This window comes from Sturnira hondurensis, unplaced genomic scaffold, assembly GCF_014824575.4.
Source record: "Sturnira hondurensis isolate 20B ecotype Veracruz unplaced genomic scaffold, ASM1482457v3 Scaffold0020237, whole genome shotgun sequence".
Lineage (NCBI taxonomy): Eukaryota > Metazoa > Chordata > Mammalia > Chiroptera > Phyllostomidae > Sturnira > Sturnira hondurensis.
In genome coordinates this window covers 8,629,049-8,773,227 of record NW_028092868.1, presented here as the reverse complement: position 1 = coordinate 8,773,227, position 144,179 = coordinate 8,629,049, and the positions used below count along the sequence as shown (strand labels likewise).

Genomic DNA, 144,179 nt, shown 5'->3' with positions numbered 1-144,179 from the left:
CTTCTATCATACTGAAGCAACGGGATGGCAATGCAAACAAAAATCATGATCGGACACTTCCGAAAGGAATGGCTCTTTGGGGAGGGAAGGCTTTTCTGGGTTCATTCTGTCTGACAGCCACTCACGACCTCTCACACCATTTCTCAGGCTCTGCGGGACCTGCTCCGTTTCACTCCTGACACTATTGATTCCCTGGTTCTTCTAATTCCCTTGCTTGCAAACCCTTAAATTACTTTCCTTAAGAAGCTCTCATTACCCACATCTGTCTTTGATTGAAAGAATCTTTTTGCCTCCTCCCTGTGATCAGGACCGCCCGGGCCTCCAGGGCCCCCTGGGACTGTCGACCTTGTGCCAGGGGAACCAGGTGACTGTGGCCTGCCAGGACCTCCAGGCCCCCCGGGCCCAGCAGGCCCTCCAGGACGCAAAGGCTACCCAGGGTGTGACGGGCAAGATGGCTGGAAAGGTATGAGTGCAAGTTGTTCCCTAAGTAGTACATGAAGACTTGTTACCTTGCCCGTAAGGGTCTGGGGTACAAGACCACCGTGAGCTAATTGTTATTTTCTATGGAATCAGTAACTACATTTCCCCAACATTCTACCTTCCCAAGGAGTCCTAAAGTTTGGGTAACTGTTGGACAAGGAAGAAACAAATACAAGTTCATCTTCAGCCCCCTAAAAACATACTTGGTAATCTCCTAGACCAAACTGAACAATAGAAATACATGCAAGTTACCTGTGTAATTAAAAGATGAAGTAGCCACATTTTAAAAAGTAAAACAGAAGAGTGGGATTAACGTTCAGACCTTTTGCATTGAACATAATATATTCAAATGGTACTTCAACGTGTAATCAATATAAATTCTCAGTGGGACGATCAAGGCTGGTTGTGCCAATCAGACACTCCTTCTTGCGGCCTTTGAAGTCTGGTTTTGTGCGTGTACAGTTACAGCACAGCTGAGTTTGCACCTGCTGATTTCGGGTGTTCAGCAGACACACGTGGGTATTGGCTTCCGTGCCGGGCAGTTCCGTGGTAGGTGGCTGACGTTGCTCTGTTATAGTCATGAACGAGTCTCTGTGAAGGCAAACATGTTTACTTGATTTTTTACCTCGCTGCTAATATTTGGAGACATTTTTGTCACCAGGATTTCAGAGAATTACTAGGTTTAGAGACCATTTTTGTTGTCGCTGGAAAGGTGTCTAGAACGATGATCCGCTTTAAATTCCTCGTGCCATAAACAAGGAAGCCGCACAGCAGAGAAGCGCATGCTGAAGCCCGCGGGTGCCCACTAGCCGCTGCCCGGCCTGAGTCCCGAACCAAGTGTGAGCCAAGGCAGAAGATCTGGGCGGAGGGGAGATGAGCGGCACCTCCAGGCCGCCGTGCCCACGGCGCAGATGGCAGCCCCGAACGGTGCCGTCCAAGCTGGGCAACCGCACATGACGCCCCTCCTTCCGGTCGTTAGGCAGAAAATCAGTTTTAGAGAGAGTGGCTTGTGTCTGCAGGTACACGGGCTTCCAATCGGGGAACCCCAGAACTGAGCAGACACGCTAGTACTCCAGTCGCCAAGAGGAAGGGAGAGGGTGCTGGCTGTACAACCTTGGTCACTCCCAGCTGAGACACGCCTCCTCTCCAGCTGTTCCTCTAGACAACGAACGCTCCCCTCACCAACTCGAACTAAACTCCAGGACTGAGGGTAACTAGCATGTGGATGAATAACAGTGGCCTGTGAAAGGATGTACAGAGTGTTCGAAGAACTGGTGGAACATCTAGTCGTGCCACTAACTTCCCATTCCAGGAGGCCCAGGGGCCAAAGAGTGCTGAACTGTGAGAAGGAGGAGGGAGTTGCCTTGGTTTATCTTTTTAGATTCTCACAGTGAGAAATAGTTGACCAATTTTCACAAACATTTATTAGGCACCTACAGGAATGGAGTAGGGAGCAAACTTAAGCGGAGTCGCTACTCTCATTAAGTGTCGAGTATCGTGGGAGGGGGATCGATATTCACCCTAAAATATCCATCAGCATAAACCGAGGTCAGGGACCTAAGGAAAGGGACACCTTCTGTGAGAACTTATCAGAAAGCAAGTGGACTTGGGCTGGGATTCCAGGAGGGCTTCCCAGAGGAGGTGAGCTTGATTTGCTCTCTGCAGAATGAGCAGGGCTTTGTGGATGGGGAAGAAGAGACCACGTGTCAGGTACCAAATGGCTGGTGCGGTGTACGCTGGGAGTGAGAAAGAGAGTGGTCGGAACTCGGGTCTGGGAGTGTACCTCCCAGAGAGTGAAGCGTCTTCTCTGATTGTGCCTTCACCCCCTGTCCTTTGCCTGCCTTCAGAGGAAGTTTGTGATTGCAGGGCTTTGTGCTCCGAGTAAGTTTTGTCTTGATCACAGAACCATCCTCCTGAGCCCCTGTGGCAGATTCTGGCGTTTCCTTCAGACAAAGGCAGGTCTCAGCTTTACAGAAAAAAAGTGAGAGGCTCCTCTCGACCTTGCCCTGCATTTTCTTGGCGAGAACTTCCGAATCCAGTGCACCAAACTGTCCCCGCCCTTATATCGCTCCATTCTGCGGCCCTTGTGTTTCATTCGTTCCTTTCAGGTCCCATGGGATTCCCGGGGCCACAGGGGCCACACGGACTTCCTGGGTCACCTGGAGAGAAGGGTTTACCTGGCCCTCCAGGCAGACGAGGGCCCCCAGGGCCTCCAGGTGAGCTTCTCATGCCGAGGCATCTCCACCCCGCAGCCCACACCGGGCACTTTGGGCAAACACTTAACTCTGACAGCCATCTTCCAGAAAGTAATTCTTCTGAAATCACCACACCTTCTAATGTGCTCGGTCCTTTTCACACGAAGGTTATTCTACTACAGACCGTACTACAGAGTCTTGCGTTGGGTGATCTATTATTTATTATTTAAAAAAAACAAGTTTGAACATCAGGAGTTGATTTTACATATACTGTTTCAAAGATCAGTAAGTCTGTTTCCCTCACACAAGAGGCAGAGACTGATTTGATTATTGATAGGTGAGGATTGTATATTCTGTGTCTGTCCTGGAATGCCCATTGATTTTGAGAGACGTTTCATTTGATGTTTTCCGGAAAGTATGTTAATGCCTATGAAGCTAAAAGGCTATTTAATTTAAACCTCATAGACAACACATTTTCATCATAATGTCAAAATAAGCCAAGGAATAGGTGAGAGGGCAAACAGACCTGTGTATTTGAGATCGGCGGAAGCAGTATCCTTCAAGATCCTAAATCAATATTACGGTGATGTGGTGTCAGTTCAGAATATTTTGCAATCTCCCAAATTAGCACTCCAGTCCAAAGGATAAGTAAATTGCACTGCTTTATGGTGGGCTGTAGTCCAACATGACAAAGAGTTTATGCTTTGATTCATATCACGGTTCCATTCTTTGCCTAACCTATAAAACTTGGCAAATTAATATGGAATTTTTATAAGATTTTAAATGGACAGAATTTATGCATACATTAAATTTGGTGTATTCGCCTTAAAAAAATCAACTCAAATTTTATATTGCACAAGAGAGATTTTCCAGACATGGAATCTCCGTTAATAAACCATAGCTGTTCCTCTCAGTAACATCACGTAGACTTTTTATGTCAGTAAGATGCTGTTGTAGATGCTGTTCTCAAATCATTATTTACGTTTTCAACCCATTTCATGTGTGTCCTCATTCACAAGTTATTTTTAAAAAATTTTAAAATTATTTTATTGTTGTTCAGTGACAGTTGTCTGTATTTTCTCCCCACCCCCTCCTATCCCACCTCCCTCCCTTCATTCACAATTTAAAATCTCTCTCCACCGGATGGAAACCGTCCCGCGGCCTTGTGTTTTGCCTTCGGATCTCTCCAGGTTCCAGAGGTGAGCGTTCCTAGGCTGTGAATAGTTTCCTCTCAGTCTGGTCTCCAGTCATTTCTGTGCTTCCCCTTTTCCCTGCATGTGCGAGTTAAACTTTACCACATCATTTACGCAGGGGGTCCTGTTGTTAAATCTGGTTTTCCTGCCGTCGCTTCCCCGTTACCGATATAGTAACTCCTTATTACGCTGTCCGGATGCGGAGCCTCATTGCAGGTTGTCAAGGCACCGTAGCTGCTCCGCTCACGCAGTTTCACTTCAGGGGCCGAGCGTCAGTGCTTTCTCTGCCGATGCCAATGTAAGCTTCTTTTGTAAAGTCTGCAGCATAAAGGCAGAGGGCATCCCTAAAATAAGCAGCATCAGCAACATGAAAAGATGGGTCCTCCACACCCAGCCAGGGGCTGCAACCAGCCTTTCCCCTGGCACCGGAAGTCCGCTTTCAAGGAGGAAGTGTCTGTGTGTGTGAGAATGAAAATGCCGTTGTTCTTTTCAACTGAGTGTTTGTTTAATCCTCCACGATGCAAAAGCAACATACTATTTTGTGTCTTGGTATTTTCAAAGAGAATGAAAAAAAGTTTCTTTAAAGAAGAAAAGCAAAGCTGTGAATGCCTGTGTTTCTTCTTTTCCCACATCTGTTATTAACCCGGATGCAAGTGGCCCTGAACACAGATGCCCTATGTTACTATATTAGATGCGCTGGTCCCTTTCTTTCAGCTTCTGGTTTATTAAGAAAGGCAAAATCATAATTTTTAAAAATCCTGCTATTTTTAATGTTGACATTTTAAAATGACAGGCATATAGTGAATGAGTTTTCACTTCAGCCTTCTGCTGTCTGTGACTATATGCATCACCTCATTTGAGGATGACATCAAACCCCCGGGTCTGAAGGGCCAGCCAAATGCACACCCCGTTTCCTTACCCGCTTCCTCCGCTCAGACACCACTGGTGGACTGTGTCCACAATTCACGAGATTACTCAGGGAAAGTAGGAAAGTCGTTGCGTGCCTTCCAAGCTGCCCAGACTGGGAGAGCCAAGTTTCACATTAAGCTGTCCGTACAATAAAAATACGTCCAACTTTGTGTTGCTGTGGTTTCATACAATACAAGAGGCTAAACTCAGTCCTCACAGGGTTCACGTTCCATCTGCACAAGCATATTAATCACTATGGAGACTAAAACTTTGTGTTTATGGCCACATTTTCTAGAATCTTCTTGCTGCTTTATCATGCCGTTCTTCAAATTAGTTTGCACATGTGTATGACTTTCAAGAAAACCATAACTTGGTTTTGGTTTTACAAGTGGCCCAGCGATCAGAAACACTGCGAAGGTGAGCCAGTGACTGCTCACTCCACCAGCCTTCACTGTTTCATGCTCCTCTTTTGCTTTCTCTGAGATCCCATGCACTTATTCAGTTGCTTGTCCAGTCAGTCATTTATTCAACCAAATGCTTTCTGCAAGTTTTTCATGCACCGAAGGGAACCAAGTCCCACCACCTTCTTAGACCTTAGACGGGCCCGACACTCTTGACAACATGCGGGTGTCATGTCCGAAGCCCGTCTAACCTGAGGTAGCAGAAGGAGCTTGTCTGTGAGCACGCGAATCCATCACGCAAGTGGTGATTCCAATTTCAGGTGAACCGGGGCCCCCTGCAGATCTGGATGCCTGCCCCCGAATCCCGGGGCTCCCTGGGGTGCCAGGCCCGAGAGGACCCGAAGGGGCCATGGGGCCCCCTGGAATGAGAGGCCCTCCAGGAGCAGGTACGAGATGCATGCTGATTGCTCATTATCATCATCATAGGCGTATTGCTGGAATGAAAATCCCAGTAGGTGTTTTGGGGGGTGGGGAGGAGCCTAAGCAACTAGTGAGGATAAATGAAAATTTTCTTCCGAAGGCTTAATCATGCCCTAATTGGAGTGACACTTCCTTTTCATTTTTTATGAGGAGGTTCCACTTAAATCTTTTATACTTGGGCGGGTTTTGGACATGAGGTTTCGAAACCTTTTAGCACAACGAAGTAGATGCTTTATTCAGTCATTAACAGCTGTCGACTTGATTTTGAATGAAAAACAACTGAATCGGGGCTCCCTGGAGCAGACACAGCCTAGGAGAAGGGAGAAGGGGGTGAATCCTTGGGGCAGGGAGAGAGGGGGGCCCAGGGAAGGGCACTCTAAATTACAGCAATAAATTACAGCAATAACTGCATTGTTCCTCTAATTGATTTGAGGATGGCTCCATCCTTGTCGGGGTGGCAGGACCCTTATTTAAATATTCAAACTAAACCGTTCCTTTAAAACATGTCCTCCAGGTCGTTTGGTTTCTGTCCGGCTATGTCCGCTGCGTTGGCTAATTCACAAAGCGATTCGGGAGTCCTGGGCTGGTCGTCTGGTAGTTGCTGATCTTTTCAGGCCAATTGACAAGGCCCCTGATTCTAAGTCACCAGTGTGCAAATTACCCTAAGAGGCACCAGGCCGTTCCCTTTCTCATATTTCCCATCACCCTAGCTGTGGTGATAACTCCTGTTGGTTTAGGAACAACGGAATTGGAAGTAGGGATTTTGCTCTGCCTGCTTTGCTGGTGTTTCCCCCAGCCCATGCAGTGTGATGTCCCTACCCCGGTTGGAGTGTGAGCAGTTCGTGGGTGGTGTCCAGAACAGCTCTGGAGCTTTCCTCAAAGCGGTACGGGGGGGCTGTCGTGGGCACTTGCTTCATGCATCTGTGTTTGTTCCGCAGTTAATTGGGTGTCCACTGGAGCAATGTTCTATGACAGCCACTGAGTCCTGGGAATTGGCCTAGCTCCTCTTTGCTTTGATCCTCAGTGCATGGCTCAAGCCCTCAGTCAGGCAGGATAACTCATCCATCAACCTGATTTTAAAAACCAAGCTGCCTTGCAGTATTGAGAGCTGGGCCCCTCGCCCCTGCACCATTAAAAAAAACATAACTTTGAAGCAGAACAGGTAAGCCTGTAATGGGGTTCTGCAAATTCAGTTCAGTAAATACTTCCAGATTCCCTCTCTTCACCACAGAGTACGAACCAGGTGTGGGCAATTCCAGTGGGGGTGTGTTTTTCTCCCCCCACCCCCAGGGTCTCCAACCTCATGGCAGAAATGGCCATCAGGACATAGGGATGCTACATAATGGGAGATGACAATTTGTGTTCTAAAGGAGTTTTGAGCAAAGGGCATTTGGAGAATGAGACAAGGAGTGGTGCATCCCTGTGTGGAGGACTATATGGCTGCTGAGACTCCAGCAAGAGCTGGCATTTGGGCAGAGCCTTTAAGGAAAGGTTGGGCTTAGAGGAACCGGGATTGTCTGACGGGAAGGGGCAGGAGCACAGCTGTGGGCAGGGCAGCCTAATCACCTGGTAACGAAGAGCCAGCTTCATCCTTGCTGCACAAAGTGCGGTCATACCCCAGACCTGCTGAACGACGGTCTGCATTTTAACGAGACCCCAGAATACGGCACAGGCCATGCATTCAAGGTTGAGGAGCCCTAATAGACTTCATGAACGCCGTCGAGGCAGCTGAGAGTGACACCTTCCCTCGTGACTGAACCCTCACCGTCGGTTAAAGTCACTAGAGGGGCTTGAAAAATGCTGGTGCCCAGGCCTCACCACAGACGAACATGATACAGAGGGAAGCAGAGCTCACGTGCCAGGGTTTTAGGAAGTCTTTCCAAATGGCTGTAGCTGACAGCCAAGGTCGAGATCCGCCAATTCACCCTAACATCCGTCAAGACCAGAGAGGGGGCTGGGTTTGTCCATTGTGGTGGTTTTGGAAAATAACCAAAGAAAGTAACTGAGAAAAGTCAAATGGGCAAATTCTGTCCACTTGAACTGAATAGTTATCCTGGGCACAGATGACATTCTCTTTGCATAGTGAACTTCTGAGAGAGGGCCGACAGTCTCCGAAGGCTCAGGTGTGAGCACCTGTCATCTCTAATTCCCCTTGGAGGAGGTGCAGGTGGCCACGGAAGGGCCTTCTCTGGCTTCCTGTGCCTTTTTCTTATTGATGTCACAGACCCTGCCTGTGGGCGGCGAGAGTACCTCAAGGCCACAGTTATGCCACAGGGTGGGATTGGTGTTTAAAAGGTGCCCAGCTGTCCTTCCTGGAAAGTGAGGCTCCCCCTGTGGTGACCCTCTTCCCGGGAGCGTCCTCTGTGCCCACCTGTGCACCGCTCACATGCCGAGCTTTCTTTTGGCCCCCTCTTCTCTGACATGTGCCCCCTGGCTCCTGCTGTACAGGACCCCTCTTGTCCTTGGTCCCCTCTTCCTGTCTCTCCCTGCTGGCCACCCTGGAGGCATCGGCTGTGCTGTCCCGTTGCTCAAAACTGACAAGTCTGTCCTGAGGGTCTGAAGTGGCCTGGCCCTGACTGCCTTGGGCCCTCTGCAGGTGTGCGGGGTGGTGTGGACCACCCCCAAGGCTGGCTGTGAAGCCACCACGGGGAAGTCCCATCTCCACTTAAAATGATGTCGTTGTTTCCTCGCACAACCTTCCTCCTCGCTAAGCTGATGAGACCAGACACGTGGGCACAAGCCACAGCTGAGATCCACATAGAAAAACCACTTCTGGCTCTTTCTAGCCCCAGTAAGCGTGGTAACAGCCACACTAAGCGCCATCTGTGTCTGTTTCTTCTTTAAAACAAGTTCCAGGTAGAGAACAAGTCCAGGAAGCGGAAAGCTCTGGGCACACACGACTGTGGTTAGGAAAAGCCTTCCTACCTGCCTCTGGAAATGTCAGCTGCCTGAGCGTTTCTCTGTCCTCCCTTAATAAGGGGAGCCAAGCCTGCACTGTAACCTCGGGGAGTGAACTCTCTCCCCAGATTGTGAGAGCTCTCAGCCCATGTGGACGGCACTGGGGGAACGCCTGCCATTTCTTCTGTGATGAGCCAGTCACTGGCTTGTGAGCCCGTGGGCAGCCCTTTCCGGAAATGCACAGTGGCCACTGTTGGAATCATCTCGTCGGGTGGGAGAGAGAAAAGACTGCTCCAAGCTCCCCTTGGGGGCCTGGTGTTCCTTCTAAAATATCAGATATGCTTGTTGCATATGCAACGAGAAGGAGATATGAAGGAAGGAGATGTGCCCTCTCGTGTCCAGGGCGCCATCCAGGGAGAGGGGGTTCTGCCCAGTTACTGGGGGGGGGGGTGGGCGCCTCCCACCCAGACAGGGAGAAGGAGAGGCTTCCTCTGTTGCCCACCGATGTTTGCTGTGCACAGAACACAGTCCAGGCACCACCTGACATCCCCAGAGAATTCTTTTGTGATTCAGGAGTGAGAATGTGTGATGAGAGCTATGCCAAGGTCAGGAGTGCCTGGAACACCATGCTGAAAGCAGATCACCGGTGTAGGGCGTGGAGTGCAGGGACCGGCTGGTAGTGGGGGGGGAAGGGGGTTTGTGGGGGACACTTTTGGGCAGGTGCTGTTAGAACATAGTTTAAAAACAGTGAGGTTCAGTGGGATGTGCATTTGGGACAGCTGTGAGAGGGCAGTTAAGTGACATACCTACCTGGTCACCGGAGTATGGCGATCCCCTGCTCTCAACCCTCAGGTGGCTCCTAAGATGGTCAAGTCCAAGGGTGGGAAAGAATGAGAGCTACTTAAGTGAGCTCTCTTTGACTTGATGAGGTTGGTTTAGGCTAACTTGTGGTGTAGAAGGAGGGAGGGGAAAAGAGAATGGGAGGAAAAGAAGAAGGGAGAATAATAACGAGAGACTCAGAGCCTTGAGAATGTTAGACATTCAGGTAATTAGGGCTGTGGGCAACAAACCCCTTCACAGGCAAGGACCAAATCTGCGACTCTGCCCAAAGGAGTTTGTGGCAATGAATTGATGTCCTGGCCAAAAGTAAGCAAATGATTAAAAAACCCCTCAGTACCAATATGACGGCTGCCACCTCCCGCAGCTTACGTCTCCCAGGGAGTGCACTGAGCTCCGAGCCTGGTCACGAAGCAGGGGCTGGCGGCGGATGGAGCAGTCCCCTGGCCCGTTTCCTGCTGACCTGTGATTGGCTCCATCTTTCTGAGCCCCAGTCTCCCCACCGGTAGCCTGGCACAGGAGAGAGAGCACCCAGTCACATGGCTGCTCCGGAGAAGGCTGGCTCAGGTCACCCACGTAAAGGGACTGCCCTGGGACTTAGCACCTTATAAACACTAAAACCAGGAAAACTACTTAAAACATTGCTGCTCTTGCTCCAAATTTAACTTGACCTTCAGCTGAATCCTATTACATTTCATTCCCCCGGGCTTCTAAAAATCATTAGTAAGGATTGTATTTAGTGATACAAGCAATACATGGTCAATGGAAAAAAAAGTCAGATATACAAGACTAGGAAGACTGTGCAAAACCCTCTCAGCACCTCCCTAGTCTGGCTTCAAGTTCTGGCTCTGCCTGGGATTGGCTCATTGGCCGTAATTAGCAAGTTTCAGCGCCTCCCGGAGCCTCAGGCACCCCAGTGCCAAGTGGAGACAGTAGGATTCCAGCACGACGTAGCTCGGGAGGGAAATGAGCCGGGAAGCTCAGGTGGAATGTGGTATAGACTCGGTGAGCGCTGCTGGCCAGCCGGGGTCATATTGTCTTCCCCATTGCCATCATGGACTTCTTGCAGGGTGCAAAGGAGAGCCCGGGCCGGATGGCAGGAGGGGCGAGGATGGCATCCCAGGGCCTCCCGGGCCTCCAGGACACAAAGGCGACATGGGAGAAGCCGGCCTCCCTGGAGCACCAGGTAAAGAGTTTCAGTTTCTCGCCTTTTCTCTGACAAGCAGATCCGTGTACAAGGTTCCCGGCTTCTGAAGCAGCTTTCCAAGCTGACCCTGTTAAAAGCATTCGCCTTAGATACCAGCGCTCAGGTGGTAGGGAGATGGAGACGAGAACAAAACAGGATGCCCCCTGCCCCCCACGTTCTGATACTCACCCGCCATAAAAACAAGTCAGGGTGCTGTGTCCAGGCCGGTATTTTCCCAAACCGCTGTACAGGATCGTGAAAGGCTCAGCCCCTGCAGCTGTTCACTCTCCCAAGGTCAGCCTGGACTTTGCGGTGGGACCTCAGTTGAGAAACTGGGCTGAAGATCTTGGGGATGGTGCCGGGGGTCCCACCCCTCACCCTCAGCCGATCTACTTGGCCTCTGGTTTTCTGACTTCGCTTCATCTTACTGCGTGGCCATCGATAGAGTTTCTGTGGCATGCGAGGCTCTTACTCAAGAAAAACGTCTGGGAGTGGGCATCGTGTGAGGGGGAGATAAGACCCTTCAGAATAGAAATTTGACATCTACTGCACCAGGATCTACGTTAGGCATCAGGATACAGTCTCGTGTTCGCAGACCCTCTGGAAATGCCAGGTGAGGAATGAGAAGGTGTGCAGAGGGCTGGGCAGGGTCAGCGACCACAAGGAGCCCAGCCTGAGGCCGCAGGTCGGCCTCCCCCGGTGTTTGCCATGAGAAACCTGGGGGCCGTGTCCCCTACATTCCGCTTTTCAAGTCCAAGACCTCCACCTGTGAAATCCTGACGGGTTCAACAAAACCCAGGAGCAGGGCTGATTCAGCGCACGAGCCGCCGCGTTGTGAGTGCCGGCGTGCAGTGTAGATGGGGAGAGACTGCTGGTCTCCCAGAAACAAGTGAAAAAAAAAACCCCACACAACTTCTGGTTTTGAAGTCAACTTCACCTTTTGCTCCTGGCAATTAGAAATCAACCCAGGCTTCTTGGATAGGTCGGTCCCTGAGGGGGGCGGGCACAAGAGAGAGGCCGTACTCCCACTCTGTAGACCTGATTATTCCCACCGGCCACGCAGATTCTAGAACTAGGCCTTCTCTCTGCCTGCCCCCTCCTTTCTTTTTTAAAATCCTTTCCCGAGGATAGGTTTATTGATTTTAGAGAGTGGGAGACAGAGAGAGGGAGAAACATCGAAGTGAGAGTGAGACACTGATCTGTTGCCTCCGGTACATGCCCCAGCCGGGGATCAAACCTGCAACCTGACCAGGACCCAAACCTGCATCCTTCTGTTGTGTGGGATGATGCTTCGACCAACTCAGCCGCCAGGCCAGGGCCACTCCCCCACTTTTAAAAGAAGAGATCGAACAGGGATCCCCGGCCCTTGTTCTTCTGAGAATGGAGCTGACAACTGAATAGGCAGGAACCATGAGGCAGTTCTGTGGGTGTGAGAAAGACCGATTTTTTTTGTTTGTTTCAAATACAAGCAGAACTTTATTTGGAAAATCACAGAGGTGGAGGAAGAGCATGGTGGAGGGAATGAACCAGCTGGAATGTGTGGGCTCAGGAAGCAAGTTACGGGGGCAAACGAAGGGCCCTTGGAGCCCAGGAGAAAGAAAGCAAAGAGACACGCCTCAGGGAAGAAGGTGTGGATGGCTGGCTTGCACGAGCAAGAGAGAGGTGGGGGGAGGGATGTGGAGAGAAGGGGAGGAGAGAGAGAGAAGCGGAGAGGAGGAGAGAAAACCAGAAAGACCGACTGAGCATCACCTTTTCGGCCGGGCAGGCGCCAGGTCCGGTCGGAGCTGCCTGGAAGATCACACCTGGGGCGTGTCGTTCCCGTTCCAGGTCTCCCTCCTCAGCCCTCACCATTTCTAACGTGTCTCACAGTCTCCCTTTTTATGACGTGTATCGTGTGTCATTTCTTCAAGCAGAACATAAGCTCCAGGAGGGCAGGGAGTTTGGGCTGTTTCGTGTGTAGGCCAATCTCACCCAGCCACCTGGATGCTGCCTGGAGTAACTAAGCACTGGCCGCGTGAGCTGTTTGCGTGGCTTGAGGCTGTGTGAGGGGCCTTCTGCAGTGGGCTGGGCCTGTTTTCTGCCATTCCCTGAGCACTTTGCAAGGCCCTGGGACAGGGGTGATTAGAAATGTGTGTGACACTGAACCCCCTAAGCAGCCTTCATTTTTTCCCTTTATTCCTCCAGGCCCTCCTGGGCCCACTGGGGATCCTGGGCCCAAGGGGTCCGGCCCTGGGTACCTCAGTGGCTACCTCCTGGTCCTCCACAGTCAGACGGATGGAGAGCCCACCTGCCCCATGGGCATGCCCAAGCTCTGGACGGGCTACAGCCTGCTGTACCTGGAAGGACAGGAGAGAGCTCACAATCAAGACCTTGGTACGTAGAGAGCACGTGAGTGCCCGGGTCCATTGCCCACGAGTGACTCTGTTGGGTTAATTTTGTACATTCACAAACCTCTTCAATGATCGCCCATCTTCTCTGGGCTTCTTTTTTCTTTCTCTATCGTGCAGTGAATTCTGTTAAGCCCCTGGTCCTGTGCAGTGTCAAGAGGCTCATTCTGGCTCTGTCATTATTCTCTGGCTATTTACTAGTCATAAAAAACCATGATGGTCAGTAAGTGAGATGTAAGTCTGATGCAAAATGCAATCTTTACTTGCACATGCAAATTGTTTCTGTGTCAGTGGTTTCATTGCCCGTGCCCTGAAGATGACATACAGTGTGGCGTTCACTGCACCAACCTCCCGCTCTGCTCCAGTTTGTGTTTCAATGACTGAACTTGATTTTGAGAGTCCTCCTTTTGGTACTACTTGTCAGGCTTCAGGAGATCAGTGAGACTGATTTCAAGCTGAGTTGAAGTGCCCGGGGGCTGGCAAACTCTGCCTCTCCCAGAGGATGAAGGTCGGGTGTTGGGCACAGGAGGGAGATGCCACCAGGATGGAGGACTGTGGGGTGCATTTGGTCACCGCTCTTACTGGGCCATGACCCTTCGCTGGGCTGTTAGTAAGACGGTCACAGGGTACAGGCCTATAGCTGACACCTTCTGACATGTCCCCCTCACTCCTCCCAGATTCTCCATGGCCCTTCCCGTCAGAGGGGCCTGGGGAGAGGGAGAGCCCGGTCACACCTGACTGTGTCTGTTTCCTCCTTTTCTGTTCTGCCCGGCCGGCCTCGGTTCCAGCTGTCTCGCTTCTCTGCCCTGTCCCAGCCAGAGCGCACACGCAAAGCTCTGTGGGGCCCCTGGGATAAAACCCACATCCCTCGGCATAGACAAAACCGCATCCTCAGTCTGATTGTTCTCTGGACACCCTTGAGACAGACGCACAGACCTCCTCCCCCACTCTCCCCCACGGAACGTCTGGAGGTCGAGCTTGCGTGCCCTCATCATCTCTGACCCTCTTTACTCTGCATCTTCTTTGAATAGTTTTCACCAAACCCGGCCAATTTTTTTTCGTATTTCAGGTCCTAGCTTCCAATCACTTCTTCTGGCTTCTTCCCCATAAGTCTCTGGGCCCCGCATGCGTCATCCACAGGGCGGGTCATGCTGTGTTTTCCTCGCCCATTTGTTCCTTCAGCTTCCGACAGGCCGGGGCGGGAGCTTCGGGAAGACGGGGCGGTGCGCTTAGTGCTCTGCCCCCGCACCTGGCTGAGTGCTTGGCTCACCTGGGATGGGTGGGTGAGGGAATGAGGGACCCGGGAGGTGGCAGAAACGGTTGGGCCCATCCCCCACTTTCACCACTGCCCGGAGACTTTGGCCAGGGCCCCCATATGCCAGACCGTCTGTCTGCAAATGGCACAGGTAGGAAGGTCGCTGGACACACCTGGACCGCCTGCTCACATGCCACGTGGTGTCCTCTCCCTCCCCGAGGTCTGGCCGGGTCTTGCCTGCCCGTGTTCAGCACGCTGCCCTTCGCCTACTGCAACATCCACCAGGTGTGCCACTACGCCCGCAGAAACGACCGGTCCTACTGGCTGGCCAGCGCCGCGCCACTGCCCATGACGCCGCTGTCGGAGGAGGACATCCGCCCCTACATCAGCCGCTGCGCCGTGTGCGAGGCCCCGGCGCAGGCCGTGGCGCTGCACAGCCAGAACCAGTCCATCCCCCCGTGCCCGCGGGCCTGGCGCAGCCTCTGGGTCGGGTACTCCTTCCTGATGGTGAGTCCCTGCACGCCCACGCGGTCACCCCCTCTGGTGTCCCTTCTGTCGGGGCGGCAATTCCGCGAACTCCGTGCACAGGGACGCAGAAGAACATGCGGTGGTAAAGGCCACCGCAAACCACAGCCTGCCCAGATGCAGGGCCGTTCTTTCTTCTCGCTGTCGATGGCTTTTTCCTTCTACCTGGTGGAGTTTAGAAGGTGGAAGTGATTGAGCCCTTGGTGCGGGCGGCTTAATTCTGTGTGCGCACCCCGCCTGTCCCTAGTTCTCCTTTCCTTGGCAGATCTCGTCTGGCCTCCCCGGGATGATTTCAGGGAAAGCCATAACGTCGGGTCCAGACCTTGGCCTGGCACTGACCGCGTCTGGGGCTGCCTGCGTGTGTCTGAGCCCTAACTGTCTCTTGTCATCCTCGCAGCACACGGGAGCTGGGGACCAAGGAGGAGGGCAGGCTCTCACCTCGCCGGGCAGCTGCCTGGAAGACTTCAGAGCAGCGCCATTCCTGGAATGCCAAGGCCGGCAGGGGACTTGCCACTTTTTCGCCAATAAGTACAGCTTTTGGCTGACGGTGGTCCAGCCACACTTGCAGTTTGCTGAGGCACCGTCACCAGACACGCTGAAAGACAGTCAGGCCCAGCGGCAGAAAATCAGCAGATGCCAGGTCTGCGTGAAGGTGAGCTAGAGAACCCCGAGGCTCGCCCTGATGCCAAGAGGACCTTCCTGGGGGACGCGGTCGTCCCAGCTGTGCTGGGAGACGCAATGGTGCTCGTTTCGGACACCGGTGGTGGTGATTCCCACGGTTACTGTACTTCCCTGCTCTGTGCCGGGCAGGTTTAGCAAATGCTGCCCGTGTGGAGTGGTTGGACTCCCCAACCTAGAGGAGACCCAGATACCCTTATTTTACTGAGGGGGGTAGAAGAGCTGGCTTTCTTTACATGTATAAAAAGGCTAATTCACAGGAAGGCAAATAGATGGCAGATTACAAATTACATTTACTGAAAACTCCATTCATTGGTTAATAGCACCTCAAACACCTGAAGTCAATTACCCTGTAATACAGGGGGCTTCTGGATGGATTTTACAGGAGAAAATAAATAGGCCAACAAATGAAACTGGGAAGTAGAGATTTCCAGCATTTCAAAATGATTTCCCCTATAATCTATTTTTTTCATGCACTTTAAATAATTGTAAAACCATGACCCAAGGAGGTTTAAAAAGAAAAGACAAAAACCAACAAACCCGCACAGCCGGCGCTAACAGTTCATTTCCAAGCAGAATGAACCGCTGTGCCAGAAAGAACCACAGTCACCGCATCCAGAGATGTGACATTAGCATAAATACATTACAGATGCACGCACCACATTATGTTCTCTCCTGCGTTTCTCAGAGAATAGAAATGCCTACTCTGGCAACCCTTTTGAAAAGTAGCAATTACGGAAAAAATATATTCCATAAGGGATTAAGAGCCTAAAAGCTATTAATGAATATTAAGACCGTGATTCACAAAAATTGACTTCCCGTGGCAGTGAACTTCCCAGCGGACGGCGTTTCTCCCCAGTCGGGGTCCTGCCTGTCCTCGGTGTGTGTGTGCTAATGGGCCTACAGCCACATGGGGCCCCTCAGGCAGCACGTGGCTCACAAAAGCGTCTCGCTCTCCCCAGCAGCCCCCCGAGGAGCTGGCTCGCAGCCCCCGATGGACACTCTGCCTCCTATGCATAATAGCTGCTCACACGGGGAAGTGACAGGGCCATCATTATGCACTTGGGAGGAAATTAAGGGCTGACTTAATTAAACTTAGGTAAGAAGATTCATTGAAGTCACGGTCACCCTCCCAGAAAGGCATGGCGCTATCTCTAAACGGAACATGGACAACCTACCATTTGAATTTTATATTCCTGTTACTGATTTTCACAGGAGCCTCCTGTTTTCCCAGTTTAAAAAACATATTTTTATTTTCTATCAGTATTATACACCCAGGAAGCAGTGTGACATTTGGTATTAAACTTTCCCATAAAAGTTTAGAAGTTGTGTCAATTCACGATGAGCAGTTTTCTGAAGAGCAAAGAATATGTTTTCTGTTTTACTGCAGTTTCAGTGGTCTAGTCCTAAATATCAAAAGGCAGGTTGAAGAAGATTTTTAGGAAACTTGCCTTTCTCTTTAAAAAAAAAATGTCATTTTAGAGAAAATGAGAGCCATTTCTCATGAGAGAGGGACGCATTTTAGTGCTTAGTTTCAATGCACTCACACGTCACTGAGAGGAGGAAAACTCAGTCAGAAGTTTGTTTATAAGAGGTATTTGCCACGTCGAGCACTAACTGCGAATGTGCCCTTCTGTGCAGAACACACTTCCCATGGGTCTTGTTAGGGGTGTCCCTGGATGACAATGTATTTTAAGAATATTTTGTAGTAAGAAGAAAAGGGTATGCTTTTAGACGAAATGCTTTCTGGATGTCCCTGGTTCATGCAACCCACTTATTGATTCTTTTAAACTGTGCTATGGTATGCTACATGCTTCTGAGCACCTGAGGCTTAAGCTCCCGCTGTTTCTACCAGTGACGCCCTCCCAACCCCTCCAGAAATGGACCTGACAGCCAATGCCTTACCTTCCAAACTGACTGAGTTGAGGGAGAGGGGCGTCTATGAATTCCTCCGGGAGACTTGGAGCTGCCCAGCCACACTCTCACGTCCCTCCAAGGCTCCTGCCGTGTCTTATCATACTCCCTCCTCTCTCTGGCTAGAACGTAAGCCCCTCCCTGTCCGTACCTGCCAGGGCAGGGCCAGGCTCCACTCACCTGTGTGCCCAGTGCCCACCCAGAGCTGAGCCCATATTGACACAGTTCTTTTTTCACTGACAACTCAGTGGGCGCCATGAGGCATTAGAGGTTTTGCTCTGCCCACGGGCTTCTCATTGGCAAAACGGTAACCAGTGTCAACCGTTTCTAATTTCGAAGTCTTTGAACGTGACGACCTATGGGCACAGCCTTGATCTCTTCTCACAACCATTCACAGGAAGCCAATTGATAAACTGGAACCATCACCTGCTCCTGGAGAAGAGCTATTTTTGCAGAAACTGAAATTTCACAGATGAGATCTGAGAGATTTGGCTGAGAGAGGACTTTTCATTGAAATAGGACCTGACTTGACTCGGGCGGAACTCTGTCCCTCCCTCGTGGTGAGAGAGCTTCCTGGTACAGGATCGTTACAAGCTTGGTGCCTGTGTCACTGGTGCTTAGGAAGAGTCGGCGGGATGGTGTGTGATGACTGGAGCTCACCCAAGATTGTACTTTGAGCCCCTTAGACATTACAGGGAAGCAAATCATTCTATGTGTTCCAGGAAAGCACATTCAGTTTGTGTTTCCATGAGCTCACCACACTAATTGGATAATTGTTACTTTTATTTGGTATGGCTTTGAGGAGAGGGGGAAAATGTGGACCTCCGAGCTGGTTGAACCCAGGTTTGAATCTGGCCCAGGCACTCTGTGCTGGCACCTTGGGTGGTTGCCCCAGTTTCCTGGGCCCCACTTTTCTCAAGTATAAAATGGGGTGTCACACCTACTCTTGAGCTGGAAATGAAGTTTGATTGCAGGGCTAATACACAGCAATCACTGTACACTGATTACCGCCACATGTTCTATTTAAAACAAACCATTTGATATGAAAAACATTTGTCTCTTTTTAACGTAGAATTATGATTCTCACTTGCCTATAAATTACTAATTAGAATTCTTTCAACCTGGCCAAGTCTTAGCATCTGAAAATGTTACTTTATGTCAATTCTTAAAATGACTCTACCACACGCCAAAGAGTCACAATTCTTGCAGGGACATTATCGGGAAGTTCTGCAGGAAACAAAACAATTGACAGTAGAAATCAGGACTCTGTGATTGTCATTGTTATTATCTTCCAGAGATTCTGCATAATGCATTCGAAACCAGCAAGCCTGGCTGCCACAGCCATGCAAAATGCTTGAATTTTATGGTGCTTAAATATTTAATGACTCATAGGAAAAAATGTGAAACGGGTCCAATAAATTGCATCCCTTTCTCTAGCCTATGGTTGTAAAGTTAAAGACTTTTAACATGTACCATTTGCAAGGTGCCTGGTCTGCTATTGACACTTACGTCTTTGTTGTATTACAATTTTTAATATCATTGATTACCTATAAAGTTCTGTGATGACCTCCCCAAACAACTGTGATGTATCTGGTGCATTTATTTTCTTTCAAGCCAAAGTGAATCTATTTTTTCCCCTATCTTGGAATCCTCGCAGCTGGCTTAGTGGGGAGAACAGGAGGATTCACGTGGTGGAAATGTGTGCCACCAATGTGAAGAGTGTGGGGGCCTAGCACTCGACCCCCTTTGCTAGGGAGAGGATGGAACTCCCAGGCTGCAGGAAGCAGTGTCCTGCACCCAGTGATGGGGTGGGGGACGGGCAGGCAACCAGGCCCCAAGGCCAGGGGTCCGCATCAACCCCTGTTGCGTGGCCTGGGCAGTGGGCTGGGTGCACACCTGGTGGGCCTCGGTTGCCCCATTACTTGGAGGACAATGAGACTTCTTGCTTTACAGCATTGTTCTGAGGATTTCAGGATTTCCAGGGAAAGAGACACCTACAAAGAGGTTAAAGTGTAACGCACTCTTGCTGGTAAGTGTAGCAGCTGGGAGTTAGCGGTTAGGTGGTGATTAGTCTCCCGTAGCCCAGCGCAGACAGGTACAGGGCACACACGCAATAACTGTTTCACGGAGTTACTCCTTTTAATTAGGGGGCGAGGTCAGTGGACTTTGGCCCAGCCTCTTGCCTGAGAGATGCAATGATACTGAACATTCCTTGAGCTATTTGTTCCCAGGAATTAGGCGATAGGAACTGCATTAATCCTGCCATAGGTGCTCCCTCTCAAGCGCTCCACTCCCCTGTGTTGCAGGCAAGGAGGCTGAGGTTTAGAGAGAGTAAGTAACTTGCTCTGGGGGACACTGAGGCACGCTTCCCAAGAGCTTCCGGGTTCATGGATTGCTTAGAAAGTAGAGGGTCCTACAGAGATGTCACTTGGGGGCCTGTCCCTGCCAGGCCCCATCAGGAGCCCCTAGGCAGCCTGTCCCACGTGGCTCGGTGACAGTCTGAGGCTGCCTTTGGAGGGACAGAGCAGGGGACCATGAGGTTAGGGCGATCTGGGGGGAGCCTGGGAGGCCTGTGCTGCAGGGTCAACTGCAAACCAGCCAGGGCTCGGGAGCCCCGTGCCATCCAAGGCCAGCTGCTCCGGAGAACTGCTCTGAGCTGGAGAAAGAAGCATCTGGAGGCCCCCTCCTGGCGGCTTGGTCACTGCTGCGCCAGCCAACTGGGCCATTGTTATTTCCCCACTGGCCAGCAAGGCACTTCCTGTGACACACGACTGTGGAGGGTGGCCTGTATCCGGGATGACCGTAGGCTGCATGGGTATGGTTTTATCAGCTTAACAAAAAATTCTCATCCAGTTATCAATGGAATCGATGTGGCTGGAAAAGCTAGGGAAAGCTTTAAAACTGGGGGTAAAAATTTATTCTGGTGGCAAAGCACTCAGTCTGCTTTCCCAGGCACATGGTGAATGGCGGGTCCATCCCGGGACAATGCATGAGGGCTGGATCCCCGTGTCTCCTGCTCTCACGATGCAGGAGTAACTATGGCAACTCCTGTATCTGATCCTGCCAGCCGGCCCATTTCTGACGGGCACAGCTGCTGGTCGTAAGCCCCTGGGATTGGTCTAATTTTAATTGTTAGGGGAGAGAATCTTATAAAAAGAGGCAGCATTTCAAGATTAAAGGTAAGCAATAACTTTTAAGGACCTCAAATAAATACCAAAAATCTATCAAGTCGCAGACTTTTTGTGGTTTGATTTGGTTTTAGCACTTCCCTGCAGGTATTTTAGGGGGGGAACTGCCATGAGAACAAAAGAACGTCACGGCTTCCTGGCAGCCCCCTGGCCAGTGGGTTTCTGGCCAGGGGAGCGGCCTAGGCCAGGTTTTGTGTGCAGGGCGCCATGTGGGCTGTTTCTCAGGTTTTGCCCCAGACCCCAGGAGCCTCTTCCTGCCACACAATACTGATCTTCTTAATGCCTTTCTCTTCCTAAGAAGCAATATGTCTTACCAACAAGTTGAATGATTTCTATTAGCGATATTTCAGTTTTCCTTGATAAGGTATGAATTGTGTTTTCACATCTGCCAGTTCATGCCTGCCATGGGAACACAATGTCAAGATCACTCCCCCTCTGCTCTCAGAGGAGAAAAGAAAGTCTCAGCACAGACATCAAACCTTACCCACAGGGGCGCAAGGGCTGGGTGGGGGTATTCACGGGGACTTCGAGGTGACACTTGTCAAACAAGCTGGAATCTTCGGTTGTGCTCCAGGTCTCAGTGTCCCATGAGGTGGAGTATGCCTTCCAAGTGACACAGGTTGGTGATGTCTCCCACCACCTGATCAGCAAGGCTGTCATCTTAGGAAGACTTGGGAAAGGCCCCAAATTCTCTTTCTGGGGCAAACGCATTCCTTCAAGTTCCCCTTCCCTGGATGTGACTTGAGGGAGACCAGAGGGCCCGACGATGTTCAGGAGCAACAGGCACATCTTCTTACACATTCCAGTGCTGAGAGCACCAATGAGCTGCTCTCGGTCTCCCACAAACATTGATTGCTTCGATATTGCAGGCGAAGCCCTGTACAAGTGCAAGGAGATAGACAGAAACGGGCATGGGCCCTGCTCTCGTGAAGTTTACAACCTGGAGAGAAAGGCCGCCCCCACCCCGACCCCAAGGATAACAGGCAATTCCAAGAGGCCAGTGGACACCGATGGAGACCCAACAAGAGTGGTAGTTCAGATGGGGGCGAGCGAGACCCCTCTGGGCTATGGCAGGACAGGGAGGATCCAGATGGGTGCAGAGAGAGAGGTGGTCCCACGACAAAGCACACCACAAATTCGGTCAGAAAGTGAGGAAAACTCATAGCTCAGGCAGTGAGACCAGTCAGCACAAGCGCAGACTCTTCTGGATAAAGGGGAGGAGGCCCGAAGGCTGGCTGGCACTCCCCACGGTTGAGGCCAGTGAGTGTGACCTGCATCTTTGGGCAACAGACGAGGACAGGCAGGTGCTGACGGGTGGTGTTGCAGGGGTCCGTTTGGGAAGATCGACAGGCAGAGCTACGTAGAACCGAGGGCAGGCGTATCGTCACTGCTGAGCAGAGCGGTGAACTGAGGGATTATAAAGTCCTTCTACCTAGAGTCTGTGATGCTAAAATCAAAGGGGGGGGGGCAAAAATATATAGAAAATGACTGTAATAATCTATGGGAAAAGAAAGGAAGAAATGTTAGGTTTTTAAAAAATGACTAATTAAATACATTTCTTTACCGAATACTGAGTCTCTGAGAAGAAATGAAGGCTGACAACAGGGAGGCATGGCTGGAACACCCTCTGTCTTCCAGGGGTTGGCGGCAGATCTTACCTCTTTGCTGACGCACTTCCCAGGTGGCAGAACGGACGTGGCCCAGGCCTGACCCTGCTACAACCTGCCGCTTGCGGCTCAGGCCCGGCCTCAGCAGCAGACAGCACGCTGAGGAGGCTGAGCAGCCCATACCTCTTGGCCATCACAGGCAACGCCGTGGGATCGCTCAGGGGAAGCCCTTTGAACCACTCCCTCGTCTGGAGAACCAAGATCCCGAATTGAGAGACTCCACCAGCTGACTGAGCATGGCTAAATGGTGGGAGGTGGATGTTGGGCAGACAATCCAGATATTGCTACTAAGCAAAGAAGTCAAATGTAGAAACCAGCTCTATCCGCTTGTTCCCCACTACACAGAGTTATACTTGGAACTTTTGTTTTCCTCAGCTCCACTCCAGTTTGTTGGCATAACTCTGGGGATTCCTTCTTGTAGAACACAAAGAGGGTGAACCTTAAAAGCGATTTGCCCCGGTCACAGGCCAACCTGTTAACAAAGTAATTACCATGATTTCCAGAACATCTTTACTGTGGTGCTAAGATAATTGGTTTATACTCATAAATGACCTTTCCCACATCGCTCAACGTAGTGATGTCCCACTCCTCAAACAAAGACGGCGTGCCCATGACCGTCAGGTCGTTCACACTACAGTTGAATCCGGTTCCGGCGTCTTCACGTCCGACCAGTCAGACGCGGCCTGGACGGAGCTGCTGTTCTTGGACATGACAGCAACGGAAAAAAAACCCACTTCCATGCCAAGTGATTACCGTATTTTGCTGTGTATAATGCACACTTTCTTGCCCAGATTTTTGAGAGAAAAATAACTATGGGCATTATACATGGATCTGATGATTACTTACCATGGGTATAATCGTCCCATGTATGGTGTGTACAAAAACACGGGTGCACATTATACACGGCAAAATACAGCAGACTTTCGATGCATTGAAAAAACAGTCCAATGGGAAACTAACATTCCCTGAGCCCCCGGGGTGCAGGGCTGCAGTTGGGTGGTGGAGGGGCAGAGGGGGAGAGTGCAGAAAGACAGACAAGATGCAGGCCCAATCCTACAGCCGCTCACGACCCACGCTCCAGTGTGGGAGGCCCGCCTCTGTGTGGTTGTGCACAGGAATGGTGAGCACGACTTACACACGAGTTCTCCCCGGTTGCTCGGTCAGCGTGCTGTCAGCCGACGGCACGTGGTGGGGCGTTGCTTCCCGCGGGAAGAACGGGAGTCCAGTTTGCAGGGTTCGGGGGAGAGAGGGACAGCCTGAGCCCTGGACGTTTTAATCTAAACATGTTTAAAGGTGCTGGGGTCACAGACACAATTCATATTACAGACAAGCTATAGCTCTACATCGATTATGAATTGACTCAAAGAGCCCAGGCTGCACCGTGCCAGATGGAAGGTCAAAGTGCTCCCAGGCCTCGAGTGGTTTCCTTACTTCATTTGTGGGTAAGTGCCGAAGCCTTTCGAGGGTCCGTTCAGGTTGGGAGCGGGATTCAAAACTGCTCAGTTAGTATGCTCCCCGTTTGTCAAATGTAGCAAAGAAAAACAGGGAAGCACCACCCCAAGAATACTGACCCTGGGCCCTTCTGAGTGGTGAGACTCTGGGTGATTTTCAAGTCGCATATCCATTTATTTGTATTTCTGTTCATTCGGGGACTTTTCTTAATAGAGAGCACTTACTGTTTAGTCCATTTTCCTGATTGTATGTTTCTTGATTTATTATCATTTGAATCAGTTACCCTGTTGCAAGAGTAATACCCACATACACACATTTTTGAAAGAGTGCAATAACAAATTCTAGAAAACAGAGAGCAAAATCCTATGTACTCCACTCCCCCAAATAACCTCGGCTGACACGTGGCTTATTTTCTTCCATAATGCGTTGGCTTTATGCATATACAAAGGAACTGTACATTATAATACTTTCATAATCAGAAAGCTCTGCACAAATGCTAGGTAAGTTGAAATACAAGGATACTTTTCTGTTTCTAACTCTTTAAAAATAAATATCTCAGTGACTCAGACATCGGTGGCATATGCGTGTGCTTTTGCTGTAGGAACGTGAGCACCAGGCAACATCTAGGGGCCCGGGACGGACAGCGCTGCCGAGGCCAGGGGGGGCCTGGGGCGCCTGGGTCGATGCGTGCCCCTTACAGTGACCAGGGGAAAGGCACTTCTGTGAGGGAACAATGCCCTCAAGAGTGATTTCTTAGTGGACACACCCACTGCACACCTTGGCCCCGTTCTACGTGTGGCCCCTTTGCTGACACGAGTCCCATCCAGAAGCACAGACGGCCACTGGAGAGGCTGCCCGGGTGCTGGTGCCACTGGACCCCCAAGAGAGAGTGGTTCCCGGGCCCGAGGTGCAACCAAGCTTTCCCAGTCGGGCTTCCCAGTCTGCAAGGCAGGGCCATGTGAGACTGAACCAGTGCCCCCGCCAGGACGCAGGGGCCCAAGGAACTGGGGCTCCTGTGCAGAGGAGACTGACTAGAACACATGGTGCTGTGCCAGCCACATCTTGTCCCTGGAAAGTCACCTGGCGGTGTGCCAGGAAGACCAGGTGTGGCTCCCAACCCCCTGTGAGGACGAAGAAGGGGCTGGCCAGGCAGAATGAAGCCTGATCTCTGGGGCTAGTGAAAGCAAACCTCTGGGTGAAGGTCACTGGAGGTGAAGGTCACAGTCTTCAGAATAAGACAAGGCGGAGGCACCACTGGTCAGCAGGGAGAAACAGGAGTGTGGACACTGGTCCCTGCACAGAGGCACGAACCTGGCTGGTGAGGGAAAACAAGGCCAGGGGAGAGGCCGCGGCCCAAGGACAGGAGCAGCGGCCAGCAAGGTGGTTTTGGGACTAGGCAGCCTGTTTGTGGCTTTAGCCCCAGGTGGCCCAGGACACAGGCCGCCACAGAGCTGAGCAGCTGGGGGTGAACACTGCATTCTCTGCCTCTGTTAGGAGTGGGTCGAGGTTTGGGGGGATGCACCAAACAGGCGATAATTACACCCCCCGCAGTGCGTTGGCCCAAGAAGCCTGGTGTCCTCACTGGTGGTCAAATCTGTGAAGCCGTCTTCTCCTCGTTTCTTCTTCTGGTGACAGGCGGAACCCATAGGACGGCGGGACGCTCCTGCGGTTTCCTGTCATGGGGAAGCACAGGGAAGTCGATCACTGCCCACTGGGGGCTCTGACATTTACAGGGTGCCGTGTCCCAGGGTTCCCGTGGGGGAGGTGGGGATGGCTCATGCGTCACCTTCAGTTTAGCAAGAAACAGAAAGAGGCCAACACTGGTCTCCTTGAAATGAGCCATTTCACACACGAGCTGTCAATACTGAGCTTCAGCATCAAGCTGGTATTTTCAGTGTGTTCTAGTCTCCGAACCTAATCCGACGACTCATTCTGAGGCTTCTGCACAACCCTCCTGTGTGAAGTTTTCCTTTCACCATGCTGCCTCACTCGCATCACTGAACTTCCCTAGTGTCTCAGGGACTCGGTTTATTCATTTTTTGTTAACACTCAGAAATGATTTGTCACCATCTGCAACTTCCCCACCAGGGAGGCTGCTTGGTTTCTCTCGCTCAGCCTCCGGGACTCCCCTTCCCCCCTCTAACCTGCGCCTCCTGCGCCGCCCCGGCCTGAGACCCACAAGCACCCATGGAGCATCTCGGCCACAGAGCAGGGGCCGCTCCACACACAAACACGCAGGCGTAACATGGGAAGGTCACGGGGAGGGTAATGAAAACACTGCTGTGAAGGGCTTCTGGGGGCTGCAAACATGCCCAACAATACAACTCACAACGGTTTCAGCATCTCGATCACTACACCGAGAAACACTTTTTCAGTCCTGGAGGGAGGAACGAAGGAATGAAAACAGACAGTCCTTGACCTTAAGGCACCACTGATAGACTCCGGTAAAGAGCCGACCTTCTTCTAAGCACCCACACCCAAGGGGCTGCACCCGGCCACCCCCAGCCCCTGCTAACCTGGAGAGTGCTGAGGGGCCCTCTCCCGTCACCCACACGGACCAAAGTCTCACTCTTGCTCCCGGGCCCCACCCAGACTGCCCTGCCACTGGGCCACTCCGGACCGAAGGGCTCTTCCATCTCCAGCTCTCAGCCCCCTCCTCCGGGGAGTCCTCCTGCAGCAGTCCCCGCACCCTGCTGGAGAGGACGGCCACTGTGCGCACTGGCTCCCCTCCTACGGGGATCACAAGCTTCGGAGGGCAGGGACCGTCTCTGACAGTTCTCTCTGCTCCCCAGCACCTGGGACAGTCCTGAACACACCGTGGCAGCTTGATAAATTCCTGGGCTTGACTCAGTGGCACTTGCCCGTGGCTTCCAAGGGTATGTGTTACAGCCACACCAAACGACACCCAACAGTGCCCACTGCCGTTCTGACGCGGCTGACTCAGGGAGTGGGGGTGGGGTCAGTGCTCCAGAAGCCCTGGCCTAGCTGGGAAGGGGGGGTGGGCAGGGGGTTCCAGCCAGGAGGGAAAATGAGTGAACAGGGGATCCCTCCTGCTCGCTCTGCAAGTGCAGTGCCCTGTCAAAGGGGTTTGCAGGTGACACGCTGGCGTGAACCTGATGCACGGGTGGTGTGGAGAGCCGAGTAACTAAGAGTCAGTACGCCGGGCCCACAGCGGGGATTTCAGTTGTCGGACAGGAGAGAGTTTTAAAGGGCAGGCAGAGGTTAATGACCCCTCTGTAGTTTTGCTCTCCCTCTGTGTACCCACACCTGGGCCTCCACTTCTGAGGCCCTCGGAGGATCACCCCTCCTGCTGGCGTGGAGCCCTTCCTGACCAGCAGACCCAGAGGAGGCCTGGGCCCGCCTCGGCCACACATTGCTGCCCGGCAACACACGGCAAGGCTGCTCCGGCCAGTGAGGCACAAGTGGGCAAAAGTCAGGGCAGTCGTGAGTGTGCGAAACACAGTTCCTCCTTGTACTACTGTCTACCAATTACTGTGTTATTTTCCATATGGGCAACTGTAAAGCTTCGTTTGCCCCAACCTGTACATGTCAATTTATCAACTTTCAGTAATGACAATGTCTAAACATACAGGCTTATAAGACTTTTGCCATAAAGATTTTATGAATACTGTAAGGTTAAACATTTTACTGGATATGGCTTTTGCCATATGTGGGAGTAAAGGAACTTCTCTTTGTTCAAAGTGGTAAATGCTTTGAAATTACATTGAAACGCATGCACCCAATTACCATGAGCTCATTGCTTAAAATTGTTTCATGCGATAAAACCCAAGGCCTGCTTTTCCTTTAACGGTTGTTTTTAACAAGATCATCTCTGATTGAACTTGTGAGCGTGGGCTAGGACGCACCACCCTGTTGCAGCTGGGCAGGGCACGGTGCACAGCAGCTGTGTGTGGAGCCTGAGGCAAGGGTGACGTGGCGTGTGGACTCCAGCCTTGGGCCCCTGAAGGGGCTCACGATGTCCAAGAGAAACGCCTGAGAGTTACTGTCATTGTGAGGGGAAGTGCAGGGAGGGATCAGAAGAGGCCAACTGGGACGGTCCCTGGGCCCCGGCTCTCCAAGGAGCAGCAGGCACAATGCTTACTGGACCCCGTCGCAGGGCATTTGAGGAGATGCAGGGCTGAGCCAGCAGCAGAAATGCCACATGTCACAGCAGAAAATGCAAGTCAGGGGTGGTACAACAATCATGTTCACTTAAAGAGCCCTGCTCTGGTGCCCTATTTCAATTAGCTTTCAGCTCTAACTTTATGGTCCCCATTTTACAGATAGGGAAACCGAGGCTTAGAGAGTGTTAGGGACACACCAAAGGTCACAAAGCTAGCACGGGGCAAGGAGAACGTGAACCTGGGTCTCCTGATTGCAGTTCTCACAGCCCCAGGTTGCCAGCCCTTCTCACACCCTGAGTGTGTTAAATACCACCACCTCTCCCCACCCCCAGTCCTCCTGCTGGAACCCTGAGCGTCTCCCCCTTTTCTTCGTGGTTACGCAGGGAGCTCACTGCCGTTCAAAATGGAGAAAGAAGAGCCAGCCTGAGCCCTCAACCCTGTGGAACTCCCCCATCATCACAGACGAGGCTGCACAGCTGCCCACGGGGGGCCCCTCAATTCCACCGGCCACAAGCGGTTCGGCTTTCTTGGGCCACCAGGGACCTCGGGGATGACAACATGGCTGTGACCACAGTGATGGTTCATTCGTAACCGGAGCTGATTTTAGGGGCATTTTGAATCCTCCCACCCCATGTTCCTGATAACGTTGAAGCCACCCTGCCGTCCAAGAATGACTTTATTGCTTCATGTCAGGCTCTGGACACTGCCCTCTTCTTAATTAATCACAGGGTCGTGTGGGGAAAGTTTCTAGTGCAAATTTGGAGCTGGCATTTTGGAGACAACCACCTACACCACGTGTTACATCTTCGCTTCTGGGTCCCGGCCACTCGGGGGCCAGGCCTGCTGACCACACCCCTCTGTTTCAGCTAGCTCCACCTTCCAGTCCCCCAGTTTTCACTTATCTTTTACACTGTTTCTATATTTTCCACTGTGCTACAGAGTATGGGTGCGGCAGAAGAAAGGCCCCCTTGAGTGTGGTCAGTACGGTAATAACACGGGAGGGCCCCGTGACGACCCTCTTTTCTCTGCTGAGTTGAATCCCGAGTGGAGTGTCAGCAGGTCTGGGCGAAACGGCTCTGCAAGGACAAACTGGGGGCAGGGCACAGCACCCACGGCCTTGCCCTTCTGTTTCTGTTAATGGAGGTCAGCCCCCAATTCCATTCAAACGAACAGGGAACAGGCCTCAGAGAAGCTCAGGGCCACGGCCCAGTTTAAGAGAAATTGGCTCCCTTACAGCACCAGTAGTGAGATCATAAGATTGACTGATTGATTCGTGGCTCCTGATGGAAAAAGGTTCCATTCTCTACCCTTATTTGTCAGGCAGGCACTTCTGTGTTCCAGGGCAGAAGCAGTTCATCCCGACGGGAACTGCAGGAGGGGGCACCAGGCCTGATGACCATCCCCCCACCGGGCGCCATCCCTTGAGACGAAGTTAATTGGCTGGTATTCACTGACCCTGCTCCTGACCTGATGAGCGCTCTACGCCATCCGGCGAAATCACACTCAAGCGACGTCGCTGAAACTGGGGGGCTAAAGAGGCTTTCACGGTTCTCACGTACGTGTGTGTTTTAAAAACCCAGGAAACCTCAAAGTGCCTCGCCTGCGTCTTCTGAGATTTCTATTGTCCACGAGAGCGGCAGCAGGGGAGCCCCATTTTCTCTTTGGAAATGTTACCCTATCAGAATCCCATCCATTATGCAGCTTCCCAAGCGCCTTCTGCAGAAACGCCTGTTAAGTCATTTGCTGAGGGGGACGTCACAGGCCTGGAAGAAAGCCCGCCACCCTGCCGTCCGAGTGGGAGGGGCTTTGGAGAGGGAAGGCGTTGAGGGCAGAAAGACCTCTTTCCCCTGTGGGGCGCTAATGCTAATTATCTATCCACCTACCTATTTATCTATCTCTTTAAAAAAGCTTGAAATTCACCTACAACCTCACAACTTTTATACAAGTGGACATTTAAAGAAAGGTAGCATTGAGACGTGACTGGAGAGAGAAAAATCCACATTTCCACTCTTCAACCCCCCAAAGCCAGCCACAGTGGGGACTTCTTAGTTCTAAAACAATGCGGAATCTCAAAATGAGAAGCTTTGAAATGGAGCTCATGTTAGTTGCTACTTTACCTACAGTGCTTTTCTTCCCTGTCTGGTTAATTCTGGGGACCTTTAATGGCCTCAACTGACGTAAAATCAAGGGGCGATAATCCAGTTAGCAATTCGAGTAACCTAAAATACTGGGTCCACTCTGCCAGGTCCAATGTTCCTGCAATATAGACCATGTATGGTCTGATCGCCAGCACGGAAAGAGAAAGTCAGGGGAGAGACAGCGAATGTTAGCTGGGCAGCCGCCACACGCTCACTCTACTTACTCTCCCCTCCTGTTTCAAAAGCATGTGCACGGCTTGATCGATTTTCATGAACTGAACACGTGGGACCAACATCCAGCTCGAAATACAGAATGTCCCCCGCGTCCACTGGCCTCCGCAGGCTCCCTCCCAGTCACGACCACACCCAAGGGCATCCACTGTCCTCCTCCTAAGAGGGCAGATCCGTTTGTCTAATTCTGTCCACAAACGGGTTCACACAACAGGCTCCCTCGTGCGTGGCTTCACTGTGTTGTTCCTGAAATTCGTCCCTATTGTTCCATGTGGTTTTATTCCACTTATCCTTCCAGGTAGAGTCTCCGTGTCTACTTTACAGATGGAGGAATTGAGCCTAGAAGACTTCAAGGAACTTGCCAGGGCCGCACAGCCGGCCAGCGGCCGAGTCGCAGTTGGGACCCAGAGCCCCCTCTGTACGCCGCACCAGACAGCTCTCCCCTCAGTCCCGGACCCGGGGCCATAACCCTGAACGACATTATTGCCTTAATTGTGATCTGGAGTCGGGTCTGTTCTAAGAGGGCAGGAACGACTGCCTTAGATGAGGCTTATTGCGGAGGGGAAAGTGTTTGTGGACGATTGAGTGTTGGGTGAGGATCTCCTGAGACAAGGTGCACGCGTTGTAGCCCTCGCCCAGCTGCAGGCGTCAGCCTAGGTCGTTAACTGTCAAGTCTTTAAAAACAGAGGATCGTGTATTATCTCTCATAGAAGAGGTCTCGGGTGGCCTCTCTCCCGGGCAGCGGAGGAGTGGCCAGGAGGGAAGGAGAGGCTGAGGGTCAGAGCAGCTGTGCCTAATGAGGAAGCACTGGAATGTGAAGCATAAAAAACCACAAATGGACATAGATTCTGATACTAAAGAACTTTTCTATTTTCTTCATCACTTTGTCTTAAAGCCTTTGAAAACTGTGTTGCTACCTTAACACTTTACCAAGAAGGATTCCAATGACACCAGGAATCATTTTCAAACACCTTCCGCATGTATTTAATGATGCTTTAAGATGTTTAACGTTCTCCTTGCTCTAACGCAGAACGCCCGCTCGTCAGTGCTCTGGGGGTGCCCCGGTCTGTCTCCCCATCACACCCGCTGGTTCTGGAACCTGCAAAGAGGGCGACAGTCTCCCAGTACACTTTGTTCCATACACTGAGACTTTTTTTTCAATTTGGGCTCATTCAGGGACATTCACTGGACAAACACACGAACACGAACACTCTGGGGAAACAGGGTGCAGGGCTCCCAGAGGGCAGAGGTTGCCTCTCACCACCGGAAGTTGTGTTCTCAGGGCCTAATCCGTAGGAGGGGCCCTACACGTGGGCTGGGGTGACAGAGAACCTGCCTGGAGGCACAGATTTGAGAACACAAGTCACAATAAAGAAAAAGAAAACTGAAGGGTGAAAAAAGGAAGGTCATTTGTGGAGAGAGAAGGAATTCTGATTAAAAAATATATCAGTTATACAGTCTCAAGAGTTTTTGACTACGACGGTGCAAAAGTGTTATGCTCTCTAAATTACATTAGACATTCAACACTCTGTGTAACGCGGGTTTGGTGTGAGGGATCCTGCCCAGCTGCGGGCTAACGTAAGTGCTCCATGCACGCATGCTCAGGTGGGAGAGGCAAAGCTGTGATGGCCAGTGGGTCAGGTGTATTAAGTGGATTTTCGACTTACGATGGTTTATGGGTGGGGTAACACCATAGGTTGAGGGGCATCTGCACACATGAGCACGGACAATGTTAAAACAAGGAAAAATGGAAGCCCTCCGGAGCAATAAAAGCCCACATTCGTCTCGGAAGCCCCAGGACCAGTGCGGCCCAGTCTGGCCCACTGTGTCTGGCAGGGACCCCGCCCCCCTGTGCAGACAGGGTCTCGAGGGACCGGCAACAAGCACAGCGAAGGCAGCGTTCTGCCTGTCCCGCCGGCTGGTCCTTTTGCTGGACTCCACTCCAGGGACCCTCAGGCCTCAAAGGGTTCCCTAGGTCCCAATGGCTACCTGCTGCGGTCTCTGGACTCCCCAGGTCCTGGCAGCTCTGACCCTCCAGCCTTCCTCTCTCGGGGGGAGGAGGCTGCCCCCGAGATGTTCAGGTGCAGCCGGGGTTGGGGAGGACAGGCAGGAAGGGACTTCCAGTGGCCCCCTCAGAGCCTGGATACAAGTCCCACTGCCAGCTTCCTCTTGCTTTTGGATCTTGCGATTGTCCTTGAGTAAGTTTTATATGCATCTTTTCTTTTTACAGATAGGGTAGTGGGTAAAAGAGTGTGTTTAAACTATAAGAAATTGAGCTAAAAAAGATAAAATATTGCCTCCCCCGGGACACGTCAGGCTCGGGCCCTGTGCCTGCCACTTGCTGTGGCTTTCGTTCTGAGGGGGGCTGCACAGATCCTCCCCTTCCGGGCTCTGGCAGGCGCGGCCCCAGGAGCAGAGTTCCCGACACACAGCGATGAACTCACACCGAGGGCAGGCACCAGAGGCAGCCCATGGATGGCTCACAGACAAGAGGACAGCAACGCCAGGGAGGTCTGGAGACTCTAGGATCTGGACAGCTGCCCGATTCGCTGCTGCGGTCCTCACACTTCAGGGGGCTCAATAATGGAGAACTTGTTAAAAACACAGAGTTCTAGGTCCCGCTGTTAGAGATTCTTAGGCATGAAGTGGTGGCTGGAGCCCAGGAAGCCGTATGTAATGGGCACACGGGTGACTCTGCCACTGGTGATGAGGCGCCTTGTGGAGTGATGCCGTGGAAAGGAGCTGAACTCTCCCGCAGGCGTGGGTCCGCCTCCCAGCTCCACCAGGCCCTTGGAGGAGTCCATCTCCTCCCTGGGCCCCAGGCTGCTCGTCTCCACACCAAGCAGCTGAACTAGACATTCATACCTCTGCACAGAGGGGTGACATCCGTGACTGTTTCTGCTTGGTTCCTGGGGAGACGACAGAGTCAGCTGACCAGACACAGGCCCCTGCCTCCTCTCTGGCCAGTGGCCTGGGGGGCTACTCTGGAGGATCCTGCCTCCCATTGGCCAGCCTGGCTGTGACTTCTGGTAACAAGGCTGTGACTAGGTAACTGGGCCTGGTAACTAGGCCCCTCCTCCTGACATGTTAATTTTTAATAAAGTTTTAAGTTTGGGATAATTTTAGGTTTATGGAAAAGTTACAAAGATAACGGACAACTCAATTTCCCTAATAAGGTTAACATCTCACGTGATCACAGTGTCCCTGTCTGCTAAGAATCCACACACAGGGATGAGTATGTTACCAGCAGCTGAAGTCCAGTCTCCACTGGGATTTCACCGGTTTTTCCCAATTCCCTTTTTCTGTCCCAGGACCCAACAGGACAGTTCATTGTCATGTCTCCTCAGTCCCAGCTGGTCTGTGGCAGTTCCTCAGTTTTCCGTGGGTCCCATGACCCTGAGAATCCGGGGGAGTACCAGCCTGGGAGCCTGGAGATGGTCCCTCATTTGGTTTGTCTAGTCACCGTCTCATTGGCCTGTGGCCATGGGTTTGGGGAAAGAAGACCACAGAGGCGAAGTGCCCATCCCAGCGTACTGTGTCAGGGGTTGTGCTGTCAACGGGCGGCATCACTGATGACGCAACCATGAACAACTTGCTTGAGGCTCCCCTCCAATTTTAAACATGTTTGATGAGTTTTGAGGGAACGAAGCTTTGACCACGAGAGTCCGAGACGCACGGGAAGAGGGAGGTGTGGGCACCTTCAGCAGGCAGGCACTTTCCCTGTTTCGGGACAAGAAGGATAAGGTGGGGTTGCCCCCACCTTCAGGTCCCCAAATTCCAGGTGTGACACAGGAGTTGTTTGAGAGGGTTTCCCGCTCGGCAGACTTGGCGTGGAGCCCAGGCCACCGTATTTTTAATGAGCTCCCAGGTGCCTGTGACCTACACTGGCTTTGGGGGACCACTGACCTGCACGCAGCTCAGTTTCTTGTTTCAGCAGGAAAGATCCAGCCGGGGCTTCATGCCAGTACTGCCACTTGCCACCAGGTGGAGCCAGAGGCCGCGGACGCAGAACCTGCTGCGGGAAACTGGGACGCATTCCAGCCAACAAAGCATTCTGCACCGTAAGCACAATTAGGGTTCTTTTGAAACAGATGGGCTCCACAGAAGCTGCGCCGGTTATCCCGGAGCTGCTCATTGTCTAGATGCTCCAAACCTGGGTGTCACTTGCCAGCACGGAGCAGTGTCCACGTCATGGCAGATCTCCTCCCGCACCCAGGTGACCGACAGGCCGCGGGAGCGGTGGAGGTGGGGTCGCAGGTGTGGACGTGGGTGCAGGTGTTCTAGCCAGTACTGAACTCAGAGTCGACTCTCGCCGCCGCGCATGTGGCCTCGCACAGCTGAGTGCTTTTACGGGAAGGATGGGTGTCCCTCAGAATCAGGACAGATACACAGATACGCTTTGTGGTGATGAGACAGCCAATCTTGGATGCAGTAACCCTAAAAGTGATTTATTTTAAACTGAAGCAGAGTGGTTCTGTTTCCTGGTTCACATTTTCACCCAAAGCCCCGCTGACACTTGCCCCCTCTTGAACCAGCGCGGCAGGAGGTCGGGAGGAGGAGGCGAGACAGAGAGGGGCCGTCGGCGCCCATCTGGGCCACGCCTGATGCAGCGGTTCCAGGTGCAGGCATGGACTCACAGACTGAGTGTTCCGAGAGTCCTGCAAACGCACAAGGGCCTCGGGCACCAGGGGGTCCTCCCTGGGGAGCGTTTGTGATTCCTCAGCCTGGGACCCCAGACAGGTCCCTGCTGCCGTCCTGGTCAGCTGGGCTCAGAGAGGCCATGGTGGTGGTGTCTTCAGAGTTGGCAGCTTGGCCACTGGTGGTCTGGCTGCCTCCGCAGCTGTGCCCACCCCCAGGGATGAGGGACGCATGCATGAGCTTGCTGGTGGACGAGGTCCTGCCTGGGACATGGCTTCCTCCCTCCAGGGGGCAGCACACAGCCCACCCTCTCTCCTGCACTCCGGCATTGTGCCCAGGCTCTGGAATTCCGAGTTCCGACGGAGGCAGAGAGGAGCACTGCAGGAGGCAGAGAGGAGCACTGCCGACATTCCGACTTGTTTCATTTTTTCTCACACCCTTCACTCGAGTCTCACAGAGCTCAATGCCCAGGTCTTTGAACAAAGGCCCGAGCTGATGTTTTCGCTACTGCTTTAGTCATAGGCCCTTGGAAATTAGCTCATATTCCCCCGAGGAATCACAGTCCTTGGAAAACACCCTTGAACATGTCGCATGAAAAGAAAACCAAACAAAAAACAAGTAAACATCATCCCAAAATACCAAGAAATAAGGAAAAGGAGGGTCAATAGGAGAACTTTGGAAAGGGGCAAAGGGAACTTAGGTTGGACACTTCTGATGAAAGTGACCACTCGGGGTCAGGTCCAGGTCACACTGGACAGTTGTAGCAGGTGACCGCATGTCAGAGGAATGGGGGCAAAGGGGCTTGGGGAAGGCAGCTGTGTGTGTAACAGGACCCACAGCACCCAACGCCTCCTGCATGGTCCCGCGAGACCACAGCACACGGGATCACCAACAAGCCCCCTGATCCACAGTAGCAACTCCCCAACCTGCCCGTAGGGGGCTTGAGAGGGGCAGATTCCAGGCTCTAACAGGGAGGTCCCGGGTCAGCACCCGTGGCAGTGCCCTTTTCACAGGCTCATCCAGCGAGTCTGGCGCTGCCCAGCCCCTCTGGGAAACCTGGGTCAGAGGACTGCAGTCGCACACCCTGGGGTTTAGTTTGGCCTTGACCGTCACTGGCCCCGCGTGCCATTTGGTTTTGTACGTGTCAGTCCTTGTCCTGGGCCAGGGACCTGGAGTTCCTCAGGTTATGTTGTGAGGCTCCACTCCGATGACGCGGGTCCCAACAGTAAGATGCCAGAGCAGCCCAGCTCTCCCGGGGAACACAGTGACCCCAATCACAGCAGGACCCTGGAGGTTCTACCGGTCACAGCATTAGGTGCAGAGGAAACTGGCCCCAAGTCACCCAGTCCTGGGGACCACGGGATTCACCTCTGGATCCCGGGGGCCTGGTACGTGGTGGGTGTACCACAAGTGTCTGAGGGATAAATGAAGGACCAACCCACATGCCATCAGGACTGGGCAGGGAGTGGACAGGAGGACCAGGCCGAGACAACAGGCTAGAGGGCACCGAGGAGTGTATATAAATGGTGGCAGGCAGGGAATCTCAAGGCGCAGGAGTCCCAGGAGGTTTCTGTCCTTAGCTGCTCACTGGCCACGAAATCCTGAGAGACAGCTGCTGAGAGGAGGCACAAAACCGGATTTGTTTCCTCTCTGGAAAGCACGCAGCTCGCCTGGGCCCTGGGGTTCCGGACGCACCAGAGATCTCTCGGTCACTAGAAATAGGCCGAGGCAGGAGATGGACTATGCACATCTGAGCTGAGTGCTATCCTAAAGATTTTAAAAACTCAAATCATTTCTACTTTGCAAGTGCATAAGCCTGATTAGAACACAGCCATGTGCTGGGGATAGTGATATCAGCACAAAATTGCAGAAACAATCCTTGACCCAGGAAACTGCCCCCGAGTCTCGCAGGGGCCAAGGAGCACATCAGGGCTCAGTGCTCTTTCACAAAAGCCAAAAGCTGCTTGGCCTCCTTCTCCTGCAGGTGGAAGGAGAGGAGGACAGACAGTTCTGAGAAAGGCCTGCAGGGAGGGTGCCTTGCGGCCAGTCTCAAAGGTGCCCCAGGCGGCGGGGATGGGCTGGGGGCATCGTGGGGACCGTCTGCCCAACCCCGAGACAAGAAAATAGAGCAACTCCAGGTCCATGGCCAGATGTGTGCCTGGTGGGTTCGCCACGAAGGCAGGAGAGGGAGGAGGTGCAATACCTAAAGGAGAAAGACGTTGTTGTCAAAAGGACATAGCCATGATCTGGAATGGTCTTGGAAACTGGGGTGGGCTCCTGCTCAGAGGCCTTGGGCCCTGGGAAGGTGAGCGAGACAGAGCCTCGCGTCCTTGCAAGCTCTGCGGGATGAGGGGCCCTGAGAGGCACCTGGAGAGAAACAAAGCCACAGCAGCCCTGCTCTGTGCCCCCAGGAGCTGAGTTCATTATGTGGGTCAGAGTTAGCGCGGGGGTGGCTATGAACTTCTGAGATGTGATAAAGTGCACTGGAAATATGATGGTCATTTTTAAACACGCTTCTGTATTGGAACCTCACCCTGGGCCTAATGACCACTTATGGCGTATTTTTGGGGTCTGATTGACTCACCCCATCCACACCAGCTCTGATCTTGTGCTCCATTACAGAGAGAGACAGACAGAGTAGGGGTATGTGTGTGTGCTTGTGTGTGGGTGTGTTAACTTACACACATATCTCCCATACACAAGCCCTCCCAGCCTCAGGAGACCTGGGGGCTCTCCCAAGACTGTTTTCACCCCCTTGAAACAGCACCTGCCTCTAATGGGCTCAAACTGACCCAGAATCGCTCAGAAAGGATTCTCAAATGGTCTATGCTATATAGACAGACACAAAAAAACAACAAAAATGATTTAACTCTTCTTACATGTCTATTAATCGTTTCTAGTAAAATAAAAATTATTTTATGAACAGGAAAGGAGACTTCAGAGCTACATGTCTGGACTTTAAATTCTACATTAGGAATCTAGAATTAGGCCTACCTTGGCTGACTGATGATTTAGGTAAGGGGGGAGGGACAGGTTGCTTTCTGAGCCTCTTTGGAAAAACCTAAGTGTGGGCTGCAGCCAGATTAAAAGCTAGTAGTGGATGGCCTCGCTACAGTTTTAAGAAAGAAGCTCTAATGAGTCCATTGAGCCTGGAAAGGAGATCTGTGAGGTGCATCCGGTGCAGCATGAAATTCGTGGGTTTTCAGGGCAGGAAGGGAGCACTTGGGACGGTGGCCCTCGATCTGCTTCCCTTGGAGACGGGCAGGCGAAGCCCCGAGGGGGTGGTCTCCCTGCTTTGCACAACCGTGAGGGGCGGAGCCAGAACCTGGGTCTCTCAGTGGTCTGTTCCTATCACCCGGCTTCCTTGTTTTCTCTTTCACCCATTTCCCCCAGCGTCATCGAAACCTCCCTTCTCAAACTTGGCGTGGGCATCGGTGCTGCACAGGAGTGCCCTTCTGCTGCCTGGCTGTGGTGGGGCACAGGTTCTTGAGCCCGACAGATCCGAGTGTGAGTGCTGGCTCTGACGTTTTTTCTGCGCCCTTGGACGGGCTGCGAACTTTCCTCACTGACCCTCAACCTTCTTATCTGTGTGATGCAGACACCCACGTCAGAGATGTGCTCTGAAATCCATGAAGTCAAGGGTGTCAGCACCTGGCCCAGAGCAGTCAAGGGCAGGTGGCACCTGTTATAGCAATAACCCCCTACTCCAGGCTGTCCCATCCTTGGAATGCCCCCCAACACACACACACATCCAGCTCGTCACCCACACATGCCCAGACCTCAGAGTCACCCTAGACGTTCCTCACCTGCCCTTTCCAACCCATCACCAAGTCCTGTCTTTCTAACCTGAATGCACCCCAAATGCCTCTACTCCTCCCCCCTCACTTGTCACCAGTTGGCCTGTACCTGTCCCAGGACCCCAGGCTGGTGTCTGAGCCCCCGGATGACCTCCCGCATGCTCTCAGTTCTTCCCACCAGCCGTTCTTCGAAAACACACATTTCTTGATCAACTCTACCCTCTGCCTGACACCCTCCAAAAGTTTCCTTTAAGAATAAAGGTCAAAATTCCTACCCTGCCCAGTAAGCCTGCCCCCCCTCAGTTCCAGCTCACCAGCTCTCCCCTCCTCTGCCTGCTGCGGCGNCCTTCCCCCCTCACTTGTCACCAGTTGGCCTGTGCCTGTCCCAGGACCCCAGGCTGGTGTCTGAGCCCCCGGATGACCTCCCACATGCTCTCAGTTCTTCCCACCAGCCGTTCTTCGAAAACACACATTTCTTGATCAACTCTACCCTCTGCCTGACACCCTCCAAAAGTTTCCTTTAAGAATAAAGGTCAAAATTCCTACCCTGCCCAGTAAGCCTGCCCCCCCTCAGTTCCAGCTCACCAGCTCTCCCCTCCTCTGCCTGCTGCGGCGCCTCGGGAAGGGACTCAGGCACCCCCTCTGCCTGAAGCCCTCACGAGATCACACCCCCATTGTACAAAGGATACTGCGGTTAGCGATGATGCAGGGCTCTGATTGGTGCAGGAACGGGAATCCTTGGTAGGTGGCGAGCGCCACGGGGGCGAGGACAGCGAGGGCTTCTGCCCACATGCTCCCCCCAGGACGGATACATGAATGAATGTGTATGTGGGGGGCAAGGAGGGAAGGAGGGAAGGAGGAAGGGAAGAGGGAGGGAGTGATGGCCAAACAGCGGTGCAAGGAAGGTGTGTGACTGCCTGAGGTCTGAGCCCGCAAATAATACGGCCGGGACACCCGGGGCCAGATCAAAGCCCAGGGTTGTTCACATTGCTTTGGAAACCAGCGCCCACACCCTCCACCCCTTTGCCATCCAATCCTTCTTTACTTTAACAGCTGGCTCAGCAAAAATATAAATAAATAAATGAGTGTTTGGTTTTGTTTTAAACGGGAGGCGGAGAGGGTACGGAAGGGGTCACCACGGGTGCCTAAAGAAGAAATTCCAAGTTCACACAGTGGATATTTTGAGTTAAAGGAAATATGACCATGAAAAGGCACAGAATCTGTTGCCATTTGGACTCAGTATAACAACATTTCCAAAATTGTTTCTACGGATCTGAAGATAGTCGGTCAAGGGAAACTGACCTGGCAAGAGGCCTAGGCCTGTTTTCGGGCAATTCTCTCGGAAAAAAGAAGCGGGCCGCAAAAGTCCCGCGAGGCCGCTCAACCAGCGTGACCGGTCGGGATGGAACGCACTCCTGTGAGTCATCGGAGCTTTAAATACTCTAGGAAAAAAAGCATTTATAAAACGTGCCCAAACAGCCACTCTTTGATGTGGTGAGCCCTTTTCGAACCACATTGTTCGAATTTAAGTGGAAATGCAAACCCTCCATGTTTACAAGGCTGCTTTGGGAGGGATGCAATATCAAAGCACAACTTACATTTCAAAGACCGGACTTACAACCTCAGAACAATAGGGCTTTCCCAGTGCGAATTTATGAGCTGTTAAACCTCAAAAGGCTTCTCTAATTAGCAACGAAGGCCCCTGACGTATTCGCAGCCTGATACAGGGGCTGCTGTTGATGCGATTTGGGGTGTACTGCTTTTATCAGAACTTCTCCTCACTCTCCCTGACCTCGGACGAGGGCTGTTGCGCTGCTCTCCTCGCAGCGTCTGATCCTGCTAATTACGCTGCGAGGACGGGACGGCACTGCACGGTTTACCGCTGCTCCTGGGGTGCGCTACAAATTATACATAATGCATCGCACTGTAATTGCTGCACTGTGAACTTGGCTCATCTTCCCAACCGAAAATACCGACATCCAAGTCGCTCTATTATTTAAAAAAAAACAAACCCACGAGGGATTCTTTCGGATGATCAACATCTGAAGACATAACATTCTCATGAATTCCAGCCGGCTATTTTGGACACATGAGGGGGGCAGACAAGGCTGAGAGGCCAAGCAAATACACTTCACGTTAATGTTTACAGAGAAGAAGGAGAGGGAGAATGCAAAACAGTCGGAGGGGGAGAAGCCCAAGTACAGACCAGAGCTGGAACTGGGAAACCAGAGATGCTCCGTGGCTGGCAGAGCCCAGGGGCCTTCCCTCGCTGGCCCCGGGGCCTCACTTAGAAAACAAAGGCTCCACACCACATGACCTCGGGTCCCTCTTCCAGGAAGGCAGGAGCTGTGGCGGGTTTCCCACATCGGACTGGTCAGGCTGGTGGGTGTTCGCACAGCTCTGGCCCCCTGGGTCCTGCACCAGACACGAGGTCACTGCTTTGGAGGGCAGGGGCAGAGTGAACAAGGCCACAGGCTTCACTAAGTGGCACCTCAGGGTGGCAAACAAGTCACGAGAACGGCATGGGCTCCGTCTGTTGTGCCTGCAGTGTCCAGAAGTCACGCTTCTCCCCTGTCCCCATCACGATACGAAGCCTGCCGTGTGCACTCACACCGGTCTCCCTCCGACTCCTCCCAGGGACCCAGGAGTCCTAGAGGGGCAGAAGGTGGAAGCAGCCCTTGACCTCACCCAGCCCGAGCTGTGGCAGGGCGAGGCGCCAGTCTCCTGCGAAACAGCGAGGGCCAGAGAGAGAAGGGAGGAGGGGGGGCCGGGGCGGGCCTGTGGGAAAGGCTGAGCATCTTGAGATTTACTAGGGATGGTTACTGTCTGGGGACACCGCCCCCTCAAATGCTACTACATGTCAACACGGCTGAAGGGACATCCTGCTTTGGATTTATAAAGTCAGTGAGGCGGCGTCTTCCTTCTCTGTCTCCTGGTGGTTCAGGTGCTGGGTGGGGGCCGGGGAGGAGCAGTGNATGGGCACCGTCTGTTGTGCCTGCAGTGTCCAGAAGTCACGCTTCTCCCCCGTCCCCATCATGATACGAAGCCTGCCGTGTGCACTCACACCGGTCTCCCTCCAACTCCTCTCAGGGACCCAGGAGTCCTAGAGGGGGGGAAGGTGGAAGCAGCCCTTGACCTCACCCAGCCCGAGCTGTGGCAGGGCGAGGCGCCAGTCTCCTGCGAAACAGCGAGGGCCTGAGAGAGAAGGGAGGAGGGGGGGCCGGGGCGGGCCTGTGGGAAAGGCTGAGCATCTTGAGATTTACTAGGGATGGTTACTGTCTGGGGACACCGCCCCCTCAAATGCTACTACATGTCAACACGGCTGAAGGGACATCCTGCTTTGGATTTATAAAGTCAGTGAGGCGGCGTCTTCCTTCTCTGTCTCCTGGTGGTTCAGGTGCTGGGTGGGGGCCGGGGAGGAGCAGTGTTAATACGTCCAGGATCCTGGATGAGCAGCTGGTGCAGACGGAGGACCCAGGTCATGATGCGCAGTAGGTCCGCACCAGGCTGCCCCGAAGGCTCCGCCTGGGCGAGCTGCTGGGGCCCCACAAGAGTGGCTTGTGCTGTCGCACCTTCACTGTGTCGGTGGGACCAGACCCTTGGGGGGCTTCCTCCTGCTGCAATCCTTGCTGCCTTTGGTCTCCAGAGGAAAGCAGGCACCTGTGACCAGGGATACTGACTATTTCAAACAGGGACCACCTTGCAGTCTCTCTGTCGCTCAGCGCAGGTGCGCAACACAACCACCGGCCCCAGTTTCTACAAGCATCACGGGAACTCTGAATGAGCCCATAACAAGGCAAGGCCACAGGAGCCCATGAGGAGGTGACTGATGCACATTCTAAGCTCGCACAGGTGGTCAAGGGTTTCTTCTCGGCGCAGGACTGCATGCACGCCCGCGCCCTCCCGCACTGCACATGGCTCTGACCACGCCTTTGCTTCCAGGCAGACCTCCGGCCCCCACCTGACCACCCCCTTCATTAAGACAGTGAATGTGGTATTCTGTGATCCAGGTAGGATGGCCTTGGCTCCCGAGTGACCCTGGCGGGGACATGAGAGAGGGTCGGGTAGATTGAGAGGTGGCTTGACCATCCAGAGGAGGGCAGGCAAGTTGTCCTTGAGTGAGGGCCTCAGGGCCTCGACCCCACAGTCCTTCTCGCGGCCCCATCAAAAAGGGTTTCTCCTTACTCCTTTTCAGCACCCTGGTACCACACTGAAACTTGGGGGACTCTGCAGAAGTCCAGAGCTGACAAATTATGTGTTAGAAATGGAACTGCTGATGAAAGGGAACAAGTAGCTCATGGCCTCAGACACAATGTCCTGGCCCCCGGGACACCTGATTCCCCTCACGCCCTCAATGGAGTCCCTGCAGTGAATCGGCGCAACTGGGTCACATGTGGCCACCAGGGCAGAGGCTCTGAGCCTCGTCTGTGCCACAGAACACAGCAGGGAAGAGACGCGTGGCTTGAGAGGGGGGCAGCAGGACACCCAGGGTGTGCCTGAGCTGCACGGGCTGGGCACATTAGAGCAGTGCCGTCCAGTTACACGACTGTGCTCTCAGCTCCAGAGGGTCATCGCCTCTCGTGCTGTGGGTGGGGGTTGGGCAGGCACCCACCCTGCTGTTAGCGACGTCACCAGACACTGAAGAGTATCCTGGTGCCTGGAAGTCCCCGTGCAAGTCACCTCTAGGAGCAAACTCCCATGTACTGTGCAGCCAACTGGAAACGTCAAACAGCCTCTTTGGTGCATCTTCACTTACTGAACAGGAGACCCAAGAGAAGCAACCACCTGGATACTCAGGACTCAAGCAACGCACGCACCACTGCGGGGTCACGTCCTTGCGCAGGCACCCAGAGCCCTGATGCCCCCAGTAGCAGGGTCCTCTGGGTGAACTGACAGGTCCAGTCAAACTTGGCATAAAGCGTGTACATCCTCAAACCATAGCTCTGCTGAGCAACAGGGCACCTGGTGTGCCAATCGGTGGCTCACTAGAGGGCTCACCTTCCTCCTCCTGCTCGTCACAGCTGACACGTCACTCGGGCTTGCTGGGTGTCGGGGCAGAGCTGAGCGTGGCTGGGCTCTGCCTGACACGCCTCCCGGACAAAGGCGGGTCTGCCTCACCAGTCACAGCCCACAGCACAGCAAGTCCACGCATGGGCCTCACCCCGGCCTCTCCTTTGTTTGGTTTATAATGTGTAATTTCTCACTCCACCAAATTTTTGAGACTGTCATGCCTTTAATTTTTAGCAACTTGCGCTCTCTCCTTAATTAAGACAACCACTATTAATCAGAAAAACTTATTGTGTGTCAGGCCACAGTGGGGGGACATAAGGATGAGTAAGGTACAGTTTCTTCTCTTGAAAAGCCTATCTAAGCCTAAGGTGAATATAAACACGCAGTTTAAATGAGTACGACTAGTGTTAAATGCATACAGAATTTCTAAAACTAGCTAGGCCTCCGGGATCACCTAGACAGCCCTGGTCTTCCAGCTGCCGAAACAGAGTTCAGGCAAGTTAAGGCGTTTGCCCTAGGGTCCTGGGCCAGCTGTGGTAACTTGGGAACTGGAACCCACCTTGCCTCACTCTCACTGACCGCGGGGATGGGCCTACGTACGACGCAGCACGTGGAACGGTGTATGTGTTCCAACAAGGTTTTAAGCAAAAGGGGTCACTCCAATGGCCCGGCCGGCCACGAGGCACCGTCAGCCTTGCAGCCAAGCAGCCCCAAACTCGACTCTGTTAGAACAGTGGCTTTTCTTTAAAGTCAGGCCACGCATATTCAAACGTGCGTTGGGAGGCAGTCAACCTTCCGGCTGAGATTTCTGTATTCCCAACAGACTTTTCTTCCCACCTGGTTCAGGAGTGAGCAAGTGGCCCAGCTAATTTCAAACGAAATCTCAGACCTGAATTTGATGGCAAATTATGCTCAGAACATTGAGTGTTTGGCATCAACGGGTCAGAATCCGAATGTTTACTTAGCTTGCTAGACCCGGTGCTTCAGGAAAGGAATCCCGGATGAGAAATACACTGGTCATCCGTGGAGGCCTAGGGAACCGGGTGTGGACTCCAGAGTGAGGCTGGGCTGGGAGAGTCCGGGCCTCCTGCCCCGAGCCCCAGGGGGTCTGTCCCGGGAGAGGCAGCCGTGCTGCCTCCCGTCGCAGAGCAGAAGGGGGGCACTCGGAGTGGGCAGCTAGGAGGACACACGGTCAGGCTCACGATGTTAGCACAGAACACTCCCGTTCGTTGGCCTCGGAGTTGTTCGAGGGCTCACAACTGCTGTGAGGGAGAGAGAGGCCACCACAGCTTTGTCAGCGAGCAAAGAAGGTCGAGGCTCCTGTCATTTGTCTGTCACTCCTTAAAACAGGAGTAACAGGGAGAAGAGGAGACCTGGCATTTCCAAGGACAACAGTCTCCAGAACTTTTAGACTGGGTTACTTTTGGTCCAGTTTACCTCCTTCTCCAAAAGGAAAACAACCCCGATTTGCAGTATCAGAAAAGTTCTTGCTGGCAGGGACTGGGCAGAGAAGGAGGGGTGAATGTGCGAGATGACACCCAGGACCTGTTTTCCGAAGTTCTCCCAAGGAAACGAAGCTTCGCTCTAAATAAACGCCAGTCGTCGAGTGCAGATAGTTCGGAGTGAAAGGCAAAGCGTGCGGAAGCAGAGTGGCGAAGGGGACACAAAAATACCGCCTTCCCAGCTTCCTTAGACAACGCAGCCAGGTGTGTCCCCTCGGGCCCCCTCTTCATGGGCGCCAGCATCTCCAGTAACTACTCCATCTTCCTTGAGTAGTTACTTCCTTAAACGGATGTCAGGCGTATCTTAGCCTTTCCCTGGGAAGAATAAACTTTGGAATTCCTCTCCTGAATTTAATGGTCTAGATGGGTTTAGTAAAAGATCATTTAAGGAATGTATACATGCACACACTACGGGTGGGATTACATATGTTTAGATGTGCGGTGGGGCTTTCAAAGTAGAAGCCCACACAGGTCCTGAAATGTCCCCAGGGGATGGACAGGACGTCCCTGCTATCGTGGAGTTGACAGCCCACTGGAGACAGAGGGGCACACCAACAGCCACAACCACCTGAGAGAACTAGGAAAGTAACCCCTCGTGAAAAAGCAACCGACCAAAACCAAGAAACCATAATCTTAAGGACTGTATCGAGGACCACATTTTTAAAAAAGGGTGAGGGAAAGTATTTCCTAAGCTCAAGAAGACGAGAAGTGAAAAGTGTTAACTCCTTAAACCTTCGTTCCTCCAGGTGGGACATGCCTCTCCTTGTGTGTGACGCTGCACCTGCTGCCCAAGCAGGACTGGCGCTCGGAACAGACGGATGCCAACCTGACCCGAAACCCAGGGCTGCTCCGGGACCTCCTGCAGACGACAGATGTTCCCCCAAACCAGACCCACACAAACCAGGATGCTTCAGGTCCAGGTGAAATGTGGTCCATATTATGAGACTCCAAAAAACAAGACCATTTTCAATCAGCTTCAGCCCCGAGCAGACACCATCCATGTGCCCTAATTATGAGAAACTGTGGACCACTTCTAAAATGAAAGTTTACTTCTCTCTTTTGTGGGCATTGCTATGAGACAGTTGAATCCTTCAAGTCGGCAATGCCAGTGGGTAAACGGGGAAAGTGATCGCTAAGGAAGGATCCCACGGCACCGTGTGGGACTAGATCGTTGGAGGCGATCCAGTTCTGTTATTTCTCCTTTTTCTCTTTTCCCTGTTCTTCACAGGCAGCTTTCTGGGGAGCCGGGGTGGGGGGAGAGGGTTGGGGCAGGAGATGACTGGGGTGAAAGCAACCCAGGACACATCACAAAAAATTGAAGAGGGACAAGTTATAAACTTCTGCAAATAGAAGACACTGGCTGCTTCACCTGTGTTTGACTGGACCTTCCTTCTGGCTTTTAGGTTTCCTTGGTGTCTCACCACAGGGTGTGCGTGAGGAGGATACGCAGCGTGTTTAATAAAACGAGACAACAAACCAAGAAACGTTCAGCATTAGGAAGAATGAACGTCTCCTACAAACACTTTACAGCTACTTCAAACAGGAAATCACCTTCACAAAACAACACTCCCATGGCTTAAGGCACAAGTGACTCGGGGACACGTGGACTGAATGTCCCTCACAATGCACGTGGCTTTAAAAGTCAGGGGAAACTTGCTTGGCAAAATGAGCTTGGTTGGCAGAGCGCAGCCCCCCAAAGAGAAAAGAAGTCTGTCACACTGCTCTCCGTGCAGCGCCTCCCTTTCCTGGTGCTTTCTTTGGTGACTGAGTCCATCGGCTACAGAGGCTCTTACCTAAGACACCTGGGACAATCTTCTTGGAAACGGCTTAACTCTCCTTCCCTATTTAGGCAAAGTATTCAGTAAGTTTGACATAACCGACTCCGCCCTCACCCCCACACCACAGGTATCCAACACAGAGGACAACCTCTGTGAAAAAGGGCTGAGCGCCACGGGCCCTCGACTGCTGCGGTCTCTGAGACTGTTGATACAGCTGCCAGAGAGGGGCGTTTTCATTCCCTTTTAATCCTCTTGGAACCGACTTTTAAGAGAATACTAACATTTTCCCAACTTAAAGATGCAAATTTTTGACAAAGCCCACAACAATCAGGCTCTGTTTTACCTACCCAGCTTCTCTGTGTTTTGATCACACCCAACGCGCACAGAAATACTCCACCACTTCCATTACCGGGAAATACCGCAGCATTTCTCTGTCGTGTTGCCTGCTTCCCCAGTGCGCCCCCACACGCCAGGCCACTGCAGCAGCTGGGGTTCCGAGGGCCCTGCGGGCGACTCTGCTGCACCCCAAGGAGAATGTCTTCCAGTGCCCAGGGCAGGGCCCCACCCTGACCAAGAGTTGCTGATGCGGTGGGTCTGCGACGGGGTCTGAGAGCTGGCTTTTTTGGCAAGTGCCCAGATGACCCTCGGAAGCTGATCTGGGAATCACACTGCGAACGTGGTGTAGAAGGTGGACCTCCTCTTCACGGGGTGCCCCTAAATCTCAGACGGTGGATTCCATGAATGCCATGTAGCAGATGTTTTCCAGGTACATCCTAAATGTTCCCCAAGCACTCCATGGAAATCTGTTTTCTCATGATCCAGTAACACACAGTGCCTGGCTCAGAGAAGGGTCCCTCAAGTATTTGCTGAGTTCATAGATATTTATATCGATTAGCCTGGATAGTACATCTAAAGCTAAAAACTGGTCCCACCCACGACTTTCTGCACATGGCTTTCTGGTATTCATGATAATGCATTAGATTGCCACCATTCTGATCCACAACTCTACAATTCATGTTCAGGGAAGCCATTATTGGAATAATTTTTTATACTGTAACTTGATTAATTTTAATTCTGTTTTACAAAGACTGTATTTATTTTTGGAGAGAAGGGAAGGGAAGGAGAAAGAGAGGGACAGAAATATCAATGTGTGGTTGCCTCTCACGCATCCCTGACCGGGGACCTGGCCTGCAACCCAGGCATGTACCCTGACTGGGAACCAAACCCGTGATGCTATGCTTTGCAGTCCAGTGTTCAGTCCACTGAGCTACACCAGCCAGGGCGATAAATTTTGATTCTTGATCAGCGATTGGTACAGCATGCCTCTCCAGGGGGCATCTGGAAATGCTCCTATAGGAGAGCTTTTTAGCTGTGGAAACGACAGCTGCCCTGCGTGTCTGGCTCTTAGGCCCCTCCCTCCTTTTGTCCTCCTACCCTCCAGTCTCAGGTGACAGTGGCTCAGGCTGCGGGACATGGAGAGACGTGGAAGGATGTGAGACACTTTTTGAGGGAGCATCAAGAGGACTTGGCTACTGACAACATCCAGAGGTAACACTGGTGGGGGACAAGCTGAGGGGGTGGAACGACATGACAAATTCAGTTTGATTCACTGCATCTGAGACGCCCCGAGTAGCTTTACGTACAATTTCAGAAACTCAGAAGGAGATCTGGGCTGCTGAAACACAACTGGCAACTAAGCCTTGGAAGAAGAAGAGAGGACCTAGAATCGAGTCATTAGGAAGACCACCTCGAAGGGAGTGAGAGCTGTGAGCCTGCAGAGGAGACGGGGAAGAGGCCAGAGTGGCAGCGAGAAAGCCAGGAGAGTGGCCTCGGTGGGCAAAGGGGCAGAGAGCAGAGGGGTTTTGAGGAGTGAAGCGTTAACTGTGCACAGGAAGCTGGGGGGGGGGGCGAGCTCGGGCCTCGGGAACCCGTTGGAGGATGGGGGGCAGCAACAGGATGGAAAAAAGTGGAGAAGTGGAGGCAGAAAACAGTTCTTTGGAGAATGTAAACGGAAGGGAATAGGCGGCTGTGAGATGGGTCCCTCTCTTTTGGACGAGGAAAGACAGGGACGACGGCAGGCTTCCATGGAAGGATCCAGCAGAGACTGGAGGCTGAAGTCAGAAGGGAGAATGGGATCATCCAACCCAAAAGGTTTTTCTGAGATGTTAGGGCAGGCGAAGGATTAGCTTTCGGGAGGAGGACTTCTTGCCCAGCTGTCAGAAGGGACGAGTTTAGGAAGGGGGTGGACACAGGTAAGTTTAGTCTTCTTGATGGAAGGTTGAGGGCATCACCTACAGCTGGATTCCCTTTTCTTGGGAGAGTCCAGGACAGGTGAAGTGTTGACCTGCATTTATAATGAGCTCAGCCTGCCCTGCTGGGTCATGACCTCCAATCAGGGCTGGCTGCCAGGTGCAGGGTCTGGGTAGCCTGGTGGCTGAGGTCACCCCCTATCTGAGGTTTTTCTAAACAGGCAGGGGGGACTGGGCAGGAAGGATGGGGAAGGCACTTGTAAAACAGTAACCGAAACAAAAGACTAGGAATCTAAGCAGGGTAAGGAGAAAAAGAGAGAGGGAAGGATTTAAAGAACCGAAAAAAGGGACAAGGAACACCTGCAGCTGAGCACCCAAACCTCTGTCCCCTAAAAGTAGTCAAAACCTTCAGCAGTCACTCCGCAGACGCTAAAAGCCCATGAGTGCGGCACGAGAAGCAAAGGGGTTTTCCATGCGGCAACTCTGCTCCTGAGCGCTGCTCTACCTTCTATCGAAGACAACCACGGGGCCATTGGAGGGTGAGAAGGGGTCCAGGCACACGTTGTTTTATTGTGCTTTGCTGGCCTGTGCTCCGCAGGTGTTGTGTTTTTTACAAGTTGAAGGCAACTCCACCAAGGAAAGAGATCAGAACTGGCTTTATTGGGACACTCGCCTCACTGCAGTGGTCGAGAACCAAACCTGCAATGTCTCTGTGGCCTGCCTGCTCTGCAGTTCAGGAGCTGGCCTCCCAAATCTGGGATTTGTGCCGCTGAATTACTTCTAAGTGATGTGCTTTACTGATTTGGCTGCAGCCGAATCTACGTGTCTTACACAAGAGTTTTACATGACTCTTTTTTAATCCACTCTCTAGTGCAGTGGTTCTCAGCCAGGGGTGAGTGTGTCCCCTGGGGAGGAACTGGCAGTGTCCGGAGATACCTGGCTGTCACCACAGCGGGAGGGTGCACTAACGCCCGGTGGGTGGAGCAAGATGCCACTCAACGTCCAACAATGCACAGGACAGCCCACCCCACCAAGTCGGTGGGACTAAGGCCGCAAACTTCTGCTCCCGAACACACGCCCCTGAGAAAGCTGGCCATTTATATCACAGAGAAGAGGGCTCCAACTCGGATGAAAGTTACAAACAATCTTCACATTTTCTGTACCACAAACATAACCAAAAGCCTAAATAAAACTATCTCAGCTTTCAGAAAAGGGATAAAAATAAGTGCGGAGAAGGGTGTAAGATTTAGATGGGTAAGAAAGCACCTGGACATGCCTGATGACTTCCCCCATCTCCCGCCTTGCCCACCTGGCTTTTCCCGTTTTCTCGTTTATTTCTCTCCCGAAAGCTCTGACTTCTTCACCAATTCCCGAACACTGGAAAATTGAGTTCCAGTGAGAAAACAATTTAGACAAAATTCCTTTATGGGACTCAAATGTGAAGATCTGAAGACTTTAGTGAGGTGGCCTTTTGCTCACATACAGAAATGATGAAAGACGAGACGGCAATTACATCCTGAGCAGAGTAACATAATTAGCAAATTTATGAATGGGTCTTCTTTGCGCAGTTCCACTGTCAGGACTAATTACTTGTATTAATTAGAACTGTCAACACATGAACATGCTTGTTGAAGCTGCTTCCTATGGTAAAACATGAGACTTGTAAACACCAAGGCACTTGAAAAGATGCAGATTTCATTTGTTAGCAAGTCTGAATGGTGATGCGCTGACTGCACAGGGAACCTTGGGGACTGGCTGTAAATAAATTCCTGGTTCAAGAATTTGCTATTCTCCCCCGGCCCAGGCACTGGTCTTGGTTGAGCCACGGGAAGAAGTATCCAGTACTTCATGACTTTGGGGGACTGTACAGGGAGGAGGGAAGAATCCTGCGAGTTACGGGAAAACTGCAAAGAGCAGCCAGGATGGTGAGCAGGGAAGAATTCCTGTTCCTCCTTTGATTAGTCTGAGGCCCATTATCAGTAAGTTTGAAGAACTGCTTATATGATGGGGGAATGACTCGGGGGGATTAAGAACCAGAGCTGGGACACCAGTTTTAACTCCGTGTGGTCTTAGGTAAATTCACAAGTTATTCAGCCTCTCTGTGCCTTGGTTTCCCCATCTGAACATGGGAGCGCAAATAGGATAATAGCAATAGAACTTGTAAAGGGTTGTGTGAGCCTTAAATACAGGAAAAGGGCGTAGCCCAGTGCCCCGCACAGGTGAGTACAGGATGTCGCCGCTTTCTACTCGTCGGCATCTGGGACGGGGGTAGACACAGAACAGGGCACCCGTAGAGTGAGATCACTGGAGCAAGGTGCAGAGCCATTGAGCGCCTTTGAGGGAGACAGGCCCGGGTTCCTGCCTGGACTCCGCCCCTCACTCAGTTTCTTAGACGACTCAGTCACACCCAGCTTCCCGGGTTCTTGTGAAAACTACACTAAAAATTACAGGAAATGTACTTGCTATTCCTGGGACATAAAAAAGAGATTGCTAAATGTTGGTGCTTAAGTATTCATTATTGGTATTATCTTTTTTGGAGAAATCTCTGAGACTGATTAAAATGGATGCAAAAAGAGCAAATGTGGTAAGTGACCTAAGATAAGTGGAGACAGACCATGGGGGAAGAGAAAGGGAAATGCAGAGGCAAAAAGAGGAACAGGGGCAAGTGCGTGTCCCTGCCAGGGGCCCTCTCCTCCTGCCCCTGGTGGCTGTCACTGCAGCCCCACGGGGGGCGGTGGGGGGTGCGATTGGCCGCCATGAAGTCCCCATAAATCCCTTAATCACCTCAATCACTGGCGAAGGAGAGACAGCTGGGACGCCACCTGGGGCTGCCGGGCCCCCACGCCACACTGAGGTGTGAAGGGAGGGCTCCTCACACGCCTCGGGGCGCAGATTCTGAGCCCTTCTGCCTCATTTTCCTCTCCTTTCCCTTCGTATGTATTTAAAAACAACGAATCAAAGGCCTGATAGGCAGCGTTTGTTCTAGCCCACTTGTGCAATGTCTTCTGCTAACTGCCATAAAACAATTTTAAAAACAAGGTCAGTTAATCAAGCCATTTCAGGGTTCATCCCCACAAGCACCAACTTGGCAACAGCACACAAAAGACAAAATTCTCTTGTTCTGTTTTAGTTCACAAGGTCCGTCCAGACCCGTGTTTCCGACAGCGTGAAGATGGCCGGCCGCGCGATGCTGCAGGGAACAGATGGAATGGCGAAGGGCATCCGCCAGGGCCCCTGCGGACGCAAAGATCTCGTATCCCTGAACATAGCGAGATGTCAGTATTACAGCTGGTTTCAACCGAAAATCCATTTCTGTGTAACATTAGAAAACTAGCCAACTAATAAAAAGTACGAGAAGCCAATGACCCCTAATTGTTGTCTTGGAAATCATGCCACACCTCGCGTATGCGTCACGGTTTTGCAGCCTTGAGACAACCAGTACACAAACAGAAAAGCCAGTGGGAGGGGGCTCTGGGTCCTGTCACGGGGAAGCTCAGTAAACACACAGGGTAACAGAAACCCCCGGAGCTCACAGGCAAAAGCAGCGGGCTGGTCCCAGCTGACCGCGGGAGTCCGTGAAGACTCGGGGTGAAGTAAATCTTCTCACCTGGACTCTCTAGCTGCTCCCGTGATGCAGCCACACCTACTTCTGTGGCCCTCTGCTTTATTCTGCTTCACGGGCGTTTTGTTCCTTACAAAGGGAAGGCAAGGTCCTCTGCCAGCAAAATGACAATCCACTCGCTTCACTGTGCCACGCGCCTTCGTGCGGCGGTCTGGATCCACGCCTGCACTCCTCACTGTGGATGTAGGCACTCACGGATCCCACTGACAGCACTCGAAGGCAGTGTGGAACCTTCCGCAATGGTCAGAGCAGCATTCTCCCTCTTCGAGGAACTCAGTTTAATTTTTGGATTGTGTATTATATGTAAAAATGAACTGGGATGACACAGCGGGAGTGTCATCTCAGTGTATCTGAGATGGGGAGTGTAATGACATGGGTGCTGGGACTCGCTCAGCGACAAGAGGTCTCACTCCCTGAACTTTCAGAGGTGCCCGCTGAAGACCCTGAAAACACCCCACCACGAAATCTGCAGTAGAAATTCCCACACGAAGCTTACAGTTGACCAAGAAGACATTAATAACCTCTATCGAAATAACTTACTTTGAAACTTTTGGATGAATATCTTACAGAAAGCTAACTCACTAAAATTTCTAACTAGGAATGAGTGAGTGTAAAAAAAAGTTGACAAAGTTAGTAAATTACTAGCTGCGTTAAATAGAACACTAAAAGAGTACTATTAACTATGTTATTAATTAAAATATGATGATGATGACCCCACCACTAAAATACAACCAGCAAAACAGTGTGATGAGTAAAGACTCGCACACAGACTCTGGAGCCAAGACTGGGCTCCAGCCTCGGCTCCACCACTTGTTGGCGAGGGGGCCTCACTCAGCCTCCTTGGGTCTAGCCTCCTGGGCTCTGAAATGCATGGATAGTAACCTCACCCCATCCGTTGCTCTTGGAGGGGCCGAGCACACATGCACATACACTAAGTTCACACGTGGAAACATGCACATAAGCGCATAGAGCTCATTTACAACAGCGCCTGCTGAGGTCTGACTCAAATTCCATCTCTCCCCCTGTGACCCCCATGGAGCAGAGTGGTTTTAAAACCCACGTTTGATCTTCCTGCTCCCCTACTTAAAGCTTTCAAGGCTTCTACGCTGCCTGGGGTCAAGTACAAAACCTTTCATCACAGCACATGGGGCCTTTCACAACCCAACGCCCACCTGTCCTGCCACTCGGGCCCCCACACTGAGAAGCACACTGCAGCCACAACCGGCTCAGCGCCTCCAGCGAGCCGGCTGTCCCCTCCTCCTGCGGCCCTCATCCGTTTGCTCTGCTCACTTCACTCCCCTGCACACACTCTTCACCGGCTTTTCACTGCATTCAGGGGAAACCAAAATCCTCAAGTGGGTTGTAGTCTAAAACCCACACTGCCCCAAACTTAGATGTCACACATTCATGCGAGAAAGGACGCTCACTGCCTATAATTTTGTCTGCGGTCTTTGAGACAAGGACGGTGGGAGCAGATGTTCTGACATCAGGCCGGTCACCCAGGAGGAAAATCCACATCAGAGTAAATGCTGTCCTGTTTGTGCGCCTCTCTGTTCTGTTTGCTGTGGGTGCGATTTTTAGGTTATGTTCACGGTAAGCAGTTGCTTGCCTAGTCGTGTAACTGTAAACAGCAGAGAAAGAATACATGTTTTTTTATAGAAAATACAGGCCTGGGTGCTTTTAAGGACCATGCTCACTTGATCTCATTATTCTGCCAGTTAATTGACAGGAAAGAGCGTCCTAATTGCTCATTAACTCTGAAGATGTCCCCATGGCCTGTGTCAAGGTCTGGGAGGACCAGTGCACAGCAGCTGTGTGACCGTGGCCACTCAAGGGGACAAAGTGTCAGCTCCACACCATTACAGACCACACGTGTTTTGATTTTGGGCTCAAACAATTCTCTCTGTAACACAGCAGAACTGGGTGGGGAGTTATTTTCTCCTTCGGCCACACTTCTGATGAAATTAGTTTCTTGGGCTGCAACGTTTTTCAGCCATTGCTTATGGAAATCATTCCTGGTTGGGCTGGAATCTGCTAAAATGAACACTGATTTAAAAGGCAGATAGAAAAAGGCATTCCTCGGTGTCCTTGAGCTTCCAGCCAGCCCTGTCCCTGCATGCGGGACCAGGATGAGCAAAAGTCTAACAGAAACAAGCCACGGACACAGGCCCTGCTCAGTGACGGTGCAGACCCTCCCTCACAGCACACAAAGCAGCCCAGGATTCCAGGAAACAGCAATGCCCACGTACCAAGAACCCTGTCTACATCGTCTGGGATACATGAAACACCAAAGTGGTAATGATCAGCACATAATTGGGGCTACCAAGGGGCAGGAACCATTGCCATAACCTGACAAGGGTCGTGGTGTCAAAGTCATGTTCAGGCCTGAGTTACCTAAGTCGGAGGCATCCGTCTCAACAGAAAGCATCCTCGGTACAGCAGTGACTTGCTGCGGGCTAACATCCATCTCCGTCACGGCACAGTGTGCCGAAGGAAGGGGTCTGCACCCCCAGGGGCGCGGCTTGTTTAAAGTTATAATGAAGACAGCTGGTGTTCTATACAGATGTCACTTCCTCTCGAAGACACTTATTAAACACTTTATCTCCCTTAATGTTGATGGCCCGGCGCCATTCTGTTTCAGCATCACCCGAGGTGAAAGCAAACTGCTTCCTTTTAGTCTCGCTGGGCTGAAAATGAAAAACTACCGGGCTCTGGGTTGTTTCGGTTGATCTGTAAAGAAGCCGTCAGGCAAGGATTCAGGAGCCAACCCACACTGTTTTCTGGTAACACAAACTGCATGTTGCAATACAAACACATCTTTCCACAGAAATTGTGCCCCCCAGTCTTCTCCCTTCCCAAGGATCCAAAGGTTCGAGTCCCGACCAGCACCACAGCCTTTCATTGAGATGACGCGGGACAGATACAAAAAGACTGTGCTTGACAAAACGCCCAGAGCTTCACGTTTTGTATACTGCAAGGCCGGACAGAGCCGCCTGGTGCCATTGTTCCTAAGTGGTGTGCTAAAGCTGACTCAGACTAAGACAGAATCCAGTGTGTTCTGAAGCCCTTAAGAAAGAAATCGTTGTAGCCAGAAGAAGTCAGTTACTGATAACAGGACCCGTTGGCCTTCTTGCCTAAAACCTGTGGGTAACTGCAGCCTAGAAGGGTTGAAAGGAGAGATAAGAAGGGAACGGAAGTGATAAGCAAAGGGAAAAGGGGAGACAGCATCTGGAGAGAGGCTAGTTGGGCCCCTCGGCTCTGCTCGGGCACCCAGCACTCCGACCGGCGGCCCGTTTGCAGCCCACAGAGGCTGGAGGTGAAAGTACAAGGTCCAGTTTTCCGCTGCGTTTCTCTACAGATAACTTCCTAATATTAGCCTTCCGTGGGATGCGCCTGGGCAGAACATCAGAGGAGCAAGGCTAATATTGACTATTTTTAGCCACACCTAGGTTTATTTTAATACTTCTTTTTCTTTATTAAGGTACTGATTTTGCAGAAATTTTAGAAAATGGAGTCAAGCTGAAAGAAGAAAATAGAAGTCACTGTAATCATTTCCCTGGGAGATAAGAATGACTGGCATTTTATTAAATATTATTCCAACCTTTTCTAATAGTACACTTACTAGGTCTCACAAAAATAAATGAGCTTGTGACTCCGAACACCGCTGTACCCTGCTTCTCCTTGGGCACGCTCTGCACTTGCTAGTCTGCCTTTTTAGTGGCTGAGTACTATTCTGTATCCTGATTTATTTAACCGGTCTCCTCTTGCAGTATGCTTAAGCCATTGGCAATTGTTTTCCAAAGCGTAAGCTTACAATGTAATTTTAATCAGCTTAATACCTACAGCGATCTTACCAGCTTTGCACAATTTTGGCCCTGCATCACAACAAAACTAGCTTTAAATAACACAGACGTGACGCAGGAAGGTCCCCGGTCTCTGACTGAGAGTCGGGAGGATATGCGGACACATGTTACGCACGAGCCTCACATCTGGCTCCCTGTAACTCAGCACAACAGAATTAGAAATAGTTCTGGGTCCTTGGAGAACTGCCATGTGATAAAGCTGGACCACTCTGAAAGCTATTTGCGGTTCTTTACTAAATGGAAACTAACATGTGACTCTTGATTTTTCTCACCAGCAGCACGACGACGGAATAAAAACCCGTGTGTGACTCTGAGTGAGACTGCTACAGGACACAGAGACGTCAGTGCAAGTGCCCACGTGAGTGACTCCCACTAACAAGTACTGTTCAGTGCCAAATCTGATGTCTTAAGGCACACGTAAAGTGAGTAAATGTATTCTCTGTTATGAATTATTTTTTTTCTAAAAGGAAGACTATTGAAGAAAAATGGAGCCCTATTTAAATTAGCTATTCAGAGCCCTGGCTGGTGCAGCTCAGTGGATTGAGCATGGGCCTTCAAACCAGAGGATCATGGTTTGATTCCCAGTCAGGGCACATGCCTGGGTTGCAGGCCAGTTCCCAGCGGGGGACACACGAGAGGCAACCATACATTGATATTTCTCTCCCTCTCTCCTTCCCTTCCCCTATAAAGATAAATAAATAACATCTTAAAATAAATAAGTAAATAAATTAGCTATGCAAATATCCTTAATTGAATTGAATTTCTCTGGAACACTTACAGTGGGTTTTTGTTTGTTTTGTTTTGGTACCTGTGTGATGACGGGTCACGACCAGGGTGCACCTCAAATGTTAGGTGACTCTTCACTGGGTGGTGGGATTGTCAGGCATTTTCGCCTTTCTTCGCTGATTTTTACTGCCCCCAGTGAATATGGGCGGTTTTTGAGGGGGTTTGGGACAGGCCTGCCCGTGACATGCCACTTTGGCGAGAGGATTACTTCAAGCTGAACTGAGAGCAGTGGGCTCACATGTCACTTTTGCCTCTCCTTGAAAGAATCTAAATTGCACATCATAAGCATTATCACCAAAAATAACTTGTCAGGTCCTATCTATAGGGAAGGACATGCTTCTAATTGCTGAACATCTGCTCTTATCATCCAGCAAATGACCTCCCTCCCTGTGTCACCCCAGGTGCCTGTCCTCATGCTCAGCTCAGAATGCCATGCGTACTCACTTTCCCTGTCTCAGGACCTCTCGTGTACGTGGGGTCTCTGAACCCCTGCTCTTGTGTGGGGGTTCCTGTACATGCATATGTAAGTAATATGGTTATTTTCTTAGGTTAATCTGCCTCATGTTGATGTAATTATTAGACCAGCCAGAGGATCTGGAAGGATAGAGGAAAATCCACCCCCAATACTTTTATTTAAGGAACAACAAGTGGTACCCAAACCTAAAAGAGCAGAAGAGGTGAGCTCAGGCATCACCTGTCTCAGGCCCTCCGTGGGGCACACCTCACCGCGCATCGAGAATGGGACTTCCAGGGACCTTCAGGAAAGGAGTCCAAAGCTGTCCTCACTCATTGCAAAGCAGGGACAGAACCACGCGGCCACGACAGCACACACCCACCAGGTGTCAGCGCAGGCCTCCGGACCAGCTCTCACGCTGTTGTCTGAGGCTGTTGTCTGTGGACTCTGCCCCTGCTGACAGGGGCACGCGGAGGGGCCACCTGCAGTCACAGGCAGAAGAAGGCTGACACACACACTCACCCGGGTCCAGCTCTGCTCTAGAAAATGTGGCCCTTTCCGGGGAGGTCTCGACTCCCTGGCCTCTCAAACCTGGGGAGCCCAACCTACTTCACACCTGCCTGCCCAGCTCGGGACACTGCCCGCAGTAATGGGGCCACAGGTAACAGGTAGAGATAGGAGATACAGATACAGATATACATATACATATATAGGTATTGATATAGATTGTGATGGAACAATAAATCTCTTGGCTTCTCCAAGTCTGTTTTCTCATTGTGTGAGATCAAGTGTTAAGTATGGTGACCTCAGCCAGGGCCAGGATATTATCACAGTTCCGCCTGAAAATGCTGCTGCCTTCTCTTGTTCTCCATCAACAACTTAAAAAATAATTTAAATAAATTACTCGCAGGATCAAAGCAGCACACCTCGCCTCCGGATTCACACTGCAAGCCTGTGCTGCATACACTCAACAACGGGGCCCCGGAAGGACACCAAAAATGTTACGTGCCCTTTCGGCGTGTACCTACACTGCTCAGGAAAGGATCAGAATGGCTCCAGTAAAAAGAAAACAAAATCGTGTCCACTGAAAACATCACCTACTAAGTCTACAAAACAGTCTCAGTCTTCCCCTCAAAAAACAAAACAAAGCAGAAGGTACTGTTTCATTGCGTTTCACGCTTGAGTTTACATACATGGGAACAGAAACTTCACGCCCCATTGTTCAGGCAATAGGGATGTATGTTACATTCCACTGCAAGTTTAAAGCACCGTTTGATGTCTCCCAAATGAATACATTTTATAAAAATGACAGAGTGTCTTAATCGGGCCCATATTTTAGTTTTCTCCAATTGGGTCTTACTAAACACTGTACATACACATTATAACCTCTGAAATTAAAAATTGTTTAGATGACTTGAGTATGCAAATCACTGTAGGAGTAAACCTGACATTCTATAAAATTCACCTGTAACTTAGGGAATCGTAGTTGCTGAAGGGGAAACTCTCATAGCCGGGTCAGGACGGCGATCCACTCACTTCACAGGTTACTACATCTCCTAAACCTCATATACTGGTTACCTGAAGCGAAGTAAGTCCCTTAAATCTCCTGTCATTTGCCAAAAAGAACAGTATGTTTAGTCTGAGAGTAAAGAACAAGATTTATTCACTTCTGTATCCGGCAATGATTAACAGTATCAGACACACACATGGGCTGAAATAGGGATTTGCGGCGGGACAGAATGAACAACCCAGAGCAACAGGCTGAGTGTGTGAGACAGCATTCCCAAAACGCCCGAGATCTGGTGACAGGAGGGTGGTGACCGGTGCAGGGAGGGGTGAGTGGAGGTGGGAGAGGGTGTAAGGGGGATAAGTGGTCACGGGGAAAAAACACGCGAACAAATAAGCTATTAAAAAAAGATCTGGTAGCTCCACATCAGTCTCCCCGTGAAGGGGAGGATGTTAGGGACACGGGAGAGGGGTCTGAATTCAAGTTTTGGTTATACTTTTATTGCTAAATCTACTTATTGGCATCTGAATGATGCCTTTCCATAAATGGTGATTGTGGGGGTGGGTGGCAGAGAAAAAAGTTATAAATTAATTCACAGCTAACTATTGATGTCCATTTCCCAGTATGTGTAAACTTCATGTATCGTGTTTGGTTTATTGTTTTAGCAACCGCTGGGTTGTAGTTAATATTCTTAGATGGTGGAACCTAAACAGAAGCCTGTACCTTCCCAGAAGCCTGTACCTTCCCAAGAGGGATCTGAGCAGAAGCCCATTTTACTACTTCTCTTTCTGGCGGGCAGGGTTACGTGCTGTGTCACAGGTCTGAAACAGCGTGTGCTTATGCGTCTTCACGCAGAACTTCAGTTAGGTGCAGTCTGGAACAGCGGACTCGACTCACTGAGACCAGCACCTTCAGCACAGACCAGCCAAGTGGCAAGGAAGACCCAGCCGTCAAAAGGAAGTGGTATTCTGCAATGAAATGGCTTCTAGACAACCTGGCATGTTTTTATTACGTAGAAGGTGTTCCTGGGTAAAAACACACTCAGCTCCGTACTTTTAAAAAGAAAAGGCTCAGTGGCCACACAGAAGTAGTGTCCGTGTCTGTCCTGACCTGCCATGCTCCTGTGAGGTCAAGCCAGCCAGCCGGGGGTGTTTGCACATGTTCAAAACCGCCAACCCTACGGCGCCTGCACAGTCCCCGGGAGGCTCCTCTCATCACGCAGCTGAAGAAGCCACCGCCATCCAGCCCACGCAGTTATGGACTGGGATCTGCCATGGCTAGTTGTGCGGCCCAATCCTCCTGAACTGATCTTTTATCCATAAGTTCTGAGAGGTCCACGTCATATAACTCACCAACATTCCTCCCGTTTCCCAAATCCCCACCTTTCTCTACATAAGCGCCTCTGACTCGGCCCATTACCACAGAACAATGGGACTTTTTCGAAGGGCCTTTGAAGAGCACCCAATTCAACTCTTTTGTTATAAAAATAATAATAAAACAAAGGTCTGATCAGATCCGGTGACTCGCCCCTCAAGTGAAACTAAGTGATGAGCCAGGACCGCAGCTCCGCCCACTGCAGGTCCCTGCTTTCCTCGGTGCCCCACGCCGTGAAAGAGTAAAACAACGTGAGCGTAATTATTCCGTTTTCTCAAAAGTTTCTATACACCATCAAAGAAATGAGACAAATGCTGCCTTTATATACCTTGGTGTAGCTTCAGTAAAAAAGAAAATATACATTTACTTAAAATGCAACTCTGGTGGTCCCTATGCACATATGATACTCATCAACAGGATTCAAAGACACTGTCAAATGATCTGTTAACAACAGGAGAACGAGATAATAATGAGACCAGAATGCTTGTCTCCAGCATGGCTTCCCTGGTGTTTGCACATCTCAGGACTGTGAGACAAAGCAGCAACCAGCTCCAGCCGGTAGCGCGCGGCCACACGGCCACACCGTCTCCCATATGGCTAACCAGCAACCCCGGCAGCACAGAGTGGGGCTGGGCGGGGGCGGGTGAGGACCGCTTGATCCGCACGAGACAGCCAAATGTGACGGGGGCTGTTTGTCTGCCCTTCAGAGGAGTCTAGGACAAGTAGCATGAGTTACTCCAGGGGTCAGTAAGGTCCCCAGCTTTACCCAGTGCACGGGCTCCAGGCTGGCAGACAGAAGTTTAAAAGGACACAGCTTTGTACCCAGCCACCAGCTGAACTTGATGGCAGGCTATTAAAAAAAAAGGCACAAATTATACATGGAAGGATGTGGGGGAGGGGGGAGGAAAATGCAAAAGAGCTAATGTTCCTAGCTGGCATCTGCCTTTTGACTCAAAGAAAGAGATGGCCCTTTTCCAACATTTTTCTATTACTGTGGCATCAGCTGCCGCTTGGATTCGTTTAGAAAAGCTGAGACTGCCAACAGAACAAGACAAGATTTCTGTTACTAGTGGTAGTGTGCAAGCCCCTCGAAATGGCAGGGATTTCAATATTTCTCCTAGAAAGGCGACTTTCATGTTATCAGTCCCAGCAGGAGCCCCAGGACTTGTGATTACAGCCAGGTACTCTTAAGAAACATGACACCAGCCACTCCCAAGGTTAAAAAGGTGCTACTTTGATTCTTTCATTTACCCTTCTAATATCTTTAACTAAAGAACAGTTTGAAACTAATTGGTTCTGGATGTGTCTTGCTAAACTGGCATTCTACCAAATGAATTTCTATTAGTTGGCCCTTTCAAATCTCAGTATCATTGGTTAACGATTACACTATCTTTTCACTCTGAAAACTGGGAATCAAAGAGAAACAATTAAGCGTTTGCCCGGCCTTTTAAAAAAGGGCGACAGATTCTACTCACGTCATGAGGAAAAGCTCTTTAACTTTAAAACAACAGCAACAACAACAACCCAGTCAATAAACACACCAGAAGCAATAGATTCAGGATGCGACAAAGAATAAGGACAGCGTCCAGCTTCCACTCAGGAAGGAGAAAGCTGGAGAAAGCATCACTCCCATCCTCACAATAGACACAAATGCTGGACAATCTGCAAGTGGCTAACTTTTCCGGAGTCCATCAGAGAGCTGGGACAGTGGGGCACCCGACGAAACAGAAGTCTGAAATGCCACTGGAGCTCTTGCCGACCTAGGACACACTTCGGGACACTGACGACAAGACTGTGGCCCAAACCGTTAACAAATTGCCCAAGTGTGAGCTAGCAAGGGAACACAGAATGTCGTCACAGACCGTGTAACATGGGACATACAGGAACTCACACCCCGTTCCAGCCCTTCGCTGGACCTCGTGGGGCCTCACGGAAGAGAGGGAGGGTCCAGAGGAAGTGTCCTCCCTGGGGAGGGAGCATCAGCCACTGCAGGGGAGGTCTGCCTCAGAGGCTGCGGGGATCCCTCTCTCCGGCCTCCCTCCCTCCCTCTGGATCGAAACCCGTAACCGACTGGGAGAAAAGGAGAACAAAACACAACGCATCTCTAAACCTGGGGCGGTGCAGGGACACCTCCAGACGCGGGGATGCCTGAGACGAAAGGCTGACGACGCTGCAGTCACTCTGTTGTCTCCCCGAAACTCTCCTTAGTTTTTAAAAAAAACCTTAGCTTCCTCTATACAGAAAGAGAACATAAATACTGGACGGGGAAGAAAAACCAGAGCACACCTCCCACTTGACTCCCGCCTCCAGACTCCAAGCAGAGAGTAACAACAGCAGTGTGCACCGCGGGGAGAAGGCAGGCCAGTGGAGAGAGAACTGCACCCCCCCCCCACCCCCCGCCCAAGTTCCCACGGAGAACAGATGAGGAAGCGAAGTTCACAAAGACTCTGAGAAAACCTCTCCGGCAAGCCAGCCCCCACTCGAAAGCAAGGTGACGCTGGAGGAACTGGCCGCCTTTGGTGCCCTGAAGGTACCCAGAGCAACTTCACCCGCAGGAAGCGTTGTACGTCAAAGTGCTCACGGTATTCAAGGGTGCGTGGCACAGGCCATCAGTGCGATACGGAGACCTGCGCGATGCGCATACCGCCATCAGCGGAGCGGTTTTCAGCAACTCTGTGGGCTGCGGCGCCACCGGCAAGGGCAGAACACACGTACTTTTTGGCGCCCAGGCTACTTGCACCGGGATGGACGGTAACACATCCCACCAGCTGATACTCATCTCGCGGCGCAAACCTGCTTCGCCTCCGGAAATCAGACTGAGTTAGTGTGTCAACAGAGCACAGAAGAGAAGTATATAATCATCTCAACAAACAGAACTTTTTTTTACAAGTACTATTTATAATGGATCATAGTTCTCTAACCAAAAAAGAAAGAAATACTTAGGTATAAATCTAAGAATATGTATGTAGGATCTATATGTTCCAAATTTAGGGGTATGAAAATATAATTACAACATAATATTGAATGAAAAAGTAAGATATGAAATAATAATGCACTATACGGTCAGAATTTTATACGATGAACTCAAACCAAGTATTTTTCCATAGGAAAAAAGGCTAAAAAACACTAAAGATCTTTTCAAAAATGTCTCCCTGGTTTCTCATTCTTAACAAGACACTCATGAAGTGTTTCAAGGAAAACCTCATTGAGAGTAAGATAAACCTCACTGAAGACTTAACTGGAAGGAGGTCTGGCTGTCACCGGTGGTTACTGTGTGACACCCTTCAGGAAGGCTCTTCCGACCAGTTTCCCTGGAACTGGGCCCACATGCTCTTAACATCGTCCGCTAAAAATGAAATTCCGTGGCCAACCAACCACATTTGGGAAGCATGGCTTCAAGGAACGGCTGTCCTGACTGCAGAGCCCATTTGAACCGTGTCTGCACACCGGTGTCCTTCGGGGTCTTCCAGGGGGCACAGCTGGAAGAGTTTCCCAAAGTTATCTGAACACAGAACTGGTGGGGGGGGGGGGCAGGAGGGAGGGGCAAGGAGGGAGAGGAGAGTCCTGTTTGGGTGACCCCTGAAAGCAGGTGACCGACATCACGTTACTTTGCTTCTGAACACTTGAGTGTGCATGTCCCGAGAATAAAGGCCACTCTGAGGCTGGACCACAGCCCCGCTGCCACCTCAGAGACAGCAAGGTCATTTCCCTGACCACATCCAGTAGACAGTCCAAACACGAAATTCCCCGGTTTTCTCAAAAAATGTCTTTTGTAGCCAGTTTTTAAAGGTTCTCATGTCACATTTGGTTATTTCCTTTTAACATAAAAACCACATCCTGCTTTTTTTTTTATGACACTTTCCCCCCAAGGAAACCAGTCTCACTGAACTGTGGAAATCTCACAGGTTGTCCGGTTATTTCTCCACGGTGTTGTTCACTGTTCTGCTATTCCAAGCATTTCCTGTACAGTGACACTCACATGTGATGACTTAATCAGAGGCAGGGCACACATTTTTAGCAGGGGCATGTCACACCGATGCAGCGTTCCGCATCTTGCATCCTATCGGGAGACAGACACACAATGTCAGGTCATCCCACTAATAATGCCGCTGTGTGTGGCCGCTGGGTTCAGGTGGTGACAGCTGGCCCTCTCCATCACGAAGATGCGTTTCCCCTTGGCTACGAGAGTGCCTGCTGGGACGTGACACTGTCTCACCAAACGAACGTCCTATTTCTCCGTGACTTCCCACGGATCTTTGATGTTCTTTGCAAGACTGTCAGTTACTCCACTGGGTTCCCTGTTTATTTTTATTTACCTCTTCTAAAATTTCCTTAGACTCAGATTTACTCTTGCGGTGGTGACAAGCGCAAAGAGTTGTGTACCCACCACGACAACACGACAATCTACGCACAGAACAGATCCATCACTTCAAAAAATCTCCCTGCACTGTCCTTTGACGGGGCTACACACAGTTCCACACAAAGTCCACGCTGAGCTGCTCTGCCCTGCTCTACTTGGCCCATAATATTTCCTTTCTCGTCTAGCAGTGACTAAACTCCCATGTGTATCAGAATAACCACAAGAATCGGTTAACATGGAGGCGCCGGGGGCTACTGCCCGAGTTGAGGACTCCAAGGCCAAGGCAGGCTTCTGGTGACCGTGATGCAGGCAGTCCCTCTGACTGCATGTGGTGTGGCGACTGCAAGACTGGCCGAAATTTGGAACCTCTCCTTCTGTCCATGCTCTTGGCAATGTGGCATTGCAGCTTTTCCTATGAAGAGGTGGGGCCGACCTCCCCACCCATGGACCTGGACTTGTTTTGGCAACAAGACACAGTGGAGCTGACAATGTGCCAGCACAGGCCTGGCTGGTTCCCACACTCCCCTGGGGCCCTGACCCCAAAGGCCTGTGGAGGGGCCCAGGCCGGCCTGCTAGATGGGGTGAGATCAGACCTCCAGTCTGACCCATGCCATCACCTTGGACAACGGCCAGATGGGCATGTCCATGGGGCCATTGGAGAGCAGCCGGCCCCGGCTGGCCAGGGCAGATGCCTCAGTGTGCCAGCCAAGATCACACAAGCCTGATGCAGCTGATTCACATACTCGGGAGCAAGAAGGAATGTTTATTGCTTTAAGCCACCTGTGTTACTATGATTTGTTACACAGTATTAGCCAACTGATACACCATAGTTCTTACACTCTTCCCCTGAGAAACATTCCTTTATCTCTCCCTGTCCATGTTTCCTTGCCAACATCATCGTAATTTAAGCTTTCATGTCTTACTCATACTGCAGCAGTCTTCCAACTGGGCTCCCCTCTTGCTGTCATTCCCCACCTCCACACACACTGGAATATGCTACGGAGTACGCTAAGACCATAATCCTTAAAGTCAGAAACCACGCTGCGATAATTTATGTATTCCGGCATGTAGCATGATGCCTGGTACCTCCCACAGGTGCTCAGTCCTTGTTCACTGAATGCCTGCTGCCGATTCATGACACACAGCCTTGACCCCATCACTGCCCCGGGCAGAGCTCTGTTGGCATTGACACCAGATGCCGACCCACCTTCCGCCCGGCCTGTTCACTTCTAGGACCTGCGACCAGGCCCCAGCTTTGCTCCCCACACTTCTCCCCCTGCTCCTCTTAACGCTTCCTCCAAAAGTGAGGGTTGGCCACGCCCCCACTTCTGTGTCCGTGCAGATACCGACTCCTGTGTGCAAGGCCCTTCCGCATCTCTGCATACCCTACACATTCTTGAAGGTCCGCCTGAAATGTCACCTCCACAGTGACACACTGACAGCACTTTTCCTGAGCCTCTCTTAGGCACCTGCTGTTACAGACCCCTCAGGGTGAGGGCACCCAGCAGGGGTCCCCCTGCCAGAAACTGTGAACTTTTTGAGGACAGGTTCCGCCTTGTGCCTCTCTGTATTCACTACTGCACCTAATGCAGTCCATGAAACGATACGACCTTAACGAATGCTTGTTCAGGGAATAGGTGATTTTCAGTCACCACTAAAATCGTAACGACAGTAACACCCAAACTTGTAAGCCACAACAGCAGAGATGGCAAAATAAACGCAGTGGTTTTCATATATCCGTTTGTGAGAGAATATTCTGGAAAGCCAGTTAAAAATCCAAATTCCCGGACTCTGCCCAAAGAGAGGACGGTCCAAAGGGTCAGGTGGAAGCCCAAGTTTGAATGCACATCGAGCTCTCTGAGCGACGTCGGGGAGCCCTGCGGGCAACCCTGACGGCCAGCGACATGCAGCCGGCTTTTCCGATGTGAGTCCCAAAGCAAAGCCCTCCCCACGCACCTAAGGATTTTTTAACGTTTCCTGACTTCAGTTCCAAAGCCCTGAGTGCAGCAGGCCTATAAAAAGAAGCACTCGAACAACACGCGCAGTCTGGCGCCTTGTGAGCCCCACTCCCCAGGCTGTGGGGAGTGGGGCTCACACCCCGTTCTCTGCAGTCACAGTGCACACATTTTTTCACCTACATAGCCTTTTCATAAACTGTTTCAAGTTTAAGTTGCTGCTGACAGTCCTTTTTCAGACCATTTCGCCCTGTGAGGTACACTTTCAAATGAGTAAAGAGTGCAAAACCCCTACCTTGGTCCCAGAGGCTGGCCCGTAACGCTCTCTCCAGCTGCTCCTCCTCACTCAGGCCTGCTGTGTACGCGTCGTAGCTCCTGGACACCTCTTCCCGGTAGCCTTCCCTGCCATAAGAGTAATAATCCCGGTACCTGGGGTATCCTACGGGGAAAAATGAACAGGGGACAGAACACGGTCACAGACTCTTTTCACACTTCTGTTTTGTAAGCAAAGGCAAGAAAACAATAATACGGTAATAATCCTTAAAATAAGAAAAGGTGGCAAGTGGAGAATTCCTCTGCAAGGGTAGGCAGTGACCACCCTATCACTGGAGCACATCCTCAGGGCTCAGCATGGTGCGGGGCACGGGCTTGTTCTTACGTGCTGAAGAGGAGGAAGATGCTAATTTAGAAGGTGGTCGGCCATGCTGGAGAGGGGGCCCAGAATGGGCTGAGGACAAATCAACGAATTCTTCCAGCTTAGAGGTAATTCATACTTGGAGCATCTTCAGTGACGCCCTGGCGGCGGTCAGCAAGGTGGCTGGAATGACAGTGGATGACGCCTTCCTGTCCAGTGGCTCTGGGCCACGGGGGGCAGGCCAGTGTCTACTGCGCTGACAGCAGGATGTCTGTGCTGGATGCGATGCTTTGGGCAGTGATGAGTATGTTGAGATAGACAAGCCAATGTCTCTGTACGTATAATTCCCCATCAGAGACCATAGTTGCTGTCAGTTTTAAGAAATCGGTTACAGATAAAATGGGACAAGAGACAACCTGGACATTAAATAACGCTTCAGTACCCAACTTAGACACCACGTGAATAAAGGTCAATTACAGAGCCAAGTTCACTTCTGCAAGGTTATTAACATCAATCTTTTCAAGTCAGTTTGGGTTTGCTCCTTACATTCTCTTTAATCACCCACTTCTGTGGAATTCACTTGGAAGAGATTGTTTTTCCCCCACAGAAAAATACCAACCTAATTCTGGTGTAATGGGAGAGAAGTAATAGTCTGTTTCATTTTTTCCTTTCTTTGATGCCCTTTGAAGATGATGTTTAAAATGTTTCATTTATGTGCTTTTTGTTGATGAATATTCCCACCTCTCACTATGAGTCTTGTGTTGTATGTCACCATATCAGCCAAAATCACAGGACGTGCCTGGGTGTAAATAAGCTTCTGATTGCTTTAATGAGACTATAGGAAAAACACTCACAATCAGGCCAAAGCCAGGAATACTGCTGAGTAGACTCTGGTAAACTGATATCTCATATTTGGAATTTTTGATAATTGGTCCTGAAGCTATTAAAACACCCTTTTGGGTCGGTCATGAATAAAAAGTTTTCTGAATATACAAGATGGAGAGGGGAAAAGGGTTAACTATTTCCCATAAGGACTTCCAGGCACTTTGAAAGTCTCTATTTTGATACGAACAATGAAGTGACGATGAAACACACCCATTTAGTTTCAGCCGACATTCTCACGCAGCAGCGTGTGTTTACACGAGTGTTCGTCACGCTTCTGTGCCCACTGGTTCTGCTCCTGCAGCAGCTGCAGTGAGACGCCCGCGACGCCCCGTCCAACTCGCCACATTACAGTGTGCGACCTTCGGTGTGTTCACGGAGACGGGCCATCAGCACCACAGTCAAGTTTAGAACTTTTTCCATCACCTCTTGCCGCCAAGGAACCTGTAGCCTTTGGCTCTCACCCCCCACACCCTTCCTGGCCCTAGTTAATCACTAATCTACTTTTCTGTTCCTAGAACTCTGCCTATTTGGCACAAGTACGTAAGTCGAATCATCTAATATGTGGCATTTTGTGTCTGGTTTACTTCCCTTAGCACACCGTTTTCTAGGCTCACCCATGTTATAGCATGGACCAGTACTTCAGTCCTCATGGCCCGATAATATTCCACTGTGCAAATGCACCACGTTTGGTTTATTCATTCATCAGGTGGTAGACATTTAGGTTATTTCTACAATTTAACTACTGGGAATAATGCCGCTATAACTATTTTTGTACAAGCTTCGGTGTGGATGTACGTTTTCACTTCTCCTGGGTACCCACTGGGAGTGGAATTGCTGGGTCCTATGGCAGTTTTGTTTCATGCTAGAGACGGTCAGAATGCGCTCCAGAGAAATCGCACCGTTCTACACTCACACGGCAACAGATGCGGGTGCAGAATTCCCGCATCCTTGTCAGCCCTTGGTATTGTTTGTCTTCTTAATGACAGCCACCCCAGCGGGTATTAGGTGGTCGTCTCACTGCGGTTCCCATAACCAGTGATGTACAGCATCTCTCCGCGTGCTTATTGCCATCTGTATGTCTCACTGAGAGAAATGTCTGTTCAGAGCCTTCGTCCAGTCTTACCGATTTACGCCACACTCTTCGATCTTGGAACTATTTTACTGACCGTCCTTGAATGTCACAAAGATGAATGGTTTAAATAATAATAAAATAAAATTGTTCTGGATTTTTTGGGGGGGAGTAATTCTGACAACCCGTGCTCCGAATGTAGTAAAACTTAGTGAGAATTACTAACTACTTCCAATAACCCAACTTCCACATTCTCTCTACATGTTTCCCATGTCAGAACACTAACACTACGGCTTTTAGAATGGGAGAAGGATGTAAGTAAATTTCCCAAAGCCTCACGATGGTTTAGGGCTGACGTGGGATCTGGATACAATTTTTAATGTGGATGCCTTTCCTCAAATCGGCCTCTGCACAAAAGATCAGAAAACTCAGCTCCCAGAGCTGCGTGTGGATCACACCCACCAGCGAGCCACATACCCAGGGCCTATGGGAGCCTAGGGCACAGCTGCAATTCTTCCTTTCATGCTTCACACACACACACACACACACACACACACACAGACAACCTCCATGTCAGGACAAACCGTCAACACACAATCAATGTATCTATTTCACAAAGAACAAGAGAGGGGGCAACCGTTCAAAAACATAACAGATTGTTTACAGATAAGTCACTGCACACGCTGCGGTGCTTCAGCAATCCCTGCACAGAGAGACCGTCCAGCTCCCTAAGAGTGCCAATCACTTTACTGCAACAAAAATGCACGTTGGGCACTTCCCCATATGGCTCATCACCACTGTCAAAACCCCTGTGGAAGTCATTCTGTCACAGAAGGTCTCCGCAGCATTCCAACCCCCAAACACGTTCGGCCAGTTCGAAATCCAGAATGACCCAGAAGCTCCACATACCCACCTTGCATAGGTGTCAGAAATACCGCCTACGTCTGTAGAGTTTTAATCTCCAGGTAAGGTTGCAATGATTCCAGGCAATATTTTCTTTACATATAAAACCCCTTTTCTTCATGTTATTCTTAAAACAATAATAACCCCAGCCTTAATCAAATAAAGTCTAAAACTCTAAACATCTGAATATTATAAAATCTAATTTGGTACTTGTCAGACAAAACATGGGGAGAGAGAAAGAGAAAGTTTTAGTGCCTTAAGTCAAAAAGATTAGTGTGGTTAAGGGTTCCGTATCATCAGTCATAAATCATCAACGGGACCAAAAATCCCATCCATATCTAGTATACTGAGACCAGGTCTCCTAGGACCCCAAATTTTCCACAGCTGTTCTGATGAGCCAATCAGATATTTTTTAATCTTCATAATAAACATGGCTGGGAAGACCTAACAATCAAACACTTAACGATAAATAAGTTTAAATTATATCCTGCGATGAATACTAGTTTAATATTCCTTTGCAGCTCTATACTTTGGCTCTGTAATAAAAGAGATTCTGGTTATCATTATGCTCTTGACTGTTCCTCCATCTGTTCTGCATACACATACCCAGGACTTCAAGGCAAAAGAGATCGAGAAACACCACCAAGATGAGAAAAATTGGTAGCAGCTTTTCAAACATTCATGAGGTTCTTTGGCCTCTCAAGGCTTTTTCAGCGAAGGACGGCCACAGTCTGAATAAACCGCTACTTGTAAGGATACATATGCCCTCGTCATAGTTCCCTCTGTGACCAGGAGCTTGGCCACCTGGCCCGGTATTGCTCTGCCTTTGAAGAAACCCTGTCCCTTCAGAGGAAGGAATACAAACATGGAGATCTCTCAGGGGACACGGAAGAGGTCCGGGGGGGGGGGGGGTTGTNGGGGGCTGGGGGGGGGGGGGGGGGCTTTTATTTTTGCCTTTAGTTCCCTGGTCTGTGTCTCTGCCGTGCACAAGCCTCTTCCTCTCGAAGCAAGAAAGCAGCAGCTCACTGCTCCCCCCGCCCTTTTTCTGAGTAAGTGCAATAAAAGGGGAAGAAAAGACAATAAGGAAAACGGCTCTATTCTGTAAGGTTAAATCAGCAGAAGGCTCATCTCATATCCTTATCCACTAGGAAAAGCGGGGGCAAGGAACCAGTGCCCTGTGTTTCAGCCCTAGTTCTATTTATTACTAACAGCCTGTTTGACTTCGGCCGAGTTACTTAACCTTTCTAAACCTCTATCGCCAGCTGTCACATGAGATACTAAAACGGGGTAATCTGTAGCAGTTTGAGCCATGTCTGTGCATTATTCTTTTGGTCCAGGGGACCATTCCTGTTTCTCTGGGGAGCTGTAAAAAACGAAGCAGGAGAAAAGCCCCTTTTCCCCTAACAACTCTAAGGTGTCACAGGCTGTGCCGCCTGTGCAGTGGAGAGAATCGAGGCAGCAGGAAGAGAGGAGCCGCCACGGGAGGTAGAACCAAAGCGGTCCTCCCATCCGACCCAGTGTGGGCACGCAGGCCGAGGAAACTCTGCTGCCCCGAAGTCAGTAGAAACTGCTCTCCCTGCCCAACCACCAAGAGGACCCAGTGCCCCTCTGGAGGACTACACATCGACCCCTGGACAACACTGGGGGCAGGGGTGCTTATCCCCCACCCCATGCAGCCAAAACCCTGCACATTGCTTTGACTCCTTCAAAACTGAATTATCCTGTGCTGACCAGAAGCTTTACTGTTAACATAAACAGCTGATTAACTTGTATTTTGGATGTTATGTATATCATACATTGTACTCTTACACTAAACTAAGTTAGAGAGAAGAAAAGGTTATTAAGAAAATATGAATGGAAAGATGTTTATAGTACTGTATGTATTTATCGAAAAAATCCACACATAAGTGGATTTGCACAGTCCAAACCTGTGATGTTCAAGGGTCCACTTTATTTATCGGCTGCACCAGTAACTAACTGTTGCCCCTCCTCTCTTTGGGGGGGGCCCACAGACAGAAGCAGGTGGGCTGACACTGCCCAGCCACCATCCCTCTCCTGCATCAAGACCACGTTTCCAGGATTTTGAGCAAACATATCACCCGCCCTGGAAACCTCAGAAGTGAAGCCTCTTCTTGGGACAGTGACAGTCTTCTCTTCTGTGGTCCCCAAACCTAGGCAACCTGTATGGTGACCCTTAAATCTCTGGTTTTTGTTATTGATCCCATTCGAATCAACCAGGAAGCTTTTAAAAAGCAGGCCAAGCCTCTGTCTCCATCTCTATTCAGATCACTGGGCCTGGGGTGAATTCGAGGCAGGGATACGCTGTGAAAGCTGTTCAGTTGATTCACACGGACAGGCAGGGCGGATATACGTGATCCCGGCCTTCAGAACTACATCAAACACGTAGCTTGAATGTAGCTCCAAAAGAATCACTCTACTGGTCAGATCCTTCAGTGGCACCCCAGCACATTCTGGATAATTCCAAACAGGCCTTTGAATAAAGGCCTGAAAAGCCCTTTACCAGCACTGCTTCCCTAAACTCCTCCTCACTGGGGGAGACCCAGCAGTCCTCGGAGAATCCCCCAGGAACTGCACCGCCCCCTCTCCCCCCAGGGCCAGTACTGAATGCACTCCGCTCAGGTTGCTGAATGGACTTCTGCCAGGAGGAAGGACCTGGACCAGATTAGCCCTCTGCCATAGTCAAGTCAAAGGCTGGAGAAAAGATAGGAAAGTAATGTTTTTAGGCACTGTGTAACAGGCAGTATGGGATTTTGAACCTTTAGAGAAAGGAAGTCAAGGGGATGAGCCTGAGGCACTTTCTGGGCAGTGGGGTAGGGATGGGGAATGCAGCAGACCCCCTGCACCGAGTTGGAATGTGCAGGGCAGAGTACAGCCAAGGAGAAAATTGGGTACGAAGAAAACGCCAGAAATCTGCATGGATTTCCCTGGAGATTTGCTGGATATTAAGCCACACGTACATAGGTGAAATTCCATGAGACCAGGCCAAGAATGACTGAGTGCTATAACCTGAGCCGTTCCTGGAGCTCGGGAGGGCTGGGGGACACTTGTGTCCCAACCCATAGGACTGGAGAGTCCTTGGTGAGCAAAAGGCATTCAGGAGAGATCTCAGAAAAATAACACCTCAGTAGTAGTGCAGGATTATCTCTAAAAAATTACATTAGCACTGGCTTGCGTGGCTCAGTGGATTGAGTGCTGGCATTTAAACCAAAGGGTCTCCGGTTTGATTCCCGGTCAGGGCACATGCCTGGGTTGCAGGCCAGGTCCCCAGTAGGGGGCGTGTGAGAGGTAACCACACACTGATGTTTCTCTCCCTCTCTTTCTCCCACCCTTCCACTCTCTCTAAAAATAAATTAAATCTTAAAAAATTACTTTAGACCCGCCCTAAATCATTTTAAAACCAGCCCCAGAAGGATCAAACTAATCACCGAGGAATTTAACTGGATGCCAGAGCAAAGCCCAGTTTCCTATAAAAGAAGAATTTGAGTACTCAATACCATAATATGTGTGATATCCAGCATCCAATCACATCCTACTTAGACACGCAAGTCTGTGACCCACAACCGGGAGAAAAATCAATCTCATGAAACAGATGCAAAAACGAATTACATATATAGAGAAGACAGAATTAACATCCCGGGACTTCAAGACAGCTATTGTAACTATGCTCATCATTTGAAGAAAAATATCAGGAACAACAGGAGGGGAGAAATGGAGACAATAAACCAGGGATGGGAAAGCTGCAACCTGGAGTCCGAAATCAACTGACTTTTGTACATAAGGTTTTATTGAAACACAGCCACACCCCTTTGTTTATTAATTGTCTGCGGCTGCTTTCATGCTGCTCACAGGCTGACTGGTTGTGAGAGAGACCACATGGCCAATAAAGCCCTTGGCATCTAAAACGTTAGCTCCCTGGCCCGTGACATCAAAGATCGCAGGCCCTGGATTTAAGCCGCAGTGGTTTTCAGTGGGCGTGACAACAAAAGAGACCCAGGGCTTCCGTGGCCCGTGGCTTCTTGAAGATCTGCAGCCGGTTCTGCTCCAGGATAGGGTAGGGCAGCCTCCCCAGGCTGGAATGTGAGGCCTTGGCCTGAAACAGGTCATATGCTTTCATCAGAAGTCCTTTCTACCTACTTCTACAGGCACCTAGAAAGTCCACGGCGTTAACGACCAGAGGAATGCCTATCTTAGGATAAGCATGATGCTCTGTGAATAGGTAGTTGGGTAGAACGGTGGAGAACTGCGTATCTGAAACCAACTTCCAACACTCAGCCAGTGGGGCATTCTCTTCAGCTGAGAATAAAGGCGCCTGGGTCCAGTCTGAACCTTACCCTGTCCGAGAGACCTCATGCTGATCATACAACGTGTCCACGGCACTGCCCTCTCCTTCCCTGGTCTTCCCCACCAGCCCACCCAGGCGTGCTCCCCGGGCTGGGCCTGCCTCGGGCTTCCGGGCACGCGAGAGGCACAGCTACATCACGTATGGGCGGCTTGACAACATTATCACTAGAATCACCTCCAAGTGGCTCTGCAGTGGCCAACGCTACAGTTTTTTAAAAATTAAGTTAAAATTTATTAAATGACATGAACTACTTACCTGAATTATTAAAGTAGGGCTGCTGTCTTGGGTAACCAGTATTGAAAGAAAAATTACCTAAATATGAAGGAAACACACATTTTAATAATAGCCATAGGTTTTTTTGCCCCCCGTTTTATTGAAGTATTACTGACATATAAAAAAAATTGTATCTATTTAGTTGGTGCAATGTGTTTTGAAGAGCTATGCCTGTGATGACTCAATGTACACATACTGTAAGACGTGACTGCCACAGTCAAGTCAATTAACACACCCACCACCTCCCAGTGACCATATCTGTGTCGGTGTGAGGACCCTTGGGGTGTGCTCTCTCAGTGAACCGGGAGTACACCACACGGCATTAACTACAGTCAGGATGCTGCACCCCGGGTCCTCGGCTCTGACTCGCCTTCTAACTGGAAGTCTGTGCCCTTGACCAAGACCTCCCTGCCTCCCCCAGCCTCTGGCCACCACCATTCTACCCTCCGCTTCTGTGACTTCAACCTTTTGGCATCCCACAGAAAAGTAAGATCGTATAGTATTTGTCTTTCTTTGTCTGGCTTATTTCACTTAGTGTAATGTTGTCCAGGTTCATTGATTTTGTCCCGAACCACGGGATTGCCTTCCTTTTATGGCTGAATAGTACTCCACTGTGTATATACAGATATTACTGCGTATGGAAAGTTACATCATTCTGTGTCTATATATCGCACACACATACAAATGTGAGATATCTGTATCTTTGTTTAGATACAGATGCAGACAGGGATGCTCCCCCAGGAGTAACCAGACAGCAGCTGCACAGGCCAGGTTCCTTTCCGCAGGGACCCTGTGCCACCTCAATCCCCAGACCACTCTAGATCTCTCTCCTGCTTTACCAGGGAAAAAAGAGGTGCAGAGTTTGCAGGCTATGTGTAAACAGCACTGAAGGTTTGTCTCAACTTTTATTTTCTCCTGTATTCCTTTGAAAGCAGAATGATGTGAAACTAAGTCTCCATGGGAAAAAGGCAAGGCTTTAAGAAGGGAAGCTGAGAGTTTAAACACTACACCTGTGGGGGAAATCATCTTTAGAACAGAAAATACTTGCCTACATTTTGTAATATGTGCAGAAAGCGTCGCTAACCACTTAATCTTCAGACACACAGAAAAATGAAACGAAACATTAAACTCCCAAGAATAATTTTTTTCTTTTATCAGTATTGAGAGCATTTGGGCAAAAAAGCTCATTATGAGACTTCCATTATTAAGTTGTATCAAAAATATAATAAAACTGGACATTTTCAATAAACGAAGCCTCCACTCCTCCTCCGAGTGCACACACTGCAAACAGTGTAACGAGCAAGAAATGGAATCCGCTCTGATGCGGGACAGCCCGGGACAGTCCCCCGGGAGTGGACACAACCGGCCGATAGGGGAAGCAGTGCATGGTCTGGCCACACACGAGTATGTCTCCCACCAAGAGCCCACTGGTCACTCTGAACTCTTCCAAATGCTGGCCTTGCACTTCGGTACAGACTTTTCTTTTTCAACTTGCCTTGCACATATAAAAATTCACAGAATGTTGAAGAATAACACACTGCTTTAGTTCCCTGCAACTTCAAGGCACTCACGGTTTTCTGTGACTAGCATCAAGGCTGAGCGTATACACGTGCACTGCTATTTGTCCCCTAAGAAAGCCCCAGCGTTAGCATGTGGCTTCGCAGCCTCTCTGAAGCAGTGTGAGGAGCTGTGCCAGCTGGTATCGTCCTTGGTTTAAGAAGAGACTATAAGGAATTCCTAAGCAGAACCACAGGGTAACTTGGAATTGCTTCTGTTCCCTTAAAAATTAAGATGAACTTCCAACTTGTCATGTCAAAGGGGTTTTGTTCGGTACCTGTGCACAGTTCCATGAGCTTCTTCAGCGGCCCGTGAGTGTACATGAGTCCAACAAGAATCCCGGCCAGGTGCCCGGCAAAGGAAGTCCTACGAGAGAAGGAGACCCTTTGTGAGTGAGTGTCCTGCTGCTGATGACAGCCATCCTGTCTTCCCATTAGCTCAGCACATGTCAACAGTCACGGCTGCAGGCTTTGTTCCACAGCGTGTCTTTTATGCCGAGCAGCATTTCACTCAGTCCAAAGAACAACATTTCCTGCCTTAAAAATATATATATATAAGGGACAATAAACAATCACCACCGTGGGTTTAAAATGCAATACCGTCCTTGACCAAGAGAAGTGGGCTGGCCCCTTCAGAGCGTGGAGGCATTCTGTCAAGACAACCCACTCTACTTCTCTCGGTTTTTCTCTGTGGCTCTTATCGCAAAACGTAATGACATCAGTTTTCTCTGAATTAAATCTTGAACAATCCAGCCATTGTGAGGACAGTATCGATCTGTATCCATGGCAGACTGATAGCTGCGTTTTCACACATCACTGACTAGTGAAGCAGAGGACAGGAGAAGCTCCGGGCCCAGACAGAGGCACCCACGTGCCCACCCCCAAAGTGACTTCCCTCTAGCCATCTTCATGTGTATCTTTCGGTCACTCAGCCGAAAGATGCAAGAATGTAAATTTCAAATTCGATAGATGGGTTAGGGCATTAAATTGGTTCCACTCTTCGTACGATAGCATCTAAGACTGGCAACCATTTATACATATAAAGTCGAGGCAAGCCCCCCTAAGTACTGCCTGAATCAGTAAAGGCATAAATGAGAGAAAACCACCTGGCAGGCTTCCCGGCCCCCAGCCTCTCTCTGAGTGCACCCCACACATGGCCATCAAGGACCCTCCGTAAACAGGGGGCAAGTCAAATCGTTGCCATTCTGGGAAACTCAGATTTCTCCGCAGCCTACAGTCAAGCCTTCCAACACTTGGCCTTGCCCGTCCCTTCCCTCCACCCTCACTGTCCGCTAAATCCATTCCCCAACCAAAGCCAGACCCCCAGGCGCTCACCCGAGACCACAAGGCTCAGCTCAGCACATCCCTGTCACAACACTCAGGCCCCAGCTAAAGAGTCGCTCTCCCCTTCCACCGCCTGCCTTCCCTGCAGAACAGATCCAGCCTTCTGGGTAGCAGTCATGGTTACATGCTTTCCTGTTTGTCTGTCTCTTCCTCTCTCTTACAGACCCCTTGAGGACAGTCTTATTCATCTGTTATGCTAAATGAGAAGCTGAAAAAAATTTTAAAGGTCAAATATACACATTTCCCCAGCGTGGGGAAATGGCCACCCCCTGCAGAAGGGGGGCAACTGAAAGTCATCAAGGAGCCCCGTCGAGCTCCAGGACCACCGGGAGGTCTGCGCTTTCCACTCTTCTACAACACACCCAGGGTGGTGCCTGGCCCAGGACGGACGCTCCGACACGCGTCACAAAATGAGTGATTTCTGAGTCCCGGGGTGGTTGCATCAGACCACTGGGGGGCCAGTCACCCACACCCAAGACCTAGACTCAAAACCCGTACACAACACCTACCACAGCGACAGCCGAGAGAGGGAAGAGGCCCCAGAGCACAGGCAAGACAGCAATGAGAAACTCCCACTGCCTGAGGGCCCATGGGAGACTCGCTGGTTCTCAGGGAGAAGAACGGGACACGGAAAGAGGAGAGCAGAGAGGAAGAGGAGAGGAAGACTTCTGTAGACCGGACTGCACTAGGGCTTCTCCCCGTTGGCCAACTCAGCCATGCCGTTGCCCTAACCAGCCCCTGCCCACGCCGCACACGTGGAAAATCTCACCCAAACACGCACACCACCCCCCACACAAGCATCCCCTCAGCAGGGCTATTATTTTCATAAACACATTTACCTCCCAGCAGGTGTAACTTGACCATGAAAATACGGGTCTGACCCTTGGTTTCCCACTTTCAGGAAAGAATAACAAGCTCTGTGCCTCTCTTTCACTTTTCAAAAAAATAAAACAAAATCGGGCTTATTTTAGTCTACTTTTAGGCTAAATAACACACTCCAACTGGTTCTAGAAATGGCAAAGAAAGTAGTGGTTTGAGGGATACATAAAAAGAGGCCAGAGTCCCTTTTTAAAAATAGTAACCTCAGTTTCACTGAAAAGAATAAAATAACATCAATATTTTTAAAAACTTTCTAAACCGATCTTTATGGTGAATCATATAGTTATAAAAATAACGTGGAGGAAAGCTTCCATTTAAAACCCCAACCTATCAGACAATCAATCTTGGATTTCATTTACAATTCAGAGGACAACGCAGTCCAGTGAATTCCTCATCTCTCCAAATGGGTCTGTGTTGGCTACACCTGAGTGTCCTGATACGACTGCGAATTCCCAGGAAAGGGAGGCTGAGAGACCAGAGACCATACTGTATCACCCTCCGATGGTCAGCATTTCCCACAAAAGGCCCATCTCAGAATGCTAGCCGTCCTCATCATTTCATTTCAGCTCTGTAAAGGTATTCTTTAACAAATAAAGGTCTGAAGAGATTATTATCTTATTCAATCGAAACTGAGAATCTCTCAATAGTTCACATAAAAAAGGGAGGGTTCTACCAATGAAAAAAAGAAGTATATGCTCATTTAAAGAAGTACACTAATTTTTTCCATGCCCTCAGTAACCTTTTGACAAAGGAGCACCCTTCGCCCTCTGGGGAATACCCTCGACCCCTGTCCCGGGAGGGAAATGGAAATGGAATTGGGGACTGTCTTCTCCCCAGCAGGACTGGAATTAGCACACTTCATGCCTGCCCCTGGGGTCGCGGGGGCAGGGAAGACACCTGAGAGCTCTAACTAGTGGCTCCCGTGTACCTTCAAATCAAAGATGGCACAGCTTTAGAAGCAGATTGTGTTATTATGATCATAATTACACGTGCAAAACAGACCTTTTGGCGTTTGAGGGGTCCGAGGGGGCCTGTGCCTTCACGGCAGCCCTCCCGAAGGGGCAGGTGACTCAGGTCTCAGTTCTACCTGGAATGTGACACCTTAGGAACAGCTTCCTCTAGACTTTACTGGGACTGAGGCGCAGACTGAGGATTTCGTTACAGCCTGCCACCCTCTCTCCCATGTCAAATTCCTCAGGGATAGAACCACCATATTCAACTTCACATTCATGGCCTCACCCAAGGCAGGAAACAGCCTGACAGCACACTCCGTAGATGACTAATGAACACGTGGAGGAGCGGAATTAAAAGTACACACTAAAAACACATGTCTAACATCCACGACAACTGCAGTATAAAAACACAAGTTGCATATGGCCACCAGCTAAGGCATCACCATGAGTTTGCTTTATATCAGTAGCAAATTTCTCCGGGAAAGGTAACAATTGAACTTAACCACACATGACTCTGGCTGGCCACACTGGGCTGTGATGCACGGGCCACAGTGAGGAGAAAGCAATCTGTCCACGGCCCCAAGAGTTCCACAAACAGGGGAACGCCCCAGGATTCAGCCTCAGGTCACAGAATCCCAACCTCGAAGCGCACATCGATGTAATCTCACTTTAACGGGGGACAACACCTTGACCCAGCAGTTCTTCCACGTATTCGGGTGCTAAGTCCCTTGAAGTGTCCCATGAAAGAAAACCACGAGTCTGTCTGCAGAGAAACTACGCACGCACAAAATAAATTTAAGAAGTTCTCTGACGGCTGGAATTCTACCCACCCGTGGACTTCTCGTTCAAAACCCTCGCCTGAAGGGAAGCGATCATCACAAACAGGAGAATCTCAGCCAACCAGCAGCCACTCTGAGTAGTTAGGTAGTTAGATACTCAACTGGGAAAACACTGCATTTGTCCTCAAACCCGAACAGGGAGACAACCATCATTTCGATTACTGGAGTTCATTATTAGCACGTCCCATTTCTTTGTTGTGCCGTTGCTCTATAGCGGTGTGACCTGCCCCTGCGTTGGAGTTCCTTCTTGCTAGAATCCCACTTCTACTAATTCTTTCAGTTAAAGGCCGAGGGTAGAAAAATCTGTTGGTCTTTGCCTTTGCAAAAAGGTCTTTATTTCCGTTTCCTATTTTGATGATAAATACAGGCTCTACGGATGCCACCACTCCTCTGTAGGCAATCTGTCTTCTCGCTCGGCTCTTAAGGTTTTCCCTTTATTTTGGACGTCCTGTCATTATACCACAAGCATCCCAGTGGCCGATTCACTGTATTTACTGTATCACTCGATTCACTGTATTTACCCTCCTTGACATGTGCTGTGCTTTCCCCTCTGAGGTCCTCCTACGATTCTGCAGACCTGTGGGAAGTGATTATTTTTGTCTCGGGGACCTCCAGATAGGCAGTGCCCACACACCTCCTGGCAGAGAGGGGCTCATTATTTGTTTATGAAAAAAAAAGGAAAAAGAAAAACGTGAAGAGTTAAAATCAAATCAATGTTGCTATACATTACTTCTAAGGGCCAGTGAGGGTGAAAAGGTAATTTTGGAACAAAACTAAGATTAAGATAGTATTGTGGCTTCTATGCCAATTATCTCTCAAAGCTGGAAAAAAAGAGAGTGCGGGTTTCAGTTATGCAGACTGTACGCAGATATTCTTACACCGACACACAGCGGGTGCTCCTTCCTCTCATGCCGACCCTCTCTCCTCTAAAAGGCAATTTGTGCGGCTGGGCTAAGTGGAGATGCAAAACACTCTACTCACACGTGTCGCTGTTAAAGGATCGAAGGCTAAAGCGATGACTGAAAGCTGTGACGGCTGTAAAGGTCCTCCTCTAATAAATGGCAAATTCTTTCCACGGTTGCAGAGCCTGCCCTCTTAGGCGTAGCCCAGAAAGCAGACAGTGTAGTACTCTAAGACACTCTCCCAGTGTATGCAGAGCAAACGAGCTCTTTAAGGATGGAACTTGATGGAGACACAGTGCTGGGCGGGTAAGAGAACAGGTAAGGCAGGGGGCAGTCAGCTAGAGGTGGCCAGTTGCAGCAGTCCCCAACCTTGTTGGCACCAGGGACTGGTATCAGGGAAGACAATTTTTTGGGGGGGTGGGAAGACAGGAGGCAGAGACACTCACTCCTGCTGTGAGGCCCGGTTCCTAGCAGGCCACGGACCAGTACCAGCGCCGGTACCAGGGTTGGGGGACCAGTGGCATATGGTATTGTNCAGACAGTGTAGTACTCTAAGACACTCTCCCAGTGTATGCAGAGCAAACGAGCTTTAAGGACGGAACTTGATGGAGACAGTGCTGGGCAGGTAAGAGAACAGGTAAGTAAGGCAGGGGGCAGTCAGCTAGAGGTGGCCAGTTGCAGCAGTCCCCAACCTTGTTGGCACCAGGGACCGGTATCAGGGAAGACAATTTTTTGGGGGGGTGGGGAGACAGGAGGCAGAGACACTCACTCCTGCTGTGAGGCCCGGTTCCTAGCAGGCCACGGACCAGTACCAGCGCCGGTACCAGGGTTGGGGGACCAGTGGCATATGGTATTGTACATCCTGCAACCCCCTCCTATAAAAGCCTGTCCTACCGGGGAGGGGCTGAGAAGATCAGAAGTTCTGCAGCCTGGGTGTCTTAATAAATGGTCCCTGGCTGATGTCACAGCAACAAGTGGTGGCAAGACTTTTTTTCGGGTTATTGAATATTAATGCCACTAGGAAAGATCTTGGTAGGATAGCTTCCTCCCAAAGTAAACTGTTCTCAAACTGTTTCCTATCTGTGACGCTTTCTTGGCCACAACAGCAGTGTGCATCTTTGGCAATGTCCGTTTGGGAGGGAACAGGTTCTCGTCTTTACAGTATCTCCCTCAGGATCCCCTCCTGCCACCTTTGGCCACGGAAGTAAAATGTAGCTCCCTCCCCATATTATATTCCCCTAAAAGTAGCTACATTGGCAATGCAGCCTCTAGTATCCATGTTGATTTATTAAACGTGGCACCAGCCTCAGGCGTGGGGCTGGGGGCTGAGCACTGGCATTTACTTAAGTCCCAGACAGATGGTCTGGACAAAAACAAGGCCACTGCAAAGGCAGAAGAAGCCCCTTTACAAAAGAACTTCCCAGATAACAGTGATTCCTTGGTGCTCAATGCCATGTCCCTCAGGCTGGCAGCAAGGCAACCCTACGAGTCGGGCAAGGAGGCAGCATTCGTCCAGGAACCAGCGTTTACTGCCTTCTACAGGCGTCAGACAAACACGGGCACTGCCTCACAGAGCTGGCACTCTAGCAGGAGAAACACACACACACACACACACACCTGTGCGCACCTCCGTGGTAAGTGAGAAAGAGAGGCCACTTGCCGTGGAGTGGGCTGGGCTGGCTCCTTAAGGGGCACTGAAGGTGACGGCCACAGGGTCTGGAGCTAGCGTGCCCCGAGGTGAGGGTGGGAGCTTCTGGCGGGAAAGGCTGGGAGGCTGCGAAGAACCTGGGGTTTTAAAAGCACTGACACAGTGAGTAGGTGGCTGGAGCCTAGCCAGCAAGGGGTAAGGACACGGGGTACGGCCTGCGATGCATTTGGAAAGACAGGCCAAAGTCAGAGCCCATACAGGCCTACGTGACACGGGAAGGAGTCTGATGTTTTCCAAGGCCAATGAGAGGCCAATGGAGAATTTTAAAAAGTGCTCTATTCTGTCTGCTGGGGGAACAGACTCTAGAGACAAGGATGAGCAGAGTGAGCAGAAGGCCAGCGTGGGGGCTGACGCAGTCAGGTGAACGGCGACGGCAGCTTGGCAGAGGCTGGTGGCAACAGAGGTGGAGAGAAGTGGACGGCTCGGTGTCTGTCTGCTGGCCAAGATAAAGGGACCTGCTGATGGATTCCAGGTGGGGGTGAAGGAAAAGGAGAGACCGAGGCTTCTGGCCTGGGTGGCGGGAGGGATGATGGAACCACTCACATGGGTGGAAAGAGAATTCAAGGGCTCGGTTCTGCTGTGTTTGCTTTGAGAGCCTGCAGGACGGCTGGACAGAGACGGCTGGCAGAGTATTCAGTAGGTAGCTGGAGACTAGGTTGGAAACTGAGAGGGAGAATGATGCAAAATATTACTCCTATATTTCATCTGACTCCTGGAACACGTGTGTATACAATACACTAGGATGTTATGTCTATCCACCTATAACACAGAATATATTACATATACACGAATATACATATCGGAAAACAAGATTTAAAGAAAGTACATAAAACCAGCAACAGATAACACGGTGGGGGGGGGGGGAACATCCACCTTTCTAATTTCCAAACTTTCTGTAACAGGGTTTTAGGAATTTCATTATCATTATTGTTTTATCAGAACGGAATCCGAGCAAGGCTCGTATGTAAAGAACAGAATCTCTCTCATCGGTGTGGTGGACAAATCTTAAGTACTTTTGTTGTTGTTGTTGGGGTGAGTTGTTACCAATGCTTTTCCCACTTGTAGTCGGCTTTAAATAGCACTCCAGATGAAAGTTGGAACCAGCAGCTTTGTAGAATTACCAAGCTTCTTTAGAATCTCGTTGTTACTTATATCTCCTTCAAAACTAAAGGATACGTTGTGGCAAATTAAAGAAAGCACAGGCAAGTAAACTGAACAGACATAAATGAACAAGAATCTCGCCACGCGTGCACTTCATTGGGCCGCAGATGCTGAAGACGCAGTTCAACACCGTGAGGTCCCTGTCCTTCCCCTCCTCGGACACTCCATACCGCCAGACACACCCTGGAGTTCCCGTTCCCATACCTCCGTATTCACTGTGCAGGAGGTGCCACTGGCCCAAACTCTCTCCACCTGCTATGCACCACCCCACCCCACCCCACTCCACCCTGGCCCTTGGGACAATCTAGGCAAGTGGCTATGAGCACAGGCACCGGACTTGGATTGCCCAGGGCTGACTCCTGGCTCTGACCTTTGGAGTCTGACTAGCTCTCACCCCAGCCACAGCCTTCGCTCCGGCTTCTTCCCAGCCCCGGCCAGCCTCGCCCCGCTGTCACCACCAGGACAGCAAGCACGTGCTCTCACTAGCCAGCCCCACAGCACTCGGTGGGCCTTCTGGTAGCTCCCCAGGGTTTCCATAATGAAATACAGGCAAGGCGGGTTATACCCATCATGCCCCACTGCCTTGCCTCTTTAGCCTTCTCTCTCTGCTGCCAGCCCCCCCTCTACACCCCTCCAAGTTTCAGCCCTCGGCAAAAGCCACACTTCTGCCCTTTCTGACTCTGTCTGTACTGAGCTCCGCCCTCCACACCCCCTAAGCCCCAGGCAAACAGCCTTCCAGATCACACTCAGATCGCCCTGGCCAGTGCTCTCCCTGCGGCCGGGCGGGGGGTCCTCCAGGCTGCCCCAGCATTCTGCTCCTTTCTCGTCGGCTGATTCGTCTACCGCCACCCTGCTGCTTAAGCTAGTGGCTCTCACCCCTTTCATCCCCAAGGCCCCCCAAACCCAAGAATTTTGTAATGCTCCCTCAATTTTCTTGAAATGGGATTTATAAATAGCACAACTACACACATACTTTTAAAAACACAGACACATTCACACATACAATCTCAACTCCACGTAATGCCCTGGCTGAAACAGTAAGAAAAATATTACAAAGTAACCTAATAACGTGCTGTGAATGATAGCTGCTCAGGCACGACACCATCAGAAGGCTCGACAGTGGCCCCTGCTACGCACAGCAGCTGCGCAACATCGAGGGTAACAAGTGCAGGCGGACAGAGATGGGCTTTCTGTGACTCAGACGCCGCACGCAGGGGTCCTTCGGTGACATAATTTTCTGTGCAGGCTTTCAACTCCAAATGAAGCAAAGTAAAATTTTCCCTTGAGTTGCATTTATAAATCAATTTATAATTTTCCTGGAAAAGTCGCTGTGCATTAAATCTTTCCAAAAAAAAAAGAAGAAGAAAAGAAAGAAAATCTGTGTTTATATGAAAAACACAATTAGGTTTTAGGCTCAGATAATTACAAACAGCTTTTCACCTACATAAATGTTCTTCCAACAGGTTGTGGGTAGGAGGGGGAGGCTGCGGGCCCAGTCTTGTCGTTGGGGACTGCCCCGCACACTGTAGGACCCTAGCACCTCTGCCCCTGCCCACCAAGTGCCCACAGCACCCCCACTCGCATTATGACTGAAAACAACCCTGCAATTTTGCAAAATCCTTTCTGGGGACCAGGCCGGAAAAACCACGGGCTTAAACAGACAGCAAATACTTATTAAATGTTTGCTGAATTGATGATCTTTAATCATTAGGCCTCAAAAATATTTCTTGTCAAAGTGCTTCTCATGTGACTACACGATGCACAAATTCCAAGGATTCCAAAGAAGTCCGCAACAGCTTGAGCTGATAAGTGAGAGAACTTCCCACCCCAACGGAGACGCACGTGGGGAGTTAGAATGCTTGAAAGGGGCTGTGGTCACTCCCACACTGCACTGCAGCAGAATAAACGCAACGTGGCATGTGAAAAACGCTCTGCCATCTGCCGTGACTACAGATAAAAATATTTCTGGATACCACCTCCAGCAAGTAAATCTAAAATGAAAGGGAAGTTGGATTGTTTTCAGCCTGATCTCAGCGTGTGCTAGATGCTACGAAGCAAAGAGATGTTCCTGGGAGCTGAGCCTTTGACGGCATGTTCGGAGGCGGTGTCATGACTGGAAATCCCATGGCCCCGTGGCAGCCGGGCTCTCTGAGGTTGCAGTCACTTAAGACTGGCTTGTGACCTCGATGAATGGGAGCTCATCACAGGGATGCCCAAGGGAGAAAGGGCAGCAGGGAACAGTCTCAACTGTGAATCATGGAAATGGCTTCTAACCTTGACCTACACCCACAACAGCATGAACAAATGGGCTGGGGCTGCCGGGCTGCAGTCTTGTCCCCCTGGTTCTCGACGCTGGCTGCACATTACCACCTCTCAAAGAGGTTTGGGAATCATAGCTCCTTGGACTCTACTCCCAGAAATTCTACAAAAAAATGCTCTGGGGTGGAACAGACCCTGGCATTGTTTTGTTTGTTTGCTTGCCTTTCTGGTTTTGTTGCTCTTAATTCCCCAAGTGTTTTTTAAGGTGGTGAGGTTGAGTAACTCAGAGTTCAGATTCTCACGGTGACATTCCAGCTGCCCTAGCAGGCCCACAGGAGAAAACACTGTGAGTGTCGGCAAGACTCTGCACCCTACAACTCCCCCCCCCCACCGCCATGGGAGGGACCTCTGTTTCCCTTCTTGGTAAATTGGTCTTAATATATTCTACTGTAATGCTACGAAAGAGTAAGTATAGCTTTGAAAATTCATGCAAGGAAACATATGAACTTACTTCAAAAGATTTACAAGTTCTTTGGACTTACATAAACCTGATAACTCAGCTAGCGTGTCCCACAGCCAAGAAAGTCACAGGAGCAGGGCTGAAGATGACAACAGTAAAGAGTCAAGGTAATCCTTGGATCCAACACAAAGATGGGGAAACAAAGCTGGACCATAAAGTTAGCCCGTCATTTCAGAAAAATGAAATCCTACTGTGGTTAAATCTGGTCTGAATCAAAATTCTGGCTACGAACGCCCCACCGACTGCAGGACTCAGAGACCTGGGCACGCCACGGACACCACACACTGCGTCTGCAGCACTTGCTGGTATGCCTGGGGCACAGTTCATCATGTTAAACGAGAGCACAGAACCACGAGCTTCGCAATTCCGAAATCTGCTGTGCAATGCACCTGCTTGGCTGAATGTCTGGGGAAAAAAGTAACTCTAATAAAGCCATGAGACCCACAGGGACTCATCTCAGAGCACTGTTACCTTCAAAGACACACAGCCCTGCCTCCAATGGAGAACCAAGGGCAGCCAGAGTAGACCCACAAGACCTGCATTTGGCCAAAAGATACATCTTGTATCTACTCTTTAGACTCCAGTGATGATGACAGCCCAATGACCCAGTGGCAACAAGCGTCCATCCAGGTCTCAGAGACGCTCCAGGCCAGTACCTTAATATTCTCAACAAATCCAACGCTACCCGATATCCTTCCAGGAAGTCCTTTTGGGTTTAAGTTTGCCAGAGCTGATTGCTACAGTTTTCAACCAAGGATCCCAACTGGTAGGGCACAGAAGGATGCGGAGGAAATACTGTGTTTTGCCATGTATCATGTGCTCCCGTGTACCATGCATACCCACATTATTGTGCACATGATACATGGATGGTACCCATTATTACACCCATGGTGTGTAATCATTGTGTCCATGTATAATGTGCATCCTTATGTTTCCCTCAAAAATTTAGGCAAAAAAGTGTGCATTATACACAGCATTCTATTTTCTCAGGAATTTCTCTCCTTGGGATGATGTGACATAGGAGCTGCTGGTCAACTCTCTCACCAGGTGGACAGAACTTTCCTGTTGAGAAAGCCTAAAGCCAAAGACCCAGGCCAGCTGTGCCCAGCCTCAGACCCACAAACACACCGAGACCATAAATGTGTGCAGTTGTAAGCCACGGCATTTGACGCCCCCTGTTACACAGCAAGAGATGACTAATACAGAAGCCAACATGGGAAAACATTACAGAGCCAGGATACAGAGACAGAATACTGATGGTACTGCTTGAAATCCTGAAATGCACCAGTGGAAATTTCAATGATGTAAGCTGAGAGAGGTCCTTTCTTTTTTTTTTTATCAAGTAGGTTTGAGCTGGGTTTCTTTAAATTGTAAGCAAAAGAACCTTGACGTAGGTGTCCAAGGTGAAGAGGCCACGCAGAACCAACAGACCGCAAAGTCTCAAGGATTCTGCTACGCAGTATTTCGGCCCCAGTGTAGTAGGCAGGAGGACTCCAGGTGGGAGGAGGACGTGAGGAGTCTGGTGAAACGGTCAAAAGAAACGTTGCCCCATTGAAGAGGCACTAACCCAGGTGTTCAAGTCACTGAGTTAATTCCCAGAACCTGTGCCACACGGTAGATAGAGCTTCAGTCCTCGCGTGTCAGAGATAATAAAAATGTTATTATAAGAACATATATATAAAAGTGTTCCATATAATGCCTGATACAGATATTAACAAAATGTGAGTAAAAATCCAGATATCTTGCATTTAAAAAAAAATAAAGTACTCATTCATGTTCTCTATTAAAGAGCTTTTGAAACCCACAGACACTTTACTCAGTAAGTTGTTGGCAGATGCTTCCAAGTGGATGAAGGGCTCATGTGATTCCGAGGAACCCAGATGTGCTCCGACTGGCCTGAGCTTGATCAGTCCCTCTCCTGGGGCCCCCAGAGGCCCAGTGCCCACAGGGGCACTGCAGGGGTGGCAGCTCTCCCGACTAGCCCACCATTGATTTCTGGCCTTCCCTCGTGTTATCTTTTTAATCCTCCCAGCAAGCCCATGAGATGGGTACTGTTATTGGTCCTGTTTTATAGGTGGGGAACTGAGGCTGGAGAAAGCACACAGGAGTGGCAGTCAATACATGTTTTAGGGGAGGGAGCGGTCAGTCACGAAGGCATCCGCCACTTTCCCCCACTGACGGGTACACCTACCTCCCTGCCTTTGCTCGGCCACCGGACGCTGGGCAAAGTAGAGGTAGGCTGTATAATCTGCACGTGAGGAATGGGAGAACAAGACCCCCAAAATACGACGAGGAGCAATGCAACGACCCATGGGACACAGTCCAGCAACACAGAGGATCATGCCGGGGCCTATGACATACTTCCAAACGATGGAACAGCCTACCCTGATCTGCATCCTCAATGAAATTTTTCAAAACGTATTTGTCTTCTTCAAATCTACGGCAAGATTTGTTTCATCCTGACCGGTGTGGCTCAGCTGGTTGGGTTTCATCCCACAAAGTGAAAGATCGCAGGTTCTATGCCTGGTCAGGGCACATGTCTGGGTTGCAAGTTCAGTCCCAGGTAGGGGTGTGTGTGAGAGGCAACCGACTGATGTTGCTCTCCCTTCCCCTCTCCTTAAAAACAAATAAATAAAATCTTTAAAAAAAAAGACTTGTTTCACCACATGGCTTTAATCTCTTTTACAGTTGTCTAGGAATTTTAGTGGCTCTTGCCTCATCCAATCCTTGTTTTACTATAGGTGCTTAAGCGAAACTTAAGAAAACTCAATTGAAACTAATATGCAAAAAGTCTATAAAATTCAGATCAAAAGTGGACCTCAGGCCATCATGAAAAATAAAGACCTCTGAGGAGGATCTTGGAAGAATGTGGAGCACGTACGGACCACCTCTCTCGGTGGGGCAGCCCACCTTCACCCAGGCAGGAAACACCAGCTCTGTGAGCCCCATAGACGGAGCGCAGAGGCGGAGTCAGCCCTGCCGTGTCTGAAATAACAGCACGAACAGTGTGTGCCTGTGTAATCAGCGCGCTCCAGCCGCGTGAGAGCAGTCATATGCAGTGCACTCAGAGGGACAATGGAGTGGAATTTATGAATTTTAAATGAACTTCTACCATTTCTTAGGGACCATCTTTAAAATTACTGCTACCACGCAAAAAGCTTTCAACGTAATTTTCCAAGACAGGTGCCTTCACCCTTCCTGTGTCTAACTGCAACCCTCCAATTGCTGTGACTGCGCCTTCAGTCATTTCCCAGGCCTGCAAATACACCTGAAGTCTCTCGCCACGAAAGGGATTTAATGCCTGACTCGGAGGCTCCCAGATTGGAGACTTGATAACTGCAGAACACGACTGATACCACTGTTACTGGTGTTAAACACTGCATAAGGCAAACAAAGCCCAGTAACAGTCATGATGATGATGAAGAAGAAATTTTTTTCTACCTTCAGAAAAACCACCATTCTTTACTGGCAGGAGAAAGGACTGTACACAGTGCTATGCATTCCATTTAGCCTTTGCACATAAACAGGTTTTCCTTTGTCATTCCTTAAGAAAGAAACAGGGGATAAAATCAGGAGAAAAATGTGCCACAGGTAATGAGTCAATGAGAATTATGGCCATAACTTACACTAATCTATCAAACAGGAGTCTTGAATTAGGCAGGAGACTCACAGTGCTGCTCACCAGCTCACTGCCGGCCGCAGGGGCAAGCTCTGAGGGCGCTCACACATTCGAAGCGACCTGCCCTCCATGCCTCCGCCATCCTGCTTCTCGCTCTGCAGCACACGGGAGGGAAGAAGAATTGGAGGGGAGCTGGCCTGTGAGTCAGCCATGAAGTTAGAGAAACCAGACAAGGCTGATACGAGGAACCAATTTCACCATGAGTACACATGTCGTGTCTATGTTGAAATGACTCGAAGGCAATTCTCTAATGGGAAAATGCAGAAAATAAAATTAGTAACAGTGACTCTCCATCAACACTACACTGGTTATTAGTAAAAAAGATGGATCGAATGGTGTTCGTTTTTAATTCCTAGACTCTATTTGTAGATTCAGTACAAAAGAGCATAGCAAGTTTATAAAGTCATTTTTCTGCCACCTGCTTTGTACCGAATTATTTAAAACGCATTTAAAACACACACACGCACCTGACACTTTTTAAAATACTGTTTGACAGCAGCATTTTCAACATCTATAAAAATATGTGCTAGAAAAGCAGATTCTGTATGCGCTGTCTTTCGTTAGCAAGTCCAGAAGTATTTTTACCCACCAGTGCATCACACCTCACAGAATCACGTAGAGGAACAGGCAATGTGACCCTTTTTTCAGAGTTGAAACTGCTTGGTATATATCATCCAGTGAACGCATAAAACCCTCAAAGTACAACTAACTGGTTATCAAATCGTGCACAGTATCGGTTACTGGAGTCACCCCTCAAAAGTTACAGGATCACAAGTCCTCCACAAACCGACACTATAATTGAGTGTTCTGAACTGATCAAATGCTGCACACCTGATACTAACACAACATGACGCTGACTGTAAGAAAAAAAAGATAAATTCTACAACTTCTGATGAAATAGTGATGCAGCAGTTGGAATACATCAAGGAAACTGGAAAGGCTTTTAAAAAATTATATAAATATTGTTTGGATCACAAAATTTATGTTTTCCTTTAAGGAGAAAATCTGGTTTTAGTAAGTTAATCCAAAGCTTTAACACTACACACACATGCATGTACACACACAAATGGTTGTCTCTTAAGACAGAAAAAGAAGATGTCACCCCTCAAAATATACATCCTTCTAGAAGCTGATGGAGCTTCCTCCATATGTATGTTTACATTTTCTCTTTTTTATGTACTGTTTCCAGTTTTTCTTCTAATTTCCATGGTTAAATTTGCCACAGGCTTGCCCACTTGATTTGTCTTTTCAAAGATAGGGCTCTTCAAAGATCAACTGTATCATTTTTTTTCATTTTTAGTTTAAATTTTACTTAACAGTATCAATTCCACTTCCTCTAATGTTTTATTTGTTACTTTTCTAGCTTCTTAAGTTCAAGAGTTTAGCTTCTTAAACTCTTAAATAGTTCAAGGCTTAAACTATTTCTGTTTAAACTTTCTTGCTACATTATAAAAAGCATTTAAAATTCTTTCACAATCCACAGTTTGGATATGCAGTGTTCTCACTGTTCATTTCTAGTCTTTTTAAAAAAACTATTCTCAATCAGGGAAGTATATACATTCCCAGTGTAGTATGACTATTGGGATTGTTTTTTCTTTTGCTCAGATCTAGTTCTTAAGTCTTTATTATTACCTATGATCAGAGAATATGGCCTACACAATCTCTGCATTTTTACAGGCAGCTGAAGCCTCTTGGTAGACTCATGCTGTCTGTCGGTGTCATGCAGGGGCGTGTTGCTTGTGTGCACAGGGGCCAGGCACTGCCAGGCCCGCAGGGGACTTCCAGCATTCCAGCCTAGCTGTCCAGATGCCTTTTCAAGTCTTCGGAGGGTTCGGTTTCCCCTTTCCTCATTTGAAGCCCAGGCTTTGCCTTCTCGTTCTCTACTCAGATTTTGGATCTGAGTTCTTTCCTTTTTGGTCCACTCTAGACTTCTGGACTTGGGTGAATAACTCAGCTCCTTACACTTTGCCTATTATTTTTAGTTGGGTGGCCACCCTGGCTTTATTCAAAATAACACTTATGAATACATTTGTTGAGTCACTGTGACATGCCAAGTACTGTTTTAGGCACTAAGGACAGGCAGCGAACAGGACAGATAGGCAATATATCCTTGCCCTCCTCCCAGAACTTGGGAGAGACAAGTCAGTTAGGATTCATGAAAATATGTTCCTATGTACTTCTCTTTTAATAATTCAATTTTCTACTGCAAATAATGCATTCTCACTATAGAGAGTTTGGCAAAAACAAAGAGAAAAAATGATCAACAATCTCATAACCTTATGTTAACCACTACTTACATTTTTACATGTTTTTCTCTGTTCTCTTTAGTGGCTATTATTCTTGGGGGGGGAGTCAAATCACATTACATATAATGCTTTGTATTCTACTTTCTCCTCTTACATTGAAAATTTTACAATTCTATTAAAATAATTTCTAAAAATAGCATATTACTGGTTGTATAATATTCTATTAAATCATGATTTAACTCATTGACCTAAAACAGACAATTATGTGGTCTCCAAGTTCCCAATACTTCATGACAATAAATATGCTTGTATCAGTTTTTTCTTCATTTCTGGTTATTTACAACTTGGATAGGTTTCTAGAAAGATAATTACTGAATGAAGGAGTATAAACTTTCTACAGCTCTTGATTTGCTAGGCACTGGCTGACTTTTCTCCATGCACTGTCATCCCTGGTGGGATTCCCAAAAGTGCCTTCAAGGTTCTTCCCCGAGGTTGGTCTTGCTCATCGCAAAGGTATGGTCTTCTTCATCCTATTTCTAACTTTTCTGACTTTTCCTTTGATTTACAATGTCCTTGGATCCAAAAACAATTTTGCCTTCATTTAAGATCGTGTTCCTTGTTTTTATGCATTTTCTGCACTTCTTCCCAACTCAAAAACTGAAAAATTCCCCTCATACATTCTCAGGCAGTTTTCAGAGTATATTTAAGTCTTCTAGACATAATGCACTGAAAATGTATTTGAGAGGATAGTGAGGCAAAGCTGTATCTTTACTTTCTTCCAAATGATTAAAAAATTGAAGTGCCATTTACTAAATAACCTGATTTTCCCTACGAATATTTTTTATATTACCTTTACTGTGTTGTGACCTATTTATTTATTATTATGTTTGTGGCCCATTTCATCCTTTTAAAAAAAGTAGGAACAAAAGGGTATTTTAGAATCAAAGAACTATGGCACTACAAGGAATAGAAGAGACATATACTGCTGGAAATAAAACTTATTTATCTGAACTGTGTGTTATAAATGACTGCGAAATTAAAATGCTCTTCTGTCGTATTCAGAGGGGAACAATGTCCACTTAAAGAGAGATAAATTAGAATCAAATTATTTTATGTCTCCTATAAGCTAATGAGAAGCCGACTTGAAACGGGAGGAGCCTCGGTAGGCTGCGGCCTGTTCTCAGCTGGTTGCTGCGGAGTAATTGATGTCCTAATGATTCCGATTCATAGCGCACACTGTCTGCACTTTGCATAATGTGAACCAAACCTGAATGTGAATGGAAAACAGTCCTCTTGCCTATTTGACTCCCATGACTTTTAACTAAAAATCACTTAATACTGCAGAAGAGGAAGGAGAAAATTAGCAAATATAGAGAACTTTCTATTTAAAAACATTCCTTCTTATACTGAAATGGGAAGGATTAAGTAAATACACCCGAATCTCCAGAGATGTGATTTATTATCTTATTAGTTGAGAGTGAATATTTAATTGTATAACATTTATCTGCAATAGTGTCTCCTGGAAAAAGAAATCCAAATTAGGCCAAAGTGCATATTCCAAACACTCCAAAGGGAAATAAATGTGTTTCAGAGTGTTCATTATTTTTTAATGAAAAAATATTAGTAAAAAAAAATCAAGTCAAAATAATTGCTACATTTGGTAATTAACTTTTTAGCTTAAAAACACCTTTTTAATGTAAAACATGTCACACAGGCCTTCCTCAATTTGGTTAAGCAGACTCATTGACATCATCTTTTAACCCAGGACAAATAAGTTTTTTCAAAAATTTTTTAAAAGTGTATTTTTCAAATAACCTTCAGTCATCATTACCTGAGACACCCAACACAGTAAGCCCAGATCCTGCCCCTGTCACCAAGTCTCCAGAATTGATCATTAACAAGCACAGTTAGTTAAGTACAGATTAGGTAGGTGCCACCCCCCACACACCCACAATTACATCACAGCACGATGGCCAATTAGTTTCAACCTGGGTAGTGAACCTTATTCCTCACAACTCCACGTTCAACTGGAAAAACAGCTGCTTCCTTATGGCTACCCACTGCTCTTCCCTGCTGGTCTGCACCAGCCCACTGGGCAACGCAGGCCCTGAAGAAGGCCTGGCTAATTTAAAGACAGCAGGAGTCCTCCACGCTGTTGCGCTCTGGTTGGGACAGAACTGTGTCGTGTCTACCTCCGTCTATGACATACACATTTTAAAATGAAACCACAGCAGGGCTGTCCAATTAGAAAAGACAGTATGTGTTTAGACACCTAAATTAAAACTCGCTTAGGAACCATGCTACGTGGCTCATTGGACACGGCTTCTGGATCACATGAGGACAAATGAGAGGAAGTTAACGTTCATTCGCACAGACATTCAGGGATATTCTATGAGCCGTTGTCAAAAATAAAACCAACTGCCACCACGAAGAGCTGCCATAAACTGAATTGTGTCCCTCTCCAAATTCCTCTGCTGAAGCCCCAGTTCCCAACATGACGTGTTTGGAGATGGGGCCTTTCCGAGACAATTAGGTTTATGTGAGGACACAAGGATGGGACCCTGCTGATGGCANGGACACGGCTTCTGGATCACGTGAGGAAAAATGAGAGGAAGTTAACGTTCATTCGCACAGACATTCAGGGATATTCTATGAGCCGTTGTCAAAAATAAAACCAACTGCCACCACGAAGAAGAGCTGCCATAAACTGAATTGTGTCCCTCTCCAAATTCCTCTGCTGAAGCCCCAGTTCCCAACATGACGTGTTTGGAGATGGGGCCTTTCCGAGACAATTAGGTTTATGTGAGGACACAAGGATGGGACCCTGCTGATGGCATTAGTGCCTTTATAAACAGAGACACTAGAGAGCATGGCCACTCTCTCATACTCTCCCTCCCTGCTCTATGAGGACACAGGGAGAACTCCACAAGCCTCACCAGAACCTGACCACGCTGCCACCTTGACCTTGGACTTCCAGCCTCTAGAACTGGGAGGAAAAAAATCTCTGTTATTTAAGCCACACAGTTTATAGTATTTTTGTCATGTCAGCCCAGGCTGAAATGGGAGTCTAGGGAGATATGAAAACTAAATGTTACATGGCATTCCACGTGAGAAAAAAGACATAAGGTCAAAACTAGGGAAACCTGGAAAATGCATGGATTTCAGCTAATAATAATGTCAATACTGGCCCATTAATTACAACAAATGTACCATACTAATGTTGAGATAAAAACTGAGTAAGACTCACTGAAGGTTATCTGGGAACTTTCTGCATATTTTCCCAACTTTTCTGCACATCTGAAACCATCCTAAAATATGAAATTTATTTAAAATACATACATAAATAAAACCTATGTCTTCAACCTCCCCTAAAACAATCCATCATATCATTTGTTTATTTTTACTGTAAAAGACTTTCTGTTCTTAGCAGTTTAGAATAAATCATTGTCTCTTAACAACAGGAAAAAAATCCCTATAAGCATTGTCCAAGTTATTATTTATAGAACCTGAGATTGTACTTTGTACTTAAGGTCTCTTAATATATAAATAATTTAATAAGAAGAACCTCTTGGAATTTAATATCACTATCATTATCACCAAACAGCTTCTTGAAAATACAGAGAGCACACACAGGGAAGCACAACTTACTAAAAAAAAGTTGTCCCATTTCACTAATAAAAGAATTATAAATGACAGCTATAAAATAATTTTGTTGCACATAAGATTTCTTTAAAATGTAGGGGAATATTTAAAATGGCCAGGAAGTGAGGAATTGGGTGCTTTCATATGCTGTTGACAGGTACACATACAAGGCCAAGCATTACGAATATAATGAGAACGGTTTGCACAACACCAATGTAGCCTGGCAGCCAAGAAGAGTGGGCTGGAACACGCATTCACTGTATGGGGTGGGGGGCAAGGTGACAGATGGTGTTGAGTGAGTGTGAGTACTGTGTGGCTGTTGCATTCGGAATGACTGAGCGAGTAGAACAATGAATCTGCATCAAATTTTACAGTAGGCTTTAACATTCCTCTGCAGAAACTATTTGTACCATTCAGAAGGCCACAGCTACGGGCAACTGGTGACTGACAGCTTAATTGCCACAACGGATCCACTCATGCATCCCATCTCGTGCAGAGTTTTTTGGTAAAATATCAAATCACCCAGATGACTCAGCCCCTGTACAGCCCAGATTTGGCACCCTATGATTTCTGGCTTTTCCCAAAAGTACAATAACCTTTGAAAGGGAAGAATTTCAGATTGATAATGAGATTCAGAAAAATACAACGCGGTAGCTGATGGTGATTGGGAGAACTGTGTGAGGTCCTGAGGTGCCTACTTTGAAGGGGACCGAGGTGTCATTGCCCTATGTACAATGTTTCTTGTACCTTGTATCTTCGTCAGTGAATGTCTCTATTTCTCATAGGACACAGCTGGGTACTTTCTGGACAGACCTCATTGTATAAAGAGCCGTGGGGATAGTGGAGACATGCAACCTATGATTCTATGCCTCGAATCTACTCCAAGGATATACATTCAGGCCTGGGGGCTGAGATAATGTGCTGATAGACATCTTCACTTGTGATTCCAATGGTTACGCAATAAACTCAGTGAAAGAGAATAAATGAAAGGAAGCCCATCAGGTGCCATCGTGCAGCCATTATAACCGAGGCTTTGGAAGAACAGTGCTTGTAACAAGTCAAATGAAAGTAGAGGAGACGTAACTGTGTATGGCGGTGGGGGCGGTGGGGGCGGGGGGGGGGGGTATGTGACAGCCAGGTGCCAACAGTAGTTTTTCGTGTAGGACAAGGTAGGAAATCTGTTTTGTTCGGCATACATTTACATGCTTTCAATTCTTCTACAGTGAACACACTGGTCTTTTGGTCAGGAGCAGAGAGATTTGGCTACGTTCATTTAGCTACTACTTTTTTTTCAGTTTAATTATTTGTGTAATATAACCACTCTTTTAAAAAATTGTTATACTAACTAAAATCTCTTCTAAGAGCGTAACTGAAGGAATCTCAGTATTCGTATAAATTGTGTTTTCTATTCTCCACGCACCTCCTTTCAGTTGAGGTGCTTCCTACAGCCCTCAAGGATGGGCCCGGCCACTTCGTGCCGATTCCCAGGACAGGGCTGGTCGTCTCTCTTTCTACAGGCTTGGACTCCAGAGCCAGAGAGATGAAGTACACATCCCCTTCTCAGAAAATCAAACTCCGGAAAGTCATTGCTTTGGGCAAGAATTGCTCTCACCGTGAGTCCTGTTGAACTGTTAAGTCCTCCCGGGAGACAGACATTTTAACCAACTCTTTCATGAGACTCCCGTAACTGTCCTTTATGGGAGCCCGAATGTTCAAATGGGCACCCAAGGTATGCCCAAGAGACACTCCCCCTACTCCACAAAATCTGCTCAGGACAGTCTTGGAAAGTTGCTTTGATCTGAGCTCTTTAACAAGCTCCAAAAACGTGTTTCCACGAAATAAAACAGAGGGCGAGGATCAAATTCATATATATTTTTTATCGAAGCTTAAGAGAAAAATGCAACAGTCCCAGTACATACGAAGAAAAAAGAGGTGATTGTGAGATATAAACAGAAAACCAATGCTTCAGAAAATGCTCATCCTGGTTGATAAATGTTTGTGCGCATGCACACCCATGTGCGCACACATAATCATACCCACATGCACACATATGCAGACACGTGCACATTTGCACGGTTGCACACACATGCACACATGCATAAACAAATACTCACATATATACATATACACATGTGCTCTCCAAACAACTTGGCAACATCACATTATACCTACTAAGAAAGTATTTTTTTAAAAATGGCAGTACTCGGTGCAGGCCAATTGGTGTTAAACTGACAAAAATGATGTAAGAAATTGGTGTAATTTCTTGAGAAACAGCTTAACCCACCCTTGAAAACCACAAATCCTCGATGGCAGCCCTGTCTCCTCTCAGCAAGCTGCCACAACGCACCCCGGCCCTGGGAGGACCACGGTTCCTCCTCAGCTCCCATCCCCCCGGCCACTGTTGCCGAAGGAGCTTCCCCCTCAGGCACCAGTCCTTTGGGTATCACAGGATTTACCTATCTGTCACTTGCTTGTTTATACATCCCCCCAGTACCTGGTTTAACCCTACATCCATCTGGGGTTTTTTCCTACTGCTACACTGAGAAAAGAATGGTGTGCTTCTATTTGGGAAAAGGCACTAACTTTCACACCACATTTGCTTTGCTTTAGACAACCCCTTCTTGAATTTTCAAAGGGTTTTTTTTATTAATAATGTTGTTTATAACTGATTACCCCTTCGGATTGCAGTGAAGTCTAATATATACATTTTTATAAGAAATTGGCTCGCATGAAAATGGAGGCGGAGGGGTCCCGCAATCTGCCACTCACCAGCTGGAGATGCAGAAGAGCCAGTGGAACAAATTCCAGTCTGACCCTAAACAAGGCCTGAGAACCAGGAATGCCAGTGGGCGAGAGAGGATCCATGTCTCGCCCCAAATAGGCCAAGAGAGAGAAGGAACCTTTGTGTTCCTTTCGGTCCCTCAGTGGATCAGTAGATGGGATGATGCCCACGCGCTGTTGGGAGGGCGGCCTGCTGCGCTCAGTCCACCAATTCCAATGTGAATTTCTTCTGGACACACCCTCACAGACACACCCTCACAGACACACCCTCACAGGCACACCCTCACAGACACACCCTCACAGACACACCCTCACAGACACACCCTCACAGACACACCCTCACAGACACACCCAGAAATCATGTCTAGTCAGACATCCGGGCATCTTGTGGCACAGTCAAGTGGACATATACACTCAACCATCACACTGGTGTTCTTTAACTTACATTCGCTCGACCACCAATATTTACTCAGCGCCTGCTATGGCAGAGGATAAAAATACTAAGATGAAAAAGAAACATTCCTTAGGATCAAGGAGGCCCAGCCTAGAGAGGAAGTCAAAAAAAGAGTGAATTATGGTAGAGAAATCTACAATGTTATGGGAACAAAGAACAAGAAGTAATTAACTCTGCCTGGGGGATCGGGGAAAGTAGCACGGAATAGATATAATTTGATTTTGGTCTTGAATGATAACCAGGAATTCACAGGAAGAAAAGAACAGAGGCTATGCCAGGGAGAGAAAGGGGAGACAAACTCCCAAAGGCCCGGACATGCGAGGCTGCTGTTTTGGTATTTCACCATCACCTATTGAACTTCGATGGTGTGCAGGCTGAGTAAGACCTGCTCCTCCGTCCCCCACCCCACCACCAAAAAGAAAAAATATATATATACCCATGGTCTAATGTCTGGAACTGGTGAGTGTTGCCGTATGTGACAAGGACCTGCCAGTGTGTTAAGGATCTTGAGATGAGGAAACGATGCTGGATTACCAGGCTGAGTCCTGAAAGCGATTACAAGTGCCTTTATGAGACAGAGGCGGAGAAGACTTGACCCAGACAGGAGAGAAGGCAGCGTGGCCTCGGAGGCGGTGCAGTGATGTGGCCACAGCCAAGAAACGCTGGCAGCCAACAGAAGCTGGAACAGGCAGGGGACAGGTCTCTCCCCTGGAGCTTCCAGAGGGAGCATGGCCCTGTCAACATCTTGGCTTCAGCCTGGGGACACTGATCACAGATGTGTAGCTGCCAGAATTACGAGGGAACAAATTTTAGTTGTTCTCAGCCACCGAGAGTGCGGTCCTCCGTCACAGCAGCCCGGAGAAACTGATACAGACGTGGTCTACTATGGGCCTCCGGTACTATTTTCCGACATCCATGGAGGACCCTGGAACAGTCTCACTACCTTCACCTGTAGCCCCCTTCCTACAATCATCCTGTGTAATTTCACTGCCCAGGTAGACAATCCACTCGACACTTCACTCCGCAAACCCTTGACCTCCTGACGCCAATGACCTTCTCTTCCACCAGGCTCGGGACCATGTCATCAGCAAAACAGACTCTGACACCCTGTCTTCTGGCACCAGGCCCTATCCACACCGCTCTCTCAGCTTTCAAACTCGACAACACCTCCACTCTTCACCCGTCCATCTGCTCTTCGGTCTCATTTCCTCCTCTCCCCCGGGGGCATCACTGGGACGAGCTTTCACCAGCACCCACACACATGAATTTGCCGAGAAGCTCATGAAGCCTCAGGCCCCTCACTTGTAGGGACCCTTCACAGCTGTGGGATGGGGACAAACAACATGTTCACACGGTCATATGCTTTTGTAAAATTTATGAATGTGAGATATCTTAACCACAATCAACTAAAACTGCTCTCTCTTTCCACACCGACTTCCTCTCTATCACACTTCCTTCCGTGTCAGGTGGCATCGGTGTGGCCACAGACATATTTAGGATGTAACTCAAGGGCAGCCAAATAGAAGGTAGGTTAAGCTTGGGCTTATTCATGCGGTTCAGTCATTTCGGCACAGGGTTAAGTCACTGTTAGTCACTGCTGTGTAGAAACGGCTCCCAGAAACTCTCTTACGCTCCTCTGCATGCCCTTAACTAAAATTCTAACAGGAGGCCGGGGCAGCAGTCCCATGGTACGCTCGAGGGTCCAATGGCAGCCAGCGCTGGCGTACAGTCATTGTGCTGGAGTCAGAATCCAGAGTCTGGAAAATTCTTCCAATCGTCAAGCATGTAAAACTACTAATACATAGTCAAAACAGAAACTCAGCAGAAGTTCTCTGTCAGGGACATACTTGAGAACACAGTACAACAAATTATAAACACACCATTTGCTTCACATTTCTCTTTTGAGAGTCATGCAGAATAAACATTGCCAGCATTGTTGTTTGTAGCCATCAAACAAAAATATTTTCATAGGCCCTGGCTGGTGTAGCTTAGTGGATTGAGCTCGGGCCTGTGAACCAAAGGATCGCGGTTCGATTCCCAGTCAGGGCACATGCCTGGGTTGCAGGCCAATTCTCAGCAGGGGACGCATGAGAGGCAACCACACATTAATATTTCTCTCCCTCTCTCCTTCCTCTCCCCTCTAAAGATACATAAATAAACTCTCTCTCTCTCTCTATATATATATATATATATATATCTTCACATCACATCAAAAGCCAGAAACAGAAGCAATGAATACATTCTTGGATTTCTGGTAACCTATCAATGAAGAAGGGTAAGACATAAGAACATCAGTAATATTTCTTGTTAATACAGCACAAAGCAGTGATACCCAAGAGGAAAACACAGATCTTGTTCTGGGCCACTAAAGGTTTCTGACAACTTGAGAGAGGCAAGCCCCACAAGGAAACTCATGTAAAAATGCCTTGATAGAAGTTCCCCAAATACGACAATTCTAAAAATGGACATGATGAGTTGTGAAAGTTTTCTAAACTCTCAATAATAAAAAAAATTGATTCTGATGTTATTCCCTCTATGGAAACACTATTGCCAAGTTAACGTCATATGAAGAAGAGATCAGAGTATGCAAGCAAAACCTGTGGAGAGACTTTGGCTGGAAGAAGAGTGAAAGAACTCTTTGCCAGTAGGCCATGAGAAGGTGCCACGTGACTTTGGATTAATTGGAGATCCTGCCTGGACGGTGACACAGCTGATGGTGCCAGCGGCCTGAAATATGGATGTGAGCTTCTTTTCCTGAGTTACGGTGCCCCGAATTAGGGCAGGGGAAGAAGGAAGCACTGTGGGCATCTGTGGTTATCCTGAAGGACTTTGATATTTTAATGGGGATACTGGGTCACTGCTTTAAGTCTGTATGGCTTTAAATAAACCTTTCCTTTCCTTTTCACAAATCTCTGGCGTTGAGAGATGTCTTTCCTCTGGTGGCGGACAGACGAGCCCAGTAGGTGGTCAGGATGGTATTAGTATACCGTCCTTGGGAGGGGCCCCTGTTGTTCTGTAACAGTTTTTGACGTCCCTGGGTGGGCCAAGTGTTGCCCCGCCCCCGGACCTCTGTTCTGTAACTGTATCACTAAACCATAAGGAGGAAGATTATTGAGAGCAGTGTATCTGCATAGCGTCCAAATATTGTCACACACACACAGGCACCGTGCAGTTACGAAGGGACAGACAAACCCTTACGATAGGCACCACCTTGATCAGGTGGCTAAACCTAGAGTTCCTAACAGAGGGGCAGTCGGAATCACGGCTTTCCTGAGGTGATCACCCCTATGCAGCGTTACTGCCAACAACAGCAACAACACTTTAATCGGAACGTAACTCAGCTGTTATCCCTACCTTCTAGTTTACGGAAAGACAAGTTAAATAACCTTGCATTTCAGGAAACAAGCAGACAAACCGAAGAACGTGGGGCATTCAACAAAACGAGAGAACTACTCTCTACAAAAATTTCCCATGGCATCTATTTTCGATGTCACAGACAAATTACTAGGGGAAGGCCTACTTTAGGGTAAAACAGAACAAAGAACTACATCAAATGTAACATGTGAATCTTGACTCCATCTGATCCTACCTCATGCCCCCTACCTGGTCCAAAACGAAAAACCAGTTACAAAAAATATGTTGAAAACTGGGTAGACCTGAATATGAGCCAATTAATTACCAGACGACACGGGGGGTTACTGTTAATTTTCTTCAGTATGACAATAGCAGCGTGGTTACGCAGAAGAATATGTTTATCTTTAGGAGATGAATGCTTAAGTTTTTAGGAGGGAAGTCACAGTGTTTGTAACTTACTTTCAAATGGTTCAGGAAGTTCATGTTTGAAAATTCTTTACAATCAAATAATCAAAACAAGTGAGCAATATATAAAGTCTGTTTTTCTGTCATTAGTCAATCTGAAGGAGGAGTTTTTAGGAGGGTCTGAGAAGCTCCTCTCCTGAAACCTGAGCGGGGCAGCAGGACCCGAAGGCAGGAGGCCGCCGCCCCAGCTGCTGTTCCCAGAACCGCCAGGCGGCAGCGGAGGTCTCCTGCGTCCAGAGGCAGGCCCGGCCGGCTGCTTCATCTGCGCAGAAGAGTAGATCCTGGGAGCGTTTAGACTGCGGTCATTCAGGATGGAAAAGCCAAGCAGAAACGAGGGATGGGCTGGGGGTGGGAACTCAAACAAAATTAAATAACAGCTGGTTTATTTTATGAATCTGGGGAAGACAAAGCAATTGGGCATGATTCCTTTCAGGGACATTGTGCACTTGCAGTGACGGATCTCACAGTAAAAATGATGAGTTAAGTACTGCCGTGTTTATAAGGTACTTTCATATGCATTACCCCTTTGACTTGTTACAACGGACTGGACACAGACAAGGTGATTCACATTCCCACCTTACTGGTGAGGAACACCAGGTGCTGAGAGGCTGGATGATTTGCCCGAGGTCCCAGGGCTAGTGCTGGAGCCTGAGGCCTTCCACAGCGGACCGCACCCTGGAGTGTGGTCACTGGACACTCCTTTACTCTGAATAGCGGTCATGTCTCTGAGCTTCCATTTTCAGACCAGACAGCCAGAGGGTCCTAGAGAAATTCAAGTAGAAACCTCATGGAGGTTTATAATTCGGCTAGTGTTTGAGGCTAGAAAGTGACAGCCTGGCCTCCATCCACAGAAGGCGGCAGAGGTAAGACGTGGGAAGGGTCCGAGCACAGTCGGTGAGAAGGCAGCACGCACTCCTCTCATGCCAGCTCCCCACCTCTGGAGCAGGGGCAGGACTTCGACCACCACCACCGCCTAGGGTCCCGGGACATGCGGGACATGCAGGACATGAAAGGACCGTGTGAGGCAGAGCGACGGCCGCAACAAAGCACACACCAGTCCCGCGAAAAGCCAAAGCACCAGCAAGGCAGGGAGTGAGAGCTCTTCGCCCTGCCAGTCCCGTGCGCGCCCGCACGGTGCCTCAGGTCTGGCTGATTGGAGAGCCCTCTCTCCAGAACACCCCCCACTCGGGAAATTACTAATTCCATGGCTTTCATAAAACACAGGGGTCCACCAAATGTTTGCTGGGCGGATTTTTTTCCGTCTCCCAAAGGGTAGCTCATTAAGTCGGACAATAAAGCAGGCTTTGTTATGAAGATTTACAGTGTTTTCCCAGTGAAAATTCTAACTGACAACCACCAGAACAACAATGTGGAGCAAAGAGCTTCCGTTTCTCCCACTCTCCCAAGATGCATCTCAAAGAGGCGCTGGCTTCTCAGGTTTCCCGGACCAGAGTTTAGCTCGGTCTTTCTTCGGACACACACATAAGTAGATGCTTGGATAGGAGAAGTTTATCATTCAAAGTTGTTGAATCTTAAAAACCAAAAGGTTTATTCTTTCAGACTTCAAAGGTAAGAAGTTTCATTCAACTCCCAGGTCCCTCCTCGCAGAATAAGTATATTACATAAAAATACGGCCAAGCCTTGTGCATGTAAAAAGGGGACCCTAAAAAAATAAAATGCGTGAGGAGAGTCTTCAGAAACAGCTGAGTGAGAATATTAAAGGCGCCATTATTCAAAGGATTCATTATGGAATAGAAGCTCGAGCACCAGAGAGCGATTTTCATATGAATGTTGGTGTTGCTGTCATAGGCAAGTCTCTCGTCTACACTGAGAAGTGAGTCCAGGGGCTGTGAGTGACAAGGTACACAGAGGGGTGTTCAGATAAGGGACAGACATTACAGCGCCCTTTCTCAAAGGAAACTTTGAAGATTTTGTCAGGCTTTCTTCGAGGACCTGTCACAAAACAACAATGCAGTTGCAAATGAATGGTGCTCGGTGGGCCCTTTCCCCCTTTTTATAGACCAGCTGGCAAGGGCTGCCTGGATGGGAAATTAGCATAAGAGAAGGGCTCAAGGTTACTGGACTGAGGTACAGCCCAAGGAGAAGCTCTCAGATGAAGAAGGACAACCAACACAGCCACACAAATAAGGGCGCGAGGTTTAAAAACTCCTCACTGAAAAGAGCAGTAGAGAAAACGTCCTCTTTACTCCTTTCTAAATCTCTCCGTCCTCCAAACAGCACCCAGGCGCCTGCAGTAAACACAAACCAACCAACCACGCCTTTGCACTTGCCTCACGCAGATTAAGGCAAGTGAAGCTGGCGGAAGAAGGGGGGGGGAATAACACAATTCACTCTACTCTTTCTAAACAGAAAGCAGGGACCAATGTGGAAAAGCTACCCCAGGAGCACTTCCCGGCAGGAGCACTAGACCAGCAGCCAGGAGGCCTGAATCCTAACCAGCCTGGTGCCTACCCGGAGCTGTATGATGGGTCCCTCGACTTCCAGCATCTCCTTGGCCTCCTCTGTAAAGCAGTCATAGACATCAGTGGCTCTCAAACTGGGTTCCTTAGAGCCCTAGGGTTCTGTGGGTGCCCTTGAGGCAGCCCCAGCAACACAGGGTAGGGCACGGGGGGCTCCATGCTTCCTCTCAACCCCAAAGAGATACCAGTTGAGCCATTTTACACACGAAGTTTGTGAGTAAACGCCTTTTGTTTAAAGAGTTTATTGCTAAGATGATTCACAACTAAAATGGTTTAAGAGCATTGGACCAACGTACCTTGTGATTTTTTTTAATCTTTATCATTATTTCTGTCATTATTATACCTCAGTCATTTAAGTCATTTAAATGAGTCATTTAAGTCATTTCTGTGTGCCTCTATGGATTATTGTTGTAGGGATTAATGGATGGGCTGGTTAATATGGATCCTCAAATCTGTACATCATGTTCTCTTACCCCAACTTAAAAGGTGAGGGAACCGACACCTGGGTAATTCAAATACACCCCAAATCCCACAGCTCCGTAGGAGCTTCAAACTCAGGAATATCTGACTTTAGCCTTGTAGTTAAAGAATAAGCTTCTCTGTAAGGAACGATGAGTTACCTCATTGTTATTCTCCTTCCTTTTCCATAGAACATCAGATTCTTTATCTGTAATCTCTAAGAGTAAATCAACACTTACCCCGGAGAGATTAAATGGATCGCTACAAGTTCTGCCCAACAAGCAAATCTGTTGGGGACAGGAAAGCCCAGGACGTTGACAAAGCCTCCGGGGCAGTAGTGGTTGCTGAGGACCTTCAGAGCGAACAACACTCCTAAAAGACAAGAAAGCGCACACAAATACCAACAGTCCAAATGTGGAGATGATCACACTGACAAAGGGAACTAGTTGAAAGTAAAAATGGTTATTTGACCACATCCAACTTCTCACTTCAAAACCCTGTTCCTTACAAGCCAACCCAGCATTCAGTAGAAAGAAGTGTTCAGGGCCATCATTCCTTCGATGTTTCTTAACCCAGGAGCCCGTCCTGACTTTCAGCCTGCTACTGAACACGTTATAGAACACATAAAACACCAGCAACGGTACTAAATACCACTGCATCCTACAGTGGAAAATCGTTGCTTTTATGTCATGTGAATTTTAAGTCGATAGAAAAAAAGGATGTAAGTTACATGTATTTTCTAACCTCTATGGGAAGACATGTTGAAGGCGGGACACATTTTCTTTCTTCTCCCACAATTAGATGCATGAGGGTGCATCTCAGAGGGAAGTGGGGAGGAGGGCAGGCAAAGTAAAAAAAAGGGTTCGATTTCCTTCGGTTTCAGGACTATTTCCCTCCCCACCCTTCCCATTCTAATTTTCCAAACACCTAATTGAAGCCCCAGTGGGGATTTCAATCCTATGACCTACACGTAGAAAAAGAACTGGTAAGGGTCAAAGGGAGAGGGGATGTACTACCTGGTTAAAGTCACGTGGATTGGGCTCAAACCCCAGTACACCGCTTACTGGGTGTGTGACCTTGGGCAAGTTCCCTACCGGCTGAGTGTCAGCTTTCTTATCTACGAAACCAAGACAGTGCCAGCTCCCAGGAACCTGGCATATGAATTGAGCAGTGTGAGTTATATGGAGTTATATGGACTTATCCTGGCTCCTGAAGCATGGTGGGCAAGCTGTGATAGGATGTGATACATTTATTTTAATGAAGTTAATAAGAGGGATACTCATCTTTTCCCAAACTCCCCATCACCAATACACCTGTGGGTCTCTCCCTGGACCTGGGATGATGGAGCCAACACATATTTCCTGTACAGCATCTCCTACAAAACTGCCTGCGAGCAGACTGCAGTGCAAACTGCCCAAGAGTGAATGATGCTCAGCAGCATCTACGTCCCTCCTGTGCTCCAACAGCTTCCTCTCCAGAATGCGTCCCCCAGCAGTCCTGACCCACTCAGAACTCCCTTCCTTCACCAACCAGGGACCCACACTGCATGCAAGGACGGCAGCCACACCTCCCCGTCTTTATCACGCCTCCTTAGAAATGTGTCTGCCTCACCTGAGAAACCTACGGCACAGTTCATTTTGAAGCCAGGTTCATCCATGAATTCCGCAAGAGCAGACTCCAAGAACAGGTACACCACCCCGGTGAGGAGGGAGAATGTGGTGATGATGTAGGCAAACCATCTGCTTCCCAGTCTTCTTTCCAGCTGTATTCCTTTCCACAGCATAGATACCATATTGAAGTACAGGTGCCAATCATCTGCGTGGTGAATAGGGGACAGCAGTAAGCGCTGCCAGTCTTTCTCCTGGTAACACGTCTCCACACTAAGGCAGGAGCTAAGCAGTGGCTTCAGAGGACTCAAGAAGAGCCAGATGTTGACGGCCAAAGTCGCTAGAGTGACAGGTGGGATATTGTTGACCCCAACTTGGAAGATTTGAGAAAGGAGCAGAATAAGCCCAGCATTAAGTCCTCTTGATCTCCGCTGCATGGCTGGGTATCAACCCAGTGATGGGATTATGTGAAGTCCAGGGAGGTAAACAGACAGCTGAACCTAAAACACAAAATAAAACGCACATGAAACATCCATCAATTAAGGATTAATGCAATGCAAGACACACGACTCAACTGAGAGATGAGCTCACATTGTGTAGAGCACACCGCTCGTCTATCAGCGTTGTCTGTGTTCATTGTCTTCCAGAGCAACGTCCTTCCTCCGTCTTACTTCCCAAAACAGAGATTTCTCATCCCAAGTCCCAGTGGGTCGGCTAATGGATGGGCATGCTTTCTCTGACAAACATGCCCTGAACACAGGCCTTCTCTTCCTTTCCAGCAAACTCGTAATTTAGCAAGACGCTACATAAATATTTAATCATGATCTCTACTCAGAATGCTGATCAGGATTCTTTGTCCCCTTCATTTTTTCAAAGACATATTCAATTTTGATATGTTAGACAGAGACTGCTCCACAGTATCTAAACATCAACAAGCAAGTTCAAAAAAGCAAGCATATCTCCCATTCCACACTGGCACGTTTTGACTCCAGGCTTTATTTTCACAAAAAGTTCAGCTTTTAAAAGCTACTTACTTTGTGCAAAATCTTGGATTGAAACACAGTCCGTTTTTAAGCAGCTCGCATTCGACTAAGAAGCAAATGAACAAGTGCCACACGACATTCTAAGCGCAACGACAGAGGAAACCCAGGCCTGAGGCACATGTCCCGGCCTGCGGAGCGATGCACCCCTAGTCTTCAGGGGTGAAGGAGCGCTCCAGGGATCGGCAGTCCGCTCCACCGCAGACCCTGGGCTGGCCTCGTGATTTGCGCCAGCTGACAGAGTGCAAAGGGAAGGGCTCTCCGTGAGTTCTGAGTCTAGGCCTCAGGGTGACCCGCAGGCTTCTCCTCTCTCTCAAAATTCTCCCAATCGGGCCTGTGGACAGGTTCATGGTGGCCAGTCGCCCCAAAGGCCGTGCCACCGGCCACCAATGCCCAGAAGCAAAGCTGTCCAGGTGTCTGGAAGCTGACCACAGATGTGTCAGTGAGTCCAGCTGCACCCAGACTAATTTGTTCACTCACAGAACAGCGAGCCAAATAAACAATGCTTTACCTCACCACGTTTTGGAGTGGTCTGCTACACAGCAATTCTGACCAATGCAGCAGGTGCCTGCTTTGGTGAGGGACTGGCTTATACTCATGGGGAGAAGCTAGTGAAGAAAGAGACACAGACGAAAGAGGCAAGAGATAAAAAGAATCAAGTCCTTAAAGGGAAGAGACTTGTTCGTTATGGCATTTATGTTATCTCGTAAATGTCAGGTGCAAATATGGGTTAGTAGGCAGGCGGATTAGGAGACAGATAGTGAAAGAGTACCCGTCTAGGGGTTCTGCTTTCTCTCGTGGCTTCCATCCAAAATGGACACACACTGTTACCCTGAAGGTTCTTATTCAGAGGACACAATGGAACATACATGGGCTTTGGAGCAAAAAAGGGCAAAATTCTCCTACTTACTAACCCTCTTAACTTCAATTTCTTAAACATTTTAAACTCTCTTAACTTCAATTTCTTCACTTTAAATCAGGAATAATATCTCCTTGTCCGGGTGACTGTAACATTTCTGCAACAAAGAAGTTACTCAGTGACAGGAACTTTTTTCATTACGATAAGGTAACCTCGCTTATGTGAAAAGTCCTCTGCAAACGGTAGTAGCATCCTAATAAGGCTCAAATGCACTCTCCTTTTCCCCACACAGATTCTTACCAAGATCACCTCCAAAAGAAATGCCCAAGAAAAGAGTTATATATGTATGTGTCTATATCTCCCCATTATTGGCACAACCCAAGTTTTTTATTGCCATGGGCTTATTATTATATGTCTATAGCATTCTCATGAACTGGAGAATTTAATAAAATTTCAAGTGAAAAGTTCCCAAATAATTTCAGAGAAATGGTCTGTTTTTCACACTGGCCTCCAAGATGATTTTCTTCTCTAACTACTGTATCTTTCTTACAATTCTCCTAAATAATTGCACACATCAAACATCATTACCTATAATGGGAGCGATGAGAAAACACGGCCTTGATCATTAAGCTACAAATAAACCCTTTGGTATCAGTACAGTGTCCTATGGGGGCCAGGCTATGAACAGCAGAAAAATCAACAGTAATTATGTCTTTGCGCCAGAAAAAGTTCTCCGTTGACTGGAATTGTTAGTGATTGAGAATGAATATAAACAAAACAGCAGTAGAGCTTCCCTGGTCATTGTTCACTCTCTGCACCCGGGCTCACGTTACGTTTGCTTTACTTCTGCCCCAAACCATGGGCCCCCTTCCGTTTGCCCCCCTTCCCACCACTCTGCTCACCTCCCGCCATCCCCAGCTCCTGCTCCCCCGGCTTCACCCCTCCTTCCAAACGCCTTTCTCTGCTTCTCACTTCTCGTCTACCCTAACTCTGCTTTGCACACCCACCCTCATGGAATTCCACTCTCATGGTTTCAATAATTCTTCTTATCAGATGATTCCCATATATTTACTTGTCAGCTCTGATTTCTCTGTAGGTTTCAGGGACATCATTTTATAGAACATATATAGTCTGCCTGATCGCTTTGGTTTCTGGAAACAGAACTGTAACTCTCAGCCCACAATGACCACTCGGCATTCCTGCCATCATGCATTTGTTTCACGAATATCAGGTGCCAGTCACCAGAGGGAGAGCAAAGAGCAAAACACAACCCCAGCTCCTGATTGGCCCATTTCTATTTGTTGAAGGAAATAAACATACCGGCCGCAGAAAATCAAAAGACGAATCAAATCATGTGGTTCATATTCTCAACAAACATATACTTAATGTGAAGGGAGCTATAACCACAGTCCAGGTGAGAAGTACATAATATGTTGGGCTCCACTTTTGTTAAGGCCACAAGAGAACCAGTGCAGGAAGAACGTGAACTTGAGTTTTAAGTAGCAAAGGTTAACTGGCACTACTTCATACCAGCTCTATGTATGGCTCAGCTTCCTTCCCAGGAGGTTAAGTCAGCCACTCAAAGGGAGAGATGCAGCCTGTAACTAGGGAACAGAAAATCCNAACAAACATATACTTAATGTGAAGGGAGCTATATCCACAGTCCAGGTGAGAAGTACATAATATGTTGGGCTCCACTTTCGTTAAGGCCACAAGAGTACCAGTGCAGGAAGAACGTGAACTTGAGTTTTAAGTAGCAAAGGTTAACTGGCACTACTTCATACCAGCTCTATGTATGGCTCAGCTTCCTTCCCAGGAGGTTAAGTCAGCCACTCAAAGGGAGAGATGCAGCCTGTAACTAGGTAACAGAAAATCCAACTGGTACATGTGAAGATCCAATCTGTAAGTTGACCTTGTGGGCTCAGACCACCAAAGACAAGACAATAGATGACAATAAGCAAGCGCTGACTGTAAAATAAATATTGCTTTGTTCTATCTATCAAATAGACATTTTTAGAGTGCTGAGTTATAAGAGGGACCACAAAGGCATGATCAGTTACAGCAATGTATGTATGAGCTGGAAACTGGTGTAACGTGCTTGGTTTTAGAAGCCATCTTATTTATTCTAATCCGTAGCGGGACCATAAACCAGTTTATGGACCAAGGAACAGCAGGTTAGTTCCTGCACACCCACTCCATACACACATCCTCCCCCACACTCGGTGTGCCCCAAACAACACTGGACCATCCTTTCCCAGTCTGCTCTTCTTCCCACATTCCCCACCCATCTCAGAACATGGAATCTCCAGGTACCCAGGTGTTCAAGTCAGAAATATAAAAGACATGCTTTGCACACCCTTGGCCCTCATCACCTTCCTATCCCCACAACCCATCCACAAGACTTAGTTAATTCTTCCAGTTGGCCACCGGGCCACTTCTTTCTCATTCTAGGGCCACTGCTCTAGTCCAAGCCACCGGCATAACTTGCCTGAACTACAACAAACTCCCTAAGTGGATTCCCTGCTTCTCCTTTTACACCCACCAGCCACGTTCACCACGGCTCAGAGCAGCATTTATAAAACTACAGGTGGGGGCCCTGAAGTGAGCCTTCAGCGGCTCATCATTATGGTTGGAACGAAGACCAAACTCTTCACCACAACTAAACACCTATGGTCACTACCATCCTGCCCACCTCTCTGGTCCCACCACACACTGGTCTCTGCCTCAGTCACAGTGCTCCAGCCACACAGGTGCTCCCACAGCAGGGCCTCTGGGACCACAGCCCAGAGGGCCAAGGGCAGAGTTACCTTCTCCACTTTGATCACCGCTGAACCTGCAGAGCCTAGCATAATCTAGTCAGTGCTTCCTAAGTATTTGCCCAGTAACTCAAAGAGTATTTATATTTTTTAATACATCTGTATCACACCACAAATGAGACTGACTGAAAAGGTCCGAATACCTCTGGGGTGTTTGTCTTGCAGAATCGTCCCTGCAGTTGTAACAGCCTTACCCAGAACACTATACACGCTGTTCCACTTACCACTTTTAGTTCCAGGATGCTTTTTATAGCATTTATCTCAACATCACAGAGATTACCCTCTAATCCATTTACAATGTATTAATAGGCTGTTTTGCCAGAGCTTTTTGATTTAAAAAATGATGTTTTAATTATGTAGTAATGCACACTGGACAGCTCTGTATCAAGACTGTGACAGAAATGGAAGACTTCTTGAAATATTGATAGGAAAATTAGCCATATTTACTTTTAATGAGAAATTAAAAATTTAACAGGTATGTAATAAGAAAAACTCAGTGGCTAGAACAAACAAAAGAAACTGAATTCATAACTTGGGAAACCAATGTGCCTCAAGGGGGAGAGAAAGGAGTTTTATTAAAAAGGGGATGGAAACTAATTGTGGTGATTTTCAGTTCTACTTACAAAGCAGGAAATGTTCTCGTGATTATAATTTACCAGGCAGGTATATATCTCAACTTTCAATTTAAACGTTCAACAACAATTCAGAACTTCCAGTCAAGATGGAGGCACAGGTGCCTCACCCAACCACAGAAAGAATTACAACTAGACGTCAACACAAGTAACACCCAGCACCACCAGAAAACCGAGCTGTATGGAAGTCAGACGACCAAGGATTTAAAGAAGCCAAATTCATCCAGTCAGATAGGAGGGGCACAGATGCCAAGAGGTGGAGATGGCAGCGAGGTACAGAGATGCAGCGTGGCATGGAGAGGTGGCGGCAGATCAGGCGACCCACATTCACGTATGGAAGATAAAAATCACGGGGGACACCGTGGGAGTGAGCGATCCCAGCTCCAGGCCAGACCACACAGCCCAGGATTCTGGCCCAAGGAAGGTAAATCCCCATAACTTCTGGCTTAAAAACCAGTAGGGGTTGGGGCAGTGGAAGAAACAGCCCGATCTTCAGGAGACTCCACTTACAGGCCCCTCACAGACTTGGAATGTATGCAAACCCACCCACCCTGGGATTCAGCACCAGGGCAACAGCTGGAAGGGCACAAGACGCATACAGGAAGTGGGTGAAGTGACCGGAAATGGGACGAGTGCCAGGCAAACCTCCAGAAGCCAGGCTGAGGCACTGTCTTCTCTCTGAGCCTTCCCGCCCTGCAAAGCCATGAAGCTGTGAGGAGGCTTGGCCTGCCCTGGTGATTACCTAAGCCTCCACCCCAATTTACAGATGCCTTTTCTACAATAGGCCATGCTACTAAGATAGGAGGTCAAAGCAGCTTTACCTAATACACAGAAACAAACACTAGGAGGCTGCCAAACTGAGGAGATGAAATATGGCCCAAATGAAAGAACAGCTCAAATCACCAGGAAAAGAATTAAACAAAACAGAACTAACCAACCTAACAGAGGCAGAGTCCAAAATACTGGTGATTGGGATGTGCAAAAAACTCATTGAGTATGGCAACAATATACAGGAAGAAATGAAGGTTATACTAAGTGAAATAAAGAAAAATCTACAGGGAACCAACAGTGCAGGAGAGGAAGGCAGGATTCAAATCAACAATTTGGAACATAAGGAAGAAATAAGCATTCAACCAGAAGAACAAGAAGAAAAAATAATTTTAAAAAATGAGGACAGTCTAGGAGCCTCTGGACATGTGCAAATGCACCAATATCCAAAATTGTAGAGGTGCCAGGAGGAAAAGAGGTAGAGCAAGAAATTGAAAACTTATTTGAAAAAACAACGAAAGAAATATCCCCCAATTTGGCAAAGAAATAGACATACAAGTCCAGGAAGCACAGACAGTCCCAAACCAGTTAGACCCAAAGAAGACCACATCAAGACACATCATAATTAAAACGCCAAAGGTTAAAGATAAAGAATCTTAAAAGCAGCAAGAGAAAAGGACAGAGTTACCTGCAAAGGAGCTCCCATCAGACTGTCAGCTGATTTCTCAAAAGAAACCTTGCAGGCAAGAAGGGGCTAGAAAGAAGTATTTAAAGTGATGAAAAGCAAGGACCCACAACCTAGATTACTCTATACAGCAAAGCTATCATTTAGATGGAAGGGTAGATAAAGTGCTTCCCAGACAAGCTAAAGGAGTTCATCATTACCAGACCATAATTATATGAAATGTTAAAGGGACTTATTTAAGAAAAAGAAGAGGATCAAAATTACAAACATTAAAATGGCAACAAATCACGACTACCAACACCTGAATCTAAAAGAAACAAACTAAGCAAACGACCAGAACAGAAACAGAATCATAGATATGGAGATCATTTGGAGAGTTACAGCTGGGAGGGAGAAGAGACAGAATGGGAGAAGCAGTACAGGGATTAAGAAGCAGAATTGGTGGGTACAAAATAGATAGGAGGTGGTGTTAGGAATAGTATAGGACGTGAAGAAGCCAAAGGTCTAACCTGCACAAGGTGTGGGCGTGAACTAAGGTGGGGGGATTGTTGGAGGGAAGGTGGACACCAGGTGGAGGGGGGCAAAGGGGGAAAACTGGGACAACTGTATTAGCATACTCAATAAAATATACTTTGAAAAATGAACAATTCAGATCATTAAATTCCAAGAATACACAACAGTTATAAATTATGTTTCCAATTTGGCATCTGATAATAACCAAATTAATTTCACAGAAAGAAACCACAGAGTCTTCGGGAATAATTGAATGCTATTCTAAAAGCAGCCTTCCATATCACTAAAAGAGCAACAAGTCTTACAATTACTCACTGAGATTTTGTTAAATTTTATGTGTTTCTTTAAGACTCAAGAAAAGGTCTCTCGCACATATTTGAGATAGATTAATGCTGTTGCCTTTACTATCATATTTTTCATGCACTTGATAAATTTCATTTAATAGTTCCATATAGTTCAAGTATATTGCTTAACAAGTCACAGGGAGAAAGTACTTTTGTTCAAGTCATGTGGCAAATATTTATTAAAGGCCTACAGTCATTCAGGTTTAGTACTTTGCTAACGCCTGACTTTCCAGATGCTTAAAGCTTGTTTTTGTTTTTGTTTTAAATTGGGAAATAACTTACGTACCGTAAAATGCTCTTTCTTAAAGTGCATGACTCAGTGTTTTTTAGTGCATTAACAAGGCTGTGAAATCAACACGACTCTCTAATCCCAAACCATTTTCCCTGCTCCAGTGTATTTCCCTGCTCCGAAATGTGCCAGTTGTCAGCCGTTCCCACCCTCCCCGCCCCCCAGCCCCTGGCCACCTCTCGTCCACCTTCCGTCTCCATGGATTTGCCTAGTCTACCCATTTCATATACACAGAACCATATCACATGTGGCCTTTGGTGTCCGGCCGCTTTCACTCAGCATCATGTTTCCAAGGTTCATCTGTGTTGTATTACGTATTATTATAATAGTCCCTTTTTATGGCAGAGTGGCATTTCACTGCATAGAGATGCCACACTGCACTTGTCCATTTACCAGATGATGGACGTCTGCGTTGTTCCCACTTTTTGGCTATTGCGAATAATGCTGCTACAAGCATTCACGCACAATTTTTTTTTAAAGGAACACAGATGTTGTTTTCAGTTGCTGGTAACTCTCCATTTAACTTTTTGAGAAATTGCCCAACTGCTTTCCAAATTTCTGCATTCCCTCCAACAGTGTGAGAGTTCCAATTTCTCCACATCTTCAACAATACTTCAACAATACTTCTTCACCAGTTTTTAATGATAGGCACCCTAGTGAGTATGAGGAAATATTGATTTACATGTCCCTAATGGCTATTGATGAGCAAATGCTTAAATTTTCATTGCTTAAAATGTAATACAAACACACCTGCTCACCAGGTACCATACTGACAATTGTGTGCTCTCACTCTCTCTTTCTCTTTCCCTCTCTCTAATAGTTTAACAAGCTCAGGTCAGCAGACTGCTTCAGAAAGAGAAACGAAACCACAAGGAGATCATCCAGACTGAACTGCAAGGATTTCAGCACTGCTATCCCCTGTCCTGTGTTGAATATGAATGGGAATGTTGTTCAACAGCAGGGGTAGGCCTGAGACCAACCCATTCAGCTAAGACATTACAAACTGATTTTTCTTAAAGAAACCGAGGGCTCGCGTGCAAATGTGCTATGGAACTAGCAGCCTCTTTGTGCTAAACATAAAAACTTCCTCTGCCTTTTGAGTACAAGAGCTGAACAACAAATAAGGGCATCATAAACAGCACACGGAGTCGGTGAGAACACCAGATGCTTTTCCCCCTACTCTGTTCCAGGACCATCGACCCTCTCCAGGAGTGAACCGCACTGGGCCGCCTCCTCTCCTGCCACTCTCTCTCAGGAGTCTGATTCCACGGCTCTTCTAATCCAATCGCGAGAAGCTATTTCTCTCAGCTTGTTACCAGTGGACCAATAGATAAGACCTTTTTAGTTCATCACAATAATAATACAATTCTCTGTTCTTCTAATAAAATTTCTTAGGATGATTTCATTTTTCCTAAAAGGTATCAGCTTGCTTAGCCAGCCCCGCACCCCCGCCAAAGAACCTAGCTACAGAATGCAGATTTTCAAGACAGTTTTTGAAAATCAGAAAATTATAATATGTATTTGAATTTAATGAATAACAAGAATTAATTAACGAAAGACTTGCAAAGTAATTTGCTTCCTCTTTTCAGATACACGAATGCATGTCAAAAAAGCTTACACAGTTTATGTAGAATACATAGTTGTTATGTACAACATCTGATTTATAATATTAAGACTTAATATTTAAATATTAAGTGCAACAGCTTCACACCATCACACCAAACTGAATCTACCATGACGCACCAGCCATCAGAGTCGATGAGTAAAGGGGGTTCTGGGGGCGCAGGGTGGCATCTTCACCAGAGCCCGTAGGAGGCCCTGTGCTCATGGAGGATCATCAAATGAATGAAAACCAGCTTCATGAATAAAAAACGAAAGCTGGAATCCAATTATATTAAGAAGGTAATGGGAGCCCAGTCTTTATGAATATTATGCCACTCTCAGTAATTACATTCCAGGATCTATTCATAGAACTATCTACAACTTGGACTCTGTCCCATCAGAAATTGGGAATTAAGAGCACTTTCCCCCTTTGAGGGTTGCTGAGATCCCCGTCCTTACGGTAGTCCCCCACACTCACACACTTCATTGTGATAACCATGTAAGAAACTGTCTCATCCGGATCAACACAACCATCAACTGTCTCCCTAATGCCACCTGGCTGAATCTCTCTGATTTTAAAATCTCTCTGATTTTTACCAGTAGAGTGTTTAAGACACCAGCTTCCTTTTCCTCCCTCATATACCATCTCCCCAAATGAAAACAAATAAAAACCGTTCCTTACGCGAGTGGGACCCTATCGGCTGTCCTTTATAACAGCCTGCCTGAGCATCAATGCCTCCCATGAGGAAGGCAGAACACCGGGCCTCTGGTGATTAGGATTCAAGACCACTAGAAAAATAGAAGCAGAAGAAAGTTCCAGCAAGCAAGCAAGCCTTAACAAGGGCATATGTTCTGCGGTTACATGCCCCACCCAGGACCACGCCCTGTCACCTGAGAGTCCCCCACAGTCCACTTTATACAGTTCCTGCCTGGATTTGCCTACAATCGAGGCTCATCACGGTATGCCCTGCCCCCAATCCATCGCACTGTCTTGCCTATGGTGTAACAGCTCTCTGGACTTTATCACCATCAGACTGAACCGTGTCACGGTGCATAGAATGGACTCTGGAGCTGAATGGCCTGGGTTCAAATCCTGGCTCAATTTGGGGGAATTGGATGACCTTGGGCAAGTTCTCAATCAATCCATGTTTAAGTGTCCTCCTTTATAAAACAGATGCTAAATAATAATAAGACCTGCTTCGTGGAGTTGGTGAGTTAATACACATGAAATATACAGAGCATTACCTGAAACATAAGAAACATAATAAGCACTATATAAGTACTACCTGACATTAAATCGTTATCATCATATGATCAACTTCAAGCATTTCAGGCTGGGGTCCAACATCTTATATAACATGTATACACCCTCCTCAGCAATAATGAGTATTTGTGAGATCAGTTATAGTTTACAAAGGAATGCTATGTCATTTGTGGCATTTCATCCTCACAATCCCGTGTGCACACTATCAGTTCAATATTATGTACTAGCTGGCCTGCGCAGCCCTTGCCAAGAAAGTCGTCCCCCAACCTGTCGCCCATCCTGAAGGACGCTCAGTGGAGTTGCCCACGTGAGAAGTAGCTTGGTAGAGCTTCTGCCCTGGAGACTTTTCTGGGGATATTCAAATGTCAGCCGGCGGCTTTCTCTATCCATGGTGCTTAATTAAGTGTGGCCACTCCTCGGATGGGCAGCCACAGGGGGCACTCTCTCTACCAGAGGTCACCAGAGCGAACTGCACACACATCATGTGGCTTATAGGCAAGGGTGTCCGACCTGCGGCCTGAGGGCCCCAAGCAGCCCAAGATGGTCGTGAATGTGGCCCAACACAAAATCGTAAGTCTACTTAAGACATGACAATATTTTTTGTGATTACACGTCACAATGTATTTAACGTGTGGCCCAGGACAACTCTTCCTCCAGTGCAGCCCAGAGACACCAAGAGGGTGGACACTCCTGATGACCGTAAGTCTGCCCATTGCAAAGCTAAGGGCCCCATCGGGTGGAAATGGTCTCGGCAGTTTCAGTGTGGGAGCACACGAGAGAGACTGGGTGCCACGGTTCCACACAGGTGCAGAAACCCCGACGGCCATGCTCATGACTGAGACTCAGAGGACTCGCATGCAGTGAGCCCCACCCAACGCTGCTGCTTGTCTGTCCAGCCCTTTCAGCTCTGTCTGTCACAGCTGCAAACCCTGCCACTGCCCCCACTTGTGAAGGGCTTGGCAGTCCTGCCTGCCCACCACTGAAAAAAAGCCAAGGTCTGTCCCTCCATAGTGCGTAAGATACGCCTCACATGCTTGTATGTGGTTAAACACAAACGTTTTGAAAGTCTGGGCTGTGAGCTAGAGGCAGGCACAAGTAGCGCAAAGGGCTGCTTCAGAGCCAGTATTTTTTACGGAAGACCCCAAACGATAGAGGTGACGTCCACTGCTTTCCTTTTACATGGACGTCTCTTGGAGGGTACACTCAAAGGTGAGAGGATCTGTTTAAGTACTAAAAGGGACTAAAACAGTGTTCCCTTTTACTTCGACCTCTGCTTATACTACAGTGTTTAAAATTTAATCAAAACTAATTTGAGTAACAATAAGTAAGAAAAAAGGGATTAAAAGTATAAAGATTTCAGGGTTAACCACTTAGCAAAGGACTTCCTTTCTTTTATAAACAATAAGATATTACCAAAGAGATAAGGTGGAGCAATACATTTTAAGTTAGATGCTGGTTTTGGAAATAATGAAACCCACTGAAATACAATGCCTATTTTAGAAAAAAAATATTACAAGGGAAGAATTCTACTTTTAAGACTTCAAAAGCAGTAAACAAACATCTTAAAGTAAAACTCTTAGAAAACAAATCAATGTGAAGGAATTCTGGCACATAAACAGCAAAGCTGCTAAGGGCAGATGGACATGTCAGCAGGGATGGGGAAAACAGATGTGACTTGTACCGTCAGAAACAGGCAGGCACTGTCCACAGGCAGGCACTCTCCACTGGGGAGAGCAGAACGACTCCACGAACCCTCTTCCCCCAAGTACCCCAATCAACATACCACCACCACAGAAGCCGTGTGCTCCCTATGCAGACACTGGTGCACAGAGAGTGCCCTAGCCACTGGCCCCGACTGTGTGACCCACTCCCAACCAGATTCCTGCTTCCAAGTCCCATAGGTGTGAAACTTCTAGAGCCTCCAGAATTACTGGAAACACTGCACTTATTTTGTACACACAAACATTACTGAGGCAAAACTCACAGAAAGCTATGAAAAGAGTTTAAATGAAATACAGGAAAGTGGTTTTAAGTGATTACCATCACTCACGAGTATTCTACACCACAGAAATTCCTTCCCAAGGCAATTGAATAAAATCAGCAAAAGAAACAGTCAAGTCAGGTCTTGATAAGCAGTTAGTTCTCCACTATAGAGTCTAACAATATCCAGGAAGCGATAAGATTGATGGACAGCTGCTGGAGAAGGCTAGATCAATTTCCCCTAAGAGGGTCGTGGCCCAGTACAAAGTACACAGGGTTAAACATAGGACTTCACCCTCCACACTGGTCCTGCCACTGAGGAGGAGGTAGGTAGGTCTAAGAACTGAAAGACAAACCAAGCAAACCAAAAGCCATCAACATTACCACAACCAAGGCCAAGTTTTGCTGCTACACTGAGGACTGGCTGCTGAGGGTTAAAACAAAACAAACCCAAACCCTAAGGAAAGGCAAGCTGCTTTCAGGTAAAGGCAAAGGACTCAGAAAAGGAACGGCAGATTTAGGGAATGCTCTGAACTACTCTTAACCCTGGGCTGCGGTGTCAGTTTAACGGCAGCTGAATTACACAGCGAAAAGAAAATAAAGACCCACAATTCGTTCATTCCGAGGAATGAGGGGCTTTGCTGAGTGACGAGTTTGTGTTGGTGGTGAGAGATCTGCTGGGGATTCTTGGCACTTTGAAAACTTTAGGTAAAAAGCACAAAGAAGGTCAAAATGAACTGGAGAGACGATTCCCCAGTGAGAGATCACTTCTTCCCAGCAGGTTCTGCCCCTAGCTCCGGGGTCCTGCATGTCCAAGACCATCCAACTCTCGAACGGTCCCTTTCTTTAGGGTGAGTAGGATGAAGCTGCTTTGCAGCACAGGAAGCTCAGAAAAGTGAAGTCGAGTCTTAATACTGAAATGTTCTCCCCAAATGCAGAGACTCGGACACAGATGGAGAGAGAGCCACAGAGATGCAGAGAGAGAGAGACATAGGGGAAGAAATCTACCGACTCTGCCTGGTGGGAGAAAGCTGAACTGCTTTCTAACTTAGAAGAGGCTAAATTTTATCAAGGTCACCAATACAGTCAGTAGACAAAGTAGCATGCGGACCATCTATCAAGTGAGGTAGAGTTTTTAGGCTCAGAGAAAGAAAAGGACGGAGTGCCCGCCACTGTTCCTTGTTTCAGAGGAGTTCGGAAGTCACTGATTATTCTCTGCCAGTAACCAGAGAGGCAACAGTGCTTAACCCCATAGACAAAGAGTGTAGGTTCAGAGGCAGAACTATCCCACCTTATCTTCCAAGTCACCAGAAAAGTCTGACAGAGGGTTCTGGAGGAAACAGGAGCCCTGTCTTGCACACCGTACTCTTATTCACTTTCTGCTGCACATTTGCTGCATGGCTTTCAAGCACCCTCACTGGGATCCGGGAAATCACACCCAGGCGCAGGGCTTCGGTGCAGCCTTGCCTTGGATTGCCCAGGGATGAGAACATCAGGAAAGGGGGGCCCTGTAAAGCTCCCCCCCCCTCCCCTATAGACTCTGCCCAGAATCATGCATGTCCACGTGAGAGACCAGGATGATGGCTCCTTAGAAGGGTGGCCGGGCCTAGTTCCTCTCGGTATCTCCCCATCTTTGGGAAAAACTTGGAAGTGCAAAGGTCCAGATCGGGTGGGGACATTCCAATTTCATAAACCCAACCCGTGTAGCTGCTAAAAACCAAACAAACAACAACAAAAACCTTTTGTGCAGCTTTGTAATGGCAGAATAAGAGACTTGCTAAAGGGCCCCTAAGCCCCTGCAATTAAATTTAAAACATCAAGTGCTTGACCTTAGTTTCTATTACTCTCCTGTGCCTAGTTGCCCAATCAGATCACATCTGCCTCTGGGCCCTTGCTCAACGCCAAGTGACGGCTAAGACGGCTGGTCTATTTATTAGCTGTGTTACTTATCCTGGACAAATTCATCAAGCCACGTGTGTTTCCCCGCCTGTAAAATGGGTTGCTCTGAGGACTCAACTAGCCTACTCCTGATACCGGTAGCTATGACTACATCACTTATAGTTCGGCTTCTCCTAGAAGCAGACTCTCAGACAAGGATCTCCATGTTAAGTAATTTATCTGGGAGGCAACAGATACCCTGGTAGGATTGTGGCGTGTTATTAAGCAAGCCATCACTGCGAGTGCCTACGGCATTACCCCACAGGGAACCCTGGGAGTTAGCAGAGTTGCACCTCAGTGCTTACCTGCCAGAGGCTTGGGTCTGCCCTAACTCCCTGTCACTTGTGGCTTGCCATAGCAGATGGCGCAGATGGCGCAGATGTCGGGGCCGAGAAAGCACTCGGGCGGAGAACCGTAGGTGCTGAGGCTAGAAGTCTGTGGGAATGATGCCCTGTGGGCTGGCGGGCACGGGGTGGGGGCAGGGCCCTGCCAGCGTCGCTCCCTGACTGGGCTCCGGCGCTTCTGCCGTAGCGCTGGTTTCGAAACAAGCAAATGTGTTCACGTATAATTAATACATCAGAGAACACTTTGAGCATAATGCATATTTAGCATTTGATTATACACAATTTCATCCACAGGATGAGTGCAGAAAAGTGTATCCAGCTGAAGCAAGCTGCATGGAAATCCAAAAACTGTACACATTTGCACACCTCAACCCAGCTACCTCAAGTTCACAGAGTGTGTTATGACGGACACCCATCCACGTCTGCAGTTGTGACTTGCCGTCCGATTCTGAATGAGCCTCCTCCCTCCACTGACAATAATTCACAAGTTGTGACCCTTCTGACAGCCACTTCGACAAGCAAGGTGTAAGACTTTTTGAAGAAAGGGTGCCGTATTTATTGTAGCACTTAGGTATTTTTTGATCATTTAACATTAAGACTGCGCTTCCATTTTTACTAGGTCCCTGTCTCTCTTTTTTTTAATGTACCAGTGACAAAGTTTTTTGCGTGTTTTACCCCTAACAGCGTGTGCTCCATAAACTGTGTGCGTTTTACCGCCTGATCGCGCACAGAATGGTGATTCTAGGAGCGTCGACATCGCACTCCAGCGGAGCCGACTCTCCCCCCGGTAGAAAGGGTGCCGGAAAAAGGACAGTCAGCACCCAGGCACCGCAGATCTCGGGCCCTTCTTCTGCCCCTTCCCCTCCGTGTCCACCACTACGACCCCGTCCTCAACCAAACTCACCAAAGAGAGAGGCCCTCGTCACTCAAGCATTTAAAACGCCTCATGCTCTCAACTGTCTCGGACAAATTAGGATAAAAGGGGCTACTTCTCTCTCAACCTATCACATGTGTCCCTATTTTCAATCTTCTCTACCAACAGCTGTTTTGCTTTCTCTCACATGGAACTTAAAAACAAGATTTATTACATTTGGGGCATTTGTTTACTTAACTACACAACCTACATGTGCCAAGGTCCCCTGTTGGACGGTGATGGCTCAATGGCAGAGACATGTGTGTCTGGCTGGACGATTTAAGCAAGAAAGCGCAGTACAATATCAGTTTGAATGTAACGATTTCATCAAAGGAGCAGACAGTGGAAATAAGAGCACGATCAGAGGCTCTGACAACACATGCAGCTCAGTGAACAAACTGCATTTACATGCATTGTGCACATTGCACTCCTAGACAGCACACAAGGTCAAACCATGACTGTCAGTTACAATAAGCTTCCAAACTCCTGGTCAATTACCTGGGTAATAATAAAAGACAAGACTGACATCATTACAGTTATAATTAATTTACACAGATCAGCTTCCTGTTAATCAAATACATCTTTAAAAGCATTTAATTATTTTTCAGCTAGAAAGCAACACTCGGCTTTGTTAAATGAAAAAAAGCAACCTTGCTGAATTCAACATGGAAGGCTGTCAGGCTGCTCTGAGACGTAAAGGACAAAGGGCCTCACACTGCCACACATACAGGTGTGGTGGCCGCATTCACGGAAGGCAGTGGCACAAGATGACAGACAAGGCAACCCGTCTGAACAGCTTCTGAACATAAGGAAGTTGGCAGGCAACTGAGTAAACAGGCTCCAGGAAAAGAAACTTCCCATGGCTTTTTGTCAGAACGATACACGGGGCTAGCAGCACTGACGTGTGTGGCCCAGGACAGTGGTCAAGGGCACGGCCTCCAGTTTGACCTTTACAACACACGAGCCATGAGACCTTAGGGCAGTCATTTGGCTGCCACTCCCTCACCTTTGAAAGGAAATAATGCGAGCTCATTCGGCATGGTGAGGATTAAATGACGTTCTGTTGAGATTATACATATACAAAATCACAAACTGGGAAATGACAGTGCTTTTCATCCATATGTACAAATAAAGTAAGGCTTAACATTAAATTTTAACACAGCCTTAAAGTGTTTTTATACCTTAGTAACAAAATAGACTTTTTGTGGGCTTTCTATGATCCCAGATTTCTAAACTGCTTCATGTGATTCAATTACACACACATTTTTAAAACAATATGACAGGGTATGTGGAAGACACATGAAAGTAAAAATGATTTTTTAATTACAATAAATTTTATAATAAAATGTCAAGCCAGAATTTCCATCAAGATTATCTTTACAGTATCACTACATTTGAGAATTTAATGAGCTTCCATTTTAGGATTAAAAAATTCTGGATATGTCAGATAGCAAAATTTTTATTTTTCCCTCCTTTTTAAAGTGTTACTATCTTAACAGAAATCATTAGATTATCTTTATACACGAAAAATGAAACTCCTGGATCTCGTACACAGCCCTGACTTTTGCTCCGCGGCGTGGTGAATTAGCGCCAGCTCCAATTCCGATCCATCACCATGTATGACTTCCAGTATCAATCACAAGCCGGTTCCTTCTGCTGCAGACTACAAGTTTTAGTGTAATGAGGGCTCATTACAGTTCCTGGACTGACAGCCCTTCAGACGTGGGTCCCTCAGCCAGCAGACACGCGGCAAGCAGCAAGGCCAGCACCCTCTCCGTGCAGGAGCACTTAAGTAATTCCACTCTCACGTTTGCTCCTCGCCAGATTTCTTTGTTTGTTTACCTATAGTCCATGAAAAGGTGATAGCCATCACACTCTAAATTAATCTGGGTAAGGACTGTCAGTGAATTATTTATGTAACCGAAATCTTTCCAGCATACAAACTAGTCGAGGGAGAAGAGAAAGCCAGATTTCAGAGATGTTGTTTATGTTCCCAGAAAGCACACAGGACATCCACTAATTACCAAGTGGTTGGGACAGCTCAGGCTTTTTTGCCTGCCCAGCACCAATACCTCCTTCTTTCAGTGGCAGGAATCTGCCTCCCACCCACTGGATGTGGTCCTGGAGGGCCCAGCCATCAGCAGTGCCAGTGACCGGAGCTGGAATCATAACTCTCCCTCTGGAATCTAAGACGTGTGTAGAGACCAACGACCGCTGGAGCTGACTCTCAGAGCATTAACAAAGAATTTTCCAGACCCACCAAGTCTACCCAGACCTGGAGAGCTCACCGAGCTGCCATCCTTTACCAAGTCCTGGTTGTTTGGTTTTTCTGTCAACTCTCTGAGCTTACCCACACACTTCCAATCTCTTGCTCTTGAATAAATTATCTGGATAAACCAGTTAAGTTAGTTTTTATTGTCTGCAGTCAAAGGACCCTACCCAGAACACTTAGGCATTTGCCAAGGGCTGGCAAAGAAATCCTAGTTTATTTCAAGATCACTGGTTCTCATTTTCTACTGAGTACAATATCCTAGCCCACAGAAGAACCACATCATGGAGGGTATACAAGCAGTGTCTCAAAGGTCCGAGACAGGCATGCCCCGAAGGAGAGTGCGCAGAGCTAAGAACGTGAGTGGGAGAGCAACTTCTGCATAAGTAACACAAAGTCCTCTCAGTCACACACTTAGAGGATAAACCTGGACACTGGATGAAGAATGTTATTTCAAAAGGAAAAACCAATGGTCTAAAGTTGTCTTCAATTTACACAAGTTTATATTTTTTAAAAAAATTCTAATTACTTAAGTGATGTTTCAAAAACATCGTACTCCCTGACTTTGCTCTTCACTGATAATAAGACAGGTGTAAACATTTCATAAGATGTTATCCCTTCTGACTGAACTTTTGGACAATGAATCAATTCAATTCATCTGCTCAAAGAAAGAAGAAGGTAAAAAGAGAAAAGTGAATGAGAGCCTCTTCAACTCCACAGACTTCAGGAAGGATGATGGAAGTATCCTCCACACTTTTCTTTGGAGGGATTTACCTCTTCATTTCTCACCATCATGCAAATCACTGACAGACCTAAATCATCACGTTTTTCTAATCATGAGCCCAGAGAGAAAAAACAATGGATATGAAACTGCAGCAATAAAAGCATTAAGCATATAAGTTTATATCTCACTGTCGATATTCCTTCACTTAACAATATCCAAGCATCCACTAAGGGACAAGCTACCATGGCTTTGAAAGAGAAGCAGACACACAAACACCAACATTACAGTGCAATAAAGAACTATAATAGAACTGCTTATAAAACTGCATGGGATGTTTAGAAAACAGCAAAATGAAGTTTAAAGTTTTGTGTGAGGTCTGGGGGCAGAAACACAGAAATCGGAGGCAGGCATTATCCTGCGGACGATGGGCATGGAGGTAAAATGACCCATGAAACTCAAAGTCAAAGCTGTGAAGCCACCTCCCACATACACAAAAAAAGGATGTGTTTTAAGTCATCACTTGGTGGACATAACAGCCACAAGCTGGAAATTTAGAAGTCTATAATGTTTCTTACTAATACAAATTTCAATGTATGCTAATTTTTAGCATACATTGAAAGAAAGGAGGAAATCTAGACCTAGCTGGTGTAGCTCAGTGGATTGAGCATGGGCCTTCAAACCAGAGGATCATGGTTTGATTCCCAGTCAGGGCACATGCCTGGGTTGCAGGCCAGTTCCCAGCAGGGGATACATGAGAGGCAACCATACATTGATGTTTCTTTCCCTCTCTCCTTCACTTCCCCTCTAAAAATAAATAAATAAATAAATCTTTAAAAAAAGAAAAGAAGGAGGAAATCTTGAATACTTTAGTATGAAGGAAGGTGCTTCTGCTACATGGGCAGTGTGCACAGTCTTAATTCCTGCATTTGTTCAAACTTAGAATCGCAGCGGGTTCATTAGAAAACACATAGTCAAAAATCACTGGTACTTGTAACATAAAAACATACAGCAAAATCTTTTTCACAGTGCTGCCCAAGACACTTTCCTCAAGAGAAAAATATCCCAAATTAGGAATAGCTGCCAAAACACACACACACACACACACACATTCCCCTATATATTATTTAGATAGAATTGAAGTCATTATAATATGTATATAAATTTCATTCATAACTACCCTGATAGTTGTGACTTTTAATTAAAAATGCATAAGCAAGTTAACACCACGGAGAAACAGCTGCTGTTTCAATGACAACACTCCTGGAGCGGAAGCCAGATTTGCAGTCAAATCTGGATGCCACCAATGACTGGTACGTGACCTCGGGAAAATCACATCATCCGTCCTGCCGCGCTCCTTTATCCATAGATGAGGAAAACTTCACTTACTTCCTGGAGTCACTGGGAAGAATCAATGCAATGGCACATTATGGGAATGCACACGGCACACCCCCAAAGTCTGCTTCCTACTCTCCCTTCCTCTGCATGAGGTAATGAGCCTCTTCTGGCTGTGGCACGAAGCTTTACTGCTCTGTAACTATGACGTGCATCTGACGATGCCCAAGGAGGGCAGGGGTAAATAACACCAACATGGAAACCGGAACACACTCGCAGTCAGTTGCGCTCGCCTGCATCCCAAAGGGCCGTTGCATGCCATCTATTGCTTCCCAGAAACTTGATACATTTTCTTTTCTGAATACAGGCAAAATTATCCACAGGCTCTGAAATGTCACCATCGTGATGTTGCACAGAGCAGCTGGTTGATTGAAAGGGGCTCCCTCCCCCACACTCCAGCTGTCACCAGGAAACCCCCCTTCAATGTGGAAAAGACAATGCAATATTACTACTACTGCTATTAATAACAATCTAACAAATACTTTGCCGCTGAAATTATTTTTCTTATGAAAGCTTACTATTAACTAAAAATTAACTCTAAGAAATACCCCTTATCATCTAAATACAAACCAGCTGCTTTCATACAACAAAAAATCAAGGGGCAGTAAACACAAGTCATGTATTTTTCATGGACTCCTTGAATCTTTTTCCTTGAGTCATTTGTAATGCTAAACAACAGCCAGTTAAAATAGTAAATAGCTTTAACAGTGATACAGCTGTCACACTTGAAGGCATTGAAAAAAAAAGCTTAGATGAGTTCTCAAAAAATGTGCATAGATGCCACTCTATTTTTGTAGAAATAACCACTTCTCTGCACGAGAAGCTATACTACATACTATGTTTAATCTTTTGCACTAAACCACTGCTGAAAAGCTTTTGCATTGTCTTCAGAACACGTCTGTGATTCCCACTCACAAGAATTCTTCCTGCCATGACTTTTTAAGGTACAGCTCATCTCCTGAGCATTTCTATCCCATAGATGAAGAGTTTCACACCCAGTGTCCTGGACCACTAGGTTCTAGGGACATGTCTCTGTATGTCCCTGCAAAGGGCCTGTGCCCTTCATCAAAGCCTCTCTGCTCCTGAGCGTTACACCCAAGATTCTGCTAACTAGGGTTCCCTGCTAAAAAATCTGCCCACTGCTTGGATGGCTACAACTGCAGCATAAAAGGAAATCTATCTTTTTAAAGCATTACTGCTATCTTTTTAATGGTCTTTTTAAAAAGAATGCTTACGAATACATGCACATATAACTTTACATAAGTTTACACACTTATCCCCATACACAAATTACAAAATTACGGCCCTAGCCAGGTTGCTCAATTGGTGTCATCCTATACACCAAAATGTTGCAGGTTTGATTCTCAGTCAGGGCACATACCTAGGTTGCAAGTTCGATCCCCGGTTGGGGAGCATGTGGGAGGCAACCAATTGATGTTTCTCTCTCACATTGTTTCTCTCTCCCCCCACTGCCCTTCCTCTCTCTCTAAAACAATCGATAACATATCCTCGGGTGAGGATTACAACAAACTGAAAATTATGACCTGGTGTGACTCCTTTCCAGTATTTTCCATGCTCATGTATTTATACATAATATATGTACACAAAAATACATAATCCTCTGACCGGTGTGGCTCAGTTGATTGGGCCTCATCCCGCAAAGCAAAAGGTGACCAATTTGATTCCCTGTCAGGACACGTGCCTGGACTGCGGGTTCAGTCCCAGTCAGGGCATGTACAAGAGGCAACAGACCAATTTTTCTCTCTCACATTGGTGTTTCTTTCCCTGTCTCCCTACCTTCTCCTCTTTCTAAAAAATAAATATTTTTAAAATACACTAAGAATTTTTATCATTTTTAAAAGATGGGACAAAAATGCTCCCTTTATTATTAAATATCCATATTGAAAAATACCGATTTCAGAGCTAACATATTTCCTTACACTTTGGTGCATGTTTTTAGCGAGGTCTCATCTCCTCCAACATAGTGTTCCCTTCTCTAACTGAGTGTCCCCATTAACTAACTGAAATTGCTTAAATGTTAATCATCCCTTGACCTTCACCTCCCAGTTAGCACCCCCAAAAATCTTATGGAAGTCACTCTGAATGGTGATAGAAGTGAAGATAGTGTTTTTCTATCAGGTTTAGAGTTTAAACTTTCTTCAAGTGGTTGCTTTCTCCGGTTCTCAATAATGTGAAAGCTTTGACTTTTCACTTCAGCATCTTTGGTTGTTTAAAAAGAAAACCAGTGTGGACTGGGAATAACAAAACCACCTCACTCACACGGAGGACATGAACGAGACAAAGTAAGGTTTCAGGTGGTAACCACCTTTTTCCACTGTCCACCATGCAATAGTTTTTGGGCCTCTACGTCTCATAATACCTAGTGGACGCTTTACACTTTATTTCATTTTACTCACTGTCCTGAGGCAATCACACACCATGACTGCTATTTTACAAAAGAGGAAACTAACGTTGGGAGGATGGTAACTTGTTTGATACACACAATCAGTAGTGGCAGAGGCAGGGTTCAAAGCAGGGTCTTCTCAACCCCAAATCACTGCAATATATCTGCCTCTCTGAGACAGAGAACAAGAAAAATATTCGGGGCCTTGGGAAAATGAATGCCCTATGATGGGAGAGCATTACCAACGTTATTTCTAATACAAACTGATATCCAAAATGAAAACTCTCTCACCCACAATATCCAGGAGCCACAGCACGGCCTTGGGAGTGGCACGCTCTAATCAAAGCCTGTTGGTTAGGCCACAGAGTGGCACTGACCCTTCTCAACATTGGAAGGAGTCTAGGCTTTAGGGCGGCTGCTTCAAATCCTGAATATTTTTCTCTCTCTCCCCCTGCCCCCAGCACTGTGGCCCTCTGGAAAGGGAAACGTTGTGAGTAAACCGTACAACTGATGATCTGAAAAAACAACAGGTGGCGGGCACACCTAACTCCGTTTTCTGTGATGCTTCCAGAAAACGAAGCTATGGAGAATGGGTGTGATGGAGCCTCCTCTGCTACCATGGAGCTTTATGACATATGGGAAAAAAGGAGAAGGATGGAAACATCTTCAACCTTGTCCTTCACTTGCAAGTCACTGCTCCATAATACTTCTCAACTCTAAGGCTCATCTCTGGTCAGTTATCCACCCTACCTTCTTTACCAAATTCTGGGTCAAAAGAAGGTATAGTTAAGGTGAAGAGAACAGAAGGCCAAATTTTTTTAAAGTATTCTTTAACATAATTAGTAATGTGATTCTTAAAAATCCTACAGCCAAGTGGTAGTTGGTATTGCCACATGTTTATTAGTATGTGTTGCTATAACTTTTAACTGAATATCCTGCCTCCATTAAACAACCTTGATTATATAGAACTGGGAATTCAGAAACAAACAAAATGCCTTCTAAGCAGTGGTCACAATATCTGCGCCCTATACCTATTATTTAACCTAACAAAGAATCCTTCCAACACAATCTATGTATGTATTTTATGTAGCCATAAAGGTTATTAAACAACATCTCATCTTTGAGTGTTCTCTAAGGATGCTGGTGTTAAACACTTTCCCCACATTTTCACACTGAATGCTCACAGCCCTGTGAAGTAACCTTTGAGTAACTTGTCCAAGATCCTACACCTACAGAGGTTCCACCTGGATCCATTCCACTCTGTAAAATTCCACTGTGATACCCAAATGGTTGTTACCACTGTGCCAGTAATTCCCAAACTTTAGCACCCAGGTGCACTGGGTTCCACTACTAAGACCCCCAAATTTTCATTTTCAACAAGTTCCGAGGTGATGCCCATGCTAGTAGTCCTGGGATAATTCAGGAATCCAATGCATTGCTCCTCTGTGTAAGATGACCTCTTTCCCAAGCCCTGCTATACAGGCAGCAAATTAAGTTTGTATAAGTTTATTAGAACCAGCCAAAAACAAAACAAAACAAAACAAAACCAACCCGACATAAATAAATTTAAGACACCAGACTTTTAAGAAGCCATTCCAAAGAACTAAAAATAAAAAGAGGAACTGAGCTGTCAGCGAGCGTACTACCTGCACGTATAGAGGGCTCAATCATGATTAAGCAGTAATTCATTTTGATAGCACCGCAGGTCTTCGAACGTGACTGTGATTCGGTTTTGGAGAGGTTTTTAAGGTCTGAGCAGAAAAAGAGTTAAATTCACGGAAGCGGATTCCCTATGCCCTACTAAGAGAACAGAAAGTTACTGTTCCAAGAGCACCTGAAACTGAAAGCTGTTGCTGATGCAACCTCGCTGTAAACTTGCTGCTTTCAAAACTCCCACGGAGCTAACCCCATCCTCTGAGACCCTTGGACAGGACATTTCCGCTGCGTTCGGCCTCAGAGACCCGGTGAAGACGACCCCGCAGGGTCGCTCTAGGAAACGCCCCCCACCCCCCATCCCCGATCTCGTACCCCGAGTGTGCCTAGGATGCCGGATGCAGAGGCTACACCTCCCACCCCGACCCGTCCCTGCTCCCACTCCCAACCCTGCCCCGGGTCTCGCTGGGCACCAACAGCCGCCCCGCAGCGCCCTCCCCACCGCCGGCTCCGCAGCCCCAGTTAAAGCCTAAAGAAGCCGCACAGAACCAAACGCGCGAACAGAGTCAAACAGACGCGGAAACTCACGCTCTCTACGGCCGCCTGCGTCTGGACGTCTTTGCGAGCGCACGCGCGTCATCACGCACAGGCGACGATCCCTGTTGCTCTTCGGCCTGCCCCGCCCCTCCAGTGGCTGCAGCGCCAGCTCAGTCCGCGGAAGGTGGCCTGCTGGCTGTTTAGGTGGCGGTGGCCGGGAGCTGGCACTGAGAGGTCAGTGTTGAGTACTCATCCTGTAACTCCGAGTGAAACGTGGATAATACTGCCTTCCCCGCCATAAAACACTAGCGTCCTCTACCTTGCATAAAGCAAAAGCAAACACGAGGCCTCCATTGGAGGAACCAGACGCTGGGACAAGCAGCAAGTTAGTTGACCGTGTGGCGGCTGTGAGACTGTCCCTCCAGGATCCAGCCCGGCTGCAAGCTCCCAACCTGCTGCGAGTCCTCAGACCCTACTTGAGAAGTGGATGGTGTGAGAAACAGAAACTGCCACCTTCAGGAGTTATCAGCAGATAGCAGGAGCATTGCCTATCTCAGGGTGGCACCCACCACTACCTAGTACGCCAGCAAAACAAGGTCGTGGGTGTGCTTTCCACTCCCCAAAGCCTGAGACTGCATATCTTAGTCTGTTGGCCCATATGAGGGCTTTAGGTGTTAAGTATTTCTGTTAACTTGTCATCTGATGCCATGGTAATTACAGGTTGTGCTTCTACTCTGGTTCAGTAGTGGGAGTCAGGGAAAGTTAAATGTTCTAATGCTCTGCTTGTTTCATACAGTATGAGAAAACTCCACTCTTCCGCACGGAATTTTCTAATCAGTAGGAGTTAGATGCGCCTTTTCCAAGGAAGATTCCAAATGCAGGTGGTTTTATGCTGCTCTGTATTTATTGAAAGTTGTGACAGTTGTGTTAAGCTAGGTTGCTTTACTGCCAAAAGTAGAAGAGTTTTGATTATCTGTTGTTATCTTTTGTAAGAATTCTTTATATGAATTTCATTTTGGAGTTTGAAATTTAAGTGAAAAATTGGCTCGTGAACAGGGTATATAATAGACTCTCAAGTGAAAGAAGACTCTTGAGAGTTTGCAAGTATGTGTTCCTTGAGCCTTACAAGCTATCCCTTCTAAAAGCAATGTGCTGATCGGAAAGCTGGGAAGCTTGGCATGATAAACCGTGTTCCTGGAAATAGAAAGTCAACCGAACGAGAGGGGGAAGGCGAACTGCCTTTAGAAGTATTTTATGTATTCCTAGGAAAAAGATTAATGTGATTTCTCAAAAAGAAGGAGTCGCCTTTTATCCTTCTGACCCAGGATCATATGCATCAATTCAATAATACTAATCCTATCTCATATTCTCTAAAACACTTTACACCTTTCATGATAGCATCATTTTTATTGCCTTTATCTTAATACATCAAATACAGAGGTCATTTTAAGGGAGGCACAAATCAAGAAGCTCCATACAGTAATCTCATTAAAACGTTATTAAAGTATATAAGGATTAAGAATATATAGACAATTATATTTAATTTCAAACATTATCATGGAAAAATTTACAGACATTTGAGAGGACAAAAAAAGTCTGCATTTAAAAAATGACTATTGAGCCCTGCCTGGCGTAGCTCAGTGGATTGAGCGCGGACCTGCGAACCAGACGATCACGCTTCGATCCCCAGTCAGGGCACATGCCTGGGTTGCAGGCTGGTTCCTTGCAGGCTAACTACCAGCAGGGGATGCACAAAAGGCAACCATACATTGATGTTTCTCTCCCTCTCTTCTTCCCCTCTAAAGATAAATAAATAAATAAAATCTTTTAAAAAAATGACTATTGAGCAGACAAATTTTTTTATGTTCATACTGAGATCATGTTGTATCATAGTCAAGGTCTATTTAAATTTTCAAACAGATCAGTTGGATAATAATTACATATCTTAAGCAGCACCCTTTCACCGATTTAAATTTTCAAACAGATCAGTTGGATAATAATTACATATCTTAAGCAGCACCCTTTCACCGAGGCAAGGCTTAAAATACCAAAGAATCAATGCCATAAGTCCTTTAGCACAAAAGTTGTGCAGTTGTGATATTGTAACATTTTCATAAATGTACAAAAGTATTCATGAATCTTAATCATGAGAAAAAGCAACATTATGTACCTTGTGTATAATATTTGAGGCCTAAATGAGCATCTGAATAATTTCTTCTTTTTGTCTAAGTTTTGCAAGAGAGCAACAATATCTGGTAAAGAGCCATCTCACTTAAATAATATTGCTAAAAATTGGTTCTTGTGTATAAACAGAGGAATTGTGGTAACAACCTTTGTACAGTTCATAAATCTAGGATTGGGACTGGCAGGAAGGCAGGTAAGTATCATGCTCAGCTTTTAAAACCAGGCCGAATGGTGAGAAAACCAGGCAACAGCACCATGAACAAAAACACGACTGGATTGCTTTTTAAAGAAGAGTTTGTTTGGGTATCTACTTACTCTTAGTGAGTTGAGTGTTTGTTGTTATACAGTACCAAAAGATGTATAAATTGGTCAAAGAACATATAGCTTTCTTGTGAAAAAGCTTACAACTTAAGAACAACTTAAGAACTATAAAAGTAAATATGAAATTCCATCATGTATTATGATGATGATAAGACTCACAACAATATTTAACACTGGTAGACCATGCAAATAGTAACCATAACAGATTTTCAATGGCTTTACTGATACCAGACAAAATAGACTTTGAGACAAGAAATAGTTCTAGAGACAGACATTTCATAACGGTAAGGTGGTCAATACATCAGGAAGATAAAACAATTATAACAAAGTACCATATACTGGGTGGCTTGAAACAGTGGAAATTTATGTTTCACAGTTCTCGAGGCTAAGTCCAAGATCAGTGTGTTGGCAGAATGAAGCTCTCTGAAACCTGTAGGGGAGAATCCTTCCTTGACTCCAGCTTCTGGTGACTTGTCAGCAGTCCTTCGTGTTCCTTGGCTTGCAGCTCCATCAACTTCAATCTCTGTCTCCATCATCACATGGCATTTCCTCCTCATTTTCTTAATAGGACACAAATGATAGAGGATTTAAGCGCCCAGCTTACTCCAATACGACCTCCTTTTGACTAATTATATCTGCAATGACTCTGTTTCCAAATACGAACACACCCTGAAGTACTGAGGGTTAGGACTACAACATATCATTTTGGGTGACATAATTCAACCCATAACAGATTATACAAGTAAAGAAATTAATGAATACTTTTAAAATATCCACACAAATCCAGGCCCACATGGATTTACAGGTGAATTCAATCAAATGTTTAAGGAAGAAATCATGCTCTTTCTGAAATAAAAAACACTTCTCAACTCATTCCATGAAGATATTTATGCCCTGATACCAAAGTCATGTAAAGAGATTACAAAAAAGAAAACTACAGATCAACATTCCTCATGCACATACAAAAATCTAACAATTAGCAAACCAAATGCAACTATACCTTGAAAGGGACTATATACCCTGAATGGAAGGTTGGTTTAACATTAAAAAAAAAGTCAATTCAAATCAACACTACGTTAATAGAGGAAAAGATGAAACCACATACCATCACACAGATACAGAAAAGTATTTGACAAAATCCAATAAAACCATGAAAAAAGCTCAAAAAGGTAGGATTAGAAGGTACTTCTTCAACCTAATAAAGGGCATCTAAAAAACCCATACAGCATGCCCCTGTGATGCCCAAAAGGGCATCAAAAACCCTGATTTCATACTTAACTGCGAAACACTGAATGCTTTCCCCTAAGATCAAGAACAAGGCAGGGAGGTCTGTTCTCACAACTTAGATTCAAAACTTTACTGGAAGTTTCTGCCAGTGGAGAAAAGGGAAAAAAAAACGAACAAAAAAGGCAACATTGACTAGGAAGAAGTAAAATTGCCCTTATTCACACATGACTTGATCCTGTATGTAAAAATCTTTTTTAAAAAAACACATATACACAAGTAAACACTATTAGAATGAATAAATGAATTTAGCAGTCTCAGGATATCACGTCGAGACTTTTTAAAAGTATTTTTATATATTCAGAGTAAACAGTCCAAAATAGCATTAAGAAGACAGTCTCAATCTGAATAGTGTCACAAAGAATAAACAACTTAGGAATAAAGGTAGTAAAAGAGGCACGAGACTTACACACTGCAAACTACTTGTAATATCTGAGTGGAGTCGACATTTCCTGTTCGCGGACCGGAAGGCTCAGTTGCTGAGATGCCAGTTCTCCAGCTGATACGTGGATTCGATACGATCTCAAAATCTTAGCATACTCCTGGAAATCGGCAAGCTGAGCTTTATAATGTAGAATGAAATATAATAGTTAAAACAGTTTTGAAAAAAAAGAAAATTGGAGGAATTACACTACCCAATTTCAAAATGCACTATAAAGCAGTAGTAATCAAGACTGCATTATTGGTGTGAGAGTAGCCGTGAGGTCAATGGAGTGGAGGTTAAGCCCTTATATGGTCAGTTGATTTTTATTAAAATTGCCAAGGCAAAGGATAGTCTTCTCAACAAATAATGCTGGGAAAATGGACATCGGTATGAAAAAAGACCATGAACTTCACAATACACAATACACAATACACAAAAATTAAATCCAAGTGGAACATAGACCTAGGTGTAACAGCTAAAGGTATAAAACTCCTGAAAGAAAACACCAGAAAAAATCTTTGTCAAGCTGGTTAGGCAAACAGTTTTTAGCTAGACACCAAAAGCATGATCCACAAAATAAAACATTGATAAATTGGACCTCCTCAAAATAAAAAAAAAATATTTGCTGTTTAAATGACATCATTAATAAAATGAAATTCAGGAGGCAGATTTGAAGAAAATATTTGCAAATTTTATGTCTGATAAAGGGTTTGTATCTGGACTTTAAAGTACTCCTACAACTCCAATGAAAAAGAAAGATGAACAATTAAGAAGTAGGCTAAATATTTGCATAGATTCTTCACCAAAGAAGATTAAGAATAGATAATAAATTTATTACAAATATTCCCATCTCTAGTCATTCGGGAGATGCAAGTTAAAACCACATAGGACACTACCCCACAACCCCCTTGAGTGCCAGTAGTTAAAAAAATTATGGCAAGAATGTGGACAAACAAGAATCATCACACATTGCTGGTGAGAGTGTAAAATGATGTGGCCACTTTAGAATATAGGCAATTTAAAAACAATTTAAACATACGCTTATATGATAATAACCCAGCAATTTAACTCTTAGGAATCTACCCAAGAGAAATGAAGTATATTTCAACAAAAGATTTACATGTATCTTTCCCAACAGTATTCATAACAGCCCCAAACTGCAAACCAGCCAAATGCTTATCAACCATTGAATGGATAAAGCAATAAGAAAGACACAAAGTACTTATTCACCTACAGCATGGATGAGCCTCAAAAATAGTATGCCGAGAGGAACCAGACCCAAAAGACTGCATGTTGTGTAATTCTGTTCTATGAAATGCCCAGAAAGACAAATTTATAGACACAAACGGATCAGTAGTTGATTGGAACAGGAGGTGGGACCCAGGTTAACTGTAGAGGGACCTGAGGGAACTCTTTGGGATGAGAGAAGTATTCTGAGATAGATTGTGATGATGGTTGTCCAACTCCATAAATTTATTTAAAATCACACAGACACTCTATACACAGATGCTGGGTGAATTCTGTGGTATAACTTCTTCCTCAACAAAGCTGTTTAAAAAGAAAAGATTGCTAGTTTGTGGACATGTGTGGTCACTTACCTACAAGGCCTAGTAAAGAGTGAGCAGTGCAGGCCCACCCAGAGCCTACCTGTCTGCATGCGATGTTGAAGATGTTACTGAGGCGGAAGGTACAAATCAGGTATGGATGCCCTACTCTCATCTTGTTAATCAGCTTAACAATAACCCACAACCTTCGGACCAACTCCTACTCTCATCTTGTAAATGAGCCACAATCTCATTCATTTCAGTGAAACCAGAGAGAAAGAGTTAACTGCTGTGAATGAGGTTTGGGTAATATAATGTGGGACAACAAAGGAAGAGAATAGTGACTAGAGGTAGAGAGATGAGAGAACAATTGCGCAGTTGACATTTGAATCATCTCCTTGATGTACACATGAGGTTGGACCTACAGAGGTGACTGGAAGAGTATTCCAAGCCAAAACAAAAAGGAAAGAAAAAATGGAATAAGAAAACGGGAGGACAATATTATGAGGAATCAGTACAGTAATTTATGTTTTATCAGCATTTGAGCAAGGTATCATTCTGATGAATAGTAAGAAGTGAAAAGAGATATGGCATGATGTCCAGTATCCTTGGTATATGAGCATTACAATGTGGATGCTGGAATAAATGGAATAGTGACTCTATTTAGGAGGATAGTGGGAAAGCTTAGCTATGCATTGTGGGTATAAAATGTGGAGAATGCTAAATCCTACTTGAAGAAAACACCATTAATAATAAAATACAGCCAATTAATATTGGTTGTCCTAAAATCCCTTTTTTAAAAGTTCTAGCCATTCTATTATTTATTTGTAATTGGTTTTTGTTTTTTGAAGAGGAGCTTGAGGTTTCTGATGGGTTTATAAGAGTAGGTCTCTACGATGAGTGTGGTAGTTGATTCATGAAGCCAGTTGTGTAATGCGTTCTATTAAGAAGGGTCCATTGTTGCTCTACAAGCTTCTTGGTGGTCTAAACCCCGCAGGAAGGCAAGTTGAGCTTCTCAGTGAAAGCTTCAAAGGCCATGAGCGCACTTCCATCCTAGCATTCAGGAGGTGTGTTTTCACAAGGGACTTACTCCACAGCTCACAGGCAGGTTCCCCCCATACTGATGATGGAAAGTGACAGGAAAGAGAAACTAGAGGTTAAAGAAGAGAAAACAATTCCAGTTCACTCTGGGTCACCGAAACAGTTACTGCATGGGGACTAGACCCGGAGCGGGTCTGCCTCAGACTGGCCTGTTCTGTGTAGGTCCTTGACTCCGTGCAGGAAAGATTTCACAACACAAGTCCAGGTGATTTTGAGACTACAGTTATTACAGCTGGAGACAGTGAAACAAAGGAAAGGCTTAGGATAGAAGAAGCAACAGGAGAGAGGCTAGGTGGAGCTGCTGTGGCTGTTTAGAAATGTTATAGGAAAGAAGTGGGCCGTGCTGGGCTGCGTGGACTCACTGAGAAGTAAAAGGCAGGGCTGCTGTTAGCTCACTGGAAAGCCAGAGAAAAAGGGGGCTTTGCAGACAGGTTTGTGGGGTGAGTCCAGGAAGAGCTTCTGCCACCTGCTACTCTCCTCATTCCAAGTCTCATGGGGACCCTTAGAGTTTAGGAGAAGAGAACAGAGACACATGTGTAAGGGAGAAAGGCGTGGCAATGCTTTAGAGAGAGCATGCTCCCGTCTTAGAAATTCTTATAATGATCTTGTCTTTGAGTCTTTATTTGGAAATCCATGCTTTAGAACTCAAATGGTTTTTCATTGGTTTAAATGGAGAATGTAGAGTTAAGAATCTATCATGATTTCGTCGTCAATGAGAAAAGTCCTGAAAGAAATGAGGTATTACTAAAACTGCAAATGGGAGCAATGCACTTGCAGTAGACTTGTGATGGCTAATTATCCTGACATTATGGTCTTTATTCTAATTGCATATCAGTTGTCACAAATCAACTCTCAATCTAATGGAGCTGAGAAGGGCTGTGATAGCACTAAAATGACTCGTGTCGCTCTGCAGGATCCTAATGCTTTCAGTTTAATGTTTAAACTCCCGCCCCTAGATCATCCACATCCTGATTTCTGAACATACCACCAACACATCCATTTCTCTCTTATATCGGGGTGTCGATCCAGTGAAACTTCATTCTTTCCTCATGTATTATCTATGTTTTTTTTCCTAAAGCGTAGTTGCTCTACAAATAGAAGATAAGTCAGAAATTTCTTCTCCCTGCCCCAGTACCATAAGAGAACTGGAATATAACATGGGAACCCATCTGGAGATGGTTGGAATTCAACTCAAAACCAGAATTCAGTGGGAGTGCTGGAGGCTGAGTACTCCTCAAAGCACCTAGGGCAGGGGAGGGTGTTAGCTTGGTCAGTTCAGGACCTCCTGAACTGTAACACGATCCTTGGCCCTCTATGCCTTCTATGACCTCCAGATACAGATTTTATTTTCTTACCACTGAGTATTATTTTAGTAAATTTAAATTTTCTCACTCATCTAGCATTCTGTAANCCCTGCCCCAGTACCATAAGAGAACCGGAATATAACATGGGAACCCATCTGGAGATGGTTGGAATTCAACTCAAAACCAGAATTCAGTGGGAGTGCTGGAGGCTGAGTACCCCTCAAAGCACCTAGGGCAGGGGAGGGTGTTAGCTTGGTCAGTTCAGGACCTCCTGAACTGTAACACGATCCTTGGCCCTCTATGCCTTCTATGACCTCCAGATACAGATTTTATTTTCTTACCACTGAGTATTATTTTAGTAAATTTAAATTTTCTCACTCATCTAGCATTCTGTAAAATCTCACTATCACCACCCCCATGACCTGGACCTGTTAAGTAAGTTAATGTGTTTAGATCTCTTATCAAGGTGCCTGGTACACAGTGAACACTCAGTCCGAGTCAACTGTTTTTTTTTTTAAAATATATATATTTATTTATTTTTAGAGGGGAAGGGAAGGAGAGAGGGAGAGAAATATCAATATATGGTTGCCTCTGGTACGTCCCCTGCTGGGAACTGGCCTGCAACCCAGGCATGTACCCTGACTGGGAGTCGAACTGCAATCATCTGGTTCGCAGGCCCGCGCTCAATCCACTGAGCTACACCAGCCAGGGCCGAGTCAACTGTTTTGATAGCTCCTACAGCTGCCGTTTGTGGAGTGTGTGCGTGTGCCAGGCCCTCCACCAAAGAGAGTCCCTCCCTCCGAGAGTCAGGGAGACTGAACGACCTGTCTGCCAGAGCTACAGAGCTGGAGAGCGGAAGGTTAATTGTTCACATTTCCTAACATATTATTTCTACTTCTGAATATCAAATGTCTAGTACTATGTCACTGGATGCATCATAGTCTACATAAAAGGTAATTTTGTTTTTATTCATGTACATGTTTACAGAAAGTTTTCATTGCTTCATTATCTAAACTACAAAAATTGAAATGACAATTGTTCACTATCCAGTTCAGAATTATTTTGAATGATTGTGTTTTAATTTCCTATATTTTTCTATTTCAGGAGGTATTTTTTTCTACTCTGTGTTTTGGGTAAATCTCCCTTAATCTTGTTTTAACTCATTATGCTTATTATCTGAAAATTAAACTGGGTTTCCAGATGTCCCATTGTCTCCATGTTTTCAGGATAATAGTAGAATATTGTTTGACAGCCCTCGTTCCTTCAAATAATAAAGCCTAAGTAAAATATGCACATCAGTTTGACATGGGAAATTGTGTAGCCTTTTAGGAAGATTTGAGTCAGACTGGACCTTTTTTGATTAACGGGCATTCTTGAAATGAGTTAGCCCCCGTCCTGCTCAGGAGCACAGTGTGGGCCTCCCAGGGGACTGCAGTGGGACTGATCCAAACGTGGAATATCCGTCTTCGTCATCAAATTCTGCTCGAGGTGACTGGATTTGAAGGACCCTTCAGGCGGGGGTCAGGCATTCTGGTACCTAGAGGAGCCAGGCAGGTGATACAAAGGAGTCAAGTGGGCTGGTTGGAAGAAAGCCGCCGAAGCATCGTGGTGACGAAGGGCACCTGACATTTGGCCACGGTGTCAGGGAGATGATCTAGGCTCATGGGATGATGGCAAAGTGGCCCTCAAAAAGGGCAACTGCTTTTCAGTTTTGTGGACTCAGGCTGTGTGGAATTGGGGTCCCATGCTCTCAGACAAGCTGATTTTAAAGGAGCAATTGGAATTTCAATTTTCGATGCGACTTGATCTTCTCATCAAATCTCCTGATCAGATCTCTGAAGATCTGATCTTCTGATCCTTTGATCTTCTAATTTTTAATGTTCACAATTTAAAAAAACACTATGAAACAGTCAGCATGGTTCCCACTGGCCAGCAGGCCACAGGTTGCAACTTTTCATATAATGAAATGAGACAAACGGGAATAGAAATAATATCTGAAAATGATCTCATAGTTTGGAATGTTTATACTTTTATATCAGCCTATATATAACATTACAATTCACTTGAGTCATACTTTATAAAAACAAACAGAAGAGATGGCATGACCTAGGGATCTATGTGAAACCATAAAGTGCATTTATTACTATGTGAACGGTACACCACCTACTTCAGAATCACGGAAGAGCACAGTGAAAGTGTGCGTGCTGGATTCGCACTTGGCAGGGGCACTGAGGAGTCTGACTTGGCTCGAGCCCCCCAGGCCCCAGGGGATTCTCGCATGGCCTTTAGTGGAGTTCCTCCCCGGGGGGCAGGGTGGGGGGGCGGCCTGCAGGCAGTGTGGTCGTTGCTCAGCCGCATTTGACTTCTGCTTCTTCCCTCTTCTCCCAGGCAGGCGCAGCTCCAGCCTACAGTGGGTTTAGTTTTCGATTCCTTGGATCCGAGTTTGGCTGGGCAATCCAGAATACATCTGTGTTTTGGGGCCTTTCAGTTCTGTTGGTATAGGTTGATACTTTCTACTGAGAAACGTGTTCCTCATTAGTTTACAGTTTATGGTTGTTCAGTGCATGCCTTCATTTAGCTAATGTCTTGGTGGGTTATTTCCT

At 47.8% G+C, this 144,179-nt stretch overlaps 2 protein-coding genes across 8 annotated transcripts in view; one reads left to right on the top strand and one right to left on the bottom strand.

The window, feature by feature from the left end:
- COL4A4 (collagen type IV alpha 4 chain) overlaps positions 1 to 15,514 on the top strand; it is a 106,394-nt gene extending 90,880 nt beyond the window's left edge. For 2 of the 5 annotated variants that reach the window (XM_037029271.1, XM_037029270.1), the window contains exons 41-48: positions 308 to 463; positions 2,589 to 2,696; positions 3,866 to 3,874; positions 5,499 to 5,624; positions 10,463 to 10,579; positions 12,764 to 12,952; positions 14,442 to 14,728; positions 15,144 to 15,514. In XM_037029271.1, coding sequence (XP_036885166.1) covers positions 308 to 463; positions 2,589 to 2,696; positions 3,866 to 3,874; positions 5,499 to 5,624; positions 10,463 to 10,579; positions 12,764 to 12,952; positions 14,442 to 14,728; positions 15,144 to 15,407 — 1,256 coding nt within the window. In that variant the 3' untranslated portion in view covers positions 15,408 to 15,514. Of the gene's footprint in view, positions 1 to 307; positions 464 to 2,588; positions 2,699 to 3,859; positions 3,875 to 4,060; positions 4,619 to 5,498; positions 5,625 to 10,462; positions 10,580 to 12,763; positions 12,953 to 14,441; positions 14,729 to 15,143 lie in introns of those variants that run through there. The other 3 variants (XM_037029272.1, XM_037029273.1, XM_037029274.1) reach the window with 3 other exon arrangements.
- Positions 15,515 to 25,042: 9,528 nt separating this feature from the next.
- RHBDD1 (rhomboid domain containing 1) lies at positions 25,043 to 133,542 on the bottom strand. 3 transcript variants are annotated; one of them, XM_037029290.1, is made up of 8 exons: positions 133,466 to 133,542; positions 108,453 to 108,948; positions 107,081 to 107,213; positions 76,995 to 77,083; positions 75,143 to 75,199; positions 67,329 to 67,472; positions 55,509 to 55,514; positions 54,052 to 54,164 (listed from the first exon to the last, which is right to left on the bottom strand). In XM_037029290.1, the coding sequence occupies exons 2-8, from the start codon at positions 108,883 to 108,885 to the stop codon at positions 54,067 to 54,069; spliced, it is 960 nt and encodes a 319-aa protein (XP_036885185.1). In that variant the 5' UTR covers positions 108,886 to 108,948; positions 133,466 to 133,542; the 3' UTR covers positions 54,052 to 54,066. The 3 variants fall into 3 exon arrangements, with proteins under 3 accessions (XP_036885187.1, XP_036885185.1, XP_036885186.1); XM_037029291.1 differs by lacking the exon at positions 133,466 to 133,542 and adding an exon at positions 132,871 to 133,210; XM_037029292.1 differs by lacking the exons at positions 54,052 to 54,164; positions 55,509 to 55,514 and adding an exon at positions 25,043 to 25,318 and having other exon boundaries at positions 133,466 to 133,539.
- Between the last annotated feature and the right edge of the window lie 10,637 nt (positions 133,543 to 144,179).

What these genes read in the sequence shown, in the direction of transcription:
- RHBDD1 (XM_037029290.1), bottom strand. Translation starts at nt 108,885, where the DNA reads ATGCAGCGGAGATCAAGAGGACTTAATGCTGGGCTTATTCTGCTCCTT. An exon ending in ATCCATTTAATCTCTCCGGG is followed by an intron (nt 77,084 to 107,080) that starts GTAAGTGTTGAT and finishes CTTCTCTCGTAG; the next exon opens with GACTTCCTTTGCCGGGCACC. An exon ending in GCCCTACTTTAATAATTCAG is followed by an intron (nt 67,473 to 75,142) that starts GTAAGTAGTTCA and finishes TTTTCCCCGTAG; the next exon opens with GATACCCCAGGTACCGGGAT.